This window comes from Rana temporaria, chromosome 8 (assembly GCF_905171775.1).
Source record: "Rana temporaria chromosome 8, aRanTem1.1, whole genome shotgun sequence".
NCBI classification, from domain to species: domain Eukaryota; kingdom Metazoa; phylum Chordata; class Amphibia; order Anura; family Ranidae; genus Rana; species Rana temporaria.
Genome location: NC_053496.1, coordinates 89,765,034 through 89,885,657, shown reverse-complemented (window position 1 = coordinate 89,885,657; position 120,624 = coordinate 89,765,034). Strand labels below are relative to the sequence as shown.

General features: G+C 42.3%; 1 protein-coding gene and 10 non-coding genes across 13 annotated transcripts; all 11 read left to right on the top strand.

Annotated features, from left to right (window-relative positions):
* Positions 1-23,963: 23,963 nt before the first annotated feature.
* LOC120912577 lies at positions 23,964-24,078 on the top strand. The gene has a single exon (XR_005743111.1). It is a non-coding gene; the product is annotated as a U5 spliceosomal RNA (small nuclear RNA).
* Positions 24,079-24,360: 282 nt separating this feature from the next.
* LOC120912572 lies at positions 24,361-24,475 on the top strand. The gene has a single exon (XR_005743106.1). It is a non-coding gene; the product is annotated as a U5 spliceosomal RNA (small nuclear RNA).
* A 282-nt stretch (positions 24,476-24,757) lies between these two features.
* LOC120912571 lies at positions 24,758-24,872 on the top strand. Its single transcript, XR_005743105.1, has one exon. It is a non-coding gene; the product is annotated as a U5 spliceosomal RNA (small nuclear RNA).
* A 656-nt stretch (positions 24,873-25,528) lies between these two features.
* LOC120912568 lies at positions 25,529-25,643 on the top strand. The gene has a single exon (XR_005743102.1). It is a non-coding gene; the product is annotated as a U5 spliceosomal RNA (small nuclear RNA).
* A 653-nt stretch (positions 25,644-26,296) lies between these two features.
* On the top strand, positions 26,297-26,411 carry LOC120912570. The gene has a single exon (XR_005743104.1). It is a non-coding gene; the product is annotated as a U5 spliceosomal RNA (small nuclear RNA).
* A 288-nt stretch (positions 26,412-26,699) lies between these two features.
* On the top strand, positions 26,700-26,814 carry LOC120912574. Its single transcript, XR_005743108.1, has one exon. It is a non-coding gene; the product is annotated as a U5 spliceosomal RNA (small nuclear RNA).
* A 647-nt stretch (positions 26,815-27,461) lies between these two features.
* Positions 27,462-27,576, top strand: LOC120912573. The gene has a single exon (XR_005743107.1). It is a non-coding gene; the product is annotated as a U5 spliceosomal RNA (small nuclear RNA).
* A 363-nt stretch (positions 27,577-27,939) lies between these two features.
* On the top strand, positions 27,940-28,098 carry LOC120912484. The gene has a single exon (XR_005743083.1). It is a non-coding gene; the product is annotated as a U1 spliceosomal RNA (small nuclear RNA).
* A 1,465-nt stretch (positions 28,099-29,563) lies between these two features.
* LOC120912603 lies at positions 29,564-29,683 on the top strand. The gene has a single exon (XR_005743136.1). It is a non-coding gene; the product is annotated as a U5 spliceosomal RNA (small nuclear RNA).
* Positions 29,684-29,998: 315 nt separating this feature from the next.
* On the top strand, positions 29,999-30,157 carry LOC120912496. Its single transcript, XR_005743091.1, has one exon. It is a non-coding gene; the product is annotated as a U1 spliceosomal RNA (small nuclear RNA).
* A 13,379-nt stretch (positions 30,158-43,536) lies between these two features.
* LOC120947155 lies at positions 43,537-116,370 on the top strand. 3 transcript variants are annotated; one of them, XM_040362199.1, is made up of 8 exons: positions 43,537-43,603; positions 70,270-71,012; positions 98,920-99,081; positions 100,701-100,887; positions 104,179-104,333; positions 110,857-110,972; positions 114,673-114,783; positions 116,168-116,370. In XM_040362199.1, exons 1-8 carry the CDS (start codon positions 43,597-43,599, stop codon positions 116,184-116,186), a joined length of 1,500 nt encoding a protein of 499 aa, XP_040218133.1. In that variant the 5' UTR covers positions 43,537-43,596; the 3' UTR covers positions 116,187-116,370. The 3 variants fall into 3 exon arrangements, with proteins under 3 accessions (XP_040218133.1, XP_040218132.1, XP_040218131.1); XM_040362198.1 differs by lacking the exon at positions 43,537-43,603 and adding an exon at positions 56,457-56,845 and having other exon boundaries at positions 114,673-114,768; XM_040362197.1 differs by lacking the exon at positions 43,537-43,603 and adding an exon at positions 56,459-56,845.
* Positions 116,371-120,624: the final 4,254 nt, after the last annotated feature.

Sequence of the window (120,624 nt, the reverse complement as noted above, 5' to 3'; positions counted from 1 at the left end):
AGTCTGTATATGCAGTAAAGAATGCTTGTTATACTCACTGTGGAACCTAAGGAGTTAATTCTCTGCATTGTGTAAAAAGGCTGTTTGATCCTATCTTCTCTGACTCTCTCCTTCTTCCACTGTCCCCAAACCATCTGCTGAAGAACAGAGTCTTGTGGGCAAGCTGCACATGCTCAGTTTGGTGTGTATTGCTAGACAGCTTTTTTTTTTTGGAAGAGTGGATGTGATCGGCACAGGGCCAATCAGCACTGTCCAGACAGTTAGAGGGTTAGAGGTCCTGCAGCCTCATAGCACAATCAGAGGAGACCTTGTCCTACAAGCTTTAACCAGACACTGCTAGAAGTCACAATACTGATAATGAGAAAAGGTATTTAGCAGTTTAGATTTACTAAAACTATTGCGTTTCCATGTTCTGTGTACTGTGGAAGGCTATATATAGTGAATGCAGGGTCCTGGGTTTAGTAACACGTTAATGCACATTAGTATAAAAGTGTTCCAAACGTCTATACTCCACATTTTCTGACAGGCTGTCTTATGGTCAGAAAAGCATTAATAAAACCCATTTCCCTATAGACTCTATACTGTGTGGTTCATGCACCATGCAGTGTACATAGAAAACAAAAAGGGTTTTATGGGAAAAGGGTTTTGGCATGTCTCCCCGCAAAAAAAAAACCTCTATATCCTGGTGATTTTCTGTTTCAGTGACTTTAGTTTCACTTAGTATCAGCAGTTTATGGTAATGTAAGTAATGGATAAACAGACACAGAATATCCATACACTACACACACAGATTATTAAATGCCATATGCGTTTTATTAAAATAGTTTCCTGTAATTTCATTGAGTTTCCATTCTGCTTGCTGATGTCATGAATTATACACTCTTTCATAATTTTTCCCATTTACACATTTTTTCCTATTGCTTATCGGCTTTCCTGAGGTTACAGACTGTAACCAAAACTTCATCTAAACAAAAACAAAAATTGTTTTATAGCTTTTTTATGGAACAATAGAAGGACATTCCGCCCTGAGTCATTCACTAAGTAGATTTTAACTTGAGCTATCTTTAAACTAGAATATTAATTATTTTTAAATGATCATGCTGCATCTAAACACATTAACCACTTCAATACTGGGCACTTTTACCCTCTTCCTGCCCAGACCAATTTTCAGCGCTGTCACAATTTGAATGACAATTGCACGGTCATGCAACACAAATAGAGCTTTCTTTTGGTGATATTCAATCACAGCTGGGTTTTTTTATTTATTGCTAAACAACTGAAATTTAAAAATAAAATAAAAAGTTTTTCTTAGTTTCTGTTATAAAATTAATAAAAGTAATTTTTCTCCTTCACTAATGGGCACTGATGGGCACGGATGAGGAGGCCCCAATATGCAGCACTGATAGGCGGCACTGATTTGCAGCACCGATAGGTAACACTGATATGCAGCACTGGTGGGCACGGATAGGTGGCAATGATGGGCACTGATAGGCAGCACTAATGGGCAATGATGAGGACTGATAGGCAGCACTGATGAGGAGACACTGACAGGCATTTCTGATGGGCACTGATTGCCATCCCTGGTGGGCACTGCCATCCTTGAATTGAGCACTGATTGCCATCCCTGGAGGGCACGGGTTGGCATCCCTGGTGAGCACTGATTGCTATCCCTGGTGGGCACGGGTTGGCATCTCTTGTGGGCATGGGTTGGCAATTGTGGGCATCCTTAAAGATCCTGCTCTGATAATCGATGCACTGATTATCAGCGCAGACCCCCCTGTCAGAACAGCTGCTGATTGACTCTCCTCTACCAGTGCCTTGTCAGCGAGGATAGAGGAAAAGCTGATAAACAGCACCTCCAGGTTACCATGTGATCAGCTGTGATTGGACACAACTGATCACATTGTAAAGAGCCTATGTCATAGGCTCTTTACCAAGATCAGATATGCGGTGTGCCACAGCAACGCACCACACTACCAATCGCCGCGCTGCGCGCCCTCATGAGGCCGTCCGAGCGGCTTATCCTGCTGGATGTCATATGACACCCAGTCAGAATAACTGATGCCCCACCTGGCCATTATTCTGCTATAGGCTGGGCGGAATGTGGTTAAGTGGTTAAGACATGGTGCGCGTCACATTAATAACATTGCACCTGTTATAGAAAATTGCACATCATGGCTAGGCAACTGGCCCAACTGAATGTCCAGTTTTATTCAGCTTAACACATTCCAGGCACATCAAAACAAGAAGCGTTTAAGGTCTTAAAGTGTATTTTCTTTAGCGAGGACCCATGACTCCCTAAGTAAGCAGTGGTCTCACTGCAGAGGTCTGACATGCCCCTGCTAAGTCATATCTATAGCTCAGCAATGAACAAAGTCCATGCTCCCTTCTGATTGGTGAACACTATTTCTGACTCCTTAAAGCGGAGTTCCGCAGATTTTTTTTTTTTTAAAGTTAGCAGCTACAAATACTGCAGCTGCTGACTTTTAAAATAAGGACACTTACCTGTCCAGGGCACCCGTGATGTCGGCACCCAAAACCGATCTACCCCTCGACTCTCGGGTGCTGCTGCCACCATCTTCGGTAAGGGAATCAGGAAGTGAAGCCTTGCGGTGACTAGGTTAAAAGAAGGAAGTATTTGAATGTGGAGGTGGACATGGTATGTTAGGTGGGGTTGATATCTGGATATTAGAGATTTCCTCATGAATTCTTTCAATCTTAAATCTTAAATGATTGTCAATCTCCTGGGCAGGGAGTGAGTTAGTGGGTGGAGGCCGTGGAGTAGAGAATTAAAGGTAGAATGATGAGGACTGCATTAGAGGGTGGTAATAAGAGTAATAAAATAGTACTGCTTGACAGTGTGAAGACAGGAATTTTATTCTTGTCAGATTTATACAGGGTGAAGTCTTCCTGGGATTTAGTTTTATTCCACAGTTACTCAAGAGTGATGCCTCGTACACACGACATTTTTTTCCGACGGGAAAACTGCTATGAGAGCTTTTCGTTGGGAATCCCGGCCGTGTGTATGCTCCATCGTAGTTTTTCAGACGGGAAAACTGCTGGACAAAAAAAGAGACCAGGATCTCTTTTTTCCCCTCAGGCCAAAAATCTCAGCGGGTCTGTATGGTTTTCCGACGGGCAGAAAACTGTGCATGCTCAGAATCAAGTACGAGACGGGAGCGCTCTTTCTGATAAAACTAGCGTTCATAATGGATATATCACATTCGTCACGCTGCAATGCACTGAAAAGTGTGAATCGTCTCTCACCAAACTTTTACTAACATGAGGATCAGCAAAAACTACCCAAAGGGTTGCACCGATGGAATGGAACTTGCCCTTTATAGTGCCGTCTTACGTGTTGTACATCACCGTGCTTTGGACGGGCAGACTTTTGTCTGAGCGTGTTTATGCAAGGCAGGCTGAGAGAAATTTATTATCCAATGGAAAACCCGCTCGTGTGTACGAGGCATGAGAGTGTGGTGAGGCTAATTGGCTGGGTTCAGTCCAACCAAATTGTGTTTTTCACTTTTCAGTATTTGCCGAAGAGATAAACCACTTGACAGTTTCTTCTATCTCTCAAGGACTCTTTTGGAGAGATATCTGTGCTTGTGTCTGCACACCTGCTATGAAAATAATGAATAGTCTAACTGGAGACGCTGGAACACTTAAAACTTTCAGGTGGACAGACAGAGAATTAGAGCAGGAGGGACTTATTGATGAAATGTCCAAGACATTTAAAGCAGAAGAATAGCCAAAGCTATTTTGGCTATACTTCTCTTGTAGGTGACAGGAGAGCTCTTAGTTCTGCACTCCTGTGCGCTGGAGGAACAGAGCAGAGAGACAGTAACAAATAGTCCCAGCTGTCTGCTCAGAGCAGAGGGGAGAACTGAGCAATCTGCAGAGTTTGATCGCTCAGTTCTCAGTGCAGAGCCAGTGGGGGGCAGCTGCAGCATCGGATCAATGCTGCATCCACCTAGATAAATATATATTTTTTTAAAGTCCATACCCCCAAAAAGCAGGGGGTGGCTCACTCCTATATCTAAAATTTCCCTCTTGGATTGAATGACCCTTTATGTTTTTACAATCTTTTTTTTTTTTTCTGTTCAATGCTTATAAATGTAATATTCCACAAAAAAATAGGTAATGTTTTTTAGCTGCAGTTGGGTGTATACAGTTCTGGACTTTGTCAAACTGGGTCACATGAAGGGAAAAAACAAAAAGGATGCAGCTGTAAATACAAAGAATCGGCGCAGCTTCCAGTACACAGAGACCTCTATTTGTCCATGGAACAGTTTTTGTCCAGAGGAAGCCAGCACACTAACAGTAATGCAAACTAATATTTGTTTTTCTTCCTGTTCTATCTCATATCATCCAAGACTGAATTTCCTGGCAAGATAAAAATCAAAAACAAGACAAGTGTCACAATGGAATAGGTTTCCAAGTGTCTATTTTCTATTTTGTTTTATCCTTTATAACAACATGTTATTTGTTTCAGTGAAAGTGCAACTATGTAGCTGTCAAGGAGGATCACATAGTCCCTAGTTTATATCTAAACTGTTGTAAGCCTTTTACCTTAATATGATTACTCCTAGAAGTGTCAATTCAGTAGAACATCACCCCCTCCCTCTGTACAGGCTTTGGCTCTTTCCTCATTTAGGATGTCTAATTACTATCTGTGCTGGCCCAGCATCTCTACCCCACCATTCACCTACACTATATTTTCAAAAGTAATGGGGCACATGAACTTTAATGACATCCCAGTCTTAGTCAGTAGGGTTCAATATCGAGTTGGCCCACCCTTTGCAGCTATAACAGCTTCAACTCTTCTGGGAATGCTGTCCACAAGGTTTAGGAGTGCTATGGGAATGTTTGACCATTCTTCCAGAAGCTCCTTTGTGAGGTCAGGCATTGATGTGGATGAGAAGGCCTGGCTCGCAGTCTCCACTCTTATGTTGATTACACACGCTCGGAATTTCCGGCAAACAAATGTTCGATGGGAGCTTGTTGTCGGAAATTCCGACCGTGTGTAGGCTCCATCGGACATTTAATGCAGCGCCTTCTCTTCTTCTTTATTATGCTAGAATAATGAAGTTGTTTTGCTGCTGATATTCACACAGAGTTCTGACAAACTAATTTCTCTGAGACTCTGAGAGATTGGGAACAGCAGCAGATGACATATAAGCGCGAATTGTCTCTCACCAAACTTCTACTAACACAAGATTAGCAGAAGGAGCCCAAAGGGTGGCAGTGTCATCTTTAGAGCATTATAGGCCCCCGGGCAATACAGTGCACAGGGGCCCTGTCTACACAATCGCGCACGAGAATTTACTGACAAAAATCATAAAATTTACTGGCAGAACCACATTTTTTACTGCCAGTGCAAAAAAAGTACCTAAAATTACAGTTTTCAGTGCCGAACAATGCAAATGTCAGTATTTAAACTATAAACATATACAGTAGCTAGTGCTATTAGCAATGTGTTTAAGTTAAACAAAAGTAAAAAAAAAAATGTCTTCATTGACATGAAGGTCAGGTTACTATAACCCAGCCAGCACAGAGTTTCCTCTTACATCAGAGTCTGCAGGATTCCCCTTTACCATGAAAGCGAACTCTTATGTAAAGGGGAACGCTGCAGATCATGATCTAAGGAGGGAACTCTGATGTGGAGGGGGGCTCTGGTGACCAGAGACCACCTTATATCAGAGTCCACTGCTTTCTCTTTCCCACTTACATCAGGGTCCGCAGACTGAGTTCCCCCTTGCATTGTAAGGGGGAATCCTGCAGACTCTGATGTAAAGGGGAACTCTGATGTGGGGGGCACTCTGATGAGTAAATACACTAAGGTAAGGGGGGTCACTAATATTGGAGGGGGAACCTTTATATCAGTGCCCCCTTACATTTTTTTACATCAGCAACCCCCCGCACTCGTGGAGGACCGGATCTTCTCTGTGATTTCTGCAAATTGGGCATGGGCAGTTCTAACCCATCACTCTCCACAATTTTTTACTGGAGTTGCTGGGCAGCCGGTGGGGCCCCCCAGGCAAGCAGGGCCCCCGGGCAATTTCCCAGCGTGCCCAATGGAAAAGATGGCCCTGAAGGGTGGCGCACTTGGCATTGAACTTCCCTTTTATAGTGTTGTACGTGACCGCGTTCTTGGCGATCGGAATTTTCGACAACATTTGTCCGACCGTGTGTATGCAAGACAAGTTTGAGCCAACATCCATCGGAAAAAAATCCATGGTTTTGTTGTCGGAATGTCCGATCGTGTGTACGCAGCGTTATTCATCCCAATGGTTGAGGTCAGGAATCTGTGCAGACCAGTCAATTTCCTCCACCCCAAACTCGCTCTTCCATGTCTTTATGGACCCTGCTTTGTGCACTGGTCCAAATCATTGGGTGGAGGGGGGATTATGGTGTGTTGTTTTTTCAGGGGTTGGGCTTAGCCTCTTAGTTCCAGTGAAGGAACCTCTAAAGGCATCAACATACCAAGACATTTTGGACAATTTTATGCCCCCAACTTTGTAAGAACAGTTTGGGGGTGGCTTCTTTCTATTCCAACTTGACTGCACACCAGTGCACAAAGCAAGGTCCATTAAAAACATTTTGATGTGCGTTGTTCTTCCAGGCTTTCCTTGCTGCAAAGGCTAGTTGAAGGTTGGGGTGTTTGCCATTTGTTGGTAGATTTCCATGGGGATGCACTGGTTAGCTCAGCTGCCACTGTGCCCTTGCTCGGTGTCCCTGTAGCTTTAAAGGGGTTGTAAAGGTATTTTTTTTTCCTTAAATAGCTTCCTTTACCTTAGTGCAGTCCTCCTTCACTTACCTCATCATTCGATTTTGCTTTTAAATGTCCTTATTTCTTCTGAGAAATCCTCACTTCCTGATCTTCTGTCTGTAACTCCACACAGTAATGTGAGGCTTTCTCCCTGGTGTGGGGAAAGCCTCTTGAGGGGGAAGGGGGCGAGCAGGCAAGTCAGGACACTCTCTACTTTGCAGATAGAGAAAGGAGCTGTGTGTAAGTGCGCGTCCTGACACTCTTGCGGAGTGTCAGGACTGCAGAGGTGATCAAATACCACCAAAAGAAAGCTCTATTTGTGGGAAAAATAGGACGTCAATTTTGTTTGGGAGCCACGTCGCACAACCGCGCAAATGTCAGTTAAAGCGACGCAGTGCCGGAAGCTGAAATTTCGCCTGGACACGAAGGGGGTGTATGTGCCCAGTAAGCAAGTGGTTAAGGAGGGCTGAGCTCCCTCCCGGCAAACCTGCCCTTAATCCACCCATTGCTATATGTGCTCTACTTTTGTAGACTCTCAAAATTATCGAGTTAAGACCGCAGTACACTGAGGTGCCTTGATGTGACCACTGCAGCTTACACGTATGTTTTCAAATGTGTGCAACTAAACCCATTGTTTTTAATGTAAACTGTTAGAGGGTTAATTTGGTTTTAGTGAAGGCTAACTGGTAAGAGAGATGGCAATTTTTGCTTGTTTTTGATGTGATTTGCTCTTCAAGGGGTTCCTTGCTGCAAAGGCTAGTAATAGATTGGGGTGGTTACCATTGGTTTGTACAAGAAAAGTTGTAAGATCTCCCCAACAGGAAGCAAGATAGCAGCAAAAACCTGACAGTGGTTATAACCCTTTCCCTACTCTATCCATAAATGAACAAGGCTGTAGTTTCACTTGCTGGCAATCACCTATTTTTTTTATTTTGTGATTGCTAAAATGAGTTGAAACTGCTTAGTAGAAGAAAATCCCATATGTTTAGCTGCTATATGAATGTGAGTTAGGGACCTAAGTTTGTTAGCCCCTTTGAGGGTAGGGACTGATGTGAATGTACAATTTATATGTAAAGCGCTGCGTAAATTGACAGCGCTCTATAAGTACCTATAATAATAATAATAATAATAATAATAATAATAATAATAATAATATATGCCAGTTAGCACCAGGTGTTTTGTCACCTGTTCAGGATGGTGGACTAGTCATATGAAACTTGGACCAGGGAATATCTCAGTTGTGTTAACAGAACAATTCATTATTCATAGAAATTGTGAACCAGTTTACTCACCTCTGTCTTGTAGCTCTGCTTTATTCAGCTTAGGAATGCAATGAGAGAAACACTGTCCTGAATTTGTCCATAAAATACAGGATGCTAAACAGGGGGCTGGGATCCGTCAATCCCCCTAAAGCCTCATACACACGATCGGACTTCCATCTGACAAATCTGTGAATTTTTGTGTGAAGGGCATTGTCCGTGAACTTGTTTTGCATACAGACGGCAGAACTTTTTCATCCAACATTCACAAAACTACATGCTTTTTCTGCTCTTTAGCGCCACCCTTTGGGCAACTTCTGCTAATGTTGTCTGATGGTTAGCATTGGTTCGGAGCATGCGTGTTTGTAATTTGTGTACACACGATCGGATAATCCGACGGAACACATTTGTTGCCAGACAATTTGAGAGCATGCACAGCCAACATTTGTTGTCGAAATTCCGACAATTGTCCGATGGGGCATACAGACGGTTTGATTATCCGACAAAACACACCCATCGGACAATTGTCGAAATATCCGATCGTGTGTACGGGCCTTTAGAAGAAAAAGATCGATATTGAACAAACATACAAATTTTCACTCACCACTGATCTGCCAGCTGGAATTTTATCAAGAGACTGTTCACTTTAAGGTGTGCTGGCTGCATCTATGTTGTGCCAGAGAACACTGATTAGTAAGACTGGGAGTATGCATGTGATTTATGACTCAAAGTTCACAAGTGTTTAAATTATTCTATAAGATAACGTTGTTTAAACAAATTCCTGTGCTTTATGCTATATGCTTTTTTGAACCATTATTTTGAAATTCTGCAGGAAACTTTTCCACTTGTTGACAAGCTCTTTCTGTAACCTACTGGACGTGCGGCCAAATGAGATTATTTATAACATAGGCAGCGCCGCAGCTGGAATGACCACACCTTGCCTTTTCAACAACACACTTATAAACTATGGGCAAAAATAAAAATCAAGTGTCTTAAACATCTATGATCTTAATTAAACCGTATGCTACATACAGTGCCTTGAAAAAGTATTCATACCCCTTGAAATTTTCCACATTTTGTCATGTTACAACCAAAAACATAAATGTATTTTACTGGTATTTTATATGATAGACCAACACAAAGTGGCACATAATTGTGAAGTGGAAGGGAAATAATTAATGGTTTTCAACAGTTTTTACAAATAAATATGTGAAAAGTGTGGCGTACATTTGTATTCAGCCCCCCTGAGACAATACTTTGTAGAACCACCTTTCACTGCAATTACAGCTGCAAGTCTTTCTGGGGATGTCTCTACCAGCTTTGCCCATTCTTCTTTGGACAATAGCTCAAGCTCTGTCAGATTGGATGGAGAGCCTCTGTGAACAGCAATTTTCAAGTCTTGCCACAGATTCTCAATTGGATTTAGGTCTGGACTTTGACTGGGCCATTCTATCACATGAATATGTTTTGATCTAAACCAGTGGTCATCAACCCTGTCCTCAGGGCCCACTAAAAGGCCAGGTGTTATGTATTACTGCAGACTAGAATGCTGCAATCACTGAGCAGCAAATGATATCACCTGTGATGTACTTCAGTTATCTTGCAAACCTGGCCTGTTAGTGGGCCCTGAGGACAGGGTTGATGACCACTGATCTAAACCATCCCATTGTAGCTCTGGCTGTATGTTAAGGATTGTTGTCCTGCCTGAAGGTGAACCTTTGCCCCAGTCTCAAGTCTTTTTCAGGCTCTAAAAGATTTTCTTCTAAGATTGCCTTGTATGTGACTCCATCCATCTTCCCATCAACTCTGACCAGCTTCTCTGTCCCTGCTAAAGAAAAGCATCCCCATAACATGATGCTGCCACCACCATGTTTCACGGTGGGAGTGGTGTGTTCAGGGTGATGTGCAGTGTTAGTTTTCCACCACATATAGCGTTTTACTTTTAGGCCAAATAGTTAAATTTTGGTCTCATCTGACCAGAGCACCTTCTTCTACATGTTTGCTGTGTCCCCCACATGGCTTCTCACAAACTGAAAACAGGCTTTCTTATGGCTTTCTTTCAACAATGGCTTTCTTCTTACCACAGGTACTCTTTATGGAGAGATCGCGGGTCTAAAAGACCCCCAATCCCTCCTTTGCTCTTCAAATTATTCAGATTGCTGAAAACGGCGATTCTGAATACTGTGTATTTTTAAAAAAACGCTGCCATTGGCAGCCGAGTAACCCGGAAGTGATGTCATGATGTTGCTTCCGTGTTTACACTGAAGAGACTGAATCGAAGCTGTTCGTGGGTTCGTTTCAGTCTCTCTCTGGGCACTGGAGGCGGCGGATCACAGATCGGGTCTCCCGGTGTGACGGGAGGCCCGGTAAGAGTGGCGGGAGGGGGGATGTCCCCTCCCGCTCCTCCGGGATTACAACCAGCGGCTTTTAGCCGCATCGGTTGTTATCCCTGGAAAGCCAATAACCGGCTCTAAAAAAATTATACCGGGATGATGCCTGCATAACCACTGAAAGCCAAGTATGTATATGTGCGTATGCTCAGCGACAAAGTGTTAAATAAGCATTACATTGTTGAAACCCTTATTTTTTTATTAATAGGAATTTACCTGACCAAAAAGGCCCAATTTACTAACATATAATGCATGTGTTATTTGCTATAATGACAGTTAAACCCAAAAGCAAACATTTATTTTAATTTTTAGATGTCATGGCTGAATTGGTTTTCTTTTTAGGCTTTGCTTTCTTTCATTTCCCCCTGGTGATTAAGCCAATATTTCTGTTTTTTTGTTTTTTTTTAAAGAACAAGCTCTCCTGCAGATGTAGCAGTTACAGAGATTAGACAAACCATTTACTACTGATGGGTGATTGCAACGATCAGCTTTTATTTATAATGTAAAACTTTCATCTCAAAATGAAAAAACAAAAACACCTGTTGCTGTAATTGACTCTAAAGCATTAGTTGGAGTTTGGCTTCAATTTGTTAGTGTATTTAAATCACCTAGCACATCTAACACCCCTTCTCCCTCTGCTCACACTGACAATGCAGCCACCACATCTAATGAATAAAAAAAGCTGAAATATGTTACATGTTTGGTTTTGGGTTTAATACTGCTTGAAAGGAAATATATCAAACTGATTTTTTTGTCTCTGTACACCCTTTATACAGTATTGTGTTACTTGCATGGCAGCAACAGAATCACTAATATTGAGATTTTGTTATCCTTTGGAGTTGCTCCCTTGCTGCTTGAACCAACAATGTGTCTTTCTTGCTAGCGACCCAGTTTCACCCACGTGTCAGGCAGCGATGGAGTAACTCTCATTAGCGATAACAGACGTTTATTTCAGTATTCAGCTGATAGGGAAGTGTGGCAAGCAAAGTTAGCCACAGAGTCGACCTTGTAGCATGGACCTTAGGCAAGTTGCTGTTAGCCAGGCGAGAGAATGGGGTGCAAACTGGGCCGGTGCAAGAATTTATGTCAGACGAAGGTGCATTTTCAAGCATACCCCGGTGCATGACCTCTGATCTCATCCTACCTCCCATATACCCCCATCAGACCGTTCTCATCGGATGGACTGATCGTGTGCACGAGGCTTAAGGCAGCTGCCTAAGCTGCCTTATGGTAGCGCCGGCCATGGATTCAAATTTAAGCCCTCACCTAAATTTTAATGAAAAACAAGCAGGTTTATTAATTATATACATTGTAAACATTCTAATGAACTTCACTTAATATTCTTACCTGCTTCTGTTCTCCTGAAACCAAAGCCTCGTACACACAATCTGATTTTCCGATGGGAATTGTGTGATGGCAGGCTGTTGTCGGAAAATCCGACCGTTTGTATGCTCCATCAGACAATTGTTGTTGCATTTTCCGCTGGCAAATGTGGGATAGCATGCTTTAACATTTTACGATCGAGTGTACACAAAATTTTCGGGAAAAAATTCCAAAGTACAAACACGCATGCTCAGAAGCAATGCTCACCATAAGACAACATTAGCAGAAGTTGCCCAAAGGGTGGCGCTAAAGAGCTGAAAAAAACACGTTGTTTTGTGTTTGTTGGCCAACAACTCTTTGCCGGATGTATGCAATACAAATTCACAGCCAATGCCCTTCAGACAAAAGTCCAAGGCTGAGTACGAGGCTTTAGACTGCCTATTTTCTGATCAAGCAGACAACTAAGTGGGAGGGAATGTCCCATAAACAGCGTGGTAAAAAAAAGAAATGTGCACCTCAGCATCTGTCTGTTTATGTTATACTCTTTGAAAGTATCTCATCAAAAATGAATTGCTGATTGCAGCAAAGCTAATAACAACACTGGGATGTCCAAAAAAATATGTTTGTTACCAGTATTAGAAATTGATTCCTTCCAAATAGAAATGGTTGGTTATTTTCTGTACCTTTAAAATTTTAGATTGGCCTGTGGTGCAATTATCTATGTGCAATATCACAAGTGACATTTTCTTCTAACTTACTAAAGATTAGACACTACCTGCAGTTTTCATGTTTCTAATTCATGTTTCATTCTGTCTTTCCCAAAACTAGGTTGTATTTCTGACCTCATTCATTTTCCCACAAAGTCCACCCAGGAATCACACTTCCTATGGAAATAAGTCATACGGTTATAGACAATAAAGGCATTTCCTATCGTTTACATTGAAATGCTTGTTGTAGACTTAATTGTGCACTTCGTTCAGACCAGGGCCATTGTTATAGGCATTATCAATTTCCTAAATTCCAACTTCATAGTGTACTATTGTATGGGGACTTAAAGTGGATGTAAACCTGATTCATGAAATTTGAGCTGGGCACATATATCTGCAGTATTTTGTTATCTCTCTTTAATGAGCTAAGTCCTGTAGCTCTCTCCTGAACCGTTCCTCTGTTATTAATCCTGACAAATTATCAGACTTTTTAGACAAAAGCAGCCTGAATCTTCTGTCAGGGGAGGTTTCTAAAATAGAGTAGCAGAGAGCAGGTCCTATTACAAAACACCTCTGAGAGTCTCTGCCTATGATGAGAGGGGGTGTGTGCCTTTCCTCCAATCAGCAATGTTAGCTATCTTGGCTGTATACCGAGACGTCACAAATCTCCTAACATGATCTAAACAGTATATAAAGCTGAAGACATGTAAAACCTATGTAGGGAGATTTGGTTCATCTTTGTGTATCATCTGAGGCTGTTCACTTTACTGGGTGTATGGAGGGTTTACATCCACTTTAATCCCCACCTCCTTAGATGGATTAATGGATCTATACTTAGATAGACCATGCCACTGGTTACTCTAATATGTTATATTGCATGCCAGCCTCTCTGATTCATCTCATGCTGAATTCTTTATGAAGGCAATGTGATTTGGTGACAAGCAATTTGGTGACAAGCACTGTAAAGTTTTGCCCTGGTTCACACTGGTGCGTTTTGACATGTCAAATCGGCAGCATATGCGGCGCTGCACCGATTTCAAGAAGTAGTTTCTGTACTACTTATTGCGATTTCGGACCCTTATTTACATTGACATCTGTGCAGAAACTGCACAGATTTCTCTGTAATCGCGGCTGAAATCGGGACTGACAAGCGGGAGTGAAATTGTGTGAATTCAGCTGAACTCGCACGACTTCATTTCTGCAGCCCACTGTGAACCTCGTTTTTGAATTCTTTTTCAAAACGCACACTTTGTGTCTGTTATATTTACTATGAGTGTACAATATTTATTTTACAATGGATTTTCAGAGTCATATGGGTTATCTAAAGAAACAGCATAGCAAAAGATTCCTATCTTAAGACTTGCTCTGTCTGAGTGACATTGTCCAAAAAGCTAGGGTTGTCCCGATACCACTTTTTTAGGACTGAGTACGAGTACCGATACTTTTTTTCAAGTAGTCGCCGATACCGAATACCGATACTTTTTTTAAAATGTGTCCCCAAATGCAGCGATGTCCCCCCACAGATGCAGCCATGTATCCCCCCATCCAGCCATTGTCACCCCCCATGCAGCCATTGTCACCCCCCATCCAGCCAGCGTCACCCCCCATCCAGCCAGCGTCACCCCCCATCCAGCCAGCGTCACCCCCCATCCAGCCAGCGTCACCCCCCATCCAGCCAGCGTCACCCCCCATCCAGCCAGCGTCACCCCCCATCCAGCCAGCGTCACCCCCCATCCAGCCAGCGTCTCCCCCCAACCAGCCATTGTCTCCCCCCATGCAGCAATGTATCCCCCCATCCAGCCATTGTCACCCCCCATCCAGCAATGTATTCCCCCAGCCATTGTCACCCCCCATGCAGCCATTGTCACCCCCCATCCAGCCATTGTCACCCCCCATCCAGCAATGTATTCCCCCAGCCATTGTCACCCCCCATGCAGCCAGCGTCACCCCCCATGCAGCCAGCGTCACCCCCCATCCAGCCAGCGTCACCCCCCATGCAGCCAGCGTCACCCCCCATGCAGCCAGCGTCACCCCCCATCCAGCCAGCGTCACCCCCCATCCAGCCATTGTCACCCCCCATCCAGCAATGTATTCCCCCAGCCATTGTCACCCCCCATGCAGCCATTGTCACCCTCCATGCAGCCATTGTCACCCCCCATGCAGCCAGCGTCACCCCCCATGCAGCCAGCGTCACCCCCCATGCAGCCAGCGTCACCCCCCATGCAGCCAGCGTCACCCCCCATCCAGCCAGCGTCACCCCCCCATCCAGCCAGCGTCACCCCCCATCCAGCCAGCGTCCCCCCATGCAGCCAGCGTCACCCCCCCATCCAGCCAGCGTCTCCCCCCCCATCCAGCGTCTCCCCCCATCCAGCCATGTCATGCTTACCTGCATCCCCGCTGCCGCCGACTCTGTAATACGGGCGGGAACATTACAACTTTGAATCTCTGTTATGATTGGCGCCGCGCTGCGTATAGACACTCCCCCTCGCTCGGGATTGGACAGTTCACCCGAGCGAGGGGGAGTGTCTTTGCGTGGTGCGAATCATTACAGCTATTCAAAGCTGTAATGTTCCCGCCCGTATTACAGAGTCGGCGGCAGCGGGGATGCGGAGAATGGCGGCGGATTACGGCGTTTCGTGGTGGCGGGCGGCGTTCGGCGGCGGCGGCGGTCGGGGGCAAGTATTCTATTTATGTATCGGGGCGGGGGATCGGCGTCTGAGTACCGCCGAAAAAACTCGGAATCGGTCCCGATACCGATACTAGTATCGGTATCGGGACAACCCTACAAAAAGCCATTCATTTAAGAGAGATCTATGCTCCAACTTATTTACTTGTGTGCTTAAAATTGAATTTGGGCTATTAAGTTCTGTAAATGACAGTTATATTAAAATAAGAGCAAAAGAGAAGCTGGAAAATGTAAAAAGGAGCCTAAAGCTCCACCTGCTGGATAGAAGAAAGAATGCAAATTATTATAATGCATTGTTAATATATTTCAAGAAAATGGAAAGAAAAGAAAAGAGAATGCACCAGCCAAGCGCATTATCTCACAAATATTTATTAAAGATTAAAATAATAAAATCTACTCACAAGCATGAGATAAAAGTACTCCTAAAACAGCAGATCTTCTGCAGCTTGAAAAGCCCTGGAATCTTCAGTCTCCAGATCCTGGGGGGACCATGCAGGGATTCCTGCTGCCTGACATGTTTTAAAGGATTGACCTGTTTAGAGCCGGAGGCTTCAGACAGCAGGGGCCCCTGCATTGTCCCCCCCAGGATCTGGAGAGTTTTTATTCTTTTTATTTTCAATAATTATATGTAGGATAATGCACTAGGCTGGTGTGCCTCTTTTCTTTCCATTTTCTAGAACTATCAAGGACACCCCCCATCCTAGAGGGCAGCAAAGCCTGAAGCAATACCTCTGGTGAAGTGGACCAATACTCTCACCTAAACTGAGCCATCATACTTAAGCGCAAGAGTGTTGTTTAATGTTTAATCTATACCTAGCTAATCTGAGAAAACATTTTTTTTATTTGTGTAGTGGAGAGGCCCTTTTTATGTAGGGTCACACACTGGACTTTCACCTTTCAGTTGTTCCATTCATATTTTAATTCTACTAGGCGCCTGCAACTGAGCCATACGAAATGATGTATACAGTATAGTAATCAGGACTGTATCTAAACAGTTGGCCCCACATTATTTTTCTATTGAAAAGCCTGTGGCGTGCAAAACACAACCCAAAAACTTCACCCGGTGCAGGAAAAAATGTGCACACACATAAAGAGTGAAACACAAAAAACTGTGACGGGTGCCATCGTCATTTGGTCCTCCGAAAAGGACCCAGCTCTGATCCCCCGGGGCGTTAGGCTCCTGGCAGGGAAAAGAGTAATCTGTGGTCCATGCAGCCGAAGCCACATGGACCCACCATGGCCCAAGCAGCCGAAGCCACAATGACCCAACATCCTCGGAGGGACTGCCGAAACAGAACCCTCCTCGGTGAGGCTCCCCCGAAGGGAGACCCCATGAGAGCAGGCGAACTAGCCAGAAGGCCATGTCCACCCACTCCCAAGACTTTCAGAGCAGGCCCGAGGACCAGCACCCTACTCATCACACTAAAAGTGCAGCGCACCAAACAAAAAGAAGACGAAACGTGACAAACGGGTAAAATAAAAAAAGAAAGTGGGGGGAAAAGGAAGGTGGGAAGGTGAGTGGAAAGTGGCCACCGTGCAATACGATGGCCGGCCCTCCGGCCAGGAACAAAAATTCCTCTGGTCCTAGCCAAAAGGCTCAGCCCTAGAGGCAGGTGTTAAAAAGTGTGTGGAGATGTGACCTAAGGTGCCACACGAGGAGTGCCCCTTTCAAACACTCGTGCAATGTATGGCACCCCTGGACTGCCACTCCAGGGGCACTATCTCCACAGGCTTTTCAACGTTCCCGTACCGCCAGCACCCTTCCCAGATTGGCAATATTTAAGTTTATTTTGCAAAGCAAATATACAAAAATCAAATACTTTCAACAGGGTACATTCTCTGTACTGCGACGCAGCGCATAAATACACTACATATCAATACAGTTGCAAGCATACAATTAAATTACATTCATTCAACCCATTCTGCCTGATGTGTTGCGCAGAGTTGTGAAAACCCTGAAACATCACATCGTGCATGACGCCGCATTACCCTGAAAACAGTAGTTCAAAAAAAGTGTCAAGAAATGTCAATGTCAGGGGGAAGGGGAAATCTTCAGACGTCCTCTTCCTCCTTAAAGTCTATCAAGGTATAGTCTCTCAGCAGACTGAAGGTCAGTCTGCGACAGTCCTCAATGGACATCCTCTGCCGGTGGTGTACGCGGCGGTTCCTGGCGTACCATAAAGCGTCTTTAAAGCAACACAGCACCCGCCAGGCACTGTCAATGTCCTCCTGTGAATGAGTTCCACAGAAGAGTCCGTTTAACACAGCAAAGTGTGTAATAGCAGTCTGTGGTACAAAGTCTTTAAAGCGGTGGTTCACCCTCCTTCACATCATTATACCATTACATTCGGCATCGTAGCGCGAGCTACGGTATGCCGGTCTTAAATTTTTAATCCCCGTACTCACTGTGCTATCGATCATTGAAGAATCCGACTCCCGCAGGGAATGGGCGTGCCTATGGAGAGGGAGGATGATTGACGGCCGGCTCTGGCACGTCACGCTCCCCGAAGACAGCCGGAGTAGGTCTCGGCTCTTCACGGCGCCTGCGCACAGGCTATGCGCAGGCGCCGTGAATAGCCAAGCCTATTTCGGCTATTTCCGGAGAAGCGTGACGTGCCAGGGCCGGCCGTCAATCACCTTCTCTCACCATAGGAACGCTCATTCCCCGGAATCTTCAATGAGCCATAGCACAGTGAGTACGGGGATAAAAAATGTAAGACCGGCATACCGTAGCTCGCGCTACGATGCCGAATGTAATGGTCTAATAAAAATTTTTTTTTTTTTTTTTTTAACAGGCCCTGTGCAAAGGGGCACTCCCAGAAAACATGATATGATGTTTCCTCCTGGATGATGCAAGGCCGTCAACAGGCCCTGTGCAAAGGGGCACTCCCAGAAAACATGATATGATGTTTCCTCCTGGATGATGCAAAAGGGGCAGTGCCTGTATCTGCACAGGTTTCTGGCGTGCAACCCTTCCCAGACTGGCCCCACATTATTGTGTTGAAATGTAAGCTGACTTTTTTTGAGTTGTCGCAACAAGGATTTTAAAAAAAATGTGTAATGGGCACAATTGTGTGTGTGTGTGACACATAAAGAGAGGAAATACTCTATACACAAAAACATTAAACATTCTCTGTGAAAGTGGAGCTTTTAATAACATTACAAGTCTACATCAATACATTCTGGACATGTCATAACATACAGCAACACTATCATTTTAAACATCTGCTTTATCAGAGCGGTGCTTGAGCTGCCATTGCTAACATATCCTTTTGAAAATGCTATTTGTCTGGCTGTCATGTTGATTCAATAACTTTAATACCTGACCTGGGATAAACATTTAGATCTGCAGTTCAGAAAGTGCTGAACACAATGGCAACCAAGCAACTAGCACTTTTAGAAGGAGGTCAGCAGAGGCAATACATCTATTTATGTTAGGGTTCTCTCAGGATTCTTTTGACCTATTTTATATGGTCTACCTTATGATATTTTAATCACCTTAAAAATCACATAATCCTACATTATTATGTTACTCTGGTTTTTTTCAGTGGCAATGTCCTATTAATTTAGTCCTCCAGTCAACTGACCTATTTCACTAATACTTGAATGAGTCTATCAAAACCCATGGTAGCTTGGCACAAGACAGATCACCGCTGACAGATGCAAACTTTGATGTGTGGTATTGCTCAATCTTTCCATAGTAAGCTATTTCTCAAAGTTAGGGCTTGAAACAAATCTGTACTTAAATACAGTGCTTTGAAAAAGTATTCATACCCCTTGAAATTTTCCACATTTTGTCATGTTACAACCAAAAACGTAAATGTATTTTATTGAGATTTTATGTGATAGACCAACACAAAGTGGCACATAATTGTGAAGTGGAAGGAAAATGATAAATGTTTTTTCAAATTTTTTACAAATAAATATGTGAAAAGTGTGGCATGCATTTATATTCAGCCCCCTTTACTCTGATACCCCCAACTAAAATCTAGTGGAACCAATTGCCCTCAGAAGTCGCCTAATAAGTAAATAGAGTCCACCTGTGTGTAATTTCATCTCAGTATAAATACAGCTTTTCTGTGAAGCCTTCAGAGGTTTGTTAGAGAACCTTAGAGAACAGACAGCATCATGAAGGCCAAGGAACACACCAGACAGGTCAGGGACAAAATTGTGGAGACGTTTAAAGCAGGGTTAGGTTATAACAAAATATCTCAAGCTTTGAACATCTCAAAGAGCACAGTTCAATCCATCATCTGAAAATGGAAAGAGTATGGCACCACTGCAAACCTACCAAGACATGGCCGTCCACATAAACTGACAGACCAGGCAAGAAGAGCATTATTCAGAGAAGCAGCCAAGAGGCCCATGGTAACTCTGGAGGAGCTGCAGAGATCCACAGCTCAGGTGGGAGAATCTGTCCACAGGACAACTATTAGTCGTGTACTCCACAAATCTGGCCTTTATGGAAGAGTGGCAAGAAGAAAGCCATTGTTGAAAGAAAGTCATAAGAAGTCCCGTTTTCAGTTTGCGAGGAGCCATGTGGGGGACACAGCAAACATGTGGAAGAAGGTGCTCTGGTCAGAAGAGACCAAAAATGAACTTTTTGGTCTAAAAGCAAAATGCTATGTGTGGCAGAAAACACTGCACATTACCCTGCACACACCATGGTGGTGGCAAAAGAATTGAGACTGGGGCGGAGGTTCACCTTCCAGCAGGACACCGACCCTAAACATACAGCCAGAGCTACAATGGAATGGTTTAGATCAAAGCATATTCATGTGTTCGAATGGTCCAGACCTAAATCCAATTGAAAATCTGTGGCAAAACTTGAAAAATGGTGGTCACAGACGCTCTCCATCCAATCTGACAAAGCTTTAGCTATTTTGCAAAGAAGAATCGGAAAAAAATGTCACTGATGTGCAAAGCTGGTAGAGACAGGGCCGGACTGAGAATAAAATCCAGCCCTGGAAAAAAATTCATACCAGCCCCATAGCATTTTTATACCAGCCCAACAGCAAACGTCATTATTTTCTTGTTCATGAAAGGGAAAACCATACATTTTAAAGCACATTTGAAGAATGTATTATATATATATATATAGAAGACAGATATGAAAGCACACATTATATATATATATTGTGACAGGAAGTCAGGTAAATCTGTGGGTGTTGTCACAGATGGGAGATACATTTCTGCCTTGTTTAGACAATACACCAATTATTATTAGGTGTCGGCTGCAGAAGTAGCCAGAACGATTTAAGGGCGTTGGAAAACTTCAGCTGTTCAGAATGAGGCAATTAAGGCCTCTATAAGTAATCCAGAGGATTACTACTGAATGCTGCATCCTGAGGCTTTTTGAGTGAAGGAGAGCAGTGAGCAGAAATACTTCTGAAGAGGTTGATTTTTCTGTGTGATAAAAAAATCAAAAAGACTATTGTTTTTCTGCTGTATGACCAGCAGTGTCTGCCCAGCAATAGGCTGTGCCAGACTCCATAGATAGGTTCCTGTGTGGTGAAGGTAGAAGCCCCAAGTGGCCAGGGTTTATTTTATGTTTGATTTTGTTTATGCTGTTTGGATGCTTGCATTTGTTTCCAGCAAGATGGAAGAATAAACCAAAATCTTTGTTTTCAACCGTCTTCGACTGCCTTTCTCTCTAGTTCCGTGTGTAGTGAACCCATCCAGAGGGTCACACACCCTGCTACCGAGCTAACCCCTTACAATATATATATATATATATATATATATATATATATATATATATATATATATATATATATATAGATATAAAAGAAAATTTCAGTTAAAAGTGCTAAAAGTGGTCAAGCATCAGGGGGAACCCCAGGAACTCTGGGAACATGGGGGGGACGGGATTCTGTTGACCAGAGACCACCTTCCACAGAAAGAATACACATTCGGGTTACTAATATTGGGGGAAACCTTTATATCAGAACCCCCCTTACATTGTTGCATTCACTCCCCCTTACATCAATGACCCCCCCCCCCTCCGACTGGCCTTGCGGCACTGTCACTGACCTCCTCTCAGGTGCACCTTGCAGGGATCAGTCAGTCGGCTCCAGCTTGGTTTGGTGGCTCTGGTTTTATCCTATAGTCTTCTCTCCACAGTCCACACGTCTGACTTCTCCCATGACCCCCATCCCAGCAGCACTGGGATGGGCAAGGGAGAAGTGGTTCTACAAAGTTCTACAAAGTATGGCCTCAGAGGGGCTGAATACAAATGTACGCCCCACAAAATTCTTTCCACTTCACAATTATGCGCCACTTTGTGTTGGTCTATCACATAAAATCCAATAAAAAACATTTACATTTTTGGTTGTAACATGACAAAATGTGGAAAATTTCAAGGGGTATGATTACTTTTTCAAGGCACTCTAAATACATAAGCCTAGGTTCACACATGCTGTATGCGGTGCAAGAAATGCAGCGATCCTTGCTTGTTTCCCGCCCCGCATTGCAATCACACTATGTTTACAATCTGCTGCAGTTGTCAATACAGCGTTCATGACACCCCAAAAGCAACACAAACGCAGTGTAGTTTGTCCGTACCGATCACATGGTCCAAAAGGTGGTGCGATGCGTTTTGATATTTGAAAATGAATGGACTCAAATTGCATTGCACTGAATCTCATATGAATTGAACAGGAATGCCTTGTGGTTCCTGTGTGATTCAAGTTATAGTGTGAACCGGGGATCAACGGGTTGTAGGAAGTTAATCAAAAATCAAAATTATCTTCTGAGATTGATACTTGCTTCCCACCTGCACCTTGCTATTGGCTATTCCATATATATATATATTATCCATATAGCTAAAATCAGTTTATACAATTTTAAGAATTGCATAATAAGTTCACTATACCACAATTATAAAGTTTAGTAAAAGATGTATATATGGCAGCATCCTATTATTGTAAACTGAATTGATATTTTTAGGTTAGGATTGCAGGCATCCAGCCCTATTGTTCTCCTGTTATTGTCATATAGAGTGCATACGCACTTATCTTCCATGCTCCCTGTGTGCCTGTATTTAACATAAATGGGTCTGTTTTTGAACTGTTTAAACCTATATATAGCTCAAATGATTTATTCATCTGTATTGTTTCTTTATTAGACTACACGCACAAAAATAGCAGTTATTTTTAGAGTCCAAGGAGATTTGAATATACCAGTCACATGGCTGAAAATAAAGACTACAGAATATGCGTCCAGGGCTAATCACTTGCATATGATATATTCTTGAGAGATTACATGCGAGTGTGATTGATTAGCTGTGTGAGACAGCAGCCTCCCATTGCTTTCAATAGGGCCGCCTACGTGAAGCCAATCGCAGGAACCGCTGCTGGGGTTCGTCCACCTAATCAAAGGCAAGGTGCATTCGCAGGTGTAAATGCACCCTTCTTAAAGAACACTCACTGTGGTCCAGTGGTGGACAATCACGGCCCCTGATAGGCCAGTATAACTGGCCCTGTTGTACCGGGCCCCCGGCCAGCAGGGGGGCCTGGCAACCCGATCAGATAATTAATTAAATGTAAAAATAAAAAATAAAATCCTCCAGCCATGTCCCTTAACGACAACATCATCCCCCCACCAAAGCCCCCCCCCCCCCCCCGGCCACGTTTAGATTTTACTGTTTCTGTTTATGATCGCTAATTGAAGTAGCGGCAGGGAAGGGACTTTTTTCTGTATTTCGGACGCGGAAGAATATCTCTTCCGCGGCCGCTCCTCGTGCTAGCTTAAGTCCCGGCCAGCACGTCGCCTGTGTAGTGCCGTCCTCCGTGCGTCGCGGAGTGATTCCTTCCTGTCTCTGAGTCTCTCCGCGTGAGAATAACAGTGGGGCGATTCAGGTGACGCTTCCCATCCAACTGACCCTCAAGTCCAGGCAGCAGCAGCCATCAGGGAAGAAGTGACTCCTTGGGCCCAGGCAGCTAAAAATTACACAGGTGTATGCTTGGGGGGGGGGGGGGGGGCTTCAAGATCTCCTACTACTACGCGTCGCTTTCCTGGTGACGTCATCCCTGTTCGTCCATCGGCACACACGGCTTGCAGCGCCTGCACAGGATCCCCCTGCCCACCGCCGAAAATAAAGATTCCACCAGCGGCAGAAGGACAGATCCCCTGCATCCCACAGCGCTGTACCAGGGACAAGGGAAAGGACTCCACCAGATGATACCTACCTATTCTCCTGAAAAATTGCTTCCACACGCTTTTGATTGACCACCAAAATGTGAGTGTTTTTTTTAACTTGTGGCTTTTTAAAAATTTAAAATTAAAACTGTCTTAAGTATTGCACCCAGAGGCGCCTCTCTCCTTGTTTGTCTCCTAGATTGGAACATGGTCTCGGTTCCCTATTGACGGCAGCCCTGAGTACATACTCCCATTCAAGCATACCTGCACATCCCCCATCACCACCCCAAACAGCCGGAACTTTTACTGATTTCAGCTTTTTATACTGACTATGCTGCCTCCAATAACAATGCTCTGATAAACTTCTTGCGCATAATTTACTCGCTATAATGCTGGGCCTCCTTGGTGAAAAATAGCTTGAGTTCCTTTGATTTGTAAAGGCACGCAGATGGGGTTAATGTTATTGTTGTTGGTGGTAAACGCGGCCTAGAAAACGATTTGATGGTCTCGATCCACCTGCGCATATATTTGCCACCAGTTCCATGGCCGTGTACCTTATATTGTTCTGATGAAGCCGATTGTTACGCGTGCCTTCTGATTCCTGCCCCCCATGCAGCTGCACAGACATGCAAATTAGGTTGTCTTGGAGTCTCCATGAGTTGAACAGCATCTTTGTTCTGTTGGGTTAAACTCTGGGTTCTCTTGAGCAGGAATAAATCTTTTGCTTTTTACTAAAGATTTCTGTGGAGAGGAACAACAATGAGTTTCGGGGAATTTTTTGATGCCTGGCTAATGCTGGGCCTCCTTGGTGAAAAATAGCTTGAGTTCCTTTGATTTGTAAAGGCACGCAGTTGGCGTTGTTTTTGGTGGTGGTAAACGCGGCCTAGAAAACTATTTGATGGTCTTGATCCGCCTGCGCATATATTTGCCACCAGTTCCATGGCCGTGTGCCTTATATTGTTCTGATGAAGCCGATTGTTACGCGTGCCTTCTGATTCCTGCCCCCCATGCAGCTGCACAGACATGCAAATTAGGTTGTCTTGGAGTCTCCATGAGTTGAACAGCATCTGTGTTCTGTTGGGTTATACTCTGGTTTCTCTTGAGCATGAATAAATCTTTTGCTTTTTACTAAAGATTTCTGTGGAGAGGAACAACAATGAGTTTTGGGGAATTTTTTGATGCCTGGCTAATGCTGGGCCTCCTTGGTGAAAAATAGCTTGAGTTCCTTTGATTTGTAAAGGCACGCAGTTGGCGTTGTTTTTGGTGGTGGTAAATGCGGCCTAGAAAACGATTTGATGGTCTTGAATCACCTGCGCATATATTTGCCACCAGTTCCATGGCCGTGTGCCTTATATTGTTCTGATGAAGCCGATTGTTACGCGTGCCTTCTGATTCCTGCCCCCCATGCAGCTGCACAGACATGCAAATTAGGTTGTCTTGGAGTCTCCATGAGTTGAACAGCATCTGTGTTCTGTTGGGTTATACTCTGGTTTCTCTTGAGCATGAATAAATCTTTTGCTTTTTACTAAAGATTTCTGTGGAGAGGAACAACAATGAGTTTTGGGGAATTTTTTGATGCCTGGCTAATGCTGGGCCTCCTTGGTGAAAAATAGCTTGATTTCTTTTGATTCGTGAAGGCACGCAGACGGCATTGCTGTTGTTTTTGGTGGTGGTAAACGCAGCCTAGAAAACGATGTGATGGTCTCAATCCACCTGCGCATATATGAGCCACTAGTTCCATGGCCGTGTGCCTTATATTGTTCTGATGAAGCCGATTGTTATGCGTGCCTTCTGATTCTTGCCCCCCATGCAGCTGCACAGACATGCAAATTAGGTTGTCTTGGAGTCTTCATGAGTTGAACAGAATCTGTGTTCTGTTGGGTTATACTCTGGTTTCTCTTTAGAATTAATAAATCTTATGTGTTTCACTAAAGATTTTTGTGGAGAAGAATAATCGCGTTTCCTTGGTGAAAAATAGCTTGAGTTCCTTTGATTTGTAAAGGCACGCAGATGGTGGTAATGTTGTTGTTGTTGTTGGTGGTAAATGCGGCCTAGAAAACGATTTGATGGTCTTGAATCACCTGCGCATATATTTGCCACCAGTTCCATGGCCGTGTGCCTTATATTGTTCTGATGAAGCCGATTGTTACGCGTGCCTTCTGATTCCTGCCCCCCATGCAGCTGCACAGACATGCAAATTAGGTTGTCTTGGAGTCTCCATGAGTTGAACAGCATCTGTGTTCTGTTGGGTTATACTCTGGTTTCTCTTGAGCATGAATAAATCTTTTGCTTTTTACTAAAGATTTCTGTGGAGAGGAACAACAATGAGTTTTGGGGAATTTTTTGATGCCTGGCTAATGCTGGGCATCCTTGGTGAAAAATAGCTTGAGTTCCTTTGATTTGTAAAGGCACGCAGTCGGCGTTGTTGTTGTTTTTGGTGGTGGTAAATACGGCCTAGAAAACGATTTGATGGTCTCAATCCACCTGCGCATATATTTGCCACTAGTTCCATGGCCGTGTGCCTTATATTGTTCTGAGGAAGCCGATTGTTACGCGTGCCTTCTGATTCCTGCACCCCATGCAGCTGCACAGACATGCAAATTAGCTTGTCTTGGAGTCTCCATGAGTTGAACATAATCTGTGTTCTGTTGGGTTATACTCTGGTTTCTCTTTAGAATTAATAAATATTTTGTGTTTTACTAAAGATTTTTGTGGAGAGGAACAATCGTGTTTCCTTGGTGAAAAATAGCTTGAGTTCCTTTGATTTGTAAAGGCACGCAGATGGCGGTAATGTTGTTGTTGTTGGTGGTAAATGCAGCCTAGAAAATTATTTGATGGTCTTGAATCACCTGCGCATATATTTGCCACCAGTTCCATGGCCGTGTGCCTTATATTGTTCTGATGAAGCCGATTGTTACGCGTGCCTTCTGATTTCTGCCCCCCATGCAGCTGCACAGACATGCAAATTAGGTTGTCTTGGAGTCTCCATGAGTTGAACAGCATCTGTGTTCTGTTGGGTTATACTCTGGTTTCTCTTGAGCATGAATAAATCTTTTGCTTTTTACTAAAGATTTCTGTGGAGAGGAACAACAATGAGTTTTGGGGAATTTTTTGATGCCTGGCTAATGCTGGGCCTCCTTGGTGAAAAATAGCTTGATTTCTTTTGATTTGTGAAGGCACGGAGACGGCATTGCTGTTGTTTTTGGTGGTGGTAAACGCGGCCTAGAAAACGATTTGATGGTCTTGAATCACCTGCGCATATATTTGCCACCAGTTCCATGGCCGTGTGCCTTATATTGTTCTGATGAAGCCGATTGTTACGCGTGCCTTCTGATTCCTGCCCCCCATGCAGCTGCACAGACATGCAAATTAGGTTGTCTTGGAGTCTCCATGAGTTGAACAGCATCTGTGTTCTGTTGGGTTATACTCTGGTTTCTCTTGAGCATGAATAAATCTTTTGCTTTTTACTAAAGATTTTTGTGGAGAGGAACAACAATGAGTTTTGAGGAATTTTTTGATGCTTGGCTAATGCTGGGCCTCCTTGGTGAAAAATAGCTTGAGTTCCTTTGATTTGTAAAGGCACGCAGATGGTGTTGTTGTTGTTTTTGGTGGTGGTAAATGTGGCCTAGAAAACGATTTGATGGTCTTGAATCACCGGCGCATATATTTGCCACCAGTTCCATGGCCGTGTGCCTTATATTGTTCTGATGAAGCCGATTGTTACGCGTGCCTTCTGATTCCTGCCCCCCATGTAGCTGCACAGACATGCAAATTAGGTTGTCTTGGAGTCTCCATGAGTTGAACAGAATCTGTGTTCTGTTAGGTTATACTCTGGTTTCTATTGAGCATTAATAAATCTTTTGCGTTTCACTAAAGACTTTTGTGGAGAGGAACAATCGTGTTTCCTTGGTGAAAAATTGTTTGAGTTCTTTTGCTTTGTAAAGGCACGCAGACGGCGTTAATGTTGTTGGTGGTAAACACGGCCTAGAAAACGATTTGATGGTCTTGATCCACCTGCGCATATATTTGCCACCAGTTCCATGGCCGTGTGCCTTATATTGTTCTGATGAAGCCGATTGTTACGCGTGCCTTCTGATTCCTGCCCCCCATGCAGCTGCACAGACATGCAAATTAGGTTGTCTTGGAGTCTCCATGAGTTGAACAGCATCTGTGTTCTGTTTCGTTATACTCTGGTTACTCTTGAGCATGAATAAATCTTTTGCTTTTTACTAAAGATTTCTGTGGAGAGGAACAATAATGAGTTTTGGGGAATTTTTTGATGCCTGGCTAATGCTGGGCCTCCTTGGTAAAAAAATAGCTTGAGTTCCTTTGATTTGTAAAGGCACGCAGACGGCGTTCATGTTGTTGGTGGTAAACGCGGCCCAGAAAACGATTTGGTGGTCTTGATCCACCTGCGCATATATTTGCCACCAGTTCCATGGCCGTGTGCCTTATATTGTTCTGATGAAGCCGATTGTTACGCGTGCCTTCTGATTCCCGCCCCCAATGCAGCTGCACAGACATGCAAATTAGGTTGTCTTGGAGTCTCCATGAGTTGAACAGCATCTTTGTTCTGTTGGGTTATACTCTGGTTTCCCTTTAGAATGAATAAATCTTTTGCGTTATGCTAAAGATTTTTGTGGAGAGGATCAATCGTGTTTCCTTACTTACCTGGCAGGGGAGACACCATGATCATGAAGGTGGTTCTCCCAGGGCGAGGCACGGCTATTGCACACTCTAGGCCGTGCTGATCGTGGTTGTCTTCCCTGCCGCTTCTCGGCCTTTTGGCTGGGACTGGGTGTGGTATCTGTCCTTATCAGTTGTCAGCGGAGCGCTGAAGCACCTCCTACATGGGGAGGGTGGATGCAATCCAATGACGTCATTGCACCTGGAAGGATGGTTTCAGCAGGGACTACGCCGTGCTGCCCGACAGAATACTGGGGGCCGGCCCATGGTTGAGTCTGAGCCATCTGGAAGGGTGCTCCTGGTGAGGATGGGTGCTGCGCTTGGTCTTGGTCTTTTTGCCGAGTTCTCTTCTGGCTGGCTGGTGTAAGTGCCATCTCTGTCAGCGATCCGGTTGGAGGAGCTGGTAATGCCCTGTGGTAAGACGGGGCAGAGCCATGCAAATCCGCTGGGTTGACGGAGGGTCTGGAGGGGCTAGTATTGGTGGAGGCTGTTACCTGAGCGGCAGTTCTCCCCAAGAAAACCTTGAAGGGCTCTCTAGCTGACAGGGGTGGAGGGCTGCACTGGCCGGTCGGGGGGTCGGATATGGAACGAAAAGCCTATGGTGCATGTTCCCCTGGAGTGGCAGTCCAGGGGTATCTGAAGATCACTGTGTGTGAGGGACACATTGATTGAAGGATACCACGGTCACTGCACCAGATACACGCTTTTTTTAGCACCTGCCTCCTGGGCCGGGCCTTTTGGCTAGGACCGGAGGAATTTTTTATTCCTGGCCGGAGGGCCTGGTCATTGTTTCACCACAATGGCCACTTCTTTCACTCTCCTCTCCACTATCCCTTCCCCCACTTTATTTTATTTAAGCCTGTGTTTGTCACTTTTTTGTCTTTTTTTTTGTTGTGCACGTTTTGTCACTGTGTGATTAGTAGGGTGCGGGTCCTCGGGCCAGCCCTGAACGTCTTGGGAGTGGGTGGACATGGCCTTCTGGCTTAGTTCGCCTGCTCTCATGGGGTCTCCCTTCGGGGGAGCCCCACCTAGTACTGGGAGGGTTCTGTTTCGGCAGTCCCTCCAAGGAAGTTGGGTCCGTGTCGGCTTCGGTTGCTCGGACCACAGTACCTCAGTCCCCGTCTGGAGCCTAACGCCCCGGGGGATCAGGGTTATGGGTCCCTCTTCACAGGAGGACCACTTGACGTTGCACCCGTCTGCACGTTTTTGTGAACACTCTTTATGTGTGTGCACATTTTTTCTGCACCGGGTGGAGTTTTTTGGGTGTGTTCACACGCCATAGGCTTTTCAAAAAAAAAAAATCAATCGTGTTTCCTTGGTGAAAAATAGCTTGAGTTCCGTTGATTTGTAAAGGCACGCAGAAGGTGTTAATGTTGTTGTTGGTGGTAAACGCGGCCTAGAAAACGATTTGATGGTCTTGATCCGCCTGCCTATATATTTGCCACCAGTTCCATGGCCATGTGCCTTATATTGTTCTGATGAAGCCGATTGTTGCGCGTGCCTTCTGATTCCTGCCCCCCCCCCATGTAGCTGCACAGACATGCAAATTAGGTTGTCTTGGAGTCTCCATGAGTTGAACAGAATCTGTGTTCTGTTAGGTTATACTCTGGTTTCTATTGAGCATTAATAAATCTTTTGCGTTTCACTAAAGACTTCTGTGGAGAGGAACAATTGTGTTTCTTTGGTGAAAAATTGTTTGAGTTCTTTTGATTTGTAAAGGCATGCAGACGGCGTTAATGTTGTTGGTGGTAAACGCGGCCTAGAAAACGATTTGATGGTCTTGATCCACCTGCGCATATATTTGACTCCAGTTCCATGGCCGTGTGCCTTATGTTGTTCTGATGAAGCCGATTGTTACGCGTGCCTTCTGATTCCCGCCCCCCATGCAGCTGCATTGACATGCAAATTAGGTTGTCTTGGAGTCTCCATGAGTTGAACAGCATCTTTGTTCTGTTGGGTTATACTCTGGTTTCTCTTTAGAATGAATAAATATTTTGTGTTTCATTAAAGATTTTTGTGGAGAGAAACAATCGCGTTTCCTTACCTGGCAGGGGAGACACCATGATCATGAAGGCGGTTCTCCCAGGGCGAGGCACGGCTATTGCACACTCTAGGCCGTGCTGATCGTGGTTGTCTTCCCTGCCGATTCTCGGCCTTTTGGCTGGGACTGGGTGTGGTATCTGTCCTTATCAGTTGTCAGCGGAGCGCTGAAGCACCTCCCACATGGGGAGGGTGGATGCAATCCAATGACGTCATTGCACCTGGAAGGATGGTTTCAGCAGGGACTACGCTGTGCTGCCCGACAGAATACTGGGGGCCGGCCCATGGTTGAGTCTGAGCCATCTGGAAGGGTGCTCCTGGTGAGGATGGGTGCTGTGCTTGGTCTTGGTCTTTTTGCCGAGTTCTAGTCTGGCCTTCTGGCTGGCTGGTGTAAGTGCTATCTCTGTCAGCGATCCGGTTGGAGGAGCTGGTAATGCCCTGTGGTAAGACGGGATAGAGCCATGCAAATCCGCTGGGTTGACGGAGGGTCTGGAGGGGCTAGTATTGGTGGAGGCTGTTACCTGAGCGGCAGTTCTCCCCAAGAAAACCTTGAAGGGCTCTCTAGCTGCCAGGGGTGGAGGGCTGCACTGGCCGGTCGGGGGGTCGGATATGGAACGAAAAGCCTATGGTCTTGATCCACCTGCGCATCTATTTGCCACCAGTTCCATGGCCGTGTGCCTTATATTGTTCTGATGAAGCCGATTGTTACGCGTGCCTTCTGATTCCCGCCCCCCATGCAGCTGTATTGACATGCAAATTAGGTTGTCTTGGAGTCTCCATGAGTTGAACAGCATCTTTGTTCTTTTGGGTTATACTCTGGTTTCTCTTTAGAATGAATAAATATTTTGTGTTTCACTAAAGATTTTTGTAGAGAGGAACAATCGCGTTTCTTTGGTGAAAAATAGCTGGAGTTCCTTTGATATGTAAAGGCACGCAGACGGCGTTAATGTTGTTGTTGTTGGTGGTAAATGCGGCCTAGAAAACGATTTGATGGTTTTGATCCACCTGCGCATATATTTGCCACCAGTTCCATGGCCGTGTGCCTTATATTGTTCTGATGAAGCCGATTGTTACGCGTGCCTTCTGATTCCTGCCCCCCATGCAGCTGCACAGACATGCAAATTAGGTTGTCTTGGAGTCTCCATGAGTTGAACAGAATCTGTGTTCTGTTGGGTTATATTCTGGATTCTCTTTAGAATGAATAAATCTATTGCGTTTCACTAAAGATTTTTGTGGAGAGGAACAATTGCGTTTCTTTGGTGAAAAATAGCTTGAGTTCCTTTGATCTGTAAAGGCACGGAGACGGCGTTAATGTTGTTGTTGGTGGTGGTAAACGCGGCCTAGACAACGATTTGATGGTTTTGATCCGCCTGCGCATATATTTGACTCCAGTTCCATGGCCGTGTGCTTTATATTGTTCTGATGAAGCCGATTGTTACGCGTGCCTTCTGATTCCTGCCCCCCATGCAGCTGCACAGACATGCAAATTAGGTTGTCTTGGAGTCTCTCAACAATCTGTGTTCTGTTGGGTTATACTCTGGTTTCTCTTGAGCATGAATATGTCTTTTGCAAAAGATTTTTGTGGAGAGGAACAATTGTGTTTCCTTGGCGAAAATTTTTGGAGGAGCTCGTAATACCCTGTGGTAAGACGGGGTAGGACTATGCAAATTCGCCGGGTTGACGCAGGGTCTGGAAGAGCTAGTATTGGTGGAGGCTGCTACCTGAGAGGCAGTTCTCCCTAACAATACTTTGAAAGGCTCTCTAGCTGGCAGGGGTGGAGGGCTGCACTGGCAGGTTGGGGGGTCGGATTCGGAATGAAAAGCCTCTGTGCCCCTGGAACTCATTCACAGGAGGTTATTGACAGTGCCTGGCGGGTGCTGTGTTGCTTTAAGGACGCTTTATGGTACGCCAGAAAGCGCCTCGTCCACCAGCGGCTGAGGATGTCCATCGAGGACTGTTGCAGACTGATCTTCAGCCTGCTGAGAGACTATACCTTGATGGACTTTAAGGAGGAAGAGGACGTCTGAAGATTTCCCCTTCCCCGCCTGTATGTTTACACTGACACTGACTTTTCTTGACACGTTTTTTTTTTAACTACTGTTTTCAGGGTAATGCGGCGTCATGCAGGATGTGATGTTTAGGGGTTGCATAACTCTGTGCAACACATCAGGCATCATACCGCAGGATGGATGAATGAATGTAATTTAATTGTATGCTTGGAACTGTATTGATATGTAGTGTATTTATGCGCTGCGTCGCAGTACAGAGCAGAATGTACCCTGTTGAAAGTATTTGATTTTTGTATATTTGCTTTGCAAAATAAACTTAAATATTGCATGTGCCCCTGGAGTGGCATTCCAGGGGTATCTGAGAATCACTGTGTGTGAGGGACACTTTGATTTAAAGATACCACGGTCACTGCACCAGCTACACGCTTTTTTTAGCACCTGCCTCCTGGGCCGGGCCTTTTGAATTTTTTATTCCTGGCCGGAGGGCCTGGTCATTGTTTACCACAATGACCACTTCTTCACTCTCCTCTCCACTATCCCTTCCCCCACTTTATTTTATTTATTGCCTATGTTTGTCACCTTTTTGTCTTTTTTTGTTTGTGCACGTTTTGTCTCACTGTGTGATCAGTAGGGTGCCGGTCCTTGGGCCAGCCCTGAACGTCTTGGGAGTGGGTGGACATTGCCTTCTGGCTTAGTTCGCCTGCTCTCATGGGGTCTCCCTTCGGGGGAGCCCCCACCATGTACTGGGAGGGTTCTGTTTTGGCAGTCCCTCAGAGGTAGTTGGGTCCGTGTCGGCTTCGGTTGCTCGGACCACAGTACCTCAGTCCCCGTCTGCAGCCTAACGCCCTGGGGGATCAGGGTTTTGTGTCCTTTCTTCATAGGAGGACCACTTGACGTTGCACCCATCTGCACGGTTTTGTGAACACTCTTTATGTGTGTGCACATTTTTTCTGCACCGGGTGGAGCTTTTTGAGTGTGTTACACACGCCATAGGCTTTTCAAAAAAAAATTAAATAAGAAAGCACCCAGACGGTCTCCCCATCAGCAAACAGAGAGGGAGCCCACCTAAAAAACAAAATCTAAATATTAGGTGCAAGATCCGTTTTAACAGTTAGAACAAATAGCTCCCCTTTGGTGTAAACTACATAAATAGAATGCCCTATTACATAGTTACATAGTTAGTCAGGTTGAAAAAAGACACAAGTCCATCCAGTTCAACCACAAAAAAACAAAATAAAAAAACACAGTAAAATCCTATACACCCAACTCCATACCCACAGTTGATCCAGAGGAAGGCAAAAAACCCCAGCGGAGCATGATCCAATTTGCTACAGCAGGGGAAAAAATTCCTTCCTGATCCCCCGAGAGGCAATCGGATTTACCCTGGATCAACTATACCTACAAATCTTAGTACTCAGTTATATTCTGTACATTTAGGAAAGAATCCAGACCTTTCTTAAAGCAATCTACTGAGCTGGCCAGAACCACCTCTGGAGGGAGTCTGTTCCACATTTTCACAGCTCTTACTGTGAAAAAACCTTTCCGTATTTGGAGGTGAAATCTCTTTTCCTCTAGACGTAAAGAGTGCCCCCTTGTCCTCAGTGATGACCGTAAAGTGAATAACTCAACACCAAGTTCACTGTATGGACCTCTTATATATTTGTACATGTTGATCATATCCCCCCTTATTCTCCTCTTCTCAAGAGTGAATAAATTTAGTTCCTCTAATCTTTCCTCATAGCTGAGCTCCTCCATGCCTCTTATCAGTTTGGTTGCTCTTCTCTGCACTTTCTCCAGTTCTCCTATATCCTTTTTGAGAACTGGTGCCCAAAACTGAACTGCATATTCCAGATGAGGTCTTACTAATGATTTGTACAGGGGCAAAATTATATCTCTGTCTCTGGAGTCCATACCTCTCTTAATACAAGAAAGGACTTTGCTCGCTTTGGAAACCGCAGCTTGGCATTGCATGCCATTATTGAGCTTATGATCAACTAAAACCCCCAGATCCTTCTCCACTACAGACCCCCCCAGTTGTACTCCCCCTAGTATGTATGATGCATGCATATTCTTAGCCCCCAAGTGCATAACTTTACATTTATCTACATTAAACCTCATCTGCCACTTAGTCGCCCAATCAGACAGAGCATTGAGGTCGGCTTGTAAATTGGAGACATCCTGTAAGGACGTTATTCCACTGCATAGCTTGGTGTCATCTGCAAAGACAGAAATGTTACTTTTGATCTCAGACCCAATATCATTTATAAATATATTGAAAAGTAAGGGTCCCAGCACTGAACCTTGGGGTACACCACTCATAACATTGGACCATTCAGAGTAAGAATCATTAACCACGACTCTCTGAATTCTGTCTTTCAGCCAGTTTTCTATCCATTTACAAACTGATATATCCAATCCTGTAGACCTTACCTTACACATGAGCCGTGTGTGCGGAACTGTATCGAACGCTTTTGCAAAATCCAAATATATCACGTCCACAGCCACGCCTCTGTCCAGGGTTTTACTTACCTCTTCATAAAAGGAAATCAGGTTTGTCTGACAACTTCTGTCTTTCATGAATCCATGTTGTCTGCTGCTTAAATAGTTTTTTTCCTGCAAGAACTCATCCATGTGGTCTTTTATTAAACGTTCCAGTATCTTCCCAACTATAGAAGTTAAACTAACAGGTCTATAGTTACTTGGTAAAGACTTTGTTCCCTTTTTAAATATGGGCACCACATTGGCCCTGCGCCAATCCAGTGGTACTATTCCTGTCTTTAATGAGTCCCTAAATATTAGATACAGTGGCTTTGAAATGACAGAGCTCAACTCACCTAGGATCCGTGGATGGATGCCATCAGGTCCAGGTGCTTTATCCACCTTTATTCTGTCTAAATATTTCTGGACCATATCACTTTTGAGCCATTGTGGATTTGGGGCTGTGTCACTCCCACCCCCATTTTGGACATGAGCTCCCCCATGCTCCATTGTATACACAGAGCTGAAGAAAACATTTAGTAAATTTGCCTTCTCTTTGTCCCCAGTCACCCACTCTAGATTATTTTGTAAGGGGCCTACATGCTCAGACTTCACCTTTTTACTATTAATATATTTAAAGAATTTTTTGGGGTTTGTCCTACTATCTTTTGCAATCTGTCGTTCGTTTTGAATTTTTGCATCCTTGATTTCCTTTTTGCATATCCTGTTATATTCTTTGTAACATTTAAACAACACTAGTGTTCCTTCATTTTTATATTTTTTAAAAGCTACTTGCTTATTGTTTATAGCTTTTTTAACTTTGACCGTGAGCCACATAGGTTTTATTTTTAGCCTTTTAAACTTATTGCCCATGGGAACATACTTTGCAGTGAGGTTCCACACAGTCTTTTTGAAGAATTCCCATTTCTGTTCTGTGTTCATCTGTGCCAATAGTCCCTCCCAGTCCAAGTCCTGGAGAGCAGCCCTCATCCTTGGAAAATTTGCTCTCTTAAAATTTAGTGTTTTAATATTTCCTGTATGTATTTCTTGCTTATAGTTAACATTAAATGAAATCATGTTATGATCACTGCTACCCAGGTGTTCCTTTATCTGAACATTAGTAATAAGCTCTGCATGGTTTGAAATTATCAGGTCCAACAGGGCATCATTCCTAGTTGGGGCCTTAATAAACTGCACCATAAAATTGTCCTGCAATAGGTTTTTAAATTGTTGTCCTTTAACTGTCCCAGAAGTGCCATTAATCCAGTCAATTTCTGGGTAGTTAAAATCCCCCATTATTATCACCGTCCCAGACCTTGCAGCCCTTTCCATCTGTGCAAGGAGCTGAGTCTCCACCTCCTCATTAACATTGGGTGGTTTATAACAAACTCCAATGATTAATTTTGAACTACGCACATCTGTATGCATTTCCACCCATAATGCTTCAGCCTCATCACACTCTCCATCAACCAGGTTCTCTTTCACGCTTGCTTTGAGGTCACTTCTCACATAGAGACAGACCCCTCCACCTTTCCTTTTTACCCTGTCTTTCCGAAAGAGAGCATAGCCAGGAATATTAATAGCCCAGTCATGTGAGGATTGAAGCCAAGTTTCAGCAATACCGATTACATCATAGCTCTCCTCATGCATCAGAGCTTCCAGCTCACCTGTTTTGCTTGGCAGACTTCTGGCATTGGTGAACAAACACTTAAATGTATTGTTACATTTTTCTCTGGTGTTTTTCATATAATTTATAGTAGTACAAATGGCACTATTATTTCCAATGGCTGTTTGCAACATGGGAACTTTCTTGTCACCTGCCATAACCCTCCCCCCATCTATCCCCATTCCACTCTCCATTAATGTCTGACCACTAACTGACCTGTCTGCTCGATGTAATTCTAATTCACCCTCCCCCCTCAATCCTAGTTTAAATACTCCTCCAGCATTCCCATAAACCTCTCCCCCAGCACAGCAGACCCCCTTCCATTCAAGTGCAAACCGTCTTTAGCATATAGGCTGCACCCCAATGAAAAGTCAGCCCAGTGCTCTAGAAACCCAAATCCCTCCTTCCTACACCAGGTCTTTAGCCATGCATTCAGCTCTCTAATCTCCCCCTGCCTTTCCTGTGTTGCGCATGGCACAGGCAATATTTCAGAGAATATCACCTTGGAGGTCCTTCCCTTCATCTTGCAGCCTAGTTCTTTAAATTGATTCTTAAGGAGCCTCCACCTTCCATGTATACTGTCATTGGTTCCAACGTGGACCAAGACAGCTGGGTCATGCCCAGCCCCTCCCAGTAATTTATCCACCCGGTCCACCACATGCCGAACCCTGGCACCAGGGAGACAGCAAACCATTTGGTTGAAGCGATCCTGGCGACAAATTATTCTATCAGTCCTTCTGATTATAGAATCCCCTATTACCACCAACTGTCTAGGCCTACCTGCACTCCCCTCCCCACCTCTACTAGATGGGTTGCTCTCCCGGCTGTTAGGGGTAGCAGTAACATCTAGGGCTGCCACCTCTGTGTTTGCCACCTCCACATCATCACCCAACTTGGCAAATTTGTTTTGATGCACAAATACAGGACTGGCCTTCCCTTTCTTCACACCCCTTCCACTCCCTCTAACTGCATTAACCCATCTCCCTATCTGATAATCCTGACTTTCCCCTCCACCCTCCACATCAACCTTACTGACCACTTGCTCAACGAGCAGAGGACCCCTTTCAAGGTTGTCATTTCTACCCAGTGTTGCAACTTGCTCCTCCAGATCTCTAATACGAGCTTCCAGAAGGGCAACCTGCTCACATCTGTCACAGCGGTATCCATCTTGGAGCTGTTGCACCAATTTTGCATACATGTGACACACTGTGCACTGAGCAAAACCTTCAACCCTGCTAGCACTCATTTCCCAGTTACAATATAATTACTTGTATGAAGATTAAGATAATACTTACAGTTTTAGAAGACTCCTGTCTTAACTCTTGTTTTAAACTCCTGGTTTTTAACTCTCCACTTGTAATCAAAAATTCCACTTCTGATCAGAAATTCCACACCAGATCTTAGCAAGGAGCCAGCTCTTATGGAGTTTTTACAGACACTTATATACTCACCTGTTAACAATTAAACACTCCCCTTAATTAGCAGAAAGGAAAAAAAAAAAAGCTGTTTAAAAAGTGTCAGAGAAAAAAAGACAAACAATTGAACTACTCAATTGAATATTACTCAATCACACACTATTGAAGAAATGTGTGATGATGCAACTGCTACATACTACTTATATAGCCTTTTGTTTTATATTTTCATTGCCTACAACACACACACAGTCACCCACGTGTTCCAGGTATCAATGCCAGACACCACAGCTAAGAATTTAACCTCCAAAGCAGAATCAAGATAGATTGGTCATTAACATATCCCCAGCTTGCTTATTGAACAATGAGGTAGCGGCAGTACACTGATGAATCATCACTATGGCCTCTCCTCAGGTGATTCTGATGTCCATAAGCCTAGGTTCACACTGGGCTGCGGGAGTTGATGCGGCGTCGCACCGATTAGGACCGATTAGGACGGTGTCATTGCCAGCAATTGCCGCCGATTTGACATGTCAAATCGCATGTCAAAACGCAGCAGTGTGAACCTGGACTAAAGACCAGATTTGTGGAGTGCACGACTAATATTTGTCCTGTGGCCAGATTCTCCCACCTGAGATGTGGATCTCTGCAGCTCCTCCAGAGTTACCATGGCTGCTTCTCTGATTAATGCTCTCCTTGTCCAGCCTGTCAGTTTAGGTGGAGGGCCATGTCTTGGTAGGTTTGCAGTTGTGCCATACTCTTTCCATTTTTGAATAATGGATTGAACAGTGCTCTGTGAGATGTTCAAAGCTTGGGATATTTTGTTATAATAACCCAACCCTGCTTTAAACTTCTCCACAACTTTATCCCTGACCTGTCTGGTGTGTTCCTTGGTCTTCATGATACTGTTTGCTCGCAAAGGCTCTAACAAATCTCTGAGGGCTTCACAGAACAGCTGTATTTATACTGAGATTAAATTACACACAGGTGGACTCTATTTACTAGTTAAGTGCCTTCTGAAGGCAATTGGTTCCACTAGGTTTTAGTTGGGGGTATCAGAGTAAAGGGGGCTGAATACAAATGCACGCTACACTTTTCAGATATTTATTTGTAAAAGATTTGGAAAACCATTTATCTTGTTTCTTCCACTTCACAATTATGTGCCACTTTGTGTTGGTCTATCACATAAAATCCCAATAAAATACATTTATGTTTTTGGTTGTAACATGACAAAATGTGGAAAATTTTAAGGGGTATGGATACTTTTTCAAGGCACTGTACTGAGTAGGTTACATTGAGGGTTCATGATATACATACAAGGGAATCACTACAAATCAATGCCCCACAATGGGCTCTACATATACTTACAATGGGTGTGCCTTAAAAGGGAGATTATGACAAGTGTGGGAATGATTGAGTAAACAAAAAATTAGAGATTAAATCTGGTTGGTATTTGTGGGGCAATACTAATATTTTGAAAAATCAGCCCCTGCAGTACCATAATAGTCGTTTTTTAAAGTATTTTTTTCCATTAAGTTTAAAGCGGGATTCCAGCAGCAGCTACAAACACTGTAGCTGCTGACTTTTAATAATGACACTTACCTGTCCTATGCGCCCGCGATGTCGCCCCCCCTCCCCCCAAGGGCGATCCCTAGATCCTGGTAGGTCCCGGCACCTCCATCCTCACTAAGGGAAATATCAGTGAAGACACCGTGGGAAGGATGAGGAAGAAGACCTGCAGAGGAGTAGAAGAGGCAGATTAGGAACTTCTGCATAGCAACTGCCTTTTCTGGTGAGTAAAAAAAATGTCTTTTTATTTTTTTTATTTTTTTTTGCAGGATTCTTGTGTAATTTTTTTTTCAGGGTGGAACTCCACTAAGCTCCAGTCATATTTGTGTTTTATTAAAAGTCAGCAGCTACAAAAACTGTAGCTGCTGATTTGTAATAAACAAACATTCACCTGTCCTAGGATCCAGCAATTTGCTCACTGATCTGTCTTCTCCACCCATCTTCAGTCCCCGGCATCTTAACTGTGGTCACCCAGCTGTGACAGCTTATGACTTCGCAGCCGAGTGCCCACTGCACATGCGTGAGCAATGCTGCACATTCTGAAGCTCCTCTTTAAGATTTAGATTCAATTACCATTGATCCAGAAAAACACTAAAGTTTGCTATTAACACTAGAGGAAAGATTCAACTGCATTCAAGCATCTGCCATGATCAGGGCATCTCTACACACAAATGCTTACATTGGGTAATCATTCAAATTTAAAGTTCAGTCAAAATCGAAATAAGGCTAAACCTACTCCCACCCCCATTCTAATGCCGCGTACACATGATCGGAATTTCCGACAAAGAATGTTCGATGTGAGCCTTTGGTCGGATATTCCGATCGTGTGTAGGCTCCATCGGACATTTGCTGTCGGAATTTCCGACAACAAATGTTTGAGAGCTGGTTCTCAATTTTTCCGTCAACAAATGTTCTTGTCGGAAATTCCGATCGTGTGTATGCAATTCTGACGCACAAAAATTCATGCATGCTCTGAATCAAGCAGAAGCGCCGCACTGGCTATTGAACTTCAATTTTCTCAGCTCGTCGTACGTCACCGGGTTCTTGACGTTCGGAATTTCCAACAACATTTGTGTGACCGTGTGTATGCAACACAAGTTTGAGCCGTCGAAAATAAATCCACGGTTTTGTTGTCGGAATGTCCGATCGTGTTTACGCGGCATAAGACTATTCTAGCTACCCTTTTAAAAAAAGATGCTTATACTTACCTATTCTGAAGCCGGTCTGGTCACATGCGGCTTCAGTGTAGAGGAGAGATCGCCGACAATGGCTGCAAATGATGTCACCCTTAGGCTTACTATGGAGCATCCATTTGACAGCTGCCCTTCCACTACACCCAAGCTGGCGCTGGGACCTGATCATGTGACTGGACCAGAGTGACTTCAGAATAGGTAGGTATAAGCATCTTTTCTTTCATAGGGTAGATAGAATAGGCTTAAAATGGGATAGGTTTAGCATTAGTTGGATTTTGACTGAACTTCCACTTTAAATCCAAGAAGAGAGATGAGATGCTCTGTAGACACCTTTTAAAGCCAGTTTATCCTGAATCAAACAGTGATTGTGCAAGGTGTTCTAAGCTGTCTGATTGGTGTCACTAAACCATGGCTTTGGGTATCTGTTGTGGGTGCCCTTTGGGCCTTTAATCATTGTCTTTGAATAATAATGAAGATATAGGGCCAGATTCTCGTAGATCCGCGTATCTTAGCGTGGGCGTAACGTATCCGATTTACGTTACGCCTCCGCAACTCAGAAGGGCAAGTGCTGTATTCTCAAAGCACTTGCTCCGTAAGTTGCGGCGGCATAGCGTAAAAAGGCCGGCGTAAGCCCGCCTAATTCAAATTTGGAACAGGGGGGCGTGTTTTATGTTAATAACTTGTGACCCGACGTGATTGAAGTCTCCCAGTGTGCATTGCTCCTAATACGCCGCAAGGACGTATTGGTTTTGACGTGAACGTAAATTACGTCCAGCCCCATTCACGGACGACTTACGCAAACAACGTAAAAAATTCAAAATTCGACGCGGGAACGACGGCCATGCTTAACATTGGTACGCCGCACTTACGCCACCATATAGCAGGTGTAACTTTACGCCGGGAAAAGCCTAACGTAAACGGCATATCTGTACTGCGTCGGACGGCGTACGTTCGTGAATTTGCGTATCTAGCTGATTTACATATTTTGACGCGTAAATCAGCGTACACGCCCCTAGCGGCCAGCGTAAATATGCAGTTACGATCCGACGGCGTAAGAGACTTACGCCAGTCGGATCTAAGGGAAATCTATGCGTAACTGATTCTAAGGTCCAGATCCACAAAAGGGATACGCAGGCGTATCTACTGATACGCCGTCGTATCCCTGTTTCTATCTATGCGGCTGATTCATAGAATCAGTTACGCATAGATATTCCTAAGATCCGGCAGGTGTAATAGTTTTACACTGTTGGATCTTAGGATGCAGTACCTCGGCCGCCGCTGGGGGCATTTCTCGTCGAAATTCCGCCTCGGGTATGCAAATTAGCACTTACGGAGATCCACAAAGCATTTTCCCTTTGTTTTTTTCCCGTAAGTGTTAGTTTGCCGTCGCAAAATTAGGGCTGCTTTTATAAAGTGTAAACTTAGTACACCATGTAAAAGTATACCCTTCTTTCCCGCGTCGCTGTCAAATTTTTTTTTTTAATTTTTTTTTTTTCTGTCGCAACTCTTTTTTTTTCTTTTACACCCGTCGCGATTCTCAAAACTCGGCGCAACGTAACTTCGCGCAAATCACGTCGGGAAAATCTTGTCGGGAGCATGCGCAGTACATCCGGCGCGGGAGCGCGCCTAATTTAAATGGGACTCGCCCCATTAGATTGGGCACGCCTTGCGCCGGACAGATTTAAGTTACACCGCTGCAAATTTCTAGGTAAGTGCTTTGTGGATCGGGCACTTAGGTAGAAATTTTGCGGCGGTGTAACTTAAATAGGAACATTTAAGTGAAGCCCGCTGGCTGTGGATCTGGCCCTAAGAATCAGGCGTATAGATACGACCGGCCAGACTCAGAGATACGACAGCGTAGCTGGAGATACGCCGTCATATCTCTTTTGAGAATCTGGCCCATACTGTCTCTCGTAACAGGCCATAGATGACTATATTTCATCCTTAAAGGGTTTGTAAAGGAATTTTTTTTTCCCTAAATAGCTTCCTTTACCTTAGTGCAGTCCTCCTTCACTTACCTCATCCTTCGATTTTGCTTTTAAATGTCCTTATTTCTTCTGAGAAATCCTCACTTCCTGTTCATCTGTCTGTAACTACACACCATAATGCAAGGCTTTCTCCCTGGTGTGGAGAAAGCCTCTTGAGGGGGGAGGGGGCGAGCAGGAGGGTCAGGACGCCCACTCACACACAGTTCCTTTCTCTATCTGCAAAGTAGAGAGTGTCCTGACTTGCCTTCTCGCCCCCTCCCCCCTCAAGAGGCTTTTTCCAAACCAGGGAGAAAGCCTCGCATTACTGTGTTACAGACAGAAGAACAGGAAGTGAGCATTTCTCAGAAGAAATAAGGACATTTAAAAGCAAAATCGAAGGATGAGGTAAGTGAAGCTGCACTAAGGTAAAGGAAGCTTTTTAGGGGGAAACAAATTCCTTTACAACCCCTTTAAGTGTAATTGCATTTCTAGTGCACTAAACTTGTAAATCCAACCCACCCCCAGTCAGTGTCCCCAAGTTTTATACCCACCTATTTACAATTCAGCGAGACTTCAACACTTGAAAACTTAATTCTGTTCAGGTATGAAAAATGGCAATTGAGCAATGCTTGAAAAAACTGGGCTATTTTTGGCCACCAAAGGTATCCAATCTACATTAATAATAATTTATGCTGTTGGCCATCATCTCCTCTTTTAATGGCAATTTACAATCTGATAACCCTTTCAGTGTAGTGCACACTGTATATAATATGGAAGGCAAGCGCCTGCTTGTGTACTGGCCTGGGGCATTGGCCTTATTAATAAAAGACCTGTGGCTAGCACAAGATTTTATCTTCTGTGCAAAAGACCTTAATAATTTGCTGACACCAGTGAATTTTTTGCAATACAACCTGATACACTTCTAGGACAGCAAGAACGCTTGATACAATTCTAGGACAACAAGCAATGACAGTGCACATTGTGTTCCCTTTTGGAGATTAACTGCAACAAAATATCTTACTAAATTTGGTACATTTTAAAATCTATGAAAAAATGAACATACAAAACAATTTAAACAACAAGTATTGAGTTGCAAAATGTAACCCTTGAGGATTATCAACGTAAGATAATATATGGACATTCTGAAGGTCTTGTCCTTTACGGAATTATGCAAATAGAAACTAATGATATTGTACATTAAGTCGCATAAAAAGCTACTCTAGTCCAGAGTCTATAATTACAGTCCATAATTCTTCTGAGTCCACAACTGTTCCAGGATACAGAGAGTTCTACATCAGCAATGCCAGGTACAGTAATTATACCATATTGTACATGTAATTCTAATGTGCATGACAGCAAGACTGGATAGCATGACCTATTTCCATAACATTCTTCCCTCTTGCTCTTTGTTTCCGCACATTTGGCAGCATGAATATTTTTATATCCCAAGTGTATTCTAAATCACTTCTTAAATGTTGGATTCCACAACCCCCTTATCTCTGCTCAGCTTGGCTTTTGATGAGTCAGCAATGTTTTCTTCCCAGAAGGAAACACATTTCCCTGAATAGATCCTGAAGACACACTGGGAAGCAGCTGATTTCCCAGCTTTTAAGAAGCAGAGAATACTTATTAAAATAGAATATTTTAACCTGGGTTTAAATATACTGTGTAAGCCCAATGGATCATTGCTTGCTCCATGTTTCTTTAAGCTTATACAAATGTTTGCTTTGTGTATCACGCTGCATTCTGGAATTATAAGTGCTATTATGAGCACTGGAGTCATGCATTTCATAACTTGACGTTTTCTTCCATGTGGTTTCATGTGGCACAGATATATTGTAGCTGATGTGTTTTAGCACAATCTACACTACGATCTAAGAACCTAATAGTTACACATTTTTTGCTTTGCCTTTTTAATCTAATACACCACATATTATGACAAAACTCAATCAAAGGAGCAGAGTATCAGTGCTCTTGGCTGTCATGGGTACTTCCATTGTCTTTATTTCTTCTGGGTTTGGATTGTTTGGCACTTGATTGGCCAAGTCGTGATATCATTCCTGCGCATGTCGTAAAATTATGCCGAACTACGCATGCACTGCTCAGTGTACAATAATGCTGATAGAGGGAGAAGCACTTATAACAAAAGAAACCAATAGGATCTCTTCTGGCATAAAAATCTTAACTGTCAGGCCTCGTACACACGACGGTTTCCTCGGCAGAATTCATCAAGAAACTTGGTGGGAGAGCTTTTGTGCCAAGGAAACCGGTCGTGTGTACAATTTTCATTGAGGAAACTGTCGAGGAACTCGACGTGCAAAAAAGAGAGCAAGTTCTCTTTTTCCTCCACGGGAGTCTAAATTTGCTCGTCGTGTTCCTCGTCGGGCTGGTTTCCGACGAGAAACTTGAGCATATGTATGCTAAGAAACCCGCGCTTGCTCAGAATAAAGTATGAGACGGGAGTAAAAGTAGCATTTGTAATGGAGATAACACATTTTTCACGCTGTAACAGACTGAAAAGTGCAAATCGTCTCTTAACAAACTTTTACTTAACACGCAAACACATGAGATTAGCAAAGCCAGCCCCAAGGGTTGTGCCAGTGGAATCGAACTTCCCCTGCCGTTGTATGTGTTGTAGTCACCGCGTTTGAGAACAAGGAGATTTTGTCTTGACTGTGTGTACGCAAAGCAAGCTTGTCGAGTTCCTCGACAAGCATAACAAGGAACTCGACGAGGAAAACGATGTGTTTCGCCCAACGAGTTCCTCAGTCGTGTATACGAGGCCTCAGTGTTTTTTTTTTTTTTGGTCAGGTTTAATAACACTTTAAAGGAAGTTAAAGATAATAGACTTACTGGCCATATCACCAGGTGAAAATAAGACAAAAAAGTCTCAAAAGGAAAACTAATGCAAACACCTTATCTAAGAATTTGCAAGCTGCAATATATTACATTTTTGTTTTATGGTTTAGTGCTTTAAAATCATACTTACCTAGGGGGATGCAGCATTGGTCCAATGCTGCATCTGTCCCCCACTGGCTCTAACACTGAGAATCGAGCGATCAAACACCACCAATCGCTTGGTTTTCACTGCTCCCTGAGCAGAGAGCTGGTGACTGTCAGGCTTGCTCAGACTCTCAGCGACTTCATTGTCGCAATCTTGCCTGAGCCTGGACCGGTGTCTGCTGAAAACGGGTCACAGGAGTGCAGAACAAACTCCACTCCTGTGATTCATAGAAGTACAGCCAAACTAGCTTTTCCATACTTCTCCTTCAAGCCCATTGTATTAACCATTAAGCCACCATGCTATGTCTTATGCTATGACTACGTAAATTTTATATGTTCATTTATTCTTGCTTATAGCAGACTGCAATTGAGAAAATAGTTTGATCAGTAAGCACAATTCATTTAGGCTCAGCTCACAAAGCAGACTTTACCATCGCTTTAAGTAAGCTGTATATGGTTGCTACAGGTTGCTGAATCTAACATGTCTTCGCTACTCATAGCATCCTCTTGCCAGTTTATCCTAATTTCGAACTGATATTTCTCAGTTCAATAATTTAGGTCAATGCTCAAAATTTCAAGTTGTGAGCTACTAGCCAGGCCTTAAGAGTTAATCGCCACCAGTTGCCCCACCCTACCCCTACCCAGCCCCACCCCTCATTCTGCCCCCCAAAAAATGCCCTCGTAAATTATCAATGCCCATCAGTGCAGCTTGTCAGTGCCCATCAGTGCTGCCTTATCAGTGCATTCATCATCATTGGTCACCACTGCCGCCTCATTAGTGGCCATCAATGTAGCCTCATCGGTGGCCATCAGTGCAGCATATCAGTGCTGCCTTATCAGTGCAGCTTATCAGTGCTGCCTCATTAGTGGCTGTCAGTGCCACCTCATCAGTGCCATCAGTGCAGCCTTATCAGTGCCCATCAGTGCAGCCTATCAGTGCCCATTGGTGCAGTCTCATCAGTGCAGCCTCATCAGTACCTAGCAATGCAGCCTATCATTGCCCATGAGTGCAGCCTCATCAGTGCCCATCAATGTAGCCCATCACTGCATGGGCATCACAGTGAGGAGTTGAGAGGAGAGCTGCCTGGATCACACAGAGAAAAGCTCTGCCGACATGACACAGTTTGGATCTGAAATGCCAGCTACTGTCAAACAAAGTCCTGTCTTCTGGACCGGCTTCTATAAAAGACAGCCCACTGATTAAATTTCCCAGCATTGGACCAGTATGCTGTCTATTATTGGTGGTCCAGGAGTTGGGACTTTGTTTGACAGCAGCTGGTGTTTCAGATCCATGCTGTGTCACAGCGAGAGATACCCTCTCTGTGTGATCTGTCCAGCTCTCCTCCCAACAGTGTCCTGGCTGTTCGCTTCTGGCAGAAGCGGTGCAGCCTTTTCAACAGGACAATAGAGTGGCCCGGCAGGCAATTGCCTTCCTGCTTCACCGGCCCAGTCCGCCCCTGGTCCACACTCGCCCTCAGCTTATTTCCACTCACCTAATGCAAGCAGGTGAGTAGAAAATTTTCAGGGCTGATTTAGGTGATATTTATCTTTTTCTAATCATGAATATCATTGGTAAATCTGACCTGAAAAGACTAATAGATGATGTCCTAAAAAACACACTAGGTAGACAATAGTTGGGTTTAATGTTTTTGTGGCATGGGGTAATTTAGGGATTGGTGGTAGTAGTAAGGATACTGAAATGGTATTTAAAGTAATATCATAAACACTTTTAGCAGTTTCCTGTAAACGAGTCTGTGTGTAAATTCACAATGGCTGATAAGATCTGTAATGAGCCGGTTGTATTACTGCTCTGTACAGGTGAATCGGGAAAGTGCTGGATTCCTGCATTCTGAAGGAAATGGTTGTTTCATGAGTGTTAGGAGTATTTGGACATACCTGATATTTCATCAAAGTTTTCAAGGATGGGTCACACTTAATATTCAGTCAATGTTATGCCACAGAAAGCTGTTATAGACTGCAGACATGTAACAGGAGATGGTTAAACACTACATGTATTCTACAAGAGATGATCGGAGCCTGCAGACGTGCTAGAGGAGATGGCCAGGGACTGCGAATACGGTATGAAAGTTGTTGGAGACTGGGGGATATGCTTCAATAGACAGTCATAGACTGGAGACACATTACATGAGACTGCTAAATACCACTATTATTACAGTCCCTTTATAAATCAACACTCACATTTGTGCTGCCTACAGGCCCCATAGGGGCAGGGATACAGGGATGGACATGTGCCGCTCATCTACCCTGTAAATGCTCAGATGTGCGGTTATCGCCTTATAGGCGCAGCCTGTCATTGGTTAGTACGGGTAGCTGGGCACTGGTGCTGTCACTTCTAGAGCAGATATATACACTTGTTTTTCACAGTACACATCTTTCATGTGAATGAGCTCTAAAAATGAAGGTTGAGCACCAGGGTTCCAAAGTATGTAAAAGTTCCTGAATATATACTGTATGTTGCACCTATGTAACTTGTTAGACCCCTTTCACACTGAAGCGTTTTTACAGCGTTTTAGCGTTAAAAATAGCGCTATTAAAACGCTCATAAAACGCTCTCAATGCATCTCAATGCACCCTTTCACACTGAGTCCTGCAAGCAGCATCTTTGGAGCAGCTTTTGGGCGCTGAAAAAAAAACGCTCCAAAAATGCCCCTCTCCATTGAAATGAATTGAAAGCGCTGTAAAAACGCCTTGCCCTTTCACACTGAGGCACTGCAAAAACGCCCTAAAACGTTAGGGTCTTAGCGATGCTTTACCAGCGTTTTTCAGGCGCTGGCAGTGTGAAAGGGCTCTAAAAGCACTCAGGCTTTCACATTGGGATTGCAGACGAGGCTTCGCCTGAAAAACGCTCGAAAAATGAGATGAGGCTTCTTTCAGGTGCTTTACAGGCTCTTTTTTTAATGCCAAAGCGCCTAAAAAACGCTTGAATAACGCCCGAAAAATGCCCCAGTGTGAAAGGGGCCTTACTCTATATATGGTGACATTTGGGATAACTGGACAGAAAATCCACTTTCAATTTGTTCAGTCCTAGAACTTTGACATATATATATAATTCCAATTAGATTTAGTTGACCTGTATGAATTGTCTTCTTGATTTTGTACATATATGTTGTTTTATTATTGTCTTTAGATTTTTGGTCATGATTACAACCGATTCTAAGAAATCCGTGGCATTACAGAGCAACTACTTCATCATGCTAACGATTGTTTTTACTGGTGTTTGTGCAAAACGTTTTTATTTGTTTATTACATTATGCTTTGTTTAATAATCAAACAAGGAAAAAACGCTCCATCAATGACCTTATTTTCCCTAATGATCCACAGTTCAGTTATCGGTTGCAATAACGACACATGACTGTGCTACGCCCACACTTGGCATCTTTTATCGGATGTTACCCAGCTATGATGCTTACCATACAAGTATATTTTTGTTGTGTAAAGGCATACAGAAATCATCCAATAGGCCAGAAAGTGACTGTGGCACCGAAAAAAAAAATGTTTTACTCACGCAGTCCTCTGCACTTTTCCTGAACTGTGCATTTATTTCACATCGGTGATTCAAATATGTTGATTTCAGATGGTCAGAATAATAGCCAGGAAACTAGCACTTTCAGAAGGAGCTCAGCAATGGCTCTCTAGGGAAAAGTTTACTGTAAAAGAAACCTGTACCAAAAGAAGTATAGAGGCCACCATTTTAAACTGTCTTCTGAAACGTTTAGCTGCCTGGCTGTCTCTGTCTTCAGTACCTGAAACATGCCACCCAACTTTCTGAGATGGGACACCTGTTACTAAAAGTATGTAGGCATTGGATACATCCCTGCCACGCCCCCCAAAACGATTGGTACTTTTTTACCACTACTATTTCTTTATATTGGCTTTTGGAATTTACAAATGGAAAAATGTAGGGATTGCATGAAAGGTAAAACACTTTTTGATAGATAAATACAGGCATAATCCACTTTTAACCCTCCTCTTGTGTTAAGGTCAGAACCGACCTGTTTTCAGGTTTTGAATGTCTATAAGTATCACATAAATTTGTTTATTGCATCAAGATTTTTTTACTTTGTCAGGAACCTCTATTTAAACAATGTAATAGAAAAAGAATCCTTTTCACTAAATTATAAAATACTGTGGTGAAAATTAAGACGTTAATGGTGTTAGGGTCAATTCTGACCCAGTTATAATATAGGATTATAGGACACTAATAAGTGCCAAAACTGAAATCATAAACACTCTCTCTGCTTAGTAACACTGACAGCCAATCACCTCTCAACCCTGTGAGCTGTAGTTAGGGAGGGGCCTATCTCTTTGCCTGCTTGTCTGCTTCTCTAAATAAAGTAAAGAAACATAGGACCAATACATTTCTATTCTATTGAGGTTTATTTTACCATTTTTTTAATTTGAAAATGAGAGATATGCTATCAAAAGAAAGGTCTAAGGGGTCACACCAAAAATATTAAAACCAATCTTTTCAATGATAAAGAAGCCTAACAAGGTAACCAAGAGGTAAGAAACAAATTGGATGATAAATAATTGTTCAGAGGGTATTTTATGGCTGATTTAAGACACGGGTCAAAACCGACCCGTTAACATCATGGATAGTAACAGAAAGCTAACATAAGAGGAGGGTTAAGTACACAATGGGGTTTATTTGCAAAATCAGGCTCACTTCTGCATAGAAACTAATGATTTTCCAGTTTTTATTACCAGGCTTAATTGATCAAGCTGGAGTTGGAAGCTCATTGGTTTCTATGCAGAAGTGAGCCTGCTTTTGCACTCTCCAGCGATAGTAAATAAACCCCATTATGTACTTAAAAGTGGGGTATGCCTGTAGTGCATTTTTATATACAACTATATAGATCAGACCAAAATGAGGGACACCTGAGGAGGAAAGAGGGACAGTCCCTCAAAATCAGGGACAGTTGGGAGCTATGCCAAAAGTACTGACCTGGAACAATCATGCAACAAGTGAGAATATCAGCAAGTCAGAATAAAGTCAATTATTTTTCAGCATACTGTATATACTCGAGTATAAGCCAAGTTTTTCAGCCCTTTTTTTAGGGCTGAAAATACCCCCTCTGCTTATACTCGAGTCAGTGTACCAGAAAGGCTGCGAGCGTCCATTGTTTAAAAGTCGCAGCTTCCCCCATGTCCCTTCCGTGATAGGCGTTTCCCAGCAGACACTGTGTTCAGTGTTTAGCCAATCACGGACATCTTTTCATCCTTGGACAAGAGAATGTCCGTGATAGGCAGAACACTGAACACAGAGTCTGCTGGGAAACCGAGTCCAAGGATGAGAAGACGTCCGTGATAGGCTGCTGGGAAACGCCTATCACAGAACGGGACCAGGAGGAGACCGCGACTTTTAAACAATGAATGGACGCCCGAAGCCTGTAAAAATTCCAGGTACACTGACTCGGGCACAGGGAGGCTGCAATGGGCACAGTCAGGTGGCAATGGGCACAGTGGCAATGGGCACAGTGAGGTGGCAATGTGCACAGTGGCAATGGGCACAGTGAGGTGGCAATGGGCACAGTGAGGTTGAGCACAGTGAGGAGGCAATGGGCACAGTGAGGTTGGGCACAGTGAGGTGGCAATTGGCACAGTGAGGTTGGGCACAGTGAGGTTGGGCACAGTGATGCTGCAATGGGCACAGTGAGGCATGCAAATGAGCATTGTTGACCCTCTTTTCCACTTACAGTGGCTGCTGCATTCTCACCCTAGGCTTATACTCGAGTCAATACGTTTTCCAAGTTTTTTTGGGTAAAATTAGGTACCTCGGCTTATACTCAAGTATATACGATACTTGAAAGTAAATTTCAAAATGTGACACTGTATGACTTATGGCAGCCTTTCTTAAACCTTTTACCCCAGAGGAACCCTATAAAATAAATTCTATGTCTTGGGGGAACCCCTGATGAAACCAGTGGAAAATATGCCCCTTACTTTTGTGGCCAGTGGGAAGAATGCCCTTCTTAGGAACAGCTAAAAAGATCATTGGTGTCATGCAAATGACTAACAGGTGGCCCTGGCCTCAGAACTATGCAAGTACCATCAGATAGAAGGTCAACCCGCCACAGTTCAAGGAACCCCTAACAACATCTGGAGGAACCCTCAGGTTCCATGAAATCCTAGTTGAGAATATATGTGATTTATAGAGCACAAACAACTGCAGAACACTACAGCTTTTTCTCCAGGCATTGTCATATTGCACCAGACCACCACAGTCCCTTTTGTTTGTACTTCCAATGCTTTGACAGCTTGCTGTGTCTCACATATAGAAAGCCCAAGGCAAAAAAAATCAAAGAACAAAATAAGTACTAGCATGTTTTTTACAGCCACTTGCAGGACGGAAAAAAAAGTCCTGCAAGCAGCATCTTTGAGCATTAAAATCAATGGGCTTTGCAGGCGCTTTTAACCCCTTGTTAGCCCCTTCATTGGGGTTAAAAGCACCCCGTTCCCGCCTGTAAAGTGCCACTAAAGCGGTCTGAATGTGAAAGGAGCCTAAAGGTGCATCTAAAGCTTTTTTTTAGTGTGTAAGGGCGTGCTCACACCAGGTGCAGTGTGGGAACGCATGCAAAATCATGCATTTTCCCACACTACACTGAAAAGCACTGTCCTTGTGCAGATACATACAGGTGCCATTATTTTCTTGATGGCGCCCCACGCATCTAGCAAACGTACGTGTGCTTGCGTATCTTAATATGCATACTGTAGTACATGCGTTTTGGTGCAGCGTGATTTAAAAAAAGTAACATACCAACACCCTTTTTTCACTTTTCTCATGCTTAAGGCAGTCCATTAAAATGAATGGATTGCACTAAAATGTGACACACAGGAACACGCAAAAAAAAAAAGTGCATGCCTGGACGCACCTCTTAGGTGTGAACAAACCCTGAAAGTGTTAAAAACCCCTATCATGTTGTTGTTTGTGTCTTGTTTTTCTGGTGACCATTGTCATTGACACAGAATCTGTTGAGAGATTTGAGATTTTACCGGAAAAGGAATAAAGGGAAAATCGTACAATCTACGAGACTCTTGCTCTGGTGACATCTGCATAAAAGATCATTTTTCTCTCACTTTGGAGAGAGATCCTATTACTTTCTGTTGTGTCTCCGAGGCAGGAAGTGAAGGGAAAGCTTGTCAATTGGAAACAAACAGCAAGAATAAAATCACATTTTAATTTCCTATTCTTTGCAAAAGGAAAAAAGATACATTGGGCTGGATTCAGATACAATGGTGTATCTATCCGCCCGGCGTAACGTATCTCAAATACGTTACGCCGCCGTAATTTAGGGCGCAAGTTCTGTATTCAGAAACAACTTGCGCCCCCTTTGTTACAGCGGCGTAACGTATGTGTGTCGGCGTAAGCCCGCCTAATTCAAATGTGGATGATGTGGGTGTGTTTTATGTATATTAACGGTGACCCCGCGTATTTGAAGTTTTTTACGAACGGCGCATGAAAAAAACCCTGTGCGCATGCTCCAAATTCCGCCGCAAATCGTCATTGCTTTTGACGTGAACGTAAATTACGTCCAGCCCTATTCGCGAACGACTTACGCAAACGACGTAAAATTTTCAAAACTCGACGCGGGAACGACGGCCATACTTAACATAGGATACGCCTCATATAGCAGGGGTAACTATACGCCGAAAAAAGCCTAACGTAAACAATGTAAAAAAATGCGCTGGCCGGACGTACGTTTCTGAATCGGCGTATATACCTAATTAGCATATTCCTTGCGTAAATATACGTAAGCGCCACCTAGCGGCCAGCGTAAATATGCAGCCTAAGATACGACGGTGTAAGACACTTACGCCGTTCGGATCTTAGGGAAATCTATGCGTAACTGATTCTATGAATCGGGCGCATAGAAACGACCCGCACACTCAGAGATACGACGGTGTATCCGGAGATACGCCGTCGTCTCTCCTTACTGAATCTGGCCCAAAGTATGCAAATTAAGTACAATTTTTAATAACTTGCTGAATGGTTTCACAAATTATTTGGAATTTATGTTTTAGGGTAGAGACACTGCCCTGCTGCTCTTTGGCTGCGGTGCAGGTGCGGCGCAGTGTACCCGTGGCTTTTATGCAGGTTAGCTGCATTTTCCCATAGACTTCTATTATGTCCCGCAGTTTTTTTTGCGCTTTCTGAAAGTGCACCAAAAGTTCTGCATGCAGGAGCATATATCAATAAAATGTTGACAAATGTTGGAAGAACAAGTTGTAAACTTTTCTTTCTATCAGTGGCTGCAGCTTTAATCAGAGTTTCAGATAGACCTTTATGTTGCATCTTATTTCATAAATCATAAAATATTGCACACAATTTAAAACACATATTTACCCACAGAAACAAGCTTCTTGTTCATGGTCGTAATAGTTTACTGATATTTATATGCAGGATTTTGCTGAAAGGAAGATCCTGTGTAAAAAAACACTTTACTGTTACTGTATGTTCCATAAGGACCTTGCTCACAGGTGTGTGCACATGGGGTGCCAGGTGTACCTGGGCACACCCTAAGCCCCCTGTACTATGCAGATTTCCCATACTGCCTGGCTGCAGAGAAAGGGATTGGGGAATCTCTGTCCTCAGTCCCTCTTCTCTGTCTCAAAAGTGAGACATCAGGGGTCTGTTTAGACACCCTGATATTTCACCAAAGCCCCCCAATGGGGCTCTTACAGTGGTTGTAAACCCATATAAAAAAATAAAAACCTGTAAGACGAAGGCATAATGAGCTAGTATTCATCGCATACTAGCTCATTATTAAATACTTACCAAAGCTGTTGCAGTGGTCCCCGTACAACGCTGTGACCGACGACATGACTCCTGGAGTTATTTCTGGGTTTGCGGACTCCAGCGATGTGATTGGCCAGAACCACAATGACGTCACTCCTGCGCATGTGTGCGGGAGCCACTGGTAACGACACAGGCCCTTTAGAAATGGCCCAATCGAGCTGTTTCTTCAGTGTGCATGCGCCGATGATGTTGGCGCAAGCGTATATGGTAAATATCTCCTAAAACTAAACCATGGAGGTTTAGGAGATATTTACAGAACCTTTAGGTAAGCCTTGAGGATTACCTGTAGGTACAAGTGGTGTAACAGGGTTTTTTATTCTTTAAAAATAACAAACATATCATACTTGCCTCCACTGTGCAGTTTGTTTTGCACAGAATGGCCCCGAACACCGTTTTCTGGGGTCCCTCGGTGGCTCTCGCGGCTCCTCCCCGCATCAGATAACCCCCTAGGAGAAGCGCTCTCCTGGGGGTTGCCTTGCGGGCGTGCTCCCGGGTCCAGCACTTGTGTCCTTGGCCCCAATTACTGGACTTGGCGCCACCCCCCGCCTCATTGGATTTGATTGACAGCAGCGGGAGCCAATGGCTGTGCTGCTATCAATCTATCCAATCAAGAGCCGCGACCCTGTGGAGAGAGGGACAGCCCATCCCCACCTAGGGAAATTTGGGGCTCAGGTAAGTAAAACAGGGGGGTCCGGTGACTGCCAGGTGTTTTTTCACCTTAATGCATAGGATGCATTAAGGTGAAAAAACATGAGGGTTTACAAACCCTTGGGGGGCGTGGTCTGGAGCTGCATGTAGCAGGACGTGCAGAGTGAGAGCTCCGCTCGAGACATATGCTTTTCGACCAATCCTGGGGGATTTTTTCCCAATCACAGACCACCTGAGGACCCCGGACACCCTACTTACCTACAGGCTCCCATGTCTCCTCCTAAAAGATCCGGGGCTTTAGCCAAACTGGCCCAATTCCGTCACGACGGGCACGACACGGAGGAGGAAGATGGCGCAGATCAGCCTCGTGTGGACGAGACCCAGGCCTCGGGGGACAGAATCGAGGAGGTGAAAATCGACATTTCCCTGATTCGCCAAGATGTCCAGAAGCTGTGCGAGCGGGTGTCTGAGACGGAGCACCGGGTCGACCATGTGGAGGAAGGCCTGCATCCCCTCTAGGTTACCACTGAACAGCTGCAATACCAACTCAACGCTGTCCTCTCCAAGCAAGACGACACGGAGAACCGCCTTAGGAGATGCAACCTGTGCTTCGTGGGCATCCCCGAGAGATCGGAAGGCGCCGACCCCCCTACTTACCTCGGGAACCTGCTGATCAAGTCGTTCGGAAGGGAGGCCTTCTCCTCGACTTTCGTAGTGGAGCGCGCACATCGCCTTGCGGCAAAACCCCCTCCCGCCGGGGCCCCGCCACGGACCTTCATCGCAAAGTTCCTCAACTACCGTGGTTGTGACGCAATCCTTCGGCTCACCCGCGAGAGAGGAAACATCCCCATCGGTAACGTGCACGTGGCGGTGTTCCCGGACTTCTCGGCCGAGGTTCGGGTTTACAAACCCTTTAAGTTGTGCTGCGTAAACTGTCTGCGCTATATAAATCCTGTATAATAATAATAATAATAATTTCTGCCCTACTGACACATCCAGTGCTCTACTGACACTGTCCACTGCCATGTATATATATGTTTGTGTGTGTTTGGGCTTTGGGGTGCACACCCTAATGCACTAGGCTGCGCACACCTATAACCTTGCTTATACACACGTTAAATTCTTCTTCATCCTCTTCAAGCTGCCAGTATTGCAATTTACGCTCATTTATGCTCATCTATACACTTGCGCATGCGCAAACATACAAATGATCTATTCTTTTTACTATTCTTTTTACTGATCTGGATACATTGCAGCATTATCTTTCAGCAGCTGTGTGCATTGTCCCATCCCAGATGAAAAATGCACCGGTGTTCAGATCTTAAAAAAAAAAAAAAAGCAACACAAGCGCAGTTTTTTTCGTCTGTGTGTAAGAGGCTATATTCTTTATACAGTACACAACCCATACAATAATAGAACATTTAGCCACAGGTACCGTATCTAGCATCTCTGTTTGTAGGAGATTTTACAGCCGATTACGACACATACTTCACTGCGCATATTTTACTTCTTTTATGTTAACGTTATTTGAACAGTACAGCTAATAATTGTGTAATATCTGAGGCATGTTCAGGGGTGCACTCATAACACACTTGGTTTCAACCCATCTAGTCATCTTGGCTTATCAAGCAAGGGAGATAAATTCCTATGGGCTGCTCCCTTTTTTTTTTTTTCACTCACTCCTGGCTGGGAGCCACCTACAGTTCAGAAACACAGCCTCTGAAAAAGCCAGCACTGATTGAGCTCTTAGTTGAGTTTCCTCTGTAGCTGAGACAAGAATCCAGCCTCCAGTTCTCCTTACAGCTGGAAACTGGCTCCTTTTTTACATAGCTGGCTGTACAGATTGTGCGGAGAGAGAGCTCAGCAATGCTGACAATCATGGATACTGATAGAGGAAAAAGAAGAATTTAAAAGCTTTACATTAGAAAAAAAAAAAGAGTAACATTGTGGAGGGGAGATCCAGGTCTTGTTAAGTCCCTACCTTCTGGAGACGTGCAGAAACCGCAGAACTGACTTTGTTGGAGCGAGACAATGTTTAACTGGCACAAGACCTTTGCTATTCTGCCACATTGGAAGAGAGGTATGTCTTAAGAGTTTGGCATATTGATGGATATATTTGCTGCTTTTTGTTTTTACACTCTTTTTATTCATACAGTTTTATGTTTTAAAGGTAAAATTGCAACTTAGCATACTGCGATATTATTATTATTATTATTATTATTATTATTATTATTATGCAGGATTTATAAAACACCAACAGTTTGCACAGCGCTTTACAACATAAGGGCAGACAGTACAGTTACAATACAATTTAATACAGGAGGAATCATAGGGCCCTGCTCAATAGAGCTTACAATCTAAGAGAGAGGGTCAAGTGATACAAAATGTAATAACTGTGAGGATGAGCTGCGCACTGATTTAGCATTTATATGGAAAGCAGATAGAAGTTACAGCAGCTAAATATAGGCAGTGTGGTCCACTTACTAAAGAATACAGACTGTTCACTTAGCAAGGTGTACGTTCACTTTGAAAAGTGAATGTTAGTAAATAAGGTGAAGTTGTCTTGACTTAGAATGCTTAATCATGTTCTACCAAACATTTTTTTTCTCTCGCATTTAATTGAACACAGCTTCACCTCATTTACGAACATTACATTTTTTAGGTGAAAGACCTACTTTCTTTAGCAGATTAACCCTATTATAGCTGACCATACAATACTGAATTGGCCGAAATTCCAGCCATGGGTGGCCTTGTCAGCAGCAACCGGATCAACAAACTTCAATTGAAAAATCAAAAGAGCGGGTAAAAAGTTGTCAGCTGAACAGTGGCTGCATCCAATCAGATGTAGTCACTATTTGGGAATTCAAATAGCCACAAGTGTTGTGGCTGTCTGCATACAGCTGTCAGGGAAGAGTCCTTCATTTGCTGGAGGACTTCCGTTAGAGATCAATTCATGTATGGCCAGCTTAAAGTGGTTGTAAACCCTTTACAGACCACTTTTTGCTACAGGTAAGCCTATAATAAGGCTTACTTGTAGCTACCCTGGATATCTCCTAAACCTGAATGGTTTAGGAGATATCCCCTGTCCTCTGCAAGTGCTGATGTCATTGCACGTGAGCACTGAAGCAACGGCACGTATGCGCAGGAGTGACGTCATCGTGGCTCCGGCCAATCACATTCCCGGAGCCACGATACCCAGAAGTAACCCCCGGGAGAGATGTCGCCGGCCAGAGGGGTGTACGAGGACCACTGCGGGGACTTCGATGTGAGGTAAGTAATTCATAATGAGCTAGTATGCTGTGCATACTAGCTCATTATGCGTTTGTCTTGCAGGGTTTTTTTTATAGGGTTTACAACCACTTTAAGTTTACAGTTTGGACACAGAGGACGTGATTAAGTCAAGTGAATCTGTATTTTTTTCAAAACAACCAGTCATGCACAAGTTTCAATACCTATATCTTGGCCTTCAGGAGAAAGATTAAAACCCATCTCTTCTGAGGTCAAGGGGTTCCTTTACCCATGAAATGGATACAGCGCCCAGAGGCGATTCAGTTTGCATGTGTTGCGCTTTACAAGTCTCTCACTCACTCACTCACTATATAAATAAATCTTTAAAGCGGTTGTAAACCTCCCCCCCAAAAAAAAAAAAAAACCTGCAAGACAAAGGCATAATGAACTAGTATGACTAGCATACTAGTTCATTATGAATTTCTTACCTTAGATCGAAGCCCCCAAAGCCGTTCTCGTCTCCCCCTCTGGCGGCAGACATCTCTCCGGGAAGGTTACTTCTGGGTATTGTCGCTCTGGCGCTATGATTGGCCGGAGCGGCGAAGACGTCACTCCGCGCATGCGGCAAAGCTGGCATTAGCCATTGAGAAAACCGGCATTCTTAGTGCGCCTGCACCGTTGTCTATGGCACGCATGCGCCGTAGACAACAGTGTATTCCTTTTGGCAAATATCTCCTAAATCTAGGATTACCTGTAGGTGTAACTTCCCACAGAGGGTTTACAACCACTTTAATAGGAACACAGGGCAGGTCTCTTCATTGTTGTAAATCCCACCACAGTTCTGAGTGTAGTATGAATGCGCGAAAAGTCACACTGAACAAAAAAAAAAGTGGGCGAGTTACTAAATGTTTGACAGACAGGATTGCTTAAATAAAGATTAAAAACAAAATTAAAGAAAATCTTTAATTTGTGGCCAAACACAGCTTCACTAGTCTGGCCATACATTATACAACTTTCTTGTACAACTTTCCCTTAGATTTACCAAAACCATATAATATGAGGTCAAACCTAAAACCATTCAATTTATAGGCAATCAGGCAGGCCCTTGCACTACATAGTTGAAGGTAAAATTGAACAAGAAAATTGTATAGTGTATGGCCAGCTTTAGGTGTTACTTATTAAAGGTATATAAAAGTTTGTTTAGGAATCACGTGCACTTATTGTGGAACATATGGCATATATTGTATTGCATATTGGAAATGGCAGTGCAAAAATGTCAAGGAACTTTGAAAGGTCCACTGCTGGTTTATAAAGCAATGTAATGAGTAAAGAGCAAGTGAACCATTGAACCATCTGCCATGAATTTCTCCCGATATCCGGAGCCAGAAGTACAGGTTTGCTGTACATTACTGGTACCTTATGGACTGCTGGTGGATGATAGATTAGTGACGTTATATCTCAATTACTTTTTTCCTTTTTTTTATCGTTAATAACAAAAGTAAGAACACTATGTTCTGAATGTTAACCTGATGTTGGCTGTGCCAAGAAACACTACTGCAGTTAATGGATTTTCAAGCAACAGCACTAATAAAACTTTAGTCCGTGCATCAGATGAGCGATTCATCTCATATTCTCTTCTCTACAAAGTGGCACAGCGCTATTACTAAGTGAAAACCAACTGTGGGTGAAGGATTGTGTAAATGGCATTGTATGTTTTTTTTTTATTTGTTGAACTTGATGGACTTGATGTTATTTTTCAATATGTAACATAATGTTGGGCGATTGAAATATCCTAGTGCTGCCCGTTATCCTGTTGGTTTGTAGATAGTGGAAATTTAGGGTTATGATAGTGTAGCTACATTGTCTGATCTTTCCAAATGATGCATCAGATTCAATCATCACCTGATATGATTGAGCGGGAACAAGGCTTTGGTGTCTTTTTGGCAACACCTTTTTTTATCACAGACCATTTTTTTTTTTTTTGCTTTTTTTATCTCCTGGCAGTCCATCATTCTCCTTCTCATCTCCCGGTCTATTGCCAGTGTTTAGTTTAGTATGTGATTTAAATGACGGTTGTTTTTCTAATTTTTTTAATATGCATAATGGTGTATGTAAAAACAACTTGGTTTTGTAAATCCTGAGAATTGCAGGAAGAGAACTGTTAGGGAACAAGTGATAAATCAGATGGAGTCTCAGCTCACCCTATCCATCCAGCTTTATGAAATGTCATCTCTTCTAGCAAGGTGTGAAATTCTCCATAGAACAGCAGTATTCATTATAAGAGTTACAACCTGATCTGAGCCAGACTAATGGAAAACAATAACACCAGCGACCTCTGGAAAAGCCAGCCAAGTGATCTAGCATACTCTTGCTAATCTCTGAAATTGTAATATTCCACTTATTCACCTACTGTATGAGAGCTTGAGGATTTTACAGACCCTTACTGAAACCTGCATATTAAGCACACATTGATAAAACAGGGGATTTGGAGACATAAAGTGGATTCAGTATAGTCAATGCTTGTACAGAAAATCTACTAATAATGATTTTTTTTTTTTTTAGTAGACCTGACAATTATTTATTCTCTGTTTATAAAAAAAAATATGCATATGCTGAAAATGCACCTGTGAAGCCCAGCACTGGAGGGCTTGGAATGCTTCAAGGAAACCTGGCAGAATCGAAATTTAGTAGCACCCACTGTTGACTTATTTCTGAAGGGAGGGGGGAGAGGTGAACTTCCTTCCGGTGCTCCGGAGCCCCAGGAGGAAGTGGTAGATGGATGCCTCTAAAAATAGGGTATCTGCTACACCCCCCAAAACAATGACATGCCAAATGTGGCATGTCAGGGGGTCACCATCACTTAAAATGGATGTTCCATTTTTTGGAGGAACTCTGCTTTAAGTCACCCACCGAGAACAAGCATGTAGATTCGACATTTAAAGGAGAAGTTCATTCTGCACACCTGTGACCCGTTTTCAGCCGACGGCAGGCTAAAACCTGCTGTCGGCTGACGTCACAGAGTCAGTCCAGGCTCTGAAAAAATCCCGACCATATGGTTGGGATCCCCCAGATACCTGGACCAGCAGCTTTCTCAGCCTTTCAGTGAGCCATTGAGAGCCTGATCCAGCCGCTTACGCCACCTCCATAGCCCATCATTCCAGTGAGCGCTGGAAGGGCAGCTCTGTGCAGTCTGAAGAATGAGAGCTGAACGATCAGCTGTGTTTGACCACTCAGTTCTTAAGCCCTTTACACACGGCGGTATAAAGTCCACCAGGAATCCCGATGGGAAAACTGTGGGGAGAGCTTTGGCTGGGAATCCCGGCCGTGTGTACAGGGCTTATGCTCCCTCGCCACTGCCTCGCAGTGTTTTCCATTGGCAAGTGTAGTAAAAACGGTGGGAAAATAGAGAGCAGGTTCTCTATTTTTCCCTCCGGGATTCACGGCAAAAAGCTCTCCCACAGTTTTCATGCCGTGCCGTGTGTACGAGGCTTAAAGGGGTTGTAAAGGAAAAAACATTTTTTCATAATAAGCATCCTTTACCTGCAGACATTCCTCTTTTCAATTCCTCATTGTTCGTTTTTGCTCAGAAGTTGCTCTATTTCTTCTCTGTTCTGTTCACTTCCTGCTTGTCTGATTGTTACTGACCTCTGTGAAGGGAGGCTTTACTGCGGTGGTCAGTGACATGCTCGCCCCCTTCTGGGAACTACATCTGTGCGGCAGGACGCTCTCTATGTGTTAGAGACTTCAAAGAGGCGTGAATTACTGGGCGTGCCGCAATGCATACTGGGAAATGTAGTTCTTACCTGAACGAGCGCCGCAAACCAGGAAGTGAATGAGAGAATAGAAACTAGAACGCCGGAGGTGATATAGATGAAGGAATTTAATAGGTATTTACTTGTTTTTTAACAGAATCATTACACTATTCTGTCTGTCTACCTTGCAGACAATAATTTTAGGCAAAACATTTTTTTCCTTTATAACTCCTTTAAGTCTTAGAGCTGGCGGGGGACAGATGCATCCACCTAGGTGAGTATCATTTGTTTTCTTAATTAATCCTGAACTTCTCTTCAGTCATATAATTAGCATTTTTCAGATGAGAGGTCAGCAGGGCTAACCTAAATATGAAGAAACCGATATGTATTTCTGACCCAAGGAAAGTAAAACAATTTAAGCATTTAAAATTCCAGGAGATATTTTGATTTATTAGTATTTTGCCAGTGAAGCTTACATTATTGTTATAAAATAATGTATTAATACCCAGCTATGGTTGGTAATTGAGTTTCTGAATACACAGTGATTAAACACTATCACCTCTGTTTGTACAGCAGTATTTTTATGATTTTAGTGGTGAGTTGATCAAAGGGACAGTGGAATCAGCAAGGTGCCATTGAACAAATGTTATGCCTTCTAAACCCCACAACATCTGTCTAAATAGCACTGGGAACTGTTTAATGACAGTGACTCACTGCCTGCCCAAACACAGCACTCTCATAAATTATCTTATCTCAGTCAGATCATAAACCATATAGTTTAAAAACAGTCTTTTGTCTGAAGCCCCAAAATTAGGAAAATAATCTGTTGAAATCCTTTCAACATGGTTAAATCGTGTTAAAAGTCAGGGTTGTCTGTACAGTGAAGAATGGAAATAGCACAACGTGACAAAGATGTTTTTGCCAAAGCACTGATTTTAAAACTGCCTATTTCCTCTTAAATCCTAAACACTGTTGACAGTTCATCCTTTAATCTTTCTGGTCTGGTCTCAACATGCTCATATTATCTTATCTCTTCTTATCTCTTCTTCAGGCCAGACACTTTAACTATGTGCATGTGTTAAGCCACTGAATTCCACACTGTGGACATAGTAAAGGTGTGTGATTATACATTTAAGGGGTTAGAATGGGATTTACTCATGCTCCAAATACAGCAAAGACTGAGGATATAAGAGTTTATCAGAAGAGAATAAATGGGAGCGCTAGATTTAAAAAAAAATTTTTTTGTACTATCAGATTATTACACTGTTCTGTTTTCATCGGGGTGGCCATAAATAACCCAATACAAGCAAGAAAGCTCATAATTTTGATCCCATGAGCAATCATGAAAATCTCTGGCAATGAGAGGTGTTCATTATGGCACTGTGGCATTTTCCAACTTGTGATTCTTCCTAAATGAGCTCTAGTGGTATGATCCCTGTGTTATTTACCCTAATCCCTAACCTTCGAATCTCACTCCACCTGCTGCACCACATCTCAGGACATCAGCAATCCCTGTTCTGCTCTCTCACCTTAACGTTTCCCTCTACCTGCTGCATACCCCATAATATAAAGAACAATACAATTCTAATGCCCCATACACACGATTGGTTTTTCCGTCGGAATAAACTCCGGCGGGTTTTTCCCACGGAATTCCGCTCAAGCTGTCTTGCATACACACGGACACACCAAATTCCGACCGTCAAAAACGCGGTGACGTACAACACTAAGACGAGCCTAGAAAAATGAAGTTCAATGCTTCCGAGCATGCGTTAAATTGTTTCTGAGTATGCATGTTTTTTCCTCTGTCGGAATTCCATACACACAAATGGAATTTCTGGCGGAAAAAAAGAGAACATATTCTCTTTCTAAATCCGTCGGAAAAGTCAGATGGGGCATATACAAGGTCGGAATATCAGATGAAAAAATTCCGTCTGACTTTTTCCATCGGAAATTCCAACCGTGTGTATGCGGCATAACAGAATGACACATTCTGATAACTGCTGCAGCAGGGGGCCAGATCTAGGTAATGATATTTCACCACTAGAGTCCCCAAACTTTAATCAATAACTCAAATATTAGCTATGACCCTAAGTCATCAGAACTAGGTCAGTGATCAAATGTTGTAATAAAATAGATTTTCACATGCTTAGTCCTTTACTACAAGGGTGTGTTTATGTGCTAGCAGACGCCATCAACACTGATATCACAGAGGGAAAAAAATAAATTGAACAAAATAGTTGCAAGACTTTTGCATAGAAATCCACTGTGAAAGAGTCCAGAGCTATGCTCTGTAGGTGCACGGGAGGCGAGAATGCAAAAAAACGCTAATGCTCAACTCCAATTTTTTTTTTTTGCAATTGAATCAGTGGGGGAAGTGGTGTGTCAGAGGACTGGTGGGTGGCCAACTTTGGTACAGAGAGAGTTAGTGTTAGGTTATAGGAAAGGTTAGTTTGATGGGGGGCTTAGTGTACAGTGTTCCTCTCTATCTAACACAACCGGCAATCAAAGCTGAAACCTAATTTATCATCACATGAATTTATGCTTGGGTCTAAAAATACCCATAGCAGCAGCAAGATCCTTCTTTGTAGCTGCCACGAATCTAAAAAGAAGCCCCCTTTTTAGCCAAATTCTGAGAGGTTGGCCAGCAACCATCTCATGCCTGAAGTTATCATAAGAATGAGAAAAGATTTTGGCTGGGCCACTAAAAATCTAAATAGTGCCACCTACCTCAATACATAAGAACATATAAAGGAGAATTTTTGTGGGACATTTAAGGCACAATAAATCTACATTTTTGTATTTCTTGCACCTTAAAAGTCCCACAAAAATGCAGTTTTCACTGGTAACTTCTGCATTTGCATTTTTTCCTCATATGCTCAGTTTGAATTGCTTGGGTTTTTGACAGGTTTACATCAAGAAAGGAAATGGATTTAGTATGGTACTTAGCAATGCAAGTGACACATACAAAATCTTGTCCTGTATTGACTGCCCACGCAATGCACGCCTGTTGTTTTCTATGCTATTTTCACTGACCTGCGAATAAGTGCACGACACTGTAAGACATTATGAGCATGGACCTAAGATGATCCACAAAGAACTCAAGGGGTGACCTTAAACAGAAGGCAACAAAGACACCACATTCATGTCTGTCATCATGTAATGAGAGTTTTAGCTAAACAAACACCATAAGGAAGAACTGTTTTGTCTTTTTTCTGTTAAAATATTCGCTGCATGCAGTGGGACAACTGCAGGCTCTAAACATATTTCCCAAAAACCTTAATCTTAAAGGTGTATACATTGCTCTCCATAATAACATGTTAGCAATTGTGGCATTAGCCATGCTATTTCTACTCATTCTGTTGCAAAATACTTCATTCTCACTAATACATTACTAAAAAAAACAAAAACAGGAATTTTATTTAAAAATATAGTTTTTAACATAACAGTTACAGGGATACTCTAAAAGTAAAACTCATGTATATATCACAAATTGAGTAATAACTATTCCCTTAGCACAGTACCAAATGTAAGTGCTTCTAATGTATTTACAGATAGTGGGGCAGATTCACAAAAGAGATACGACGGCGTATCTCCTGAATTTGTAATTTCACGTCGCTTGCGTAAGTCGTCCGTGAATGGCGCTGGACGCCATTTACGTTAACGTCGAAACCAATAAAGTCCTTGCGACGTCTTTTAGCGCAATGCACGTCGGGAAATTTTAGGGACGGAGCATGCGCAGTACGTTCGGCGTGGGAACGCGCCTAATTTAAATGGTCCCCATCCCATTTGAATTAGGCGGGCTTGTGCCGGGCGGATTTACGCTGCCGCAACTTTACAGGCAAGTGCTTTCTGAATCAAGCACTTGCCCGTAAAACTTGCGGCAGTGTAACGTAAATGTAATACGTTACGCCGCCGCAGAGTAAGCTGATTCTACATGAATCTGCTCCAGTGTATTTATTCTTAACCAATGTCTTGCAAAAATGAATAGACTGGTTTTCAACTAACATCCATCATATATCCAAAGATCTGACTTGTGACAGATATTATCATTGCCACTACCACCACCACTACTGCAATATATGCTAAACATAAAAAAGTTGGCTAGATATGAATAGAGGGTCCAGTTTTTAACCAAGTTACATTGTGGTTGATTTACTAAATTAAAATTTTACTTATCTTAGGTATTGAAGAAGCTAAGTAAAGTTCACTTTACAATAAATACCCAATCATGTATAAGTAAAAAAATTGGATAATTAAACTTCATTCACTAAGCTAAGTGAAAATTCTCCCAGCTTAAGCCTGGTACACACTGGGTGAATATTGGTTGGTTCAACAGAGACCGGCCAACATTCGGCCCATGTGTACGACAGAAACCGACTGAACGTCTGGCTTCTGTTGAAGGGGCATGCCAGAAAAACATCTGTCAAATGGCATCCAAACAGCACTCGCAGCCACTGGGTTGAACAAGAAAAAACTGATAGTGTGTACCAGGCTTTAGAGAATGAGGTGAAGCTCTTTTATTTTTTTTTCATGCATGTGATTTGGTATTCTTTGCAAAATACATTTTTACTCTTAATTTGCCCCATTCACTAAGATAAGTGAAAGTTCACATGACAAATTGAAAATCCACTTTCAATAGAGAACACGTAATACTCCTCTAATCAACCATATGATCGCCTCTTGTTGTCTCTGCAACAACTACTTTTTTTTTTCAGGGTAATTCCTGTTTACACCCCTTTGTTTTGAAGTAGTACAAATGTGCCAATACTACCACTTTGGAATGTATATGCAGCTATGCAAATGAAGCTACAAGGAGAAAAGAGATGAATTATACACCATCAGCAGGAACCCATTTGTGCTACTGCTCTTAGTCTTATATAAGTCCATCCCTTAGATTTAACCAGTGTTTAGCTGCTACATACAAGTGGCTTACATGGACCTGCAAAACTGATTTACGTCAAGTATGTAGAAATATCATAATGTTCAGTAAGGTTTTTCTTCAGCAGGCAAACTCTCATAATGCAAGCTGAAAAGACAATTCAATTTGCCATAATTAAGAAGTGATCTAAGTTTCTGTATAGTCACCAATCAGATTCATACCAGCACGGAGTGAATCAAAGTTTTAATTTGATTGGTATTTTCAGTGGTAGTTTCTAGCTAGACAGGGCCTCCCCTTTGCATTACTCTTGCCATTGCCTGTCCATGAAACGTACTCACAGCTGAGACAAGCTGAGCTATGAAACAACTGCCTCCATCCTGTTGCAGGCCGGTTCTCATAACTAGGGTTAGAAAGCACTGGTGTTTTGTTCCATAGGGTACAGAACTGTAAAATAAAAATTCTAATGATACATTTTATTTAAAGTGTATGCATAAAATGCCTGGAGTTACACTTTAATAGAAGAATAGAGAATAAATAACATAACCATGAGGACAAAATGGTAGGCTGCACCAGCATAACATCGTAATTTTCATCTAGCATGTGAATTTTTTAAGGACAACATATTATATCATAAAAACAATTGTTAATTAAAATAAATAAACTATCAATAGAAAGACGAAACAATGCATATAGCTTCAGTCTTGGCATACGGTAATGGTGATGTAATAAATAACGTGTGACAGTATTCTTATTTTCCTGTGCTTTCGAAATAAAAAAGGCTTGTTGTGTAGGGCCCCTCTATTCATCAATTTCTGGCTCCTATGTCTATAATTGTTCCAGCTGAAAGAACAGGGCATACTGATATTTGCACAACATAGATGATATAAAGCATAGAGAAGCACAATTGTGTTCTACTGAACATCTACGGAAGTACTTTTTGAATTTTTCTTCAGGGCCAAAAAAAGAACAATGCATGTTGTTTCCTCAAACTCATTGATCATATAAGTTGGCTGCACACCATTTACCATAACATTTTTTATTATATGGGCACATGCAAGTGTTTATAGAGAAACGTGAGAGCCTGTAAAGGGGTATCTCTAAAGAAAATAGGAAATGTAATTAATGTTACCTTGGATGTATCCTGTATCAAGCAATAATAGTTTTCTTCACTCCTAACTGCTTATGATTCTGCCAGTTATTTTGAAGAGTAATGCCGCGTACACGATCAGGCTTTTGCCCGGCCAAATCACATCGGAATTCCATTGGAAAAATATAGAACATGTTTTATATCTAAAGTCCGATGGAATTCATCGGAATTTCCGATGAAAAAACTCTGATGGGGCTACACACGATCTAAAACTCCGATGGAAAAAGTCCATCTGACTTTTTCCATCGGAAATTCCGATCATGTGTACGGGGCATTAGAGTTTTTGAGTACTGGATTCCCTAGTGCAGTTCAAATGCCCCTGTGGTGGGTATTGTCCAGTAAAGGCTGTTATATTAATGCATCAGAAATACAGGTAAGAGTGCACCAAACAGAAGAGTCCAGGAATAATTATTGTTAATGTATCTTAAAGAGGAACTGCAGTCTGCTCACATAATTTGTAATAAAAACATCTTTGCAATTCTGAAGCTTCCCTCCAACCACTTTGAATAGTTTCCTCGTCGAAAAGTGTACACACGACCGGTTTCCTCGGCAAAAAAAAACCCAGCAAGTTTCTTGCTGGTTTTTGCCAAGAAACTCGGTCGTGTGTACGAGGCCTGAGAGTACATTCTTGTGGGATTTTCAGAACCTAGATTTTTCAGGAGAAAAAGCAGGGCCATCTGATTCCTACTGTACTAACGTGTATTGTATATGTACTGTCTACCCTCAAGTTGTAAAAGCACTGTGTTAATCGTTGGCGCAATATAAATCCTGTATTATAATAATAACAATGGCCCACTGCCAGAGGAAGTGGATTCAAGCAGGAATCGGAGGTAAGTATTTTTCTACAATGCCTCATTTTTGGCACCCCTCTGTAAAAGTTTTTAAATTTTTATTTGGGGGGCTGTCATTTAAGCAACCTTACATTTACATGCAAAGTCTATCTGAACGTCACTTGATGACACTGTATTGCTATTGATTTAATGTGTCAGCGTTCAGTTGCTAACTCAATATATATATATAGTATTTTTTTTACAAGAAAAAAATTTCCTTTATTGAGGCAAAATGATTCAAGCATAATATAACATTGTCCAAAATGGACCAAATCGTGACAAGGGAAAAAGGAAGAATACAGTAATATATATAGTATTTTAGTTCTTATTAGGAGGACCCCCTCAGAACCCATGGATAGAATAACATTTTTTAGAGGTTAATAATTTCCTAGCTCTAAAACTGGTTTGGTGCTCTCTTTTCTCTATTTCTGATCAGTTATTAATAAGAGGAAAACTTTGTGAAGGACCTTCCTGCCAAACAACTAGCATCAGTCTACAGTTTGACACTTCTCCTTTTTCCAGTGATATGACACAAGAAATACATTTTGAGTTTGCAGCATAACAATAGGATGAAATTGATAATTTGACAGCAGAGAAAATGTATTATGCCCTGTACACTTAATCGGAATATTCCGACTGCAAAAGTCTGATATGAGCTTTTGAACGAAAATTCCGACCGTGTGTATGCTCCATTGGACTTTTGCCGTCGGAATTTCCGCCAACAAAAGATTGAGAGCGGGTTCTGAAATTTTCGATGGAAAAAATTCCTAGCGGAAAATCCGATCGTATGTAGCAATTCCGGTGCGCAAAATTCCGACGTATGCTCGGAAACAATTTGTTGCATACTCGGGAGCATTGAACCTAATTTTCTCGGCTCGTCGTACTGTACGCGGCAAAAGAGTACATTAGTTTGAATGTTTTCAGGGCAGCAATGATATGATGTATGTGGATATTTTCTTTTGCACAATGGCAAAGTACAGAATAGAGTTTTGTATAAGATTGTATAGGATTTTATAAGGTTGATAATGAACAATGTTACTATTTGTAGTGCTCCTCCAAGGAAACGGTGGACAAAATGTGTTTGTGATGTGTGAAATGGTTGTATGTCATGAATATTTTTTGACACATTTATATAAGTTGTGAGATGGCACATTTACTGATGATGGAATTTCTCAGAGGCTCTTCAGAATTTCATTTGCAGTATTGGAGCTACACAGTCAAATTCATCACATATACATGAAAAGAAAAGTTAAAAAAAAAAATAGTTGGAATACTCCATTTGAGGATATACCGAAAATCTTTGTATTTATAAAATGAGCACAGCTAAATTTTATTGCCAGCTCCACCTTAAAGCTAATGTTTCAAATTTACATGCTGGAAAGCTGAATTAAATGCTTGCCAATGGAACCTTTGAGAAATGTAGGAAGTTGGTGGAGTCAACCCATCATTGCCCAATCAGTAATGAAATTACCCTTTCTTTGTAAAAATATGAACACATTTTGATAAGATTATTTGCACTTAACTGACAAGTTTAAAGCCCAGCTCCTGCCCCCACCCGCCTCCCTGCTTTACCGTAAAGCCCAGCATCTAAATTCTGTGAACCTTTGTTGCTGTAACCTAATGTAGCTGTAATCTGAATATGTTTTTTCTTCTTTTTTTTTTTGTCAGGAAAGAAAGGCATTTCTTCTGATGGAGAGGTAGTTCTGACTCATGTGAAGAAATTAATACACGATTATGACAGTGACCAATTTGGATCTCAAAGTTTAAATGGAGACGCCTTAGCTCACACAGACACAGCTTCAGACTGTCCATCAGATGTCCCAGTTAAAGAATCCAGCACATGTGGGATGGTGGCATCTGATCCCCTTCAGCAGTTTAAGAGGCTGTATAAGTTTGAGTCAGAGGATTCTGGAGTTGAGATGCCAAGTGGAGCCAACTCACCCTCTACACCTAAAGGATCAGAGAAGAGTTTTGTGATGCATAGTAGAGATTCCTCCTGTGATTCTGGGGTGCTCAGCGCATCATCTTCACCTACTGTAGGCCACATGGAAATGAATGCAGGTACACATGAAAACGACACCAATAACTTTCTTTCTAATACTGAACACTCTAAGGAGTATAATGACAATGTCAAAGACAATGCTGAAGACCAAGAAAACACCATAGAAGATTTTATTGACTGCCAGGAAGAGGAGGAATTGGATTTGCCACCATGCAGTGATGAAAATGACTGCACAGACAACACATTGTACTGTACAGCACTCTCATCTGCAATAGAGGAAGATACAAAAGCTGTGAATGACTTTTACAAGGACAAGTTTGATGAAATTCAGGGTATGCATCAGTTGAAAAGATGCCCAACAAGTGACAGTCTGGATGAATATATGGATGAATGTTGTCGACTGAGTGAGGTAAGAACATATCTACATTATGTATGTCTAACTGATTATGCTATTGCCTGCTATATGTATACATTTTGTGAAGTTAGAATATGTTTATGGATCACAAAACTAATTGAGAAATACAGGTCAACAAGGCAATTTTCCAAAATAACAATAATTTGATTATTTGTGTTTAATAAATCCTTTTTCTAGCTTTGGAGAGAGTTTATACGGATACAACCTATGTCATATTTACAGTATATTTCTGCTAGTTTTTCTGCTTTCTATCCAATGAAATAAATGTAATAATGGAAATTCCACAAACAGGGACAGATGGAAACAAAAACCTAGTAGACATTATAACACCACTCAAACAACAGTGCTTTTATTGCTGTATGTTTTCCATTGGAGAGATTTGCTTCAATTCTTTCCCCAATAACACAACAGAAATTGAAGGCAACCTTGCAAATACGGCCTATGCAGCATTATAAACCCAATGGGATTGCTAATCCATCTACATTCTTACAGAAAAAAAGTTTAGGCTACTTTAATCTGTTATTGGTCTGACTCCAGTAAGATTATTATCATTAAGGGAGACAGTACAATTACAATACAGTTTGATACAGGAGAAATCAAAAAACCCTGCTCGTTAAAGCTTACAATCTAAGAGAGAGGGTCAAGAGATACAAAAGATAATAGCTATGGGAGATAAGCTGATGGAGAAAATAAGTGTACATTTGTTAGGCAGGGGCCGGATAGGCCTCCCTGAAGAGATGCGTTTTCAAGGATCGTCTAAAATTGGGCAGAGTAGTATGGGTTTCTTTTTTTATTTTTATTTATACTTACCTAGGTGGATGCAGCATCGGTCCATTCTGCATCTCCCCCCCCCCCCCCCCCGGTGCCTCTACAATGAGAACCGAATGATCAAACACTGCCACTCGGTTTTCACAGCTCTGTGAGCAGAGAGCTGTAGACTGTAGACTGTCAATCACAGCTCTCTGCTCTTCTCTCTACGCGCTAATTGGAGCGCTGAGCTGTGGAGGAGGCTGAGCAGGCCATCTCTGGTTCTCATCGGCTCGCTGAGAGGCTGAGATGGGTGTCAGTTCAGGCAACTGGCGGATACAGACTCCCATTGTCAGGATGACTTGGTGCCTGGACTGATATCCGTGACATCAGCAGAGAGCAGACTTCAGTCCGCTCTCTGCTGAAAACGGGTTACAGGAGTTCAAAACCAATTGCACTCCTGTGATCCATAGGAGAAGCCCAGCTAAACAACCTTTGGCTGGACTCCTCCTTGACCCTGGGTTCACACTAGTGCAATGCGGGAACCAGCGCAATTCCAGCGCCGGTTCCTGCATTGCTCCTCTCCCACAGGCAGTTCACACTGCCTTGTGCGAATCGCTGCGGGTGTCTTTAACAAAGTTAATGAGACCCCCAGTTTAGTTCACACATCGCAGTGTGAACTGTGAACTCGCACAGGAATCGAATCGCATAGGTGAGAACACCCATGCCATCCAAGTCTAGTGCAGGGAAAAAAAAGTCTCTGCGCTTTTCTGTGTGAATCCAGTGCAAGTTCAGCCATACAACTGTATGGCTGAACTCTCATTGCTCAAAGATCGCATGTGACCGGCACCTGCGGTCCGGGTGCTAATCACATGCGATCTCTGAGATCACGCTAGTGTGAACCCAGGCTTAATGTTGTAGCTGGGAGCAGAGTTGTGAATGGCTTTGTAAGTTATTGTTAGTATCCAGAATTTAATTTGTTGGGTGAGTGGAAGTCAGTGGAGGGAATGGCAGAGAGGGGTAGCAGATACTGAGCTGTTTGTAAGGTGGATGAGCCTAGGAGCAGCATTCATGATTGGACTGAATGGGGGCATAGCCTATTTAATGGTAAACCATTGAGGCGGGAGTTGCAGTAGTCAAGGTGGGAGATCAGGGAGTGAATTAGAAGTTTTGTGGTGTCATTGGTTTGAAAGGGGTGTTTCTTGGAGATGTCGCAAATGTTGAGGCGGCAAGCTGTGGACAGTGAATGTATGTGGGACCAAAAGGATAGCTAAAGGCTAAAGTGCGGGGACAGGTTGATAGTTGTGCCACTGATTTTGACAGAGAAATCACGGGAAGTGGCACGTGGGGGAGGAAATATTATGAGCTCGGTTTTGGATAGATTGAGTTTGAAGAAGTGGTGTGACATCCAGGCTTTGTCTGTTTATTAGTAAATTAGTGATGCTCAAATTTATTGTTTTGGGATGTTGATTTATTGAGGTTGATTACTGTATATACTCGAGTATAACAGAAATACACCAAAAAAGTCCGCGCTCTTGGATATCTACCATATATGATAACCCAATGGTGTTAAAGACAAAAAAAATTAAAACGTTCAAATATTGAGAAAGAACATCCTTTTATTGAAGATCAACTCCAGCATTGTAATATAAAGTCCATGTGAAATTATAAGCTGTTTAAGCTATGTGCATATGGTGTGATGTTCACAAGCAGCCACCAGCAGATTAAATGGGGTCAGGGCTCACAGATTCCATCACCATGCCATCAACAATGACTACCTGATGTCAGGTTCCTGTTGACGGTCGGAGACCATCTGCTTACCACCGCCTCCCTTTCATCTGCCCCTAAGGTACTGTGAACTCCATTGTTGATGGCATGGTGATGGAATCTGTGAGCCCTGACCCCATTTAATCTGCTGGTGGCTGCCTGTGAACATCACACCATATGCACATAGCTTAAACAGCTTATAATTTCACATGGACTTTATATTACAATGCTGGAGTTGATCTTCAATAAAAGGATGTTCTTTCTCAATATTTGAACGTTTTAATTTTTTTTGTCTTCAACACCATTGGGTTATCATATACGGTAGATATCCAAGAGCGCGGAATTTTTTGGTGTATTTCTGTTTGTTTGGTACTTCGGGGTACCACGATCTCCGCAGCACTGGACTATTTACTTTATACCCCACATACAAGTTGCAATTTTGACATCAGGACCATCAGTTTCCTCATTGAGCGCCAGTGATTTTTTTGTGTATTTGTACTCGAGTATAAGCCAACCCGAATATAAGCCTAAAAAACCTAAAAACCTAATTTTACCACAAACAACTGGAAAGACTTACTGACTCCATTCTAAGCCTAGGGTGAGAATGCAGTAGCTACTGTAAGTGGAAGAAAAGGTCAACAATGGCCATTTGCAGCTTCACTGTGCCAATTTGCACGCCTCACTGTGCCCATTTGCACGCCTCACTGTTTTAGTTTTCCTCAGTGATTAATACTGCGGACCTTGGCATTTTTAACCTTGCTGCTGGGTGAGGCTTGACACTGCTGTCACTGCTTCACATGGGCAGCTCAGCTGACGAATGTTTTATATACCAGGCTATGTACCAACTTCCCCAAATGCAAGTGTGTTTGAAGAGGACACAGGAACAGCAGAAATATGCAAAAAAAAACTGCCTCTGGAATTAATTTGGGAATATTTCAGACGAGAATGTAAAGTCAATTATAATTGCTAATTTCTTCCTCTGTACTAGGTGCAGCAATTCGAGTGTTTAGCAAGTGAAAACCTGCATTAGCCTGTGACATGCTGTCAGACTGTGGGCGTCCAGTGTAAAAAAAGCCGCGCCTCCTCAGGACGAGGAGGCGCGCCTTCTTTACACTGGACATCCGCAGTCTGACAGCATGTCACGGGCTAATGCAGGCTTAGCCTAGGGTGAAAATGCAGCGTGGCTTTTTTACACTGGACGCCCGCCCGCAGTCTAACTGCATGTCACACGCTAATGCAGGTATACAGACTCAAGTATAAGCCTAGGGGGGCATTTTCAGCACAAAAAATGTGCTGAAAACTCGGCTTATACTCGAGTATATACGGTAACTAAAGGATTTGAAAATGTTCTTGCAACAAATTGTTTGAATTTCTATTTCAACTATCCAAGCATGTGGAGATGGCAGGGATTTTCTTCCATGATTGGATAATTAAAGTGAAGCTTCTCACATTTTATTATGTCAACGTTTTCAAATTCTTTAGTAAATTAGCCCCATTGTGTCAATGCGCTAGGATCTGTTGTTTTCAATGTCATGTATCCAAGTGTCACTAGCAGAAACTGTACTGATTCTTAGTAACACTTAAAATTAAAACTCTTATTCTTTGTTTTTTCGATGCAGAACTGAATAAGATTGTTGGTTGTGGGAAACCTGTGATAGCGCTCACTTGCGGCATGTTCATACACGAAGCCTGTTGTACAAAGAGACATAAATATCATTTAGTAGATAACCTAAGGCCAGGAATGGATGTTTGAAGTCAACTTGAGAACTCTTCTTAGACTGTACAGGTGTGGGAAAGAGTGTATCATAAAGTATCTATGCAGAAATTGCAGCTGCTTGACTTGAGTGATAAGTGGTTGGACCTTGGTTAGATTTTGCTATGAGGTCTAGGTGTTGGTGCTGCTGATCTCTTTGATTCTGCTGGCACAGATAATTGCATATACTGCACAATTAGATTTTATTTCCAAGTTATTTCATATTCAGGATTACAGGAATATAAACTTAAAGTGTATATAGGGCCAAAACATATTTTTATTGTTTTAGACACTATTACATAAAGTCAGGGGAAATCCAAAATGCATAGTTGTCAACTGAACAGATGGGGAGGGACAATTTTCTAATAGGGTCACTTGTTTCTGTGACAACTGTTTCAGAGGAGATTTCCCCCAACTTTGAAGAGATTTCCTCACACTTCTTGTTGTGTCTGTGGAATAGTAGGTAAAGAGAAATCCCCTTAATAGGACTCAAACAGCTTTCCCACTCTATGCAAAACAACCAACAAAAAAAAAAAGTTTTGCCTTATATGCTTTAATGGGGGTGACCAGCAGGTAGGGTACATTATGTGCCCATTGTATGGGCAATTAAAAGCCTGATTTAATTAAATAATAAAAAAAAATAACAATATTCCCCTACAGTGTGATGTGTCTTTTGTACTACTTTCTTCAGGTTTAGTAGAAATCTTCATCCTCCAAAGCTCCCCACACCCCTGCAATCTTCAAGTGCAGCAGGAGTTAATAGAACTAAGGGAGCTGTGACAGGCAATCATAGAGAGAGCCTGACTATGCCTGCCCTTTTTGCCCAGCTCCTCCATTCATAGAAGCCTTACCACAGCTTCTGGGAATGAAAAACTATAAAAAATCTATAAATGGAGGGGATGGACCTTTCAGTCATCTGCCATCCTCCATTCATAGATCGTGTTTCATTCCTAGAAGCTGTAGTAGGAGGAGTTGGGCGAAAAGGGCAATCTTGATGAGTGCCTGTCACAGCTTCCTTGGTTCTATTATCCCATGCTGCACCGGAAGATTATGGCAGTGGGGGGTTGGGTGGTATGAACCTTTCTACTAAAGCAGAGATGTCCAAACTTTTTTCAAAGAGGGCCAGATTTGATGAAGTGAATATGCATGAGGGCCGGCTATTTTGCCTGACATTCTTTGAACCATTAAAATTTGGTTTAAGTGTGTTCATCCGAGCACTAATACACTGCCCAACAAGAATTCTCTTGCCTTTGTGGCTGTGTGTGGTGAAGAGATGAGCTTGGGCGTGTTATTTAGATATACTGTATTTATCACTTTAAAGTGGTGGTTCACCCTCCATAACAACATTTTAGCATAAAATTCGGCATAGTAGCGGGAGCTACAGTATGCCTGTATTTATTTTTTTAGCCCGGTACTCACTGTGCAGTCGTATATTGAAGATTCCGACTCCCCCGGGTGAACCCCCGCTTTAAGTGGGAAGTTTCAGGAAAAAATTAAATTTTAAGTAAAGAACTGTGAAGCAAAATAAGGGTCAGTGCCTATCAATGCAGCCTCACCATTGCCTTGAATGCAGCCTCACAATTGCAATGAATGCAGACCCACCGTTGCCATGAATGCAGCCTTACCATTGCCATCAGTGCAGCCTGATCAATGTCCATCTGCAGCCTCGGAGGTGACCGGGAGGGGGGCAGGATGAGTGCCAACGGATTACATATAGGAGAATCTCCTGTTTACTCGGTGGCCTCTTTAAATCGAAGTCCCGCCTCCTATGATAGACAGAACAGTCGCCAATGGCAGCCCAGGAGACGGGATTTCCTATTAGAGATGCCGCAGAGTAAACAGGAGATTCTCCTGTATGTAATCTGAAGGCGCTTGTCCCGCCCCCTCTCTGTCCCCTCCAAGGAGATTATATATATATATATATATATATATATATATATATATATATATATATATAAATAAAATCTACAAATCACCAGGGGGGCCATACTAAACTGGAACGCGGGCCGCATTCGGCCCGTGGGCCGGATTTTGGACATGCCTGTACTAAAGCATAAGGCAGCACAAGGGACACATCACACACACAAAAGGTAAGTAATGTCCCTTGTACTGATTGCTTATGTTTTTGTTTTAACTACACTTGCTTTAACAATGCTGGGGCAAGGCCATACTGTACTCAACACAACACAAAATAATTTGCTTAACAGAGGTGCCCAAGGTAAAATATCTTACTATAATCTTTATGTTTTATGTGGGCCATCCAGCACCAGAACCTATTAATGCCATAATTTGATAAAATATAGGTCATCAAGCTGTCATTATATGTTCCTTCTCTGTACGAAACTGTAAAGATCAAGAAACAATGATAGCGTACCACTGGCAGCCCTTGTGCTTTCTATATATTTTGTAGATGAGTTACAGGTTTAGGATAGTATCATATTAGACTGTTTGCTGTAATAAGCACCATATCTATCAAGGAAACAATGCTGCTGACTAATCAAAAGATTTCTTTGATCAACCAGTGCTTGGATCTCTAGCCAGCTGTCTGAGGCTTTCAATGTCTTGTACAGTAAAACCTTGCCTTCAAATTAGCAGGTTGTTGAAATAAGCACCTCTCCTTCCCCTCTAATAATTACAGTCAGCCAGCAGTGTGATTTAACAATGGTGGTTACATAGCATAACAAGCGTGGCACGCGTAACGCCTCTTAGTGTGGTCTGAGTGGTAAAGAAAGATTTTAGCAAAGAAATTTCACCTAGGAGCATCTGTGTACAGTCCTGAAAAGGTAGAAAGAACCTTCCTTCAGTAGGGAGAGGCAAACTAACCCTGCAGAGGTTGATAATAGTTAATCATTGGCAGCTAGGCCTGTTGAAAAAGTGCATTCTGGACATCTGACAAACCATGTCTTTTTGACAAAAGAAAATATTTGAGCTTCTCGAATAACTGTAGTTATTGTAACCAGTAGAATGTGGCAGAACGCTGTGTTTTATGGAGCTTACTCCACTGTTAAAGTAAACCTGAACTTTTTGGCTCAGACAAACAAAGTGATTTAGTATCATGACGTTGGCAAAGTGCCCTACGTAATATACTCATCCTGGACCTGGACTTACAATTTGCCAAGGCTGGCATTAAGACTGAGCTGTCTGTGAGCTATTATGGACTGGTCCTAGCTAACTTGGATTGCTCTAGATAAGTGGGCTATCTGTGTAAAAAAACAAAAAGTAAGCTTCTCTGTGTAAAATAATTTGCTGAATAAACATTTAATATCTATTTTTTTAGGTAGCCATCCATAGATTATTATTTTATCTTTATTCGTTTGACCAGCCTGTTGAATGAAAAAAAAATTATTTGGTTCCCCCATCCACAGCCAATCCTCCCTGCTAAGCTATTATATTCTGACAGTGGTAAGACTTAAGCCTCGTACACACGATCAGACTTCCATTGACAAATCCGTGGATTTTTGTCCGAAGGGGCGTTGGCCCTGAACTTCTTCTGCATACAGACGGCAGAACATTTTCAGCCAACATACACTAAACCATGTGGTTTTTAAGCTCTTTACCGCCACCCTTTGGGCAACTTCTGCTGTTGTTGTCTGATGTTTAGCATTGGTTCGGAGCATGCGTGTTTGTACTTTGGATTTTAGTCCAACGGATTTGTGTACACACAATCGGATGATCCGAGGGAACATATTTGTTGTCGGACAATTTGAGAGCATGCACAGCCAACATTTGTTGTCATAAATTCCGACAATTGTCCAATGGAGCATACAGACGGTCGGATTATCCGACAAAACACGTCCGTTGGACAATTGTTGTCGGAATATCCTAATGTGTGTACGAGACTTAAGACTTCCCCGCTATCAGAATATACTGATTAGCATTGCATTCTATAGTCTACAGCACTGATCAAGCAGTGAAAAACCAACAGGGTAGTTGAACAATAGTTGATCAGTAGACAACCACAGCGCCCTTACATGGATTGAAATTCGAACAATCCCTGCTGAACTGGCCAAAGTTTGAACCATGTATTGCTTTAGACTTTTTTATTTAAATAACAACAACAAACATGTCATAATTACCTGCAATGGTTATGCACCTAGTAGCCCCGATCCCCCTCTTCTCGAGTCCCCTGCCAGCACTGTGGGCCTCTCCCCCTTGCCGAGTGCTGCTTGCTATGGGGGCGCTTATGTGTGCTTGCTCCTGAGTCGGCTCTCTGTGTCCATAAGACACACAGAGCGTGACTTAGCCCCTGCCCCCCTGCTCCTGCCTCACTGGCTGTGACTAACAGCAGCAGAAGCCAATGGCTCCTGCTGCTGCATCTGCATCTGCCAATGAGAAGAGAGAGACCTGTGAGAGCTTCGGCTCCCGTGCACATCAATGGATCAGGATCCGACTTAGGTAAATATTAGGAGGGCTGAGAGGGGAGCTGAGCACTGAAGGTAAAAGAACTTTTAGCCTTTACATCCGCTTTAAGCTTTATTCTCTACAGCGACAACACAGAAGCAATACAAACTTAATAGGGGTTATAATCCTTCACTACTCTACACAAAACTAGGAAAAAAAGGTTTTGACTATACATACACTTTAAGCATAAGGTCTAAAGAAGTAAGATCACAAATTAGCAAATTAGAGCTTCTCCGTACCTAATCTTAACAGGAAGGATTATGTTTCAAGAAAAAGCTTTTGGAGTCATGTACATTGTAGGTTTGTAAATGCCCTGACTTCCGTCATTAGGCTAGACCCAGCATTGTACCTCAATCCATACATTCCTTTTTAAGAACTCAAAAGCATTCCACCTTTCTAAACAGTCCCTAATTAGTGGCCATTGGCGGTCACATGGAACAGACCAATATGACACAATGCACAATGAACATTTGGCTAGTAATATTTAAACAATCCACTGTAAAGTTTTAAAAATGGCATACCTGAAATATATGGGAAATGCATTGCTGCGTCAGTTGATTACCTTTGTGCTTTCATTGTTTTTTTCTGAATAAACATCAATCTACTTTTTCAACAATGTGTAAATAATTTAAGTTTCAAGTCAGTACAAACATTATTGTTGAATGGGGCTTTAGGAACAGTTTGGCGCCCCTCCAGCCCGTTTTGCTTGCATACTTCAGAAGCTCAGGTACAGCCCTCAATGCTGACAGACAAACACTTGTTTAATGTTCAAACTGTACCGTCGTTGAGCTTTTAAAGCAATCTTGTAATTTATCTGTGGAAGAAAAAAAGAAAATTGTGACAGGACTTATTGTACTTGGTTAAACATTTATTTTCAGATGACATTAATCTCATGAGAACACAGTAAACATCGCTGAAGAAATTAAACGGTATTAAAGGATTGGATGATATGTTTACTCTGTGACTCTCTGAGTTTACTCATAGTAGATCAGATGATAACCTCTGTGTAATAATGACCCTACATGTGCAGATTTCTAAGGTGACATACCATCCAGGGACATGGTAAAATGCTTGACTACCCGTGATGCATTGAAAAACATTATCATTTTGATTTAAGTAAGTAATCCGTCATGACAATTGAAAAATGAAACATGTAACTTGTTCTGTGCAATGCCCGTTATGCTCGATCCTAGGCGATTAGACATGCATGCAATAAATCAGACAGACAAGCAATAATCTGTCTGTGTAATCTAGTTGTTTTACCATACAGTTTTGATTTCCATTCGTCAAATAAATATATCTACCTAAATGGAACGCTGAATTGTGCTGTGAAATTGCAGAGTTGTCTAAATTGCAATCATTAAAAATGTTGAGTGGCCAACAGAGGAACTCTCAACATCATCCATTTGATGTTTTTTATTATTATTACTATACAGGATTTATATAGCGCCAACAGTTTGAGCAGCGCATTTCAGAATGAAGGCAGACATTACAGTAAAATACAATTTGGTACAAGAGGAATCAGAGGTTGTTGCTTGTTAGAGCTTAAAATCTAAGAGGGAGGGTCAATTTATATCAAAGGTTAATAACTGTGGGGGATAGAAAATGTGTTCCTTTTCATAGTTACATAGTTAGTCTGGTTGAAAAAAGACACAAGCTCATCTAGTTCAACCAATGTTTTCATGGGAGGAATAAAACTGTACAGTCAATACCCTTTGATTTCCAACACGTGATCCGTCAGTTCTCGGGCTTAGAGGTGGCAGGGGACAGCTGTAGCATCGAACCGATGCTGAATCAGGTAGGTAAGTATGTTTTTTTTTTGTTTTGTTTTTTACAATCCTACACTTCTACTTTAAAAAATTTTCTTTAAGTGGCTGCCTAAAATGTGGTATAACCATTTTCCCAAGGTTTAATTACTCATCCTTTAAAATGCAGATGGTGAAACTGTGCCTGGGGTTACCAGCTGGTTACCTAGACACAAAGGCATGGACAGCGCTTACTTACTCGACACTAAGTTTTTATTTTTATATCTTTTCATGGAACTCATATTCTCTCAAACCCCATCATTTCCTGTGTAGGAAATAGCAAGCACATTGTTATTCCAGCAACATTAAAGGGGAAAAAAATCAATTGCAGAATTATATTAAACGTGCATAAACACATTTTGTTTAAAGGTAGACTAGGTAGACCACAAAACCTCATTGTAAACAATGACAATACTTTATAGAATGAAATGCAGAATTCTTGGTTTGAGTTTTTCAAAATTGTACCCATGAAAACATATAGCAATTCATTATGAAATAAGCTTGAATCCCCTTACATCACCCATGTTCTTGTACATTACTTTTGTTGTTTAGAGGGACAGAAAAAAATAACTAATGCCGCGTACACGCGATCGGAAATTCCGACAAGAAAACTGTGGATTTTTTTGCGACGCAATCTTGGCTCAAACTTGTCTTGCATACACATGGTCACACCAAATTCGGACCGTCAAGAACACGGTAACGTACAACACTACAACGAGCCGAGAAAAATTAAGTTCAATGTTTCCGAGCATGCGTCGACTTGATTCCCAGCATGCATAGGATTTTTCTCCGTTGGAATTGCATACAGACAATCGGAATTTCCAACAAGAACTTTTCCCGTCTGAAAATTTGAGAACCAGCTCTCAAATTTTTCTTGGCGGAAATTCCGACAGAAAAATTCCATTGGAGCCTACACAATTTCCGACCAAAAGCTCACATCGGACTTTTCTTGTTGGAATTTCAGATTGTGTGTACGCAGCATTAGGCTTATAATCATGTCTGTGCTAAAGCTTGTTGGTGGAGTGAGGTATACGAGGAAAGAATTTTTAATTATGTTAACCCCAATTAATGCCCAATTCTACCCCATGTACTGAAAGTTCTGTGAACTGCATCTTCTTATCTCTGGAATTCAGTGATCTCCTGTAGATTTCTGCTTTCCCATCTTCTAGGGAAAACCTAGGAGTAGGCTGACAGAAAATTGACTAATCAACAGGACAGCAGCACAAGGGGAAATATATTTTTTACCAAATAAAAAGGGATACCCTATATATGGCTTGTAATTATTGCAGGCGACATCATTTTGAGTACAACATCTGAGCAACTATTGGACCATGAGAGGGGCAGTGTTAGGCGTTTCTGGTGTTTCTGACTATCAGATGTGCTCTTTTTTGGGCTGAGAGATTTTACAAAGTTAAAAGATCTCTGTCTGGTTGAGACAGGTTTTTGTCATTTCTATAGAAAGTATGGAAGATACCTGTCACCACACGTACATTGCATTTCAGTATGTCACAGTACATGTTTGCATTCATGGTTCCCTCAATGAACTGTAGCACCCCAGTGCCGACAGCACTCATGCAGCCCCAGACCATGACACTCCCACCACAATGCTTGACTGTAGACACACTTGTCTTTGTACACCTCACCTGGTTGCTACCACACACCATCTGAATCAAATATGTGTATCTTGGTCTCATCAGACCACAGGACATGGTTCCAGTAATTCATGGCCATAGTCTGCTTGTCTTCAGCAAACTGTTTGCAGGCTTTCTTGTGCATCATCTTTAGAAGAGGCTTCCCTCTGGGACGATAGCCATGCAGACCAATTTGATGCAGTGTGCAGAGTATGGTCTGAGCACTGACAGGCTGATCCCTAACCCCTTGAACCTCTGCAGCAATGCTGGCAGCACTCATATGTCTATTTCCCAAAGGCAACTTCTGGATAGGACGCTGAGCACATGCACTTCATTTTTTTTCCGACAATGGCGAGGCCTGTTCTGAGTGGAACCTGTCCTGTTAAACTGCTGTATGGTGTTGGCCACCATGCTGCAGTTCCAGGGTTTGGCAATCTGTTTATAGCCAAGGCCATCTTTATGTAGAGCAACAATTATTTTTTTCAAATTCTCAGAGTTCTTTGCCATGAGGTGTTGAACTTCCAGTGACCAGTATGAGAGAGTGAGAGCGATAACACCAAATTTAACACACCTGCTTCCCATTCACACCTGAGACCCTGTAACACTAATGAGTCTCATGACACCAGGGAAGAAATATAGCTAACTGGGACCAATTTCGACATTTTAACTTGGGGGTGTACTCACTTTTGTTGGCAGCAGTTTAGACATTAATGGCTGTGTGTTGAGTTACTTTGAGGGGACAGCAAATTGACACTGTTATACAAGCTGCACACTCACTACTTTACATTGTAGCAAAGTGTAATTTCTTCAGTGTTGTCACATTAAAAGATATAATAAAATATTTACAGAAATTAATACGTAACTATACTTAATCTTATGGAAAATGGCAGGTTTGGCAGAATTTTGTCTTCAGTCTATATATGAGTAAAAGCTTGATTATCATTATCAATGTCTTAAAAAGATGTAGAGAAGAAGGGGGCACACCCCAAAAGCTAATTCTGAAAAATTGGATGTTAGTGCAAATAAAAAAAGTACTCAATTGTTTCTGTTTAAAAAATGTAGAAAAGCCGGCTCATTTCCCCATAACCACATATGAAATCTTTATTAGTGCAAAAACAGGGTAAAAGTTATCATCCATGGAATATCTTGCACCTTTTAGTTTTTAATACACTACCCATTTACTTATTTCACACTACTCTGAGATAAACAGACTGAAACATAGCATGTTCAACTTATTATCTGCTGTGACTTCATCTTTATTTGGCCAGATAATCCAGTACTCAGGCTGTAAGAACATCAGGTCTTTGAGCATATCCTGAACCTCATTTTAGAGGAAGCCAGGAACAAGAAGGGGATAATCCTGCTGTGATGTTGTTCCCAGCAGTGCCTTTTATTCCTGACTACTAGGATGTTATGGAAAGAAATCCAGCTTAAACAATGCTTTGTGCCTTCCGCAGGGAATTGGGGTTCTGCACAAACCAAGGGGGAATCGTGGTAAATTTATCATTGTTACGTCATGTTTGTTAGTTAAGAGAAACAAAGCGTAGATACATTACTAAAACAGGTGCAGATAGAATTGTATGTGAAACAAAGGGTAGATAATACAGAGTATGAACTTGGGCCTACAGCGAATTGACAGTAAATAAACATTTGCAGTGAATGATGTATTTCATGTCCACTGACTACTGGAGAATATTGACAGGAAACTTTTTTAAATATACACACCAATCCTGTTGCTAGCAATGGAACGTGCACAAAGGAATAAACGCCAAAAAACTCCAAATGTCACAAGCAGCTATACAATACACTGGTAAACATTTTTTTAAGCTCCTCTGTGCAGAGCTTTGTCAAAACCCATGTGAACAAAAAAGTGAACTACTAGTAAACATGTACTTAAAGGAACACTAAAGGCAAAGTTTTTTTTTTTTTAAATAACAAACATGTTATACTTACCTCCACTGTGCAGCTCGTTTTGCACATAGTGTCCCCTAACCCTGTCTCCTGGGGTCCCTCGGCGGCTGTCTCGGCTCCTCCTCGCAAAAGCTTTCCACCTTCATGCGAGCGAGCTTGCATGGTGGAAAGCTTTTGCAAGCGCGCTCCCGTGATACAGCAGCGGGCATAGCCGCCGACTGTATCACTCGTCCCCGCCCCCCGCGTCATCCGCTGTGATTGACAGCAGCGCCAGCCAATGGCTGCGCTGCTATCAATCCGTCCAGCCTAGCCAATCAACGGGCAGGCTGGGAACCGAAGAGGATCACGTGGACGCGCGCGGGACTTTCTAGAGGGCCAGGTAAGTAAAATGGGGGTTCGGGGGGGGGCGGTACCGTCGGATGTTTTTTCACAGCATACTAGCTCATTATGAAATACTTACCTTGGAACGAGGTGTAGAGAACTTAGCTGGTCCACGCCGAGCGAGATGTCATCTTGCCTTGGCGTGTCTTCCGGGTATCGCCGCTCCAGCGCTGTGATTGGCTGGAGTGGCGATGTCGTCACTCCCGCCCATGCTCACAGGAGACTTCATTCCGGCAAGGTCCGGTGGCTGCCGGCTCTTTAGCCAAGGATCCCCGCTGTGCATGCGCCGCTGCAATCAGCGGCGCATTGCGAGGGGAATATCTCCTAAACCGTACAGGTTTAGGAGAGTACAGGTAAAAGTGGTAGTAAAGAGATTACTACCCCTTTAATGAAGGTACAACATTTAGCAACTTATTGCTACACTTAGAGGTGACTCTCTTCTCTTTTATACCCTGTAAAAAAATGCTTTGATATACAAGTGCTTTGGATCACAAGCATGTTTCTGGAACGAATTATGCTCCCAAACCAAGGTTTTACTGTATATTAAGACCGTCCAATGAAATAAATAAACTTTCGACATACCAAAACACCCTAAAGTCTTGTTCACACTACGCGTAGTGACTGTTTCTCAGACGGAAACGTGTGCCACGCATAGGGTGACACACGTTTGTCATGTCACGTGTGTCATGCATACTGTACATGTGCACATTTTCTATGTTGTATTATACACATATCGCTGAAGTTTATGAATTCTAAGAAAAATTTCAAGATGGAAAGCACCTGACATTTTCATAAACATATTGTAGAACAATGACAAACAATTCCATTCATGTTGTGGCATTCAGGTAATTTTTATTGTTTAAAATTCTGTATTGGCTGTCTTTTTACTTTATGGTTCAACGATGCTGAAAAATATAATACCTACAAAAGACCACAGTGCAAATTCCATACAAGTTGCCAAGCCTGTTAAAGAAAAGTCAACAGGGGAGTGAAGAATCTGGCACTCTGTCAACTGCCTTTTCAACTACTACGTCTGCTATGAACTCCAAAACCTAGAGTTATTTAGGGATTTAATCTATCATGGATAACCTATGTGTTGGGAAAACCTGAGCTGACCGCTCACTAACTGATTTCTCCCACTATATTCCCACTATTGTCTTTTGACAGCAGGCCCTGTCAGCTGTCAAAATACCCAAACAACGCATGCATCTGATTGGATGCAGGTTACTTACATAGTTACATAGTTAATCTGATTGAAAAAAGACACAAGACCATCTAGTTCAACCACCAAAGATACTGTTTGGCCAAGAATGTTCTTCTTGGCTCCTTTGACTTTTCAGTCAAGGGATATTGCGTGTGAGGATCACTTACTAAACAATCCAGATGATCAGTGTATGGCCAGCTTTAGCCTAGCTAACACAAATAGGGGTAAATCTAAGCCTGAATGAATAGAGAATCCTTCATTGCAATGTGTACCAAGTCCTTAGAGTCAGCTCTGGGTGCAAGGTCCTTCTCTGGTGACTTGTGCCCCGCAGCCCCAGTACTAAACACAAGTCTACATAGGTTGTGTTACAGGAGTATAATAAACACAACTACAGGTATGCTCTTGAACTATATTGTACCTGGAAAACTAATCTTTTATGTTGTAGTGATGCTAAGGATTAGAAGGTATACTGTGATCAGAGGAAATGTTCCCAAACACAGTCTGCATGACAGTAAGAGGATATCCTGTCTGCATAGACACAAGAAAGGAAGAGCCTGTGTCCTATAATCTTTGACTCAGTAAAGGATAGTGTTTGTTCTTAAGGGGTAACTACAATCTTATAGATATATGTGACATCTGGACAAGAAAAGAGGGAAACAGATGTCACTGGCTTGCGAAGACATGACCTGCAGAAGGTTCTAACCCTTCATCACCACTTTGCTGCCAAAAAATATTTTGTTACAGTCTGCGTAGCCATTGAAGAAAAACTTCCCATCACTTCCTGCCCTGACAGTAAATGAGGGGAAATCTCTCCAATGGGATCACAGACTGTCTACAGCAGTGGTTCTTAACCTTGTTGGAGGTACTGAACCCCACCAGTTTCATATACGCATTCACCGAACCATTCTTAATTGGAAAAATAAAATATGATTTTGCGTGTGATGGGCACAGTGGCTGCGTTTGATGGGCACAGTGGCTGCGTTTGATGGGCACAGTGGCTGCGTGTGATGGGCACAGTGGCTGCATGTGATGGGCACAGTGGCGACAATTGTTGGCACAGAGGCTGCATGTGATGGCATAGTGAGGCTCCAATTTATATATATATATATTTTTTGCTAGTCAGAGAAGGCTCATTTAAAATAACACAATTTTTTTTTTTTATCTGCCATTTTATATTAATAAAGTGCTGGTCACCTCACCTCAGTCATCCTCCTCCCCTCCCCCCCAATCCAGCCATTTAATTACAGTATATGCTCTTAACAGGTTCTACTTACTTTTAAACAAGTTCAGTAGTCTTTTTTAGCACACGGTCTGCTATGTTCAAATTCCACTAGTCAGGCAGGCTCCTCGAGACTAGTCCTTGCCTCTCTAGCTTGTCACAGGCAGCGCCGACACACAGCTCTCTGCGCAGCACTCCGAGTCCCCCCCCCTTCCGGCCGTGAGAGGAGTGACGTCATGCCGCTGGAAGGGACCAAGAGACTCCTTCATCGGGAGAGTAAACAGGCTGCAGCAGACAGGAAAGGGAGCCGGGAGGTGACGGTCCCAGATGCAGGAGTGCACTCAGCACACAATTTGTACAGTGCCGCTGGCCGCGCTGGTGGCCGCGGCCATGGCAGAGTTTCACCTGCGGCTGCGCCCCTCCTATACAAAATGGTATCACCCAGGGCACCCGTCCGCCCCTGCCTTGTACTGGCGGCCCTGTGTGACCTCCGCCGAACCCCCGAGACTCACTCACCGAACCCCTGGGGTTCGATCGAACCCAGGTTAAGAACCACTGGTCTGGGGAGCTGCGGTGGCTCAACGCGATTGGCACTGCGCTGACAAGCCATTCACCTCTGCAGCTAGAGGTTCGGATCCCGTTCTCAGCTACATGTGAATTGAGTTTGGTGGTCTCAGCCCGGCTCCCGGTGGGTGTGCTATGCGAGGTAAGCTTGCGCTTAGTACGCCCACCCCCCTCCCACAAAAACCACCACACTTACACGCACCCGAAATTGGGTTAACATGCACGCACTTTGACCACGCGGTCTCTAAAAAGAGAGGCGAAGGACTAACGGGGCTGGTTGAGCGGGCTAGATCCTCTCACTCCCTTATAGGGAGTCCCTCTGCCCCGTTGGGCTTCAAAGCGGAGCAGGTAGGGCGGGCTGTGTGGGAGGACCCCCTCACACACCCACCATTGCCAACCGGGGCATGGAGAAAGGTGGCAGATTGCCTCTGGGGGAGGCCTGCCTACTCCCAACTCCTGCAGTCCGGCTCCTCTCTCGAGTACACGCACAAAATACACTTAAAAAAAAAAAAAAAAAAAAAAAAAGAACCACTGGTCTAGAGTTAGTCTTAGTCTTTAGGCTTGGTTCACATAAGTGCGAATTGGATTCAGGTTTTCCTTGCATCTAATTTGCACAGCAGGAGATTGTGACCAACTCTCTATGGAGCCGGTTTACATATTTTTGCAGCGGCTCCGGTGTGATTTGCACAGAAGCCCTGTGCATCTTTTGGTCCATTTCAGGTCTGAATTCAGCCAAAAATCGGACCTGAAACGGTGAATGAGGACGCACTGAACTCCAGCTGTGAGCCGATGCGTGGTCATATGTGAACCCAGCCTTAAAGGTTTGTTTTTTATTTTCTAAATAGGTTCCTTTAAGCTAGTGCATTGTTGGTTCACTAACCTTTTGCTTCGATTTACCTTATAATTTTTTTTTCTTTGTTTTATTTGTCTGAATTTCTCGCTTCCTGTTCCTCCTCAGTAAGCTGTTCTGGCTGACTAACCCCCATGGATGATGGGGGAAATCTTACTGAGGAGAAACAGTAAGTGAGAAATTCAGACATATGGACTGGCCACCACTGCTTGTGACAGAAACAATTGAACAGTAATTGTGGCTGATGGCACATGGGAGATTTTTTTCACAGAGATTAATCGCTACTACAAATCATTAATGCCAGCAGCTAACAGCAAAGGGAATCATTGCTTTTTCGTGATGATTTGGGTTATGCTCTGCTAAAATACACTTCCCATCACCATTTTATAGCATTAGGAGTGATTGTTACTAGCGTTATTGCTGGCGAGCTGAAACACAGAGCAATCTCAATAACCAAGCACTTCAGCAGCAAATTGCTTTACAAAATTCACTGCTAGTGATCTTATAGGAAATCATTATGGTTTTCTTAGTGACACATTAATGTAACAAAATGAGGGTAATTGATGCTTGAAATACATCCGTGTGTCATCAGCCTCAAGAGAAAATTGTATTGACATTCCCGCCTAGCAGCACTAGGGTCGGTGGTTCAAATCACAGTCACGATACTACCTGCCTAGAGTTTGCATGTTCTCCCTGGGCCTGCGTGGGTTTCCTCAGGGTTCCTCTGGTTTGCTCCCACACTCCAAAGACATGCTGGTATGTTAATTGGCTCCTGTCTAAATTGGCCCTAATATTTGTAGGTATGAATGTAATCTAGCACCCTGGTCCTAAACAGGGCTGCTAATAAATCTAGTTGTGCTAGGTGGTAACTAGCCTGGCTAATTGGTATGGTAGTCTTTGATCCTGTGATTTCTGTCCTAAGCCTGAATTTAGTTTGTAGTCTCTTTCTTCTGTCAACAGGTGGCACTGTTGCATTTGACAATAGGATGATGGATTATAGAGAATTCAGGTGATAGGTAAATAAGTTGTCTCAGCCAATCAGCAGGAGTTTCTTTGGCCGCTCTGCATACTGGGATAGACTATTTATTCGAGAGGAGTCAGGTGATCAGTGTTTATCCTGCCCTGGGCTGCGGCCTGGGTGGATGTGTGTCAAACAGCTCTTGCCTGCTAGGCCTGAAGCCTGAGGCCTATCTGGGAGTCCTATTGGTTGCTAGGTCTACGTGAGGCCTATCTTCAGGGTTCCACAAAGGAGGAGCAGCAAAGGTTAAGCCCAAACCACGGGGCTGAGCCGCGTGTGTTAGAGGCTCAACCTGAAAGGAGCCTGTTCGTTGCTAGAGGTAAAGGAGAAGCAGTTGCTGGAGGGATGACCACTCCTGTTACCAGAGGCAAGTTTGGAAGGAATTAAGTTCTGAAGGAGTACAAGAGCAGACGCTTCACTAGCTGGGGATGGTGAAGCTTCAGTGGAGACTCATCCAGGAATACAGCGGGTAGCTGTAAGTAAATCTTGAAGATAAGTACAGTGGTTAGCTGTTGGTGAAGCTCGAGGGATCCAGCAGGTAGACGAGAGTCCAAGAAGTCTAGTGAGAGGCAGCAAGCTGAGCTTGAGGATCTATTGTGAAAGAAGTTGCTGCTATAGAAGACAGCAGTTGCTACAATATACAGATTGCTGCATTCAGCTTAAAGGCCCCTTTTCTGTATTGATGCCTGACTAGTCCTATTTTTGTCTGCAGTGTTTGCCTGGCTGCTATAGCATTTGCCTAAGGGTGTTCTGTGCCCTAACCCTCTCTCCCACTGTTCCTGTGAAGAGAAAATAAAACCTCAATGTTAATTTTTACAAAAAAGTGACTGGCGCCCAATCCTTGAAGCACACCCACTATGCCTAGTAACCTGCACCCTGAGGAGGAATGTCAGTTCTTCCTGGCTTTGGGGGGGTCGTCATCAGGCCCTTGAAAGTTGAGGAGACCGCTACAGTGAGTTAGGGACCTTAGATTGTAAGCTCCTTGAGGGCAGGGACTGATGTGAATGCAATATATGTGTAAAGCCCTGCGTAAATTGACGACGCTATATAAGTACCTGTAATAAATAAATAACTAAAAATAAAATTGTTGGCCAGGAAGAACACTGGATCACAAATAATATGTAAATAATCAGCCCCCGACATAATGTGATTTAACAATTCCTATGAAGATGACCTGTAATATTAATATTTTAAAGGAATTATATGTCAGAGTACATTTTGCAGACAATGCTGAGCATTGTGCTTAATAAAACAGCATTACATAGTACGGTATTGCATGTAATTCCCTGTCTGTATATTATGCCTTCACTGGGTATGTGCACTATGTCCCTGCCAGTATTTAGTCACATCCAGAATAAAAAAATACACTTCACTGTATGTTAGATAATAATTTATCAGTAAATGTTGCTGCTTCAGCACTACAGTAACAATGAAATAGTGCAGAGGCCTAACCTCCCAATTCTATCATAATTTTCTGCTTAGATAAGCATAGGAGGGAACAGACAGATGCCTGGCAGTGAATGAGCGATGAAATGGCTTTGCTAACTTAATGTTTAATGTAGTTGAGGGGATGACACTGTCAGGCAGACCGAAAAGAAATAAATTAACACTTTGTAAAGTTCCTAGTCCATTCCTCATGTCTAGATGATTATGACACCCCTCCATTCACATCAAAAGGATCCCTTATTTATTGACCTGGGGCAAAACGTACAGCTGTGCTACCAGCTGCATTTCCACAAAAAGAGATAATAGTAGCAGCAACAGTATAAAAGGTTTCATTCCCTGCGGAAATAAGACATGTGTAGGCTAGTATAACTATTTAGATAAGCTAGTGACCTGTGAAGTCATGTATTATAACTGTGGTGGGCTGGGATGATATTCAGAAACACAATGGGGGTTATTTACGAAAGGCAAATCCACTTTGCACTACAAGTGCACTTTCAGTGCACTTGGAAGTGCAGTCGCTGTAGATCTGAGGTAGTAGTGCAAAGTGGATTTGCCTTTTGTAAATAACCCCCAATGTGAAGCAAACTGGAGTCCAAGGTTTAGTATAGGAATTTATATGTTCATATTACATACCGTATTTATCGCGGTATAACACGCTCCCGCGTATACCGCGCACCCCTAAAGTTGCCCCGAATCCTGTGGAAAAAAAGTTTTTTTTGTACTTACAGTTTTGGTGTCTTGCGTGGCGTCCATCGGCGGCTTCGTCGGGTCCGGCGTCCGTCTGCAGCTTCGGGTGTCCTCTTCGTCATGTCCGGCGTCCTTCTGCGGCTTCGGGTGTCCTCTTCGTCGGGTCCGGCGTCCGTCTGCGGCTTCAGGTGTCCTCTTCGTCGGGTCCGGCAACCTTCTGCGGCGTCCTCCCCGCTCGTTTCCCCCGCCGAGTTTGAATACTGCGCCGACATATACAGAGCGCAGTACACTTGTGTATTGTCGGGCAGGCTCGGCAACTCTCGCGCTGACGTCCTGTACGTCCAGGACGTGAGCGCGGAAGGAGCCGAGACTGCCCGACTATACCCGAGCGTACTGAGCTCGGTATATGTCGGCGCAGTATTCAAACTCGGCGCGGGAAAGCGGGTATCGGCGTATACCGCGCACCCACGATTTTGCCCTGTAATGCATAGTAATGACTTAATTAGCTAAAATGCCCATAGATACAGGGCAATTATCAAACATAAGGAAATTATAGGGTAACCAATGATTTATTCTCTTATACTTAATACACATACTCATGTGAACCCTACAAATATGTATGTTTTGGGTGCTACTGGGCTACAATGGGCTAAAAGACTGGAACATCCAGAATAATTTACTTTTTGTTCAACTCAAAGGCTCCAAGTTAATCTGCACATTCTTCTTTACGTTTAGCAAGCTCGGCTATTGACCAACTGGTCACAATCGCATTGTGTGAAAAGGCTGTTTGATCCTGTCTCCTCTGATCATCTCCTTCTTCCACTGACTCCAGTATAAATTCAGATATTTACAGAGCCAGGGGACAGTCTCCACCTGCTCAGTTTGGTGTGTATTGCTAAAAAGTTTTTTTTTTCCTTGGGAGAGTGCATGTGATCAGCACAGGTCCAATCAACACTGTCCAGACAGAGAGTCAGGGCTCCTGCATCCTGATAGGCAATCACGGGAGAATGAAAACTCCTCCTACAAGTTTTAACCAGACACTCACAAGACTGCTCTAACTGCTGATGAAAACAGTTAAATGCAGGGTCCTGGGTTTAGAAACACTTTAATATGGACCATGGATAGTGGCTTGCAGATCCTCAAAAATCTTTTATTTTGGCAATTAATTTATTCCCATGACATGTTACCAGTCCACGATGATATGAAACCTTAATTGGATATCATACAGTAGATTAAGAACATTGTCTGGTTTGGGCACTGATGTTTTTGCTTTACAGAATGTGGTACCTTCAGAGCTGGAGAACTGGGAATACTGGGTTTGATCAACCGTTCTAGTTGCCTCTATTTGACACAGTAAACTGGATAGGGATTAAATTGATTGGTTTAATAATGAATGCAATGTGCTTCAAGATATAATAAAACAAAACTCCAGGCACAGAGATAGGGTCATTCAAGACAAGGGTCTGCTTTGCATTCATTCCTACAAAGTTCACAATGCACTGGAACTAATCAATTCGCAAGGTGGTTGCAGTGTTGGTCCTCTCCTCCATAGAATGATGATGCCTGCTGGGAGCTACAGCACATCTAAGGCCGTACACACCATCGGCGTATCCGATGGTCTAAAATCCGATTTTTCATCGGAATTCCATTCAAGCTGTCTTGCATACACACTGTCAGACTAAATTCCGATCGTCCAAAACGTGGTGACGTAAAACACTACGACGAGCCGAGAAAAATTAAGTTCAATGCTTCCGAGCATGCGTCGACTCGGCGTGGATTTTTCTCCGGCAGAATTCCACACAAACAATCGGAATTTCCCATCAGATTTTTTTCCATCAGAAGAGTTTAAAACGTGTTCTATGTTCCACACACGATCGGAATTTCCGATGAAACAAGTCCATCTGACTTTTTTCATCTGCAAATCCCCATCTTGTGTATGCGGCATAAGTGCTGCATTGTATAGAGGAACTGCTAAACAATTATTCCCAATTTAGAAGGATTTCTTCTTTTATGTTGAAAGCTGTAAAAAAACTTTAATATTAGATCTAACAAATTAAAAACAATAAAGCTATTCTTCTATTCTTAGTTATTTTTCCATATTGCTACCTCTCAAACCATGCTGCCTGATTCCACTGCAGTAGGTTACAATATGTATAATTCATATATATACGGTATATATATATATATATATATATATATATATATATATATATAGGCCTAACCAAAGCCATACTACATGGAAAATCAACAGCACCTACATAAAGTGCACCTATCATTGCATGTCCTATATAAACACATTAATACTATAAAAGGGTGACCCCTGTAAATCCTGTGAAAGACAAAGCAGATGTCCTATTGTCCAGAACTTGCCAATTATGGAAGAAAATATTTCCAATGTGCTCTCAACATATTTAGAACATTATTTTCTACATTCTGAATAATCCAAAACGGAACTTGTGTAACTTCACCCAGGTGAAGAATTTGTGTAAATCCTGTGCAGTCATCGGGTGCCCTGGGTGATATTGTTGCTGAACATTTGATCTTCTCCCTTGTCCACTCATAATGGACAGAACGGAAAGTCATTGGTTTGGCATTTCCCTAATACTGTGCTTGTTATGGGAACACTTTGAGTTCACTTCCTGCGTTTGTAGAAGGAGATGAAGAGTATAAAGAAAATGAGCAAAGCTTGTTTCCACAAATCAGCCTGGTTATTTTTATAAAGTGATGACATTGGCAGCAAGGAAAGAACTAGTATGCCTTTTGTTGAAAAAAAAGCTGTGTAATTTCTGGTGTAGGGTGTGGAGCTCCGCAGAAATTCTGTGCATTCTATAAGAACAATAAAAACAAAGCACATTGCCAAAGTGTTGTAATTGGTTCCTTGGTAAAAAGCATTATTTAAAATTGCACGTACGAATTTCCTGTGGTGGGCAAAGTTAGAAACTGGCACATTGCGAACCTCAGATCCCCTGCATATGGCCAGTGGCACTTTATTAAAAGGAGAATACATCCCTAAAGTGTTACTAAACCCAGGACCCTGCATTCACTATATCTGGTCTCCCACAGTACACAGAACATAGAAATGCAATGGTTTTAGTATAAACTGCCAAATACCTTTTGTCATCAACACTATATTTCAGCCTTGTTACTTCTATCAGTGTCCAGGTTAAAGGTTGTAGGAGGAGTTTCCATTCTTCCCTGATTGTCCTATGAGGCTGCAGGACCCCTGACCCTCTGTCTGGACAGTGCTGATTGGCCCTGTGCTGATCACATGCACTCTCACAAAAAAAACTTCACTAGCAATACACACCAAACTGAGCACGTGCAGCTTGCCCCCAAGGCTCTGTTCTATCATGAGATGGTTTGGGGAGTGTGGAAGAAGGAGTGGAGCAAATAAGACAGAATCAAGCAGCCTTTTTACATAATGCAGAGGATTATTACCCCTTAAGCATCGTACACACGACCGAGGAACTCGTCGTAAATGAAACATCGTTTTCCTCGACGAGTTCCTTGTCAGGCTTGTGGGGAAACTTGACAAGCTGTCTTTGCGTACAGTCTGTCAAGACCAAATCTCCTCGTTCTCAAACGTGGTGACGTACAACACATACAACGGCAGGGGAAGTTCGATTCCACTGGCACAACCCTTGGGGCTGCTTTTGCTAATCTCATGTTACTGCATGTTAAGTAAAAGTTTGGTTGGAGACGATTTGCACTTTTCAGTCTGTTACAGCTTTAAAAATGTGTTATCTCCATTACAAACGCTACTTTTACCGAAGGTGCGCTCCCGTCTCATACTTTTTCTGAGCATGCGCAGGTTTCTTAGCATACACACTATAGCGTTTCTTGTCGTAAACCAGCCCAAAGAGAAACGCGACAAGGAAATTGAGACTCCCGACGAGGAAAAAGAGACCTTGTTCTCTTTTTTTCTCGTCGAGTTCCACGACAGTTTTCTCGAAGAAAAACACATACACGACCGTTTTCCTCGGCAAAAAAGCTCTGCCACCAAGTTTCTTGATGGATTCTGTCGAGTAAAACGGTTGCATGTTTGAGGCCTGAGGCTCTATGGTGAGTATAACAAGCATGTTTTACTGCATATACAGACTGTTGTGGGTTTATTAACCTTTAAAAGTGATTCTCTTTACAGAGATATCAACCAATCCATAACAAAAAAAAACATTCATAAAATTCACAATACTTTTTAGTGATTTTGAATTGGCATCTTCTGGATGTGTCTGCCCCTGAACCTGTCTGATTGGCCAGTGGTATCCACAATCCATACAGAAACCTTTATTATGCCCCAGGCATTGCTATAGGGTGAAAATTTATGAGGTGTGTAATTATTTTGAGAAACTTCAAAATTCGGTGTCATAATCTAATCCTATTGCTACTTCAGTATTTTTTATTTATGTTTGTAATTCATGAGAGATGCCATTAGGAATGTATTTCTCCTTTTCTACATTTCAGTATTTTATGACACAGACATTTTGTCTTCTTGGTCGTTTTAATGCATCTACTTGACTGGCAAATTTAATTCCTGTTGACAGATCCACTTAAAGTAGGATAAACCAGTTACCCACATCCCAGGTTATCTCTATTGCTGGGAACATTTCCATAGAAATGATGGACTTAGACTATAGATAAATTGACTAGGCATTCCCTAGGAATATCCTTCTAGCTGGAAATTGCAGTGTGTAGGTCAAAGGTGACAACAAGTAGTGCGTTTGACCCTTCAACAAAAAGGTGAGCCTCCCCTGTTCCCAGCACTCTATCATTAGATTGGCTGTGCCATGCATCATTACACATCTTTTGTTGATGTAACCTTGTAACACGTTTTATCTGGTTAAATGCTGTGATCCTTCCTTTTAACTTTCAGAAACACCTCTTTGTCATTTTTCAGTAGTGTGCTAAAGGCTTTTTTTTTTTTTTTTTAACAAAGAGGAAAATAGATTTGCTTCTTAATAGCCCGAGAACAATGTCCACTATTGCTTTTACATAAAACATTTGGTAAAAGGAAATATTATTTAAAGGATCAGTTCGCCCCAAGCTGCAATGTGTGCATTCTGGGGGGCTAATTCACAAGGATTCTTTGTGTTTCAAGAGGAAATTCCATTGGATGATGGGTATATTATGGAATGTCTTACCATCTTTCACTAATGATAAAAGAATGGGTAGTTCACTGAGAGGCAGCAATGTTAACCTGTACTCCACCATGACAACCAGTGGCGGCTGGTGCTCAACATTTTTGGGGAGGCGCAAACAAACTGAAAAATTCAGGAAAAAAAACACAACAATTGCAGCCACTGTGCCATCAAACGCAGAAACTGTGCCATAAAACGTAGCCACTGTGCCCATCAATTGCCGCCACTGTACCTATTAAATGCAGCCACTGTGCCATTAATTGGAGTCACTGTGCCCATCAATTGCAGCAACTGTGCCCCTCAAATGCAGCCACTGTGCCATCAAACGCTGCCACTGTGCCATCAAATGCAGTCACTGTGCCCATCAATTGCAGCAACTGTGCCCCTCAAATGCAGCCACTGTGCCATCAAACGCTGCCACTGTGCCATCAAATGCAGCCACTGTGCCCATCAAATACAGCCACCATGCCCATCAAATGCAGCCACTGTGCCCCTCAAATGCAGCCACTGTGCCATCAAACGCTGCCACTGTGCCATCAAATGCAGCCACTGTGCCCATCAAATACAGCCACCGTGCCCATCAAATACAGCCACTGTGCCATCAAATGCAAGTGTTCTCCATGCATCTCCTCCCATCCTCTCCTTCCGTCAGGCATCCAATCACATAACAGACCCGAGCACCTGATTGGCAGAGGGGGTAGTTCAGTGTTAGGAAAGCAAATATTCATTCGCTTTTCTAACACACCTGGGTGGACTGCGAGCACCAAGCATGGGGCTCGTGGTGCATCTTTTTTGACACCTATTAGAGCTTGTTGTTCTAATCAGGTGCTTTAAAAAACGCTCTTGTAATTCAGGCGCCGGCACCCGAAAAGTGGCCGGGCAGGTGAATAGGGGGTGGCAGCGGCAGCCATGGATAGATTGATGCAATGCATAGAGGGGGTGGTTGGAGAGAGGGGGCGGCACCCGTGCGCTCATATGGTCGCACCGCCACTGATTTGACAACCATAAAATAGAGTGAACCTACAATGCTGTTATTGAGGTTTTAAAATAAGCTTAACTGTAGAATATTTTGGGCTAGTAATGCAATGGTGTAAAATTGCACCCAAGTGGGAAAACACATCAAATCTCAATTTTGATCCATTTTTTATATCTACTGCTCACCATAGTTAGCCACCATAAGCCATATTATCATAAAAATCATAACCCAAGGTCTTCAATACTAATTTGGGACTTTTCTAGGTTTGAATAAAGCATCACACCACGTTACAGTACCTTATTGCAAATAGTGTGAGCAAATAAGTGGTAATTTATAATTTGATCATTTTTTTTTTTGTGCGTTTTTGTTTTTTTGAGAATTTAATCAAATCTTACTTTTGAAACAGGTAAACCAGGGAGCCTCAAAGGCACTCGGCTCAGGACTTGGATACTTGGAACATATCTGCCAGCTTATAGAAAAAATTGGCCAGCTTCAGGAGCATAATTTAAAGCTGCAAAAACAAATCTTTGTGTTACAAAAGGAAGATAGAATGAAACAAATGAAAGAGGTAATACCAAGTTCACTATGAAAGTTATTATGAAATTGAAAGTGTTGGGATCTCCTGTGCACTATCCTATTGTGTTTTATTGTTAGCGTATTATTTACTTACACAGCAAATGAAAAATAGTTATTTAGCAATAATTAAGAATACGTTTGTTGGATTAACCAAAGGAAACCTGCCACAAAGCAAAATATCTGTATGAGAAGTCTACCAGAAAATTCAGATTAGTGATAACAGTAAAGCTGAATACAGCAGATTTGCCTTAACTAGCCCAAAAATTCAGTCCAGAAGGCACAGAGTGGCAACAATCATTTCAGGGGAGGATTGGAAACCTTTGGCCTGGATGCCACACCTGACCAACCAGCCCTTTAGTGGTAGGGACAGATTTTTTTGGGTTAAAGAAAGTAGACAATGCAGGAAGTGTTCTTGTGCTGCAGTGGCTGGGAGGTCTGGCAAAAAGGTGGGTGTTCTTAAAGGGCTTATTTCACCAAACTTTTTCACCTCTTCCAGCATCAGCTTTCTTTGAAGCTGCCAGCACATAGTCATTTGATGTCTTAGAACCACAAAAAAAAAAAAGTAGATAGAAGACTTGCTTTTGTATATGGGTTATGCCCAGTGTAGGCTTGGCTGCTGTGAACTTCAGTAACTGTATTCTTAAGCCCTGTACACACGCTCGGTTTCCTCTGCAGTAAAAAGTCAGCCGAGAAAACTGAGGGGAAAGCCAAGAACCCGGCAGGAAAACTGCCATGGAGCTTTGGCCGGGAATCCCGGCAGTGTGTATGCTCCATCGGCACTGCCTCGCAGTGTTTCCCATAGGTAAGTAGTAGATCAGGCGAAAAAAAAAAACCACTGGGAATCCAGTCGGGAAAATAGAGCAGGTTCTCTATTTTCCCGCTGAGATTCCCGGCTGTTTTCCTGATGGGAAAACGGCGAGGAGGCATACACACGTCTGGTTTTCCCGGCCAAAAGCTCTCCGGGAAAACCGGTCATGTGTACTAGGCTTCACAGTAACAGTTTACTATAGGTAAGAACATAGTAGTACTAGTAGGTAGTAATCAGTTCTATAACTTCAAACAATTATGTTTACCATCCTTGACTGGCTCAGAAGCAGTGCTGGAACAATGCCATTTTTTCTGTTAGGCCAGGTAGTTGGTATGGATAGGGGGTTATGTACAGCAATGCAGGAAACCTTAACTTATTAGCAGTGATCCTGGGGGGGCAATTACACCTGTCGCCTGGAAAGCACTTACCCCCTTACACTGCCAATCTTCCTATTTATCCACCACTGTGGAAAGCCCAGAATGCGTGTATCTATTATTTATCACATTAAATGCTTAGATTACTGGCAGGAGGTAAAGAGCAGATTGCCTAGAATCCAGATAACCTTCCACATAAACATACCTCAGCTTCATAAATGTATGGTAACATATACACACTGTCAAATCATCAATCAAGGTTGCCTGCTTTCCCAGAAGAGAATAAAGAAATTGGTGATGTAGAAGATCCAGGAATTCCATTAGAAGGGGTTTAGTTTAGGAATGCTAGCAATGTGAGCATGATATCATAACCCTGACTCGAAGGACTGAGATGTAACAGCTCACATGCCTCCTCTCTCCTTGGTGTAGGAGTACTTTGGACAGCACTGCTCCTGTGGAGCAGCGAATATTTTGCTCAGCCAGTACCAGGAGACTAAGAAGCATTTTCCTATGAGGAGGAACCGGCCGCATAGTATGTTTGTACAAAGTGGAAACCAATCTGACCTCTCCATGATCCCAGAAATTGGCATTAACTATGAAAAGTTTGGCTACAAAGGTTGGTTTCTTATCAGTTTGTCTTCTTTCACACACCCTGATAAATTGCAAATGAACAATAGAAAAAGAGGAGACTCTTTTACTGTGTTACAGTCCACAAACGCTGGCTGCTTCATTTATACTCTGTATTTTTCGATATGTTTTGTTCAAGATGATTCGCACACCATTTACATGCACAATAATAACCTTCTATAAGCCTGCATATTCTTTAACTACGTCTGTAAAGCTAGCCGTACACAAATAAATATTTCTTCTGGGGTAAAAGTACACATAGATCTACCAGGCATTTAAAAATGATGTAGCAACCTGGAAATGTCTAATAAAGTCACTGCAGAATTTCTGGTCTTCGGAATTAATTGTGTTGGTTGTTAAAATTAAAGCAGCTCATAGAAGACTCAATTTTCTTTTCTTCCACCACGGATGGAAGGAAAGAAAATCACTTGATTCCCCCATCATCAAAGTCTGTGTAATCAGCCTGCCCATCAGCCTGCCCATACACTAATCGAATCTCAGCCGGTCCCTGCTGAATTGGCCAAATTTCGATTCATGCATGGCTGGCTTTACTTTCTGCTATACAGATACGTTTCCTGGTATACCTAATCATTGTTTTATTATGTAATCCATAATCGGAGAAGAAAATTCAAGTTAAAATAATTTAGTCACACAGGTTACCATTGCTGAGTTCTCCTGTTAATGCTAGTTGCCTGCTGACCCAGTGGTTTAATACTTTGCATCACTAACATTGAACAAGTAGACTAATAAGGACTACTTACAACTTTTTTGGTCTGCATACTTGAGTCAGAAAGTATTAAAGCTAGTGGGTTAGTATCACAACCAGGCAACTAGCATTTTTCGTTGGAGATTAGCAACTGTATGCCCAATATACCATAAACGTTACTACTATATTTATTAAACTGCTTAGCAGATTTTTGCACACATTTATTGTTGGCGTGCTGATATACTTTTAGCATCTCTTCTATTAGAGGGTGCGTAAAGTGGTACTAAAAATAACAAACAATATATACTTACCTTCTCTGTGTAACGGTCTGTGCATTCTCCCCCACTGGTGCACCTGGCTTTTTCCCCTGATAGCAAGCCGTTTGCTATGGGGGCACTCATGCGTGCTAGCTCCTGCACCCCGCTCTGTGTGTCCATAAGACCTCCTCACTGGCCAGTAGCTCCTGCTGCTGAGTCTCAGCTAATAAGGAGACAGAGAGCCCGGACAGCAGCTCTCATGCACATCGCTGATTTGAGGTCAGGCTCAGGTGTGTATTAAGGGGGAGCTGCAGGAGAACCTGCATGCTGAAGGTTTTATACCATTATGCATAGAATACATGAAGGTAAAAAACCTTCAGCCTTTACAACCACTTCAATGTCCTTATGTTTAGCCATTGAGTGGCCAGCAATAATCTAACTCATGCTCCCTTACTGGCAACCCTACAGATGCTGGGGGTGTACTCTGCGCATGCATCACAGGCAGTGTACACAAAGAAAACATTTGCTAGACAGAAGACGCATACATTCATTGTTTCTTCTGCTAAGAAACATGGAGTTCCACCTGTGCTGTTAAGTTCGAGACACCCCCCACTATATGTTTGTTATGTGTTCCCATTCACACAGCATAATGTGTAGCATACTTAAAAATACTGTATATGTTTTTTGTTTGTTTTTTGCGTTTTTTAAATGTTACTTAGATTTCTAGTTGTTTCTTTTGTGCAGGTTTACACATACTTCCACTGCTCAGAATAGATGTCAAGATAAGGGAGTTTTTTTTGTGCATTAACATACAGGGGTTGATTTACTAAAAGTGGAGAGTGCAAAATCTGGTGCAGCTGTGCATGGTAGCCAATCAGCTTCTAACTTTAGCTTATTCAGTTAAGCTTTGACAATAAAACATGGAAGCTTATTGCTTTCTTGCTAAATCTGGTGCAGAGCTGCACCAGATTTAGCACTCTCAAGTTTTAGTAAATCAACCCCACAGTGTACCATCCAATACTTGAGATCGTTAACCCTTTGTAAGGACAGACAATTCTGCACATGTCATTTACAACTGATAATGGAGATCTGCTAACATAGTACAGACAGGGTTAATTATGACAAACATTATTTCTCACCCCCTTCTTTAAAATTACACATAAGGAAAGAGTTAAATAAGAGCAAAGTAAGTAAAAAGCAAGTAAAAGGTAAGCAGCAATTTGAAATACCTTTTTAAAGTTATGCTACGTGAATGGGAACACATAACAAATATAAGGTGGGTGTTATCCTGATTTGGCTTCAAACGTAGAAATACAAGATCAGTTCTGTTTTAATGTACAACTAAAGGAGGCTGGCGGTTGTCCCCATACCAGAGCCAGGCAGTGGCTTCCTTTTTCTCAAGTGCCTGTCTGGCTCTAACGCCACTAAGTATCCGGCCTCTGCAGTTTAACATTCATATACCGTTCTGAAAGGACCAGCAACAACATTTTATTATTTATACATTTTATATAAAATTTCCACTTTGCAGGTGTATACAGTACATGGAACAGAGATGTATTACAAGTATATGCAAATTTTTTTTGATCAGTAAAAAAGGTCTGATTTCGTTTGGTAACTGAACCTACAGCTGTATGGCCTCGTACACAGGACCGATAATCTCGTCTTAAAAGAAACTTAGTTTTCCTCGACGAGGTTCTTGTCAAGCTTGACGAGAATCTTGTCAAGCTTTCATTGCATACACACTGTCAAGACAAAATCTTGTTGTTCTCAAACGCGTTGACGTACAACACGTACGAAGGCACTATAAAGGGGAAGTTTAATTCCACTTGCACCACCCTTGGGGCTGCTTTTGCTAATCTCATGTTACTGCGTGTTAAGTAAAAGTTTGGTGAAAGACGATTTGCGCTTTTCAGCCTGTTACAGCGTGACGAATGTGCTATCTCCATTACGAAAACTACTTTTACCAAAGGTGCGCTCCCGTCTCATACTTTATTCTGAGCATGCGCGGGTTTCTAAGCATACACACGAACGTGTTTCTCGTCGTTAACCAGCCCGACGAGAAACACGACGAGGAAATAGAGACTCCCGACGAGAAAAAAGAGAACATGTCTCTTTTTTTAATGTCGAGATCCACAACAGTTTTCTCGACGAAAAACATACACGACCGTTTTTCTCTGCAAAAATGCTCTTCCAGCATTTTTCTTGATGGATTTTACCGAGGAAAATGGTTGTGTGTAAGAGGCCTCAGTGTAGACCATGATATAGGTAAAAATTACAACATTATATTGTACCATTGTAACTCTGTGTACTGTTGTAGGAAACCAAGTCCAGTTAGATGGTTGGAGAAGTCCTAACATACTGGGAGTCAGGAAGCCTTTCACTAAATTAAAATGTGATGACAAAGAAAGTAAGCTGGGCTGGGACAGAAATTTCAATGAAGCTTTCGCACCACTGGAACAAGATATGAAAAAGGTAAATCATTTTTTTTATATATTTTATGGTGTTGCCTTACAAAGTCTACTGTATGTCTCAGTTAATGGAGAAACCACCTTGATTGTGAATAATATGATCCCCCCAGAGATGTATCCTTCATTTTTGAATAGCGCTATCATGGATAATGTCTACAATACACACTCACTGGTCCGGGCTATGCCTGTATCTGGAGACTTTAAAGAGACCATTCATTTTAACAAAATTCATGTTATTTACCATGAGCCATGGTTAAGGCCTGATGGCTAAAAACCCATTGGCTTTGTTGACTACATGCTATAATTTATGTTTTATCCAACTTTCATGGCACCAGCCTTTCTCCCTTTTTTGCCTGGATTACATGGAGGTTTGCAGAGACTTCCAAGGCTGAGTGCTGTGTTCTTGAGGCTCACCAGGCATTGCACAGGAGGTAGTATCTCAGATGCACCTGTTCCTATTTACTTGTGAATGCCTCCCTTGTGTAGACATTCCAATGCCCTGAGATTGCTGCTGGGCGTTGATATCTTTTATGTGTTGTCAGCATCCCCAGCAGACTCAAAATTGTCTCCCCTACTAATATTTAAAAGGTTACGTAGATAGGTGAGAGGAGGGATGTAGGAGCTAGGTCAGCACAGACAGTAGTTAGACACTTCTAGAAAAGATGAGGGCTGTGCTAGGGAGATTGACATGTCAAATTTGCTAGAAACCATAGAGGCATATTACAAGTAAAACATTTTTTATTATGGTAAAGAAAAACACTGTAAACATTTAAAATACTTATTTACTTACCTACGCAATATACAGGTGGTTCTCATATACTTTCATATATTTTAGATTCATTACACACAACTGAAGTAGTTCAAGCCTTTTATTGTTTTAATATGGATGATTTTGGCATACAGCTCATGAAAACCCCAAATTCCTATCTCAAAAAATTAGCATATCATGAAAAGGTTCTCTAAACGAGCTCTTAACCTAATCATCTGAATCAACTAATTAACTCTAAACACCTACAAAAGATTCCTGAGGCTTTTAAAAACTCCCAGCCTGGTTCATTACTCCAAACCGCAATCATGGGTAAGACTGCCGACCTGACTGCTGTCCAGAAGGCCATCATTGACACCCTCAAGCAAGAGGGTAAGATACAGAAAGAAATTTCTGAACAAATAGGCTGTTCCCAGAGTGCTGTATCAAGGCACCTCAGTGGGAAGTCTGTGGGAAGGAAAAAGTGTGGCAGAAAATGCTGCACAACGAGAAGAGGTGACCGGAACCCTGAGAAATATTGTGGAGAAGGACCGATTCCAGACCTTGGGGGACCTGCGGAAGCAGTGGACTGAGTCTGGAGTAGAAACATCCAGAGCCACCGTGTACAGGCGTGTGCAGGAAATGGGCTACAGGTGCCGCATTCCCCAGGTCAAGCCACTTTTGAACCAGAAACAGCGGCAGAAGCGCCTGACCTGGGCTACAGAGAAGCAACACTGGACTGTTGCTCAGTGGTCCAAAGTACTTTTTTCGGATGAAAGCAAATTTTGCATGTCATTCGGTAATCAAGGTGCCAGAGTCTGGAGGAAGACTGGAGAGAGGGAAATGCCAAAATGCCTGAAGTCCAGTGTCAAGTACCCACAGTCAGTGATGGTCTGGGGTGCCATGTCAGCTGCTGGTGTTGGTCCACTGTGTTTTATCAAGGGCAGGGTGAATGCAGCTAGCTATCAGGAGATTTTGGAGCACTTCATGCTTCCATCTGCTGAAAAGCTTTATGGAGATGAAGATTTCATTTTTCAGCACGACCTGGCACCTGCTCACAGTGCCAAAACCACTGGTAAATGGTTTACTGACCATGGTATTACTGTGCTCAATTGGCCTGCCAACTCTCCTGACCTGAACCCCATAGAGAATCTGTGGGATATTGGGAAGAGAAAGTTGAGAGACGCAAGACCCAACACTCTGGATGAGCTTAAGGCCGCTATCGAAGCATCCTGGGCCTCCATAACACCTCAGCAGTGCCACAGGCTGATTGCCTCCATGCCACACCGCATTGAAGCAGTCATTTCTGCAAAAGGATTCCCGACCAAGTATTGAGTGCATAACTGAACATAATTATTTGAAGGTTGACTTTTTTTTTATTTAAAACACTTTTCTTTTATAGGTCGGATGAAATATGCTAATTTTTGGAGATAGGAATTTTGGGTTTTCATGAGCTGTATGCCAAAATCATCAATATTAAAACAATAAAAGGCTTGAACTACTTCAGTTGTGTGTAATGAATCTAAAATATATGAAAGTCTAATGTTTATCAGTACATTACAGAAAATAATGAACTTTATCACAATATGCTAATTTTTTGAGAACCACCTGTATATATATATATATATATATATATATATATATATATATATATATATATATATATATATCTGTAAATTGAAAACTGGTTTAGAGGCACTAACCAGTGTTGCCAACCTACCAGATTGAAATTTACTGACACAACACCCAAAATTTACTGGCATGGCTAAGTTTTTACTGGCAGTTACAAAAGTTACAAAATTAGTTTTTAATGAATAGTACAGTAGTAGCAATGCAATTTAAGGTAGATATTAAGGCAAAAAGCATATTTCTTATTTTTTTTTCCAATATAGTAAGTAAGTAGCTAAGGGACAGGACTCTCTCCATGCCAGGTGGTCCCTTCAGTCACCTCTAGTTCAAACAGCACTGACAGACCCGCTCCTGGCTTGCCTTGCTCCCGTCCTGCAGACCCACACACGAGGCTCTGGCTGCTCCGCTCGGCTCCCTTGCACCATGACATCACACGACACGCTCAGAAACCACCTCCACCAGACCTGTCCCCCCACCAGCACCACCCCAAACACACTGTAGCAGGCACTTGGATGGTCTCAGCTGGCTCCGGCACCGAGCTGCCCATGCACAGTTTCGAGCCGAGTGTCACAGCCATATTTTTTACTGGCAACCTTTTCCTCTTACTTTACTGGCAGGAGAAAAGTGCCCATTTTTTACTGGCTGCCAGTAAAAATACTGATGGTTGGCAACACTGGCACTCGCGGGTCTTGCAGATGAAGAAGATCAAACACAGCAGTGTTTTTATTGTCAATGTTTCGATGAAGCTCAGTCCGTCTTTCTTGTCTTGTGAAAGATGGACTGAGCTTCATCGAAACGCTGACAATAAAAACACTGCTGTGTTTGATCTACCTCATCTGCAAGCCACGTGAGTGCCTCTAAACCAGTTTTGGATTAATATGGATTTTTTTTCTGGGTGAGCACCTGGACATTTACTTCAAACATAGAGTGCCCTGGCTACCCTTGGAACTGTTTAATATATATTTATGTATATATATATATATACTTATTTAAACTTTGATATCTTGCCATCTTAAATACTGATCTTCAGAGGTTGTCCATAGACACTCAAGTCTCTGAGAATAATGAGTGGTGACAAATCTGTCTCAAAGTGCTGACTTGATGGAATCACCAATTCAACACTAATCTTCTTCTTCTCTTGTGTGTGGTATCACGCATTTCTGACGCTTTCTGATGATCATTAGTGCTCTGATGATAGCGCCTACTTGGTCTAATTATCAAAAGCAATGCTCGAAACTGATGCATCACTTTAGAATAAACCCAAGTAAACCCGAACACACTTATTTGTTCTAACATCTGCAAAGGAAAATAAAATGATACTAAATTATACATTTAGAACAGGATGACATCTGGAACTGGAACTGTATTTTTAGATAAAACATCACACAGCTGGATAAATAGTCTTTGAAGTGACTTTCTCAAATGGGTCTAATAGTATTCTGGAACTGGGATGTGTATGCAGCTGATGGTCTGAATTTTTCCTCTGAAAAGCTTTTATGAGGTTTTAATCATCACACTTCAAGATCTGTAGTACATGATTATCAGATATTTAAACTCATTGATAAAGGCCTTGCATCTGGTTTTAACCTACTGTGCTAAAAGAAATGTTTTAGAAGAAAACAATCTAGATATCTGCAGAAATGTAACTTTTTCAATTAGGATCTGTCCACACAAGTCTACAGGCAGCAGCTACAGAACGAAAAATTGGAGTGTGACAAGATTCACCCAAGAAATCCAAACTCCCTGATTCTTATAACATCTACTGACTGTAAATTAGGGTAGTAATATGCAAACAGATCCCTCATAAGATTCAACTAAGGTGATAGATCTGTCCATTCTTAAAAACAATCATCCTTATCTTCTGACTCACGCCATTTTTCCATCTTCTTTTTATTTCTACCTTTTTTTTTCTTTGTAACTTTCCTTGATCAGTTGGAATGGCATGTTGGAAAATCTCCATGACGAATACTTCAGGCGTTTGTTACACCCCACCACTCTTTGCTCAGCTACTGCATAATTTCATAATTTATTAAAACAGATTGAATTTATTAAAAACAGTTTAAACTAGCAGGTTGTCTGTAGCAACCCCTGTATTTTTTTTAAAGGGCTGGAATCTGATTACTTACTTGTTGAAACGCACTTTCCATTTAGATTTGATGTACAAAGCGCACAGAGTCTATCACAATCTCACCAGTGAAACCCCCAAGAGTTCTAAGAAACTATCATGTTTTTAATTTACCCAGCATCTACAAAAATCTCAAATATCACTTTAAGTGGGTGATCCTTTAATAAATGACAATAACATCAATGCAAAGGAAGCTCAAGGGATGTCAGTCACAGTAATATAAAACATGTACGAAATCCAGTAGAAAATAAAAACCCCTCAGAACTTGCACAGCTGGTGTGCAGACCCAGGAACTCATCCCATATCTCACCAGTAGAACCCCAAGAGATATAAGAAATTGTCAATGCTTTTAACTCCCCCACATATAGCAAAAAAATATATATATATTAGTTTGAGTGGGTGATTCTTTAATACATTATACTAACATTTTTTTTTTTAAATCTCTTCTTTTTATTTGAAATATTGCTCTTATGATACACACTGTGGGCCAGATTCAGAGACATTTTCCCAGGCGCAGCGTATCAGAGATAGGCTACGCCGCCGTATCTTACCTGGCGCATTTTCGAATCCAGGAAGATTTTGCGCCGTAAGTTACGGCGGCGTAGTGTATTTCTCGGCGCGTATTTCAAATTGGGCGGGTAGGGGGTGTGATTCATTTAAATGAAGCGCGTCCCCACGCCGATTGAAATGCGCATGCTTCGTTTCAAAAATTCCTGCCGTGCTTTGCGCGAAATGACATCGCACCGACGTCATTTTTAGAACGTAGACATGAGTTACGTCGTTTCCTATTCATGGACGACTTACGCAAAAAATTTAAATTCGATGCGGGAACGACGCCCATACTTTAACATGGCAAGTCTATCTATACGCCACTAAACAGTAGCTTTAACTATACGCCAGGAAAAGCCGACTAGCGACGGCGTAAGAGAATGCGACGGCGTAAGAGAATGCGACGGCCGCGCGTACCTTCGTGGATCGCCGGAAAAAGCTAATTAGCATACCCGACGCGGAAAACTACGCGAACTCCACCAAGCGGGCGCTGAAGTATTGCACCTACGATCCGAAGGCGTATGAAGCCGTACGCCTGTCGGATCGAAGCCAGAAGCCGTCGTATCTTGCTTTTAGGATTCAAACTAAAGATACGACGCGGAAAATTTGAAAGTACGCCGGTGTATCAGTAGATACGCCGGCGTACTCTCACTGTGAATCTGGCCCTGTGCTTTTAGTCATATACAAAAAATACATATTTAAAAATACATATTTAACCTTCCACAAAATATTATTTCATCATTAACCATGTACCTTTTGTCAATTTTTTCTATTTTTTCCCCCTTCCCTTCCCCCCCTTCCCCCTTCCCCCACCACCTTGTATTTACCCTTTTAAATCTGAATCTCATCGATTTTTTTTCCTTTTCTTCTACTTCTAGGATTATCTTAAATCTAGTGCATGTATTTTTACTCATTTAGATTTATGATTTTTTACTCCTTTCCATCCCCCCCCCCTGCAGCCCCCCATAGTCCCTACCTCCGGAGTCTATCCATTACCAACTATGGTGGCGCAAGTCTGGCATCCCCCATCCATGGTTGCCATATAAGGTCAAATTTACCACTTTATACTAACATGAACAGGAAGTACAAGGGTTGTCAACCATGGCTTCTGACTAAAGGAATGTGTCTCTTTCCCTATTGCAAGTTTAGACATTCCTCCATTATGTCACAACATGCCTAAACCTGCAGTATTTGCTTTTCAACTCAGCTTGAATTCTCTGGCAGGATTAGCCTGTTCGCCTTGAATAAGTGTTATAGAGGGTCAGCTCTGGACTAAACACAGAACATCCTGCAACACTGCACCATGTGAAACCAAATATAATTATGTGTAGAGTAAAAGTTGTAATACTATTTGTACAATGTAAAATCCAAAGTCAATATGTCAAATGCAGTGTATTTTGATACATATAACAATACAGATACAATCTATGAGGCTTAAGTGGTGAGGATGTTGGAATAACATCTGTTTTTAATTTTTAGCTGGATCTCCATCCATGGGGACGTGTCCGAGATCTTCTTAAGAAGACTAAAAAGAGTCAAAACAAATTAGGATTATCCTCCGCATCATTGAAGAGATCCTGTCCTCAGCTCTACAGGTAACCTGAAATATTACCGTCATTTCAAAATGATGACCTCTTGTCCACATTTCCATATCTGCGCTGCCCTTTTCTACCATCATGACTAAGTAAAGCTTTTTTGGTAATGCACTTCCTGGCTGAGCATTTTGCCTAAGGACTGGAAGATTATGCCTGCAACTCGAACCGTCCTATGAAGCCTAAGTTCCACTGAAAGCAAACCTGTAGCCAGTAAGATAACTCAATGACTGATGCACAACTAGGTATCTATGTATATTATACATTCCATAAAAAACAGCACATATCAGACCTCAGTAACTGTGCCCTGGTGCTACCATATTGGATTTGGTGAGTGCCCACAGAGTAAAAGCTAAATTAGATAACATCATATTAGAAAAACAATTTACCTAAAATTAGAGGTGCTGATTCTTTGCAGAACAGGATTTTCACAAGTAAAGCATTGTTTGAAAGCTATTTTCATGTGCATTGCAGAAATAACAAAGCAATATTTTTTACTTTTTTGCTATAATAAATACCCCCCAAAAAGATATAAAAAAAAAAAATTCTCAGTTTATCCCGATATGTATTCTTCTACATATTTTTGGCAAAAAATTCCAATAACCGTATATTGATTGGTTTGCGCAAAAGTTATAGCGTCTACAAAATAGGGGATAGTTTTATGGCATTTTATTTTTTTTTTTAATTAGTAATGGCGGCGATCTGCAATTTTTATCGTGACTGCGACATTATGGCGGACCCATCGGACACTTTTGACGCTATTTTGGGACCATTGTCATTTATACAGTGATCAGTGCTATAAAAATGCACTGATTACTGTGTAAATGGCACTGGCAGGGAAGGGGTTAACCACTAGGGGGCAAATAAGGGGTTAAGTGTGTCCTAGGGAGTGATTCTAACTGTGTGGGGGCTGGGCTACCAGTGACACGACACTGATCACTGCTCCCGATCACAGGGAGCAGACGATCAGTGTCCTGTCACAAGGCAGAACAGGGAAATGCCCTGTTCTGCAGCTCCGTGACATGATCGCGGGACACCGGCGGACATCGAGTCCTTGGGTCCCGCTGGCACGGTCACGGAGCTCGCAGCAGGGGCGTGCATTCACAGTACCTGTACATTGCTTTGCGCAGCCATGTCAATCTGCCGATGTATATGTACTGGCAGCGATCGGTAAGTTGTTAAAGATTCATATTATGCCACGTTTTTCAAACCATTTTTTTTAGAAAGAAACATTCAATTTACCTTCCTTTTATTTATTTTTTTATAGAACGTGCTTTAAACAATTAAAATTATAAATTTGCAGTCTTACTAACCAAAGAATTTCTTAACCACCATCCACAATTTATTTTACCTAAACTTTGAAGGGTGTGATGTTTTATTTCAAACATCATTTAACAGACATACAGTAAACAGCGAGGAAAGTATAAATGACATTTTGTACATTGTGAGTGAGGAAAGTATAAATGACATTTTGTACATTGTGAGTGAGGAAATAGTCTATATTTTTTTTTAAAACACATCCATAATGTCACATTTACAGCTGGAAGAAACATTTGAATTTCCTTCCATTGTTCTGTGTTAATCCCAGACAGAAGCATGTCCAGTGCATTTCCTTATGTTTTTGATTTTAACATGCCTTTTTAAGACCTTAACTGTTCTTTTGACCCCACTTAGTTAACTCACACTTGACAGAAAAAGACTTTTATAACTCTGCCTCATAATGTTTTATTGCTTTTTACCTTCAGCTGCAGAAAATTGTTTCCTTGCTGGCATGCTTATAAAATAAATATGGTGTATTGATTTAATTATCTTATCTGTCTTTGATGGATGCTTATCCAGGCAATAGCTACTTGAATCTGACTTAAAGCTGAACTCCAGGCAGATATTAAAGACACAAATTTATTAGGGCTGTTACTGATTACAATTTTTGTGTTCGATTAATCGATTTTTTTTTTCATCGACTAATTTCGATTAATTATAACGCACATACATTTTTCGGTTTACCACCATATATAGCCCCCACTGTAATATCCACAGACATCTCCCCCCCGCTGTAATATCCACAGACATCTCCCCCACTAATATCCACAGACATCTCCCCCACTGTAATATCCACAATCACCCCCACTGTAATATCCACAATCACCCCCACTGTAATATCCACAATCACCCCCACTGTAATATACACAATCTCCCCACTGTAATATTCACACTCACCCCCACTGTAATATCCACAGACATCTCTCCTACTGTAATATCCACAGACATCTCCCCCACTGTAATATCCACAATCACCCCCACTGTAATATCCACAATCTCCCCCACTGTAATATCCACAATCTCCCCCACTGTAATATCCACAATCTCCCCCACTGTAATATCCACACTCACCCCCACTGTAATATCCACACTCACCCGCACTGTAATATCCACAGACATCTCCCCACTGTAATATGGTCCACATCTCCCCCACTGTATAGGAAGATTAGTGCTTGCTTAGTCTTATCAGAGAAGCCGGCCGAACACAAGCAGTTGAGGCCGGGTGATGACGTCAGTGCACCGCTCTAGGCTCACCTAGGCCGCCGCCGGGTGAACCAAGATGGCTGCCACTCTGGGAGCTAGGCTGAAGCTACGGCCTTTCCTATGGCCGAGGGAGCAGCTATTTAAGGTATTTACCGGCAGAATTTTTTTTTTACTATCCAAAGTTAAGACAACAAGGACAGAAGATTTATTAGACGGAAAGATGAAAAAATTACTGTATCTCCGCTTTAAGCATGTCTGATGTCATGCAGGCAGTTGGATCCAGGAGAAATCTTCACTGCAAGAATGCCGGTCCTCTTCCTTCCTCTGAATTTCCAGCACTGTAATGGTTAGTAGCTTTGTGTCTCAAGGCTGAATTCATTAGCGAAAGCTTCCGACAGGACCTGCTACCTCTCCCCCTACTCCATTGTGTAAAGTTATTTTCATTGATTTTGAGTCAGGTGACTGACTAAATTTCTCTTCTTTCATTCAGAGATTGTGTTACAAGCAATGATCTAACTTTTGTCAATGGGGGAGGGGATGGGTCCCCTTCGGGATCTTTTTCAATTGAATTCAACCCTACAGAGCCAAAGCTATCAACCCTCGTAATGCCGGAAGTTCAAAGCCAGGAAGGGAACCGGCATCCCTGCAGTGAGGATTTCTCCAGGATTTAGCTACCTACACAACGTGGCACATACCTAATTGCAAGGAAGTTAGGTCACTAAAGCTGTAGAATTAAAGATCCTTTTAGTAAAACTTCAGCTTTAACTGCCCCAGATTAAAATCAGGTCTGTGTGGTGCCCTGTGCCGTGAGCTATACATCTCGGGACCAAAAAGACAGAAATACAAATCCTTTACCAGGTAAAACAACTTTCTGATATGTATTTCATATGTTTATTTAGTTGTTTGTCTTGAATTCAGCCTTAAAGAATTCTCAAAATCTTCATAACTCCTGTACCAAATCCACCGCTAGCAAGCCACTGTGCAGTCCACTCATAAGACCTGTGATGAGTTTCGGTATATCTCTCTATGTTCCTGACTTATAAAGTCTTCCGCATTTTGTTTCCTAGAAAATTTTGAAGATTGTATATGCAATCCTAATTCTGTGTTTTCTTTCATGGGAAGTTATAGAAATACTGATCCACTACAGTGCTATAATCCCATTATATCTTTGCTTCCATAGGCCAGATATTGTGCAAAATGACATTAAAAGAAGAGACAGGAATTCAATGATCTCCTTTGGACAGAATATCAACAGAGAACATGCGTGGGCCAGTTTGTATGTCTTAAATGGGTAAACCTTTTTTTTTTGTTATAGTGGTGGTTAATGTTGCTAACAAGAATGGTGTTGGAATATATTAGGTAAAAGGCAGCTGTGCCGGGCACAAAGGTGATGGGGTGCAATATCACATTGGTGGGAAAAGATCAAATTACAGTATATAAAAATGTCTTAAAATGTAAGTTTACATTGAAATAAAAAATTGGCCTTTGCGCCCAACACCTGAGAAGTAATATATCTACCCCCTGCACAGGTACACTACCAGCCTGGCTGTTCACATACTATAGTTTTAGCTTTCTTTGCACTTTCTTTCTCAAAAAGTATGTAGACAAAAAAAAAACACGTCCTGGTCAGATGCTGATTTTCCAGCTTGCTCGTTTGGTAAAAGCCAGCTGTTAGACTGACTTCTGTTGGACAGGCTGCTGTACACACGGGCTGAATGTTGGCCGGTTCCTGTTGGCGATATTCGGCCCATTTGTACCAGCCTTTCAGGTCACTCTAAAGAATATGGAAAGCTGAAAACAGCAGATATACATGTAAAACTTATATAGGGAGATTTGTTTCATACCTGTGTATCATCTGAGGCTGTTCACTTGACTGGGTAGGAGAGGGTTTTATATAAACTTTAATGCATTCTATGCATTAAGATAAAAAGCCACCCCCCTAATACTTACGACATCTCTATCCATCGATATCCACGAGTCCCTTGGCCATCCCGGTTTCTCCCTCCTGACACAGCAGTGGCACCATTGGCTCCCGCTGCTGTGAATCAAAGTCAGCTAGCCAATCAGGGGAGAAAGAGAGGGCAGGGCTAGGCCGCGGCTCTGTGTCCTAATGGACACAGGGAGCTGTGGCTCGGAATATAGCAAGCTGCTTGCTGTTGGGGGCATTTGACAGGAGGGAGGGGCCAGTAGAGCTGAAGAGGGACCCGATAAAAGGAGGATTGGGGCTGCCCTGTGTAAAACCACTGCACAGAGCAGGTAAGTATAACATGTTTGTTTTTTTTTTGTAATTTTTTTTTTAAAACAGGACTTTACAATCAATTTAATCAATTACATTGTGATGGGGAACCTCTAGATTATAAATTTACAACCACTGTGCTTCAGAAATCTCAACACCAAAATGACTATTTATATAAACTACAATAAAACTTTTTATTTATTTTTTCAAATAACAATTTTTTATTTTCGTAAAAGGTCAGTACAAAATATAGCTACATATGAAGTGTAAGGCAATAAAAAAGAGGTATAAAATTCTAGCTTAAAGTGCTTACACAATGGTTTCATAATTATTCGTGCGTTCAGTAACCTTTTTAGGTGGATTGGTAGTTATTAAGTTTATTATTTACAATGTGAAAAATTCTATGTGTATTTGATTTATTGTTTTTTTCTTTCTTTAGAAAAGATGATGAAATGTGAAGATTCAGTTGGTACACAAAAAGAAAAAGGATGAAATAAAGACAGATAAAGAATGTACAGGAAGGTTTGATTGGATTATGTATGTCTGTACATAGAATGTATGTAATGGGGTTAGCGATGAGAGAAAATGTTATTGTAAAATGATACTGACCTGTTGAAATAATTAGATTCTTACACTACATCACACTTGCTATCTTTGTGCTCCTGTGAAAGTCTTATTATTTATTACCTATAGCCCCCCTTTTTAGGAGAAACAAAAAAAATCACATCATTAAAATATTGTCAGAAATAAAGTATCATTTGAAGAATAGTTACAGCTAACACAACTTTTGGTTTGGCTTTGGAAATTGCACAACAATTTTTTAACTACACCTTAAATAGTTCTTAGAAATCAGATCCACGTTTTAGTGTCAGCAGCTGCCAGGCAGCTCACATCCTGATTCAGTTAGAACACGGGAGTCATAACTTCATCCCTTCAGCATTCTACTCACTGGCATAAAAGAACCAAAGGGTGGACCCCTGTGTTCTTCTAGAATTAAGAGTAGATCTTGTTAGACACTATCCGAGGCAATAAAAAAGATAGGGATGTGGTTTAACAAATATTTACCGTATATTTGAATTCATTCATTCATTATTGGAATGAGAGACATTATTGGAATGAGAGATCAACAGCGACAAGTGAACTTGGAGGTGCAGTCGCTGTAGATCTGAGGGGAAGATCTGAAACAAGGGGAAGCTCTGCTGATTTTATCATCCTATCACGTGCAAGCTAAAATGCTGGTTTTTATTTTCCTTGCATGTCCCCCTCAGATCTACAGCGACTGCACTTGCAGTGCACTTGTAGTGCAAAGTCGATTTGCCCTTCGGAAATAACCCCCATTGCGTCATTAAAGTCCATTTCTTCAAAAAGGGGACCAAAGCATTTGTAATTGCCATGCATAGCTATATAACTCTTTTAAAGCACAGGTTGCACTTTCACTGTATCAAATGTATGTACATACCTGTTGCAACATTTTAGTACTCCAAACTATTTTACATTTTAAAACACTGGCTTTGGTGACATAGTACTGAAAGATACAGTACTTTCATGTAAAATCTAAGCAAAGAAACTAAACTGTATATTATGCATGTAAATACATTTAAAAAAACAAGCAAATGTAAAATAATATAAGTACTGTACAAGAAAACTACAATTCTTTTTGGTCATTGCACCATTCCTTTTTAATTATAGTGCATATTTTATAGTGCATCATGCTAAATTGATTTTCTTCAATATTTGCATATATTCATTATCCAGTTTCCCAACAGCTAAAAATCTGGAGAATTACCATAAGTCATATACAGCACTTAGTGTGCCAAACCCCAGCCAAAACCAAAAACCTCTATTTATATATATATATATATATACTGTATAGGGTAAAAAATACCTATCTTGTCAAACCTTGGTCCTCTTAGGCCTCGTACACACGACCGAGTTTCTCTGCAAAAACCAGCAAGAAACTTGCTGTTTTTTTTTTTTTTTGGCCGAGGAAACCGGGGGTGTGTACATTTTTCAACGAGGAAACTGTCGAGGAACTTGTCGAGCCAAAAAGAGAGCATGTTCTCTTTTTCCTCGACGGGAATGGAGAAAATTGGCTCGCCGAGTTCCTCGACAGCCTCACAAGGAACTCGACGAGCAAAACAATGTGTTTCGCCTGTCGAGTCCCTCGGCCGTGTGTACGAGGCTTCAGGGTGTGCAATGTCTGACAGTTAGACCAGGTAAGGTCATGCTGATTGTATGGCTCAATGCAACATTTGGGCAAAGATCAGGCTATATAAAACTTCCTGATAGATGGGGAATCACAAGCACTTCTGACCACCAGAGGATGATTTACTAAAGGAGTACAGCATGAATCTTTACTTTGCAAAGTGAATTTTCTCTTAGCTTAGTGAATGAATTAAAGCTTTACTAATGTGTATTGTCCAATCATGTGGAGGCAAGAATATATTTTTTTTATTTCCTTGCAGGTGATAAGCCATTTTTTGCAAAGTGAATTTCCCCCATTCACTAGGCTAAGTGGAAATTCACTTTGCAAACCGTAAATCCCTTTGCCGTTTCACACTAGCGCAACGGGGGAACCAGCTTGATTCTAGTGGCGGTTCCCGCATCGCTTAGGACTCACAGGCAGTTCACACTGCCCTATGTGAACCTCTGCTGGTGCCAATAGAAAGTTAATGACACCCCTAGATTGGTTCACATATTGCAGTACGAACTGGTAAATGGTGCAGGAATCCAAACACCCAATGCGATCTGATTCCAGTGCGGACCAAAGAAGGGTCCTGCACCATTTTAATGCAAATGCGTTTCAAATTCAGCCATACAATCTGTATGCACAGACATTGCATGTGATCTGCACAGCAGTGCGGTGCAAATCCCATGCGATGTCTAACATCGCACCAGTGTGAACCCAGCCTAACAAGGAATTTAGAAAAATGTGTTTCCTATTGATGAGAGTCCTTATCAAGATCTGGTTCCAGTATAATCAAACATTCTCAGCTTGTTTCGTAAATCACTCTCACTGACTCTTATGGTAGTCCTAACCCCTGGTTGGCTCCATACTCAATAGTATAGCTCTGCTTATATTTACAATTTTCCATTCAGCTTCAGAATTGCATTTAACTTTCTAATATTGTATTTTCAAAATTTCAGCCATTTGATTTATCCATTTCAGTCTCCAAACTAGCTGTAGCTTAATGCTTGGATAAACAGTGTCTTGCATGCAGTGAAAAGAAGCAACATCTCCATTTGCACCCTTTTTTTGTTTTTGTGTCATCTTTTATGTGTACAGTTTAACTAAACTTCCCACAATTATGGTTTGCATTTCTGTTATACTGTACATAGCACTTTGAGTTATAGAAAATACACTTTTAAACTGTACATTAATAAAGTAATGTAAATAGCTGAACCTTATGCCAGGGAACTGTATGAAGGTGTATAGCGTGAATCTCAATAAATGGGTTGCAGTTAAGTTAATCCACATATAAAGAATACACTCATTGCTACTCTTAAGTAAAAAAAAAATTAACAATCTTTTTTCGACACTTTTGCTGTAAAAACCACCAGTAATAAAATAATTGCTGGTAATAATACGGATCACAAAGAGCAGGAAAGTTAGTAATGATAGCGAATATATTCTGTGAAAAAAATCATCATTTGTCCATAATTTAATATTCAGTCATATAAGCCTATTAGTCACCAGGTGTGAGAACAAGGTGTCCCTGCCTCTCTTGTATGCTCAAGTATGGGCTTCAGGGATCTATGGATGCCATTTTTTTTCTCTGTCTGTTTTCTTCTATTAGCTACAATTATGATGGGAGGTGATAAATGGGCAGCACACACTCAGTAGTTAATAAAGCCACCCAGAGAAAGCAATACATACAGTATAAACACAGTATACAGTATAAGCAGTTGTACATTTTTGTTGAACTGGACAGTGTGCATAGTTAATGGCTAAATTTGGTTGCTTGTCCAAAAACCATGAGCTTTTATATGATATGCCACATAAATGATATGTATTGTAGTTAAACGTTTCGATTATTTGTAAGTCAATCCATCCAATAATGTAGAAAAACTTTTTAAAGATCAAAAATAAAAAAACAGGCCAAAGACAATACAGGAAGGTCAGATATGCGGGCATAACCTGATCGCCTGACAATTTATTGATATATATTTTTTTCTCAGACAGTACAAAAACATGCATGCCGGGATCACCCCATGCTTGTATGTCTTTGCCTAGAGAGGCTATTGGGGGAGAATGTGAAACCTGTGGTGCTATCTTTCATCAGGACTGGTCATAGATTATGTGATGTCTATGACAAATGTAAAACTCAGGCCCATATACGTAACACCACCAATTAAACCTGGGCTCCCTCTAGGATCAGTTGAGAAAAAGAAAACTATTTGAATGCCTTTAGAGTTAAGCCTAATACAGGCGGTTCGATTGTTGGAAAGGGGATTGTCTGTTGACAGACTGTTGTTCGAAATTCTTACCGTTTGTACGCTCCTTTTGACAATTGTTGTCCAATTTTCCACCAACAAATATTGGATGACAGGCTAGTAAATTTTTGTCAAACGACAGCTACACGTTAGATTTTCTGATGGTCAATACACAATGCCGTCACACAAAAGTCGAAAGTACAAACACGCATGCTCGGAAACAATGATAACCAAACATGAAATTAGCAGAAGGGGCCTAAAGGGTGGCGCTCAAGTGATGAAATTCCTCGTAGTATGTCACTACATTTGTGTTTGTGGTACGACAAATTGTGTAACGTTAGTATGCAAAACAAGATCCTGGCTCACGCCCTTTTGACAAAAATCAGACGCTCGTTTGTCCAACAATCGTACCATGTGTACGGCTTTAGGCTGGCCATACACTATACAATTTACTTATTCGAT

Bases quoted from the DNA above. Each gene is read 5' to 3' on its own strand.
- LOC120947155 (XM_040362197.1), top strand. From the start codon at position 56,797: ATGTTTAACTGGCACAAGACCTTTGCTATTCTGCCACATTGGAAGAGA. The intron at 56,846-70,269 runs GTATGTCTTAAG...TTTTTTTGTCAG, and splicing joins TCTGCCACATTGGAAGAGAG to GAAAGAAAGGCATTTCTTCT. The intron at 99,082-100,700 runs GTAATACCAAGT...TCCTTGGTGTAG, and splicing joins GAATGAAACAAATGAAAGAG to GAGTACTTTGGACAGCACTG.